The sequence below is a fragment of the Ranitomeya variabilis genome, chromosome 2 (genome assembly GCF_051348905.1).
Source record: "Ranitomeya variabilis isolate aRanVar5 chromosome 2, aRanVar5.hap1, whole genome shotgun sequence".
Classification (NCBI taxonomy): domain Eukaryota; kingdom Metazoa; phylum Chordata; class Amphibia; order Anura; family Dendrobatidae; genus Ranitomeya; species Ranitomeya variabilis.
Genome location: NC_135233.1, coordinates 329,165,430 through 329,309,608, shown reverse-complemented (window position 1 = coordinate 329,309,608; position 144,179 = coordinate 329,165,430). Strand labels below are relative to the sequence as shown.

General features: G+C 43.6%; 1 protein-coding gene across 1 annotated transcript; it reads left to right on the top strand.

Annotated features, from left to right (window-relative positions):
* The first annotated feature begins 60,109 nt into the window (after positions 1–60,109).
* Positions 60,110–103,390, top strand: LOC143805714 (pinopsin-like). Its single transcript, XM_077285282.1, has 4 exons — positions 60,110–60,470; positions 88,378–88,706; positions 99,182–99,415; positions 101,819–103,390. Exons 1-4 carry the CDS (start codon positions 60,137–60,139, stop codon positions 102,032–102,034), a joined length of 1,113 nt encoding a protein of 370 aa, XP_077141397.1. The 5' UTR covers positions 60,110–60,136; the 3' UTR covers positions 102,035–103,390.
* The last annotated feature ends 40,789 nt before the right edge of the window (positions 103,391–144,179 follow it).

Here is a 144,179-nt window from a genome sequence, read left to right as displayed (position 1 = left end):
AAGCTCTGGGAGGTGGTAGCTTTACTGACTGCAGTTCCTAATCCTAACACCAACACTAGAAATAGCCGTGGGACGTTCCTGTCACTCCCTAGACGCCTCGTCACAGCCTAAGAACTAGCTACCCCTAAAGATGGAAACAGAAAACTATCTCGCCTCAGAGAAATTCCCAAAAGGAAAGATAGCCCCCCACAAATATTAACCGTGAGTAGAGAGGAAATGACATACACAGAAATGAAATCAGATTTTAGCAAAGGAGGCCAATTCTAATCTAGATAGACAGAAAATAGAAAAGGATACTGTGCGGTCAGTATTAAAAACTAAAAATCCACGCAGAGTTTACAAAAATGATCTCCACACCGACTCACGGTGTGGAGGGGCAAATCTGCTTCCCCAGAGCTTCCAGCTAGCCTGAATATTTCATAATGACAAGCTGGACAAAAGAAACATAACTTAACTGAGCAGTAAGGTCCAAAGCAAATGGACAACCAAAGAACTAGCAAGAACTTATCTTATGCTGAAATGGACAGGCCATCAGAGAAATCCAAGTAGAGATCTGAATCCAACCCAGAGAACATTGACAGCTGTCATGGACTACAGACCAGAGCCAAGTTAAATAGCAAGGCCAGTGGAGCCGATTAGTGAAAGCAGCTGCTGCAGAACCTCAAGGAGCAGCAGTTCCACTTGAAACCACCAGAGGGAGCCCAAGGGCAGAACTCACAAAAGTACCATTCATAACCACAGGAGGGAGCCCAAGAACGGAATTCACAACAGGCGCCTATGAATGACGTGTGCGCCTCAGTGACGTCAATGCGACGTCCCTGGATGCACTTCGTCATGGCGGGCGTCTGACGCGATGCAGTTCCCTGCGTGGTCATCGGCGTACATACGCTGCAACCTGTGTCTCATTTACGGTAATCAGAGATCCCATAAAATCTCCCCCTGCACACACCACAGTACCGCCCCCTGATGAAGCCAACGCGAAACGCGCGTTTGGGCTGTACTGTGTGACCAGCCTATCTCTGCAACATGGGTAAGGGTTGTTTTGCCTGGGACATGCCATCTTTATAAGAGTTAATGTACTGGTGATACGCTTTTGAATTATAGGCATGTGATAGGATATACCTATTAATACCAGATCCCAGGGAGTTCTGATTCCCATGATATTTTTAACAGAGGCACTGAGCACTTTTCTATATAAATATATTGCAGTATATGGTCGGTCACACAGGTCTGGTACCAATTGTGTCCCTTGCTGAGCATATGTACATTTGAAATTTAGTAATTATTTGTTGTTATGAATTGATATAGGATATAAATAAAATCTAATGTTATTTTTATACGATCTTGGACTTGAACTCCCTTTTTTCATGGATAATATGCATTAACATTGGAGTGTCCGTATTGGCATTATAATTCCTACAATAATGGTTCCTCCACATGGAGATGACCCCATGTAGGATGACAAGTGTGTTTCATGATGGGATGGTGTTGTTTTAATGCACAGAGCAAACAGCAGACATGAGGCACACAGCATGGAGCTGGTAGCAGAGAGAAGTCACAACAAGGCCCAGAGAAGTAAGTGAGTTTGAGTGTAATGCAGGTGGGGGATGGGAGGCCATGCAGCGATGCCAGCAGGGTTGTTACACTAGATAAGTTCCTTGGGGGGGTCTATTTTCCAAAATGGGGTCACTTGTGGGGGGTTTCTATTGTTTAGGCACATCAAAGGAACGTGACGCCCGCAGACCATTCCATCAAAGTCTGCATTTCAAAACATCACTACTTCCCTTCCGAGCCCCGATGTGTGCCCAAATAGTGGTTTAACCCCAGATATGGGGTACCAGCATACTCAGGGCAAACTGGACAATAACTTTTGGGGTTCAATTTCTCCTGTTACCGTGATAATAAACAATTGCGGACTAAAAAAATAAATTTTGAGGAAAAGAAAAAGATTTTTTATTTTCACGGCTCTGCGTTATAAACTTCTGTGAAGCACTTGGGGGTAAAAAGTGCTCACTACACATCTAGATAAGTTCCTTGGGGGGTCTAGTTTCCAAAATGTGGTCACGTGTGGGTGGTTTCTACTGTTTAGGCACATCAGGGGCTCTGCAAACGTAACATGACAACCGCAGACCTTTCCATCAAAGTCTGCATTCCAAAACGTCACTACTTCCCTTCCGAGCCCTGACGTGTGCCCAAACAGTGGTTTACCCCACATATGGGGTATCAGCATACTCAGGACAAACTGGACAACAACTTTTGGGGTCCAATTTTTCCTGTTACCCTTGTGAAAATAAAAAATTGCTTGCTAAAAATAATTTTTGATTAAAGAAAAATGATTTTTTTATTTTCACAGCTCTGCGTTATAAACGTCTGTGAAGTACTTGGGGGTTCAAAGTGCTCACCACACATCTAGATAAGTTCCTTAGGGGGTCTAGTTTCCGAAATGGGGTCAATTAGTGGGGGTTTCTACTGTTTAAGCACATCAGGGCCTCTCCAAACGCGACATGGTGTCCACTAACGATTGGAGCTAATTTTTCATTCAAAAAGTCAAATGGCACTCCTTCCGTTCTGAGCCCTGCTGTGCACCCAAACAGTGGTTTACTCCCACATATGAGGTATCAGTATACTCAGGAGAAATTGCCCAATACATTTTAGGATCCATTTTATCCTGTTGCCCATATGGAAATGAACAAATTGAGGCTAAAAGAATTTTTTTGTGAAAAAAAAGTACTTTTTAATTTTTACGGATCAATTTGTGAAGCACCTGGGGGCTCAAAGTGCTCACTATGCATCTAGATAAGTTCCTTGGGGGTCTAGTTTCCAAAATGGGGTCACTTGTGGAGGAGCTCCAATGTTTAGGCACACAGGGGCTCTCCAAACGAGACATGGTGTCCGCTACGATCGGAGCTAATTTTTTATTCAAAAGTCAAATGGCGCTCCTTCCCTTCCGAGCCTTGCCGTGTGCACAAACAGTGGTTTACCCCCATATGTGAGGTATCAGTGTACTCAGGAGGAATTGGCCAACACATTTTAGGATCCATGTTATCCTGTTGTCCATGATAGAATGAAAAAATTGAGGCTAAAAGAAATTTTCTGTGAAAAAAAAGTACTTTTTCATTTTTACGGATCAATTTGTGAAGCATTTGTGGGTTCAAAGTGCTCACTATGCATCTAGATAGGCTCCTTGGGTGGTCTAGTTTCCAAAATAGGGTCACTTGTGGGGGAACTCCAATCTTTAGGTACACAGGGGCTCTCCAAACGCGACATGGTGTCCGCTAAAGATTGGAGCCAATTTTTCATTGAAAAAGTCAAATGGCGCTCCTTCCCTTCCGAACCCTGTCGTGCGCCCAAACAGTGGTTCCCCCCACATATGGGGTACCGGCGTACTCAGGACAAATTGTACAATAACTTTTGGGGTTCAGTTTCTCCTTTTACTCTTGTGTTGTGAACTGTATTTCTTGGCTCCCTCTTGTGATCACTAGCGGTATGACACTTGGATTGTCTTTCTCCAGGTTGGTACCCACCTGGTTCGTTAGGCCTTGGGTGTTCCTATTTAGACTTCCTGGAAACTCAGTCTAGTGCCTGGAATCGATGTAGTCAGTCTATGTCTGTTTGCTCCTGACTCCTGGTCTCCTGCTTTTTGCAAGATAAGCTAAGTCCTGCTTTCTTATTTTTGTTTATTCGCATTGCTGCTATTTTGTTCCAGCCTGTTACAATGTGATTCCTGATTTTTGCTGGAAGCTCTAGGGGGCTGATATTCTCCCCCCACACCGTTAGTCGGTGCGGAGGTTCTTGGATATTCAGCGTGGATATTTTTGTAGGGTTTTTGCTGACCGCATAAGTTCTCTTCCTATTTTCTGCTATTAATTAGTGGGCCTCTCTTTGCTAAATCTAGTTCATACTTACGTTTGTCTTTTCTTCTTACCTCACCGTTATTATTTGTGGGGGGCTTGTATCATAACTTTGGGGTTCTTTCTCTTGAGGCAAGCGAGGTCTTATTTTCTCTGAAAGGGTTAGTTAGTTCTCCGGCTGGTGCGAGACATCTAGAATTAACGTAGGTATGTTCCCTGGCTACTTCTAGTTGTTGCGCTAGGATCAGATATACGGTCAGCCAAGTTACCACCTCCCTATGAGCTGGTTTTTGTGTTTGCGGACTTAGCTGGAACTTCTGAGATCCTCTACCACTAGGATCATAACACTCTTGGGAAAATAAAAAAATTGTTGCTAAAAGATCATTTTTGTGCCTAAAAAGTTAAATGTTAATTTTTTCCTTCAATGTTGCTTCTGCTGCCGTGAAGCACCTGAAGGGTTAATAAACTTCTTGAATGTGGTTTGGAGCACTTTGAGGGGTACAGTTTATAGAATGGTGTCACTTTTGGGTATTTTCAGTCATATAGACCCCTCAAACTGAGTTCAAATGTGAGGTGGTCCTTAAAACAAATGGTTTTGTAAATTTTGTTGTAAAAATGAGAAATCGCTGGTCAAATTTTAACCCTTATAACTTCCTAGCAAAGAAAATGTTGTTTCCAAAATTGTGCTGATGTAAAGTAGACATGTGGGAAATGTTATTTATTAACTATTTTGTGTCACATAACTCACTCGTTTAACAGAATACAAATTCAAAATTAGAAAATTGCGAAATTTTCAAAATTTTAGCCAATTTTCCATTTTTTTCACAAATAAATTTAAAAATTATTGACCTAAATTTACTACTAACATGATGCCCAATATGTCACGAAAAAACAATCTCAGAACTGATAGGATCCGTTGAAGGGTTCCTGAGTTATTACCTCATAAATGGACACTGGTCAGAATTGCAAAAAATGGCCAGGTCATTAAGGTCAAAATAGGCTGGGTCATGAAGGGGTTAAGGATGTTTTATGGATCTGATATTTGATCTTCATCTGATGAATTATAAAAATCTACCAGATTAAATTAAGCTTTTCAAAGTTATCATCCATGACGTCTCCATAACTCAGAATCCTAACAAAGCAAGAAATGCTCTAGACCTAAATGTTGCCGCATCAGGGTTTCTACAGGAATATCATTAAATACTGCAATATTCTTGTGCTACTGTATCTTAGAAATTGATGGTCATTCTTCGCTTTCCATACCAGATGTTCAGTATATCTGAGGTATAAAATTATTTGACAACTTCAGAAGTCAATCCATTGTAGTGTGGTGGCCTATAATAAAGAAATAAAATAAAAGTATAAATATGTCAGCATAGTCTATGGTATCTACAAAGTCAATATACTGTATATACTGTAAAATAACCTTTCCTCCTTGTCATAGGCACATGGCGTAATAACAATATTTAATTCATCGTCTGATTCTTGGAAACGTTGACAAGACATGATTTGATTAGATTATCAAAGTGGTCTCAGCTTCTGATGTGTCTAAATGAACCATTAGAAAGATTACATATAATTTCTTACTTGATGCATAGACTTAAAAGGGCACAAAATAGTACTTAGATTTAGATGAGAGTTAAAAGGGGCCTCACATAGATGAGATACACGGAGGAAAGGTAATCTATAAAAAAAAAAAGGTGGTATGATATAGGTTCTTTCATCTTTTTAGAATTTTAGAATAGGTAACATTACAGGTTTGCAAACCTTACTAACCCCTTCACCCCTGTTTTCACCTAAGTGACAGGCCCAATTTTTACAATTCTGACCACTGTCACTTTATGAGGTCATAACTCTGAAGCGCTTCAACGGATCCTGGTGATTCTGACATTGTTTTCTCGTGACATATTGTACTTCATGATAGTGGTAAAACTTCTTCGATATGACTTGCATTTATTTGTGAAAAAAACAAAAATTTGTCGAAAATTATGAAAATTTAGCAATTTTCAAACTTTTAGTTTTTATGCCCTTAAATTAGAGAGTTATATCACATAATATAGTTAATAAACAACATTTCCCACATGTCTGCTTTACATCAGCACAATGTTGGAAACATATTTTTTTTTTTTGTTAGGGAGTTATAAGGGTTAAAAGTTGACCAGCAATTTCTCATTTTTGCAACAAATTTGCAAAACCATTTATTTTACGGACCACCTCACACTTGAAGTGACTTTGAGGGGTCTATATGACAGAAAATGCTCAAAAGTGACACCATTCTAAAAACTGCACCCCTCAAGGTACTCAAAACCACATTCAAAAAGTTTATTAACCCTTCAGGTGCTTCACAGGAATTTTTGGAATGTTTAAAAAAAATTGAACATTTATCTTTTTTTTCCGCAAAATTTTTACTTCAGATCCAATTTGTTTTATTTTACCAAGGGTAACAGGAGAAATTAGACCACAAAAGTCGTTGTACTATTTGTCCTGAGTACGCCGATACATGTTGGGGTAAACCATTGATTGGGCACATGGCAGAGCTCGGAAGGGAAGGAGCGCCATTTGACTTTTCAATGCAAGATTTGCTGGAATTGAGATCGGAACCCATGTCGCGATTGGAGAGCCCCTGACGTGCCTAAACTGTGGAAACTCCCACAAGTGACAACATTTTGGAAAGTAGACCCTCTAAGGAACTAATCTAGATGTGTGGTGAGCACTTTGAACCTCCAAGTGCATCACAGAAGTTTATAATGTAGGGCCGTAAAAAAAAAATTCATATTAATTTTCACAAAAAATGATCTTTTTGCCCCAAATTTTTTATTTTCCCAAGGGTAACAGGGTAAGTTGGACCCCAAAAGTTGTTGTGCAATTTGTCCTGAGTACGCTGATACTTCATATATGGGGATAAACCACTGTTTGAGCGCATGGCAGAGCTCGGAAGGGAAGGAGGGCCGTTTGACTTTTCAATGCAAAATTGGCTGGAATTGAGATCGGAACCCATGTCGTGTTTGGAGAGCCCCTGACGTGCCTAAACAGTGAAAACCCCCCACAAGTGACCCCATTTTGGAAAGAAGACCCCCTAAGGAACTTATCTAGATGTGTGGTGAGCACTTTTAACCCCCAATTGTTTCACTAAAGTTTAGAATGTAGCGCTGTGAAAATTAAAAAATCTTTTTTTCTTTCCACAAAATGATGTTTTAGCCCGCAATTTTTTTCCCCAAGGGTAACAGGAGAAATTGGACCACAAAAGTTGTTGTCCAATTTGTCCTGAGTACGCTGATACCCCATATATGGGGGGAACCACTATTTGGGTGCACGGCAGAGCTCGGAAGGGAAGGAGTGCCGTTTGAAATGCAGACTTAGATGGATTGGTCTGCAGGCGTCATGTTGCATTTGCAGAGCCCCTGATGTACCTAAACAGTAGAAACCCCCCACAAGTGACCCCATATTGGAAACTAGACCCCCCAAGGAACTTATCTAGATGTGTTGTGAGAACTTTGAACCAACAAGTGTTTCACTACAGTTTATAACGCAGAGCCGTGAAAATAAAAAAAATTTTTTTTCCATGAAAATGATATTTTAGCCCCCACGTTTTTATTTTCCCAAGGGTAACAGGACAAATTGGACCCCAAAATTTGTTGTCCAACTTGTCCTGAGAACGCTGATACCCCATATATTGGGGGGAACCACTGTTTGGGCGCACAGGAGAACTCGGAAGGGAAGGAGCACTGTTTTAGTTTTTCAGAAGCAGAATTGGCTGGAATTGAGATCGGATGCCATGTCGCGTTTGGAGAGCCCCTGATGTGCCTAAACAGTGGAAACCCCCAATTCTAACTGAAACCCTAACCCCAACCCTAACCCCAGCCCTAACCCTAGCCCTAACCCCAACCCTAACCCTAACCCTAGCCCTAACCCTAGTCCTAATCCTAGCCCTAACCCTAACCCTAATGGGAAAATGGAAATAAATACATTTTTTAAAATGTTATTATTTTTCCCTAACTAAGGGGGTGATGAAGGGTGTTTGATTTACTTTTATAGCATTTTTTTGGCAGATTTTTATGGCTGGCAGCCATCACACACTAAAAGACGCTTTTTATTGTAAAAAATAGTTTTTGCATCACCACATTTTGAGAGCTATAATTTATCCATATTTTGGCCCACAGAGTCATGTGAGATCTTGTTTTTTGCAGGACGAGTTGACGTTTTTATTGGTACCATTTTCGGGCACATGACATTTTTTGATCGCTTTTTATTCCGATTTTTGGGAGGCGGAATGAACAAAAACCAGCAATTCCTGAAATTCTTTTAGGGGGGCGTTTATACCATTCCATGTGTGGTAAAATTGATAAAGCAGCTTTATTCTTCAGGTCAGTATGATTACAACGATACCTCATTTATGTAATTTTTTTATGTTTTGGCGCTTTTACACAATAAAAACTATTTTATATAAAAAAATAATTGTTTTTGCATCACTTTATTCTGAGAGCTATAACTTTTTTATTTTTCTGCTGATGATGCTGTATGGTGGCTTTTTTTTGCGGGACAAGATGATGTTTTCAGCGGTACCATGGTTATTTATATCCGTCTTTTTGATCGCGTGTTATTCCACTTTTTGTTCGCCTGCATGATAATAAAGCGTTGTTTTTTGCCTTGTTTTTTTTTTTTTTTTTGCGGTGTTCACTGAAGGGGTTAACTAGTGGGATAGTTTTATAGAGCGGGTCGTTACGGACGCGGTGATACCAAATATGTGTACTTTTATTGTTTTTTTAATTTACATAAATAAATGGATTTACTGGGAAATGTTTTTTTTTCTTTATTTGGGGATTTTTTTTATTTTTTTTTACTTTCTACCATTGTCCCAGGGTGGGACATCACTGTATTAGATCAGATCGTTGATCTGACAGTGTGCATAGCACTCTGTCAGATCAGCGATCTGACAGGCAAGTTCAGGAGGATTTCTGGCACCTGCTCTCAGCAACTCTCAGCAGGCGCTGGCTAGCCAGGTCATTTCATGACCCGGAAGGAGTCCCGCGGCCATCTTGGATCCGGGGACTCCTTCTTCTCATCGCGTTGCTCCGGTGGGAGAGCGCAGGGAGCCCCCGTCCCTGCGCGATCCCCCTCTATGCCGCTGTCACTACTGACAGCGGCATCAGAGGGGTTAAATGCCCGCGATCGGCGCTAGCGCCGATCGTGGGTATTGCTGCGGGGTGTCAGCTGTCATATACAGCTGACACCCGCACCCGATCACCGCGGCGCTCAGCGCGAGATCGCGGTGATCGGTGCGCCGTACTAGTACTGCGGCTGGCACAAATGCAGTGTCGGCAGCGCAGTACTAGTACGGCGCATGTCACGAAGGGGTTAAGAATATATCTTTATCCCATGCACAACTGTATTTATCGATCCTTGGTGTACAGATTTGTAATATGGCGCCTACAGAATATTAAGTGCACATACAGCTGCTTCTCACAAAATTAGAATATCATCAAAAAGTTAGTTTATTTCAATTCTTCAATACAAAAGGTGAATATACTCGTATATTCTATAATGCTGTAGATAAGCTCCTGGTCCAACCTGAAAGATAAGAAAAATAAGTTTTATTATAATCACCCGGGGGGCGGTCCGGTCCGATGGGTGTCGCAGGTCCAGGCTCGACGCCTCCCATCTTCTTGCGATGCCGCCCTCCTGTTGCTTCATTGCTTCCCGGCATCGCGCTCCTGCACATGTGTACTTATCTGCCCTGTTGAGGCCCTGGGAAAGGTCAGAGAGGCCAAGCGCCTGCGCACTGTAGTACTTTAGTCTGCCCTCAACAGGACAGATAAGTACACCTGCACAGGAGCCCGATGCCGGGGAGCGATGAAGCAACAGGAGGGCAACGGCGCAAGAAGATGGGAGAACTCGGACCTGCGACACCCATCGTACCGGACGCCCCCCCTTATTTCTCCTATCTTTCAGGTCAGACCGGGGCTTATCTACAGCATTATAGAATGCTGTAGATAAGCCCTGAGATGCAGTGGCCGCATCTTATATCAGCCAAAACAGCTGACAGGTTCGCTTTAAAACAATGGTTACTCTTTATCCCCGGTCTCTTCAAATATTGCACTGTTGTTTAATGAAAACACTTGCATAAAAAAAAATAAAATAAAAACATCCAGATAGAACCGTTCCCTGAACCGAGTGTTACATCACTCCCCTGGACTCTGGATCCTTTTGTATAGAACAGACCCTCTATAACATATTACAATATATATGCGATACCAGCAACATGATCCTCTGGTTTGGATGTTATGTTCTGAAAGAATCTGGCCCGTGGAACCTTAAAAATATTCACATTACATTAAGGCCGGCCTCACACTTGGCGTAAGACAATACGCCACGTATTATACGTCCGTACTACGGCCGTAATACGGAGAAATGTTCCCAAAATATTGATCCGTAGTCAGGGTGTGTCAGCGTATTTTGCGCATGGCATCCTCCGTATGTAATCCGTATGGCATCCGTACTGCGAGATTTTCGAGCAGGCTTGCAAAACCGACATCTAATGGATTTATGTGCTCAAATGTTCAGGAAAACATATATACAGTATATATATATATATATATATATATATGTCATTGAGACACATATATATATATTCTGTATTTAGATTTCATTCAGCGCGATATCTGTGAACAGCCGGTAATTCAATTGCCGGCTTTTCATTTCTCCTGCACAAACCTGACAGGATATGAGACATGATTACATACAGTAAACCATCTCATATCCCCTTTTTTTTTGCATATTCCACACTACTAATGTTAGTAGTGTGTATGTGCAAAATTTCAGCGCTGTAGCTGCTAAAATAAAGGGTTAAATGGCGGAAAAAATTGGCGTGGGCTCCCGCACAATTTTCTCCGCCAGAGCGGTAAAGCCAGTGACTGACGGCAGATATTAATAGCCAGGAGAGGGTCCATGGTTATTGGCCCCCCCGTGGCTACAAACATCTGCCCCCAGCCACCCCAGAAAAGGCACATCTGGAAGATGCGCCTATTCTGGCACTTGGCCACTCTCTTCCCACTCCCTGTAGCGGTGGGATATGGGGTAATGAAGGGTTAATGCCACCTTGCTATTGGAAGGTGACATTAAGCCAGATTAATAATGGAGAGGCGTCAATTTTGACACCTATCCATTATTAATCCAATTGTTGGAAAGGGTTAAAAAACACACACACACATGATTTAAAAGTAGTTTAATGAAATAAACACAGCGGTTGTTGTAATAATTTATTGTTCTCTCAATCCATCAGGAACACCCTCGCTTGGAAAAATAATAAACGCACAAGATACATACCTTCTGGTGAACCGTCTCGTCCCACGAAGTAATCCATCTGAAGGGGTTAACTAATATTACAGGCAGGAGCCCTGCAAATGCAGCTGTGCTCCGTGCCTGTAATCCCCGGCGAATGAATGAAATGTAGGTCATTGACCTACATTTCCTTCAGTCGCGGTGATGCGCCCCCTGGTGGATGTCCTCATATGACCTGGAGCGTGGGAAAAAGTTCTCAGGCTGCAGTTCATGAGAACATCCACCAGAGGGCGCCTCACCGCGACTCAATGTAAGTACAGATCCTGCTTTCCTTTCAGCACCCGGGGATTACAGGCACGGAGCACAGCTGCATTTGCAGGGCTCCTGCCTGTAATATTAGTTAACCCCTTCAGATGGATTACTTCGTGGGACGAGACGGTTCACCAGAAGGTATGTATCTTGTGTGTTTATTATTTTTCCAAGCGAGGGTGTTCCTGATGGATTGAGAGAACAATAAATTATTACAACAACCGCTGTGTTTATTTCATTAAACTACTTTTAAATCATGTGTGTGTGTGTTTTTTAACCCTTTCCAACAATTGGATTAATAATGGATAGGTGTCATAATTGACATCTCTCCATTATTAATCTGGCTTAATGTCACCTTCCAATAGCAAGGTGGCATTAACCCTTCATTACCCCATATCCCACCGCTACAGGGAGTGGGAAGAGAGTGGCCAAGTGCCAGAATAGGTGCATCTTCCAGATGTGCCTTTTCTGGGGTGGCTGGGGGCAGATGTTTGTAGCCACGGGGGGGCCAATAACCATGGACCCTCTCCTGGCTATTAATATCTGCCCTCAGTCACTGGCTTTACCATTCTGGCGGAGAAAATTGCGCGGGAGCCCACGCCAATTTTTTCCGCAATTTAACCCTTTATTTCAGCAGCTACAGCGCTGAAATTTTGCACATACACACTACTAACATTAGTAGTGTGGAATATGCAAAAAAAAAGGGGATATGAGATGGTTTACTCTATGTAAACCATGTCTCATATCATGTCGGGTTTGTGCAGGAGAAATTAAAAGCCGGCAATTGAATTACCGACTTTTCACTAACACCGCTGCGTATTTCTCGCAAGTCACACTGCAGGTCCGTGTGGAATCCGTATTTTTCTCGCCCCCATAGACTTTCATTAGCGATTTTTTTGCGCAATACGCTGACAAACGCAGCATGCTGCGATTTTGTACGGCCGTAGAAAGCCGTATAATACTGAACCGTAATATACGGCTAATAGGAGCAGCCCCATTGAGAATAATTGTGCCGTTTATTTTGCGAGTTTTACGGACGTAATTTCTGCGCTCTTACGTCTGTAAAACTCGCTAGTGTGACGCCGGCCTAACTCTATTAAGTAAGATTTGTTTTTTTTTGGAGGTGGAATACCTCAGTTTCATTTACTCAATGTTATTCTTTTACTTGAGTGAGTGTCTTTTCTTGTAACTCTATCTCTAAATTCTTAAAAAAAAGAAATGCATCCTAAAGTGAGAAGATATAACACATATGAACATACAGCTGTACAAGAAAGTGCAAACTTTATTTTAGGGTCACTTGACAGTCTAAAATATTCAGGATAAGGTAGAGTTCACATATTGTGGAATTGGTTCAAATATTTGATTCACTGAATTTCAGTAAATTCTTTAATCGGGATCCAAGAAGTATTGTTTCTCCTTGTGGAGAGTGACATGTTAAGCATGTTGAGGAGACTTAAAGCCACAATGCTTCTCTGGGAAATATGCAAATTCTCTCTTCAGAGAGGAAGAGGACTAGAACTCTAGTGCCACCTACTGGAAGTAGCAATCCTAACAGTCAATGTCGACCCTTTAACGAGCCTTGTCACATGACTTAGGCTAAAAGCCAAACCAGAATCTCAATTTGCAGACACTGTGTTTCGGGGTACTGCCCCTCGTCAGTGCAAAGTGGAGATCTGGTTTGGCTGAGTGAGAGGCGTCTGACCGGGATCCAAGAAGTATTGTTTCTCCTTGCGGAGAGTGACATGTTAAGCATGCAGAGATGAGGAGACTTAAAGCCGGAATGCTCCTCTGGGAAATATGCAAATTGTCTCTTCAGTGAGGAAGAGGACTAGTAAATTCTTTAAAAATGTTAAAACCGTATTCACATCTTGCAAAAAAGTAGCAAAAAGATTTCTGATGTAAGGTGTAATTTTGTCACAGCCCATGAACATACTGTATTTATAGTTCTTGGTAAGATTTTAAAGTTTAGTTGAAGGTTCTGTTGATTATTCTTCTTGGAGAATTTTGACTTCGCAAACACACAAATCAAAACGAACAGTGATTTCTTTTTGTGGTCTGTTCCAAGAACTAGTATGTACACACAGTAACTAAAGAAAAATGTTCTATGTCTTCTGGCAACTTTCTTTCTGTGAAGTATAGTGAATAGTTGCTTTGGGCAAGGTCACTGGTGTACGTTTTCTAATATCTCACTATGTAGTGTGTTATTAGGAAAGACATGATTCACTTTAGATGTCTGAATATCTGCCATAGTGAGGGAAACATAAAATTGTCATTTGTTTATTACTTTTTTCTTGTTTGTAAATTGAAAAATCATAAGCCTCCTCCCTAAAATATAACTATGGAAAGATTATTTAAAAAAAATGTAAAAAAGACGACCCCAAACCAGTGTGTGATACTTTAAGTAACCTCAGGAGTCAACTTTGAACTTCCTTTTACGTTGCTCACGTCATGACCATCACATTTTCTCATAAAACCTGAAGGCAGTCTCAAAATCCAAGATTTACAGTAGCTAGAAATTGTAAGATATCGCAGCTTTGACTAAAAATGTTTTAGACCGCTTATAGAATTGTCCATTGCTGGTGTCACACATACCTAGTATCTCCATTCCAAAAGGAGTGAGAAGATCTTATCACTCCTCTGCACCTAATTAGGGAGTCAATGACTCAACATCCCTGAGGCGCCATAATCAATGCTAAATTTGGGATCTAAGTGATTTTTTACAGTGGGAAGGAACTCCCTGTGTAAGACCATGTGTAAGACCATTAACGCCCCCGTGATGCGATCTCAAGCTCCTGATAGGATGTCAATTAGGTCGCCATATTTTTTGTCCGAAAAATACCAATTAAGTTTACATTATTAAAAATTGTGTTCTTTTGGGGTGTGACTTTACATGGAGTGTGAATTGCGATTCAGATGTGTGGCAATTTTAGCTCAAAGCAGTTGAAAACAAGTGAGTGGACCGTTCTTTAGATGTTTTCCGCTCTGAAGATGCTCCATACTTTATAATAGAAGTCAATGAGAAGACAAAAAAAACATCCTGTGTCTATTTGAGTGTTTGCCAGCGTTTTTGTCTCAAAAACCGCTAGCGATTTCTTTATTGTTGAATGAAGTTAAGAAAATGACCGGAAATGGGAGTAAAAAAAGACTAAACAAAAATGGTGAAAAAATGCAAAAAGGAAATGATGACTGTAAAAAAAGTGTTGAAAAGCGTTTAGGAAATAACCCAAAAAATGCTTTAGAAAAAAAAAACAGTGTTTAGTGTAGCAGCTTTCTCTTGAAAAACTTGTCAGATTCACAGCACAAAAAAGATGTTGTGTGCAAGTAATGCCGACTGACACCCTGGCCATGGGTCGCTTCTGTTCCCTGGACAGTATAGAAAAAGAGGTCTCTTAGCTGGGTGTATGTGCGAGTACCTTTAAGATACGCCACTGAAGATCGCATGCTGATGATTGACATGACAGGCCAGGACCCCACAAATTAGAAATGACAAAATAGTATGAGAGCCACAGTGTATGAGGTAGGTCGCTATGACCCGTCTCAGCTATTCTCAACTTCCTAAACTTATGGTCCACACGCCCCTTGGTGCAACTTTGTACCTGTTCACACTTGTTGCAATTCCTCTTAGGAGATCTTGTATCGCCTGGACAGTCTTCTCTTTGACCCTCAGGTCTGGCTATACCTTACCTCATTATCTAGTATAGATAACGCTTGCTGTTGGCCCCCAATTGCCTGAGATTAAAGATCCTGCCACTTGATACTAATCATTTTCAAACTTGCAAGTTTGGTCTTCTCTCTTTACTTCACAGAGAACACCTTTTATCTATGCAGGTACGTGGACCTTAAGGGTATGTGCACACATTGCGAATTTCTTGCAGAAATTTCCTGAAGAAAACCGGAAATTTTCTGCAAGAAATCCGCATTTTTTTTTTTGCGGTTTTTTTCCGTTTTTTTCGCGTTTTTTTAGCATTCTGCAAGCGTAATTAGCTTGCAGAATGCTAAAGTTTTCCAAGCGATCTGTAGCATCGCTTGGAAAACTGACTGACAGGTTGGTCACACTTGTCAAACATAGTGTTTGACAAGTGTGACCAACTTTTTACTATAGATTTATACATATTAGTCCATATAGATTCAAAAAAGAAAAGAACACATCCAGAAATTCAATATATCCAAAAGACCCCCCAAGATATTATATAGGCCACAGGATGTTTAGTTCAAAAAATACAAGCTTTATTTTTCATCAATAAAATTATTACATCTCTTTAATATCCATTTTATAAAGTGCAAGATTACCTCCAATCCAAAAAACTGGTCACATGTGCTTGAAATTGATACTTAAAACAATCTGACCACCTGTTACATATATTACATAAATTTCTTTTCTGACATTTTTTGACAGATTGATGTTTTTACTATATCTCCAGGTAAAAATACTTCAATTCCAAAATGTATCCTTATGCATAAGTAAATAGCAATGCCCAAAAGGTTATAATAGCCTAGTTAGAATGGTGCCTTAATTAGCATCCATATGTAGAGAGATAAATAAGGTCGGGCTATATGCCAATTGGCGTTTTTCTCCACAAAGGTGATGCAGCCTGTGCAGCATCTATAGTAAAAGATAGAATGTTTAAAAATAATAAAAAAAATAAAAAAATGCTTATACTCACCCAGACATCTCCTCAGCGGCGTCCGTTCCTCTTTCTATAGCTGGTCTGTGCACACAGGACCTTCCGTGACGTCACGGTCACGTGAGCGGTCACATGACCACTCACGACCAATCACAGGACAGTGACGTCATCGGCAAGGTCCTTCACCGCACACCAGCTACAGGAACCGAAGCGACAGCGTGCAGTGGAGGCGGGAAGACATCGAGGGTGAGTATAGGACTATTTTTTATTTTAATTCTTATTTTTTTACCAATTATATGGTGCCCAGTGCGTGGAGGAGAGTCTCCTCTCCTCCACCCTGGGTACCAACCGCACATAATCTGCTTACTTCCCGCATCGTGGGCACAGCCCCGTGCGGGAAGTAAGCAGATCAATGGACCCCTAGGTGTGTGGAATCCCCTGCAATTCCGCATTTTAATGAACATGTTGCTTTTTTTTCCGCGATGCGATTTTTTCGCGGAAAAAAAGGCTACATTTGCACAAAAAATGCGGAATACACTTAAAATAATAGGAGGCATATGTTAGCGTTTTTTTCGCGTTTTTATCACGTTTTTATAGCGAAAAAACGCGAAAAAACCGCGAAAAATACTTAACGTGTGCACATGGCCTCAATCCTTTTAGTTTCTGCACTCTCCACTAACTGCCTGACAAATGGGAACTGAGTTCCTTTAGGCCAGGTGTCTCCTCCCACCATAGGCTGGCCCCAATAGTTAACCCAGTTTACTGGCTAACTAAGTGTTGCAGGCCACAAAATAGATAAAGCTATCATATAAATCATGAGAGTGCATTATATCACAGTATGTAGCGTAACTGAGACCCAGGAGGTATTGTATTTTTGTAAAATATAATTCTTATAAAACTAGTAATTTAATATGATGGGGACATGCGATGAGGCACAAGCAATGAATAATAAGTTACTATTTCCACATGCACAAGGATCCTTTTACTCATAGACCTGAGACAGGGACAAGGGGGCATCCTCTACGTCTGGTGGAAAGAAGGTTTAAGCATAATAACAGACGCGGATTCTTTACTGTAAGAGCAGTGAGACTATGGAACTCTCTGCCGTATGATGTTGTAATGAGTAATTCGTTACTTAAATTTAAGAGGGGACTGGATGCCTTTCTTGAAAAGTATAATGTTACAGGGTATATACACTAGATTCCTTGATAGGGCGTTGATCCAGGGAACTAGTCTGATTGCCGTATGTGGAGTTGGGAAGGAATTATTTTCCCCAATGTGGAGCTTACTATTTGCCACATGGGTTTTTTTTGCCTTCCTCTGGATCAACATGTTAGGGCATGTTAGGTTAGGCTATGGGTTGAACTAGATGGACTTAAAGTCTTCCTTCAACCTTAATAACTATGTTACTATGTTACTATGTTACTATGTATTATATTATTAAAAGATCTTCAGGAGGGGTGTCGACAGCTTATCCCCTCCTTTACATGCACGTACCCTTAAGCCCCCGTCACACTAAGCGAGGTCGCTAGCGAGATCGCTGCTGGGTCACAAGTTTTGTGATGCAACAGCGACCTCAGTAGCGATCTCGCTATGTTTGACACGTAGCAGCGATCAGGCCCCTGCTGTGAGATCGCTGGTCGTGTCGGAATGGCCTGGACCTTTTTTGATCGTTGAGGTCCCGCTGACATCGCTGAATCAGTGTGTGTGACACGGATTCAGCGATGTCTTCACTGGTAACCAGGGTAAACATCGGGTTACCCTGGTTACCATCGTAAATGTAAAAAAAACCAAACACTACATACTCACATTCCGGTGTCCGTCAGGTCCCTTGCCGTCTGCTTCCCGCACTGACTGATTGCCGGCCGTAAAGTGAAAGCACAGCACAGCGGTGACGTCACCGCTCTGCTGTTAGGGCCGGCGCTCAGTCAGTGCAGGAAGCGGAAGCCGGGGGACGCGAAGGTGAGTATGTAGTGTTTGTTTTTTTACATTTTACACTGGTAACAAGGGTAAACTGTCATGATTCTCAATGGCGAGAGAACATAGCCCAGCATATATGAGAACTAGCTCTTGGAAGATGGAAACTATACTGACCATGAACTAAACCTGCCGCACAACTAGAAGTAGCCGGGTAGCATGCCTACGTTTTTTAACCCTAGATGCCCAGCGCCAGCCGGAGAACTACCTAATCCTAGCAGAGGAAAAGACTGGCTCACCTCTAGAGAAATTTTCCCAAAAGGCAGACAGAGGCCCCCACATATATTGGCGGTGATTATAGATGAAATGACAAACGTAGTATGAAAATAGGTTTAGCAAAATCGAGGTCCGCTTTCTAGATAGCAGGAAGACAGAAAGGACACTTTCATGGTCAGCAGAAAACCCTATCAAAACACCATCCAGAAATTCCTTTAAGACTCTAGCATTAACTCATAACACCAGAGTGGCAATTTCCGATCACTAGAGCTTTCCAGACACAGTAACGAAACAGCAGCTGTGAACAGGAACAAAATGCAAAAACACACAAGGACAAAAGTCCAACTTAGCTGGGAGTTGTCTAGTAGCAGGAACAAGCACAGAAGGCTTCTGATTACATTGTTGACCGGCAAGAAACTGACAGAGGAGCAAGGTTATATAGCGACTCCCACATCCTGATAGGAGCAGGTGAACAGAGGGGATGATGCACACAAGTTCAATTCCACAAGTGGCCACCGGGGGAGCCCAGAATCCAATTTCACAACAGTACCCCCCCCTCAAGGAGGGCGCACCGAACCCTCACCAGAACCACCAGGGCGATCAGGATGAGCCCTATGAAAGGCACGGACAAGATCGGAGGCATGAACATCAGAGGCAGTGACCCAAGAATTATCCTCCTGACCATATCCCTTCCATTTGACCAGATACTGGAGTCTCCGTCTGGAAACACGAGAGTCTAAGATCTTTTCCACAACGTACTCCAACTCACCCTCAACCAACACCGGAGCAGGAGGCTCAACGGAAGGCACAACCGGTACCTCATACCTGCGCAACAATGACCGATGAAAAACATTATGAATCGAAAAGGATGCAGGGAGGTCCAAACGGAAGGACACAGGGTTAAGAATCTCCAATATCTTGTACGGGCCGATGAACCGAGGCTTAAACTTAGGAGAAGAAACCCTCATAGGGACAAAACGAGAAGACAACCACACCAAGTCCCCAACACAAAGCCGAGGACCAACACGACGACGGCGGTTGGCAAAAAGCTGAGTCTTCTCCTGGGACAACTTCAAATTGTCCACCACCTGCCCCCAAATCTGATGCAACCTCTCCACCACAGCATCCACTCCAGGACAATCCGAAGATTCCACTTGACCGGAGGAAAATCGAGGATGAAACCCCAAATTACAGAAAAACGGGGACACCAAGGTGGCAGAGCTGGCCCGATTATTGAGGGCGAACTCCGCCAAAGGCAAAAAAGCAACCCAATCATCCTGATCCGCAGACACAAAACACCTCAAATATGTCTCCAAGGTCTGATTAGTCCGCTCGGTCTGGCCATTAGTCTGAGGATGGAAAGCAGACGAAAAAGACAAATCTATGCCCATCCTAGCACAGAATGCCCGCCAAAATCTAGACACGAATTGGGTCCCTCTGTCAGAAACGATATTCTCAGGAATACCATGCAAACGAACAACATTTTGAAAAAACAGAGGAACCAACTCGGAAGAAGAAGGCAACTTAGGCAAGGGAACCAGATGGACCATCTTAGAGAAACGGTCACACACCACCCAGATGACAGACATCTTCTGAGAAACAGGCAGATCCGAAATAAAATCCATCGAGATGTGCGTCCAAGGCCTCTTCGGGATAGGCAAGGGCAACAACAATCCACTAGCCCGAGAACAACAAGGCTTGGCCCGAGCACAAACGTCACAAGACTGCACAAAGCCTCGCACATCTCGTGACAGGGAAGGCCACCAGAAGGACCTTGCCACCAAATCCCTGGTACCAAAGATTCCAGGATGACCTGCCAACGCAGAAGAATGAACCTCAGAGATGACTCTACTGGTCCAATCATCAGGAACAAACAGTCTACCAGGTGGGCAACGATCAGGTCTATCCGCCTGAAACTCCTGCAAGGCCCGCCGCAGGTCTGGAGAAACGGCAGACAATATCACTCCATCTTTAAGGATACCTGTGGGCTCAGAATTACCAGGGGAGTCAGGCTCAAAACTCCTAGAAAGGGCATCCGCCTTAACATTCTTAGAACCCGGTAGGTACGACACCACAAAATTAAACCGAGAGAAAAACAACGACCAGCGCGCCTGTCTAGGATTCAGGCGCCTGGCAGACTCAAGGTAAATTAAATTTTTGTGGTCAGTCAATACCACCACCTGATGTCTGGCCCCCTCAAGCCAGTGACGCCACTCCTCAAAAGCCCACTTCATGGCCAAAAGCTCCCGATTCCCAATATCATAATTCCGCTCGGCAGGCGAAAATTTACGGGAAAAAAAAGCACAAGGTCTCATCACGGAGCAGTCGGAACTTCTCTGCGACAACACCGCCCCAGCTCCGATTTCAGAAGCGTCGACCTCAACCTGAAAAGGAAGAGCAACATCAGGCTGACGCAACACTGGGGCGGAAGAAAAGCGGCGCTTGAGCTCCCGAAAGGCCTCCACAGCATCAGGGGACCAATCAGCAACATCAGCACCCTTCTTAGTCAAATCAGTCAATGGTTTTACAACATCAGAAAAACCAGCAATAAATCGACGATAAAAGTTAGCAAAGCCCAAAAATTTCTGAAGACTCTTAAGAGAAGAGGGTTGCATCCAATCACCAATAGCCTGAACCTTGACAGGATCCATCTCGATGGAAGAGGGGGAAAAAATGTATCCCAAGAAAGAAATCTTTTGAACCCCAAAAACACACTTAGAACCCTTCACACACAAGGAATTAGACCGCAAAACCTGAAAAACCCTCCTGACCTGCTGGACATGAGAGTCCCAGTCATCCGAAAAAATCAGAATATCATCCAGATACACAATCATAAATTTATCCAAATAATCGCGGAAAATGTCATGCATAAAGGACTGGAAGACTGAAGGGGCATTTGAAAGACCAAAAGGCATCACCAAATACTCAAAATGGCCCTCGGGCGTATTAAATGCGGTTTTCCACTCATCCCCCTGCTTGATTCGCACCAAATTATACGCCCCACGGAGATCAATCTTAGAGAACCACTTGGCCCCCTTTATACGAGCAAACAAATCAGTAAGCAGTGGTAACGGATATTGATATTTAACCGTGATTTTATTCAAAAGTCGATAATCAATACACGGCCTCAAAGAGCCGTCTTTCTTAGACACAAAGAAAAAACCGGCTCCTAAGGGAGATGACGAAGGACGAATATGTCCCTTTTCCAAGGACTCCTTTATATATTCTCGCATAGCAGCGTGTTCAGGCACAGACAGATTAAATAAACGACCCTTAGGGTATTTACTACCCGGAATCAAGTCTATGGCACAATCGCACTCCCGGTGCGGAGGTAGTGAACCAACCTTGGGTTCTTCAAAAACGTCACGAAAGTCAGACAAGAATTCAGGAATCTCAGAGGGAATAGATGATGAAATGGAAACCAAAGGTACGTCCCCATGAGTTCCTTTACATCCCCAGCTTAACACAGACATAGCTCTCCAGTCGAGGACTGGGTTATGAGATTGCAGCCATGGCAATCCCAGCACCAAAACATCATGTAGATTATACAGCACCAGAAAGCGAATAACCTCCTGGTGATCCGGATTAACACGCATAGTCACTTGTGTCCAGTATTGTGGTTTATTACTAGCCAATGGGGTGGAGTCAATCCCTTTCAGAGGTATCGGAGCCTCCAGTGGCTCCAAATCATACCCACAGCGTTTGGCAAAGGACCAATCCATAAGACTCAAAGCAGCGCCAGAGTCGACATAGGCGTCCGCGGTAATAGATGACAAAGAACAAATCAGGGTCACAGATAGAATAAACTTAGACTGTAAAGTGCTAATTGAAACAGACTTGTCAGGCTTCTTAGTACGCTTAAAGCATGCTGATATAACATGAGTTGAATCACCACAATAGAAGCACAACCCATTTTTTCGTCTAAAATTCTGCCGCTCGCTTCTGGACAGAATTCTATCACATTGCATATTTTCTGGCGTTTTCTCAGTAGACACCGCCAAATGGTGCACAGGTTTGCGCTCCCGCAGACGCCTATCGATCTGAATAGCCATCGTCATGGACTCATTCAGACTCGCAGGCACAGGGAACCCCAAGGCCAGAAAAAACGCATCCACATTGAGCAATGCAGGATCCCCTGGTGCCAATGCAAAAGCCCAGTCTTGAGGGTCGCCCCGGAGCAAGGAAATTACAATCCTGACCTGCTGTGCAGGGTCTCCGGCAGAGCGAGACTTCAGGGACAAAAACAATTTGCAATTATTTTTAAAATTTTGAAAGTGAGATCTATTCCCCGAGAAGAATTCAGGCAAAGGAATTCTAGGCTCAGACACAGGTGCATGAACAACAAAATCTTGCAAATTTTGTACCTTTGTGGCGAGATTATTCAAACCTGTAGCTACACTCTGAAGATCCATTTGAAACAGGTGAACACAGAGCCATTCAAGGATTAGAAGGAGAGAAAGAGAGGAAGGCTGCAGTATAGGCAGACTAGCAAGTGATTCAATTAAGAGCACACTCAGAACTAGAGGGAAAAAAAAAAAAAAAAAATTGTAGCAGACTTCTTTTTTCTCTCCTTTCTCAGCCAGTAATTTAACCCTTTTTTGGGCCGGTCAAACTGTCATGATTCTCAATGGCGAGAGAACATAGCCCAGCATATATGAGAACTAGCTCTTGGAAGATGGAAACTATACTGACCATGAACTAAACCTGCCGCACAACTAGAAGTAGCCGGGTAGCATGCCTACGTTTTTTAACCCTAGATGCCCAGCGCCAGCCGGAGAACTACCTAATCCTAGCAGAGGAAAAGACAGTCCTGGCTCACCTCTAGAGAAATTTTCCCAAAAGGCAGACAGAGGCCCCCACATATATTGGCGGTGATTATAGATGAAATGACAAACGTAGTATGAAAATAGGTTTAGCAAAATCGAGGTCCGCTTTCTAGATAGCAGGAAGACAGAAAGGACACTTTCATGGTCAGCAGAAAACCCTATCAAAACACCATCCAGAAATTCCTTTAAGACTCTAGCATTAACTCATAACACCAGAGTGGCAATTTCCGATCACTAGAGCTTTCCAGACACAGTAACGAAACAGCAGCTGTGAACAGGAACAAAATGCAAAAACACACAAGGACAAAAGTCCAACTTAGCTGGGAGTTGTCTAGTAGCAGGAACAAGCACAGAAGGCTTCTGATTACATTGTTGACCGGCAAGAAACTGACAGAGGAGCAAGGTTATATAGCGACTCCCACATCCTGATAGGAGCAGGTGAACAGAGGGGATGATGCACACAAGTTCAATTCCACAAGTGGCCACCGGGGGAGCCCAGAATCCAATTTCACAACAGTAAACATCGGGTTACTAAGTGTGGCCCTGCGCTTAGCAACCCGATGTTTACCCTGGTTACCCGGGGACCTCGGCATCGTTGGTCGCTGGAGAGCTGTCTGTGTGACAGCTCCCCAGCGACCACACAGCGACTAAACAGCGACGCTGCAGCGATCGGCATCGTTGTCTGTATCGCTGCAGCATCGCTAAGTGTGACGGGGCCTTTAGGCTACAGCACAGTAGGGAGAGTGCAGTCATGCTGAAGGTGCCTCAACAAATGACTCACTGTTTTCTCCTGCTGACTTCTCACCTTGGAAAGCAGCAGTCAGTGTTTGTTGGCAGCATAGCTCAAGTGAATAGGGGCGCATTGCAACCTGCAAGGTACTGTGACAATCAACTCAAAAATCTGAATTATTCCACATTTTGGAGACTTGCTTGTCGTGGTCACGGTATCTTGTGGCTCGAAATGCAACCCCATTCTCTTCCACTATGCTGTGATGTAGCAGCGGCATACATTGATATTTGGCAGCGCCGCCTGTGTTGTGGCCAAAGTCACTGCATAGCCCCATCTTTAATCAACACAAGCAGTAGGAGAGTATTCCAAGAGAAAAATCTGGTAACTCAATAAGATTATAAGATTAGTTGCTTTATTTGAATTCCATAAAAAAATGCAAAGCAGTGTGAAATGTTGAAGTTCGAACCAGCGGCGACATCTGTGCCATCTTTCAGTCAAGTTATACTGGAAATTCCCCTTCAATGTTTTTTCTTTCTGCAGAGCCATCTTATCATGTGTGAAACCGCCTGTAAAGCTAAAAACTAATGTTTCATATTTATTTGGAATTACACTAATGAGACATTGGGGCCATAGTTTAGTATAAGTTACTCTGCAGAGACAATTTGCATATTTCCCAGAGGAGCATTGTGGCTTTACGTCTCCTCATCTCTACAAGCTTATCATGTCACTCTCCGCAAGGAGAAACGATACTTCTTGGATCCCGGCCAGACGCCTCTCACTCAGCCAAACCAGATCTCCACTTTGCACTGACGAGGGGCAGTACCCCAAAATATAGTGTCCGCAAATTCAGATTCTGGTTTGGCTTTTATCCTAAGTCATGTGACAAGGCTCGTTAAAGGGTCGACATTGACTGTTAGGATTGCTACTTCCAATAGGTGGCACTAGAGTTCTAGTCCTCTTCCTCTCTGAAGAGACAATTTGCACATTTTCTTTTATTTTATGTTATTTTTATATATTATTTAACCCCATTCTGACCTTTCGTACGTCCGAGGTCAGAACCCCCCGGCGGTGAGCCTGCATCAAAGCCGGGACATGTCAGCTGTTTTTGAAATCGCGATTCACCCGCTTTTAACTAGTTAAATGCCGCTGTCAAACGCTGACAGCGACATTTAACTGGCGCTTCCGGCCATACGGCCGGAAATGAGTGCATCATTGACCCCCGTCACATGATCGGGGGTCAGCGATGCTTCTGCATTGTAGCCATAGAGGTCCTTCAGACCTCTATGGTTACTTATCCCCGCTAGCTGTGAGTGCCACCCTGTGGTCGGCGCTCATAGCACACCTGCAATTCAGCTACATAGCAGCGATCTGATGATCGCTGCTATGTAGCAGAGCCGATCGAGTTGTGCCAGCTTCTAGCCTCCCATGGAGGCTATTGAAGCATGGCAAAAGTAAAAAAAAAAAAAGTTAAAAAAAATGTGAAAAAAATAAAAAAAATATAAAAGTTTAAATCACCCCCCTTTCGCCCCATTCAAAATAAATCAATAAAAAAAAAAAATCAAACCTACACATATTTGGTATCGCCGCTTTCAGAATCACCCAATCTATCAATAAAAAAAAGGATTGACCTGATCACTAAACAGCGTAGCGAGAAAAAAATTCGAAACGCCAGAATTATGTTTTTTTGGTCACTGTGACATTGCATTAAAATGCAATAACGGGTGATCTACACACTTAGGTAGGAGAAAAAAGGATCATCCCCGCGCTGCCGCAAGAAGAATTCCAAAAATTGTAGAGGTTTCAACGTGGTTTATTCTACGCGTTTCAGGGTTCAGGTGACCCCTTCATCAGGACATACCACAAATATTGTACAAGAGTCATAGGTATACAGGGTTTAAGTACACGTCAGCATTTAGAAGCGACGCCCATTGGCACAACAGGCATTTCTGTAAAAGATATAGTAGAAGCCCAATTAAAGTTACAGGATGATAGGATGTATCACAGTGATCAAAATGAATGAACGAATCTGCCGGCCGGCAGATTCGGCGGGCGGACTGCGCATGCGCCCGCCATTTTGCAAGATGGCGGCGCCCATCCTGGAAGCCGGACGGACACCAGGAGGGACCCCAAGACTCGGTAAGTATGGGGGGTGGGATCGGACAACCGGGGGGGGGGGGGGGGGGGGGCGCCGGACAGGATGGGGGGGCGGAGGGGAGAGAAGGGCAGCAGGGACAGAATGGAGGGGTAGGAAAGGCTGTCAGTGTGTGGGCGGGGCAGATCGGGGTCTCCAGCCATGGCCGATGCTATTGCAACATCGGCCATGGCTGGATTGTAATATTTCATCATTTTTCATTGCTGAAATATTACAATTGCTCTGATTGGCTGTTTCGCTTAGAAATTGAAGTTAACCCTTTCACCCAGCCTGCAGGAACGCGATCATTCTGTGACACAGCATATGCATCACAGGTCGGATTGGCACCGACTTTCATGACGCATACGCTGTGTCACAGGTCGGGAAGGGGTTAAAGGGGTCCTCAGTTTTTAAGAGGATCCTAAGTTTGCACACGTTATCTTAATTAAAGACGCTGGAGTCATGGACAGTGAATGGCTCACAAACTTTCCACTGTAAATAGTTTGCACCTTCTTAAAGGTGCTTCCTACTGGTTTTACAAAGAAGCTTTTAAAGAGACTGCTTCTAAGTAAACTGCTTCTAATGTTGCTTGAAAGTGTTTTGTTTTCCAGAGACCTGAAGAAAAACCTGTCTGGCGCGGCAGGATTCCGGGTCTGGATACACGCCTTGTAGCCCGCCCAAGCCAACGTTGAGGGTTAATGACGGGTCCCTCATATCGTAGCTGCTGTTCTAAAAGTATTGATTGACTTGAATATTAATGTGATTGATACATTAGCACTACCTCATTAAAAGGACTTGAATATTGTTTGAACCCCTTAAAGGGAATGTTTGCTAGTTGCACTATGATAGATAGACTTGTATGTTGCAAGATAGGTTAATATACTAAAGAATTAATATAGTTAATAGTGATGAAAGCTGAGATTTCACTTGAGATAGAGTCGTGTTTTATGTAGCTGGTATCCTGATGCACTTTTGATAAAAAGGGGTTGGACGAAAACTTTGCACTTGAATAAAGATAGAATGTTTGCCTTAGCACTTAAGAGATAGTATACCCCTAAGGGTCGTGGCACTCAATAGTTAGTTAATAATTATATTGTTTTATTAAGGTTTCCTATCCGTGAAAGTATGCATACATGTAAATAGTTAATGCAACGTTCGAGTGTCCTCACCTCCCATAAAGGGAAGCTTTAGTATAGTATTAAGTTGTTTTATAAGTTTATTGCATTTTAACAATTTGTATGTCTTTTGCTGACATGTATTGTTGTTATTCTTTTCCCAGTCCGGGAGTAACTGGATTTAACGGGGGGGAGTGCGGCCCCATGGCCCTTGGGGGGTGATCCATATATATATACAGGACAGGAGGAGTGGTACTGTGCAGTGTATATATACAGGACAGGAGGAGTGGTACTGTGCAGTGTATATATACAGGACAGGGGGAGTGGTACTGTGCAGTGTATATATACAGGACAGGGGGAGTGGTACTGTGCAGTGTATATATACAGGACAGGGGGAGTGGTACTGTGCAGTGTATATATACAGGACAGGAAAAGTGGTACTGTGCAGTGTATATATACAGGACAGGAGCAGTGGTACTGTGCAGTGTATATATACCGGACGGGGGAGTGGTACTGTGCAGTGTATATATACAGGACACGAGGAGTGGTACTGTGCAGTGTACATATACAGGACAGGAGGAGTGGTACTGTGCAGTGTATATATACAGGACAGGAGAAGTGGTACTGTGCAGCGTATATATACAGGACAAGAGAATTGGTACTGTGCAGTGTATATATACAGAAGGAGTGGTACTGTGCAGTGTATATATACAGGACAGGAGAAGTAGTACTGTGCAGTGTATGCATACAGGACAGGAGGAGCGGTACTGTGCACTGTATATATACAGGACAGGAGAAGTGGTACTATGCAGTGTATATATACAGGACAGGAGGAGTGGTACTGTGCGGTGTATATATACAGGACACGAGGAGTGGTACTGTGCAGTGTACATATACAGGACAGGAGGAGTGGTACTGTGCAGTGTATATATACAGGACAGGAGAAGTGGTACTGTGCAGCGTATATATACAGGACGGGGAGTGGTACTGTGCAGTGTAAATATACAGGAGGAGTGGTACTGTGCAGTGTATATATACAGGACACGAGGAGTGGTACTGTGCAGTGTATATATACAGGACACGAGGAGTGGTACTGTGCAGTGTATATATACAGGACAGGAGAAGTGGTACTGTGCAGTGTATATATACAGGACAGGGGGAGTGGTACTGTGCAGTGTATATATACAGGACAGGGGGAGTGGTACTGTGCAGTGTATATATACAGGACAGGAGAAGTGATACTGTGCAGTGTATATATACAGGACAGGAGGAGTGGTACTGTGCAGTGTATATATACAGGACAGGAGGAGTGATACTGTGCAGTGTATATATACAGGACAGGGGGAGTGGTATTGTGCAGTGTATATATACAGGACAGGGGGAGTGGTACTGTGCAGTGTATATATACAGGACAGGAGGAGTGGTACTGTGCAGTGTATATATACAGGACAGGAGAAGTGATACTGTGCAGTGTATATATACAGGACAGGTGGAGTGGTGCTGTGCAGTGTATATATACAGGACAGGAGGAGTGGTACTGTGCAGTGTATATATACAGGACAGGAGAAGTGGTACTGTTCAGAGTATATATACAGAACAGGAGAAGTGGTATTGTGCAGTGGATATATATAGGACAGGAGGAGTGGTACTGTGCAGTCTATATGTACACAGCGTGTGCACACAGGGCCTCTAGTAAGATGTTTTAAAGGGCCGTCGGCCCACTTTGTAGTACAGAGCCGCCAGCCCACCGGGCATCTGCCCGACCTCACAGATTAGCAGTCCGGGCCTGCTAACTGCTTTGCATATACAGTATTTTGTAGTGATCCTAAAGTTACAGGATGGATTATAGCCCAAATTCTACATCCATAGACAGTGTGAACACTCACAAATAGAGATAACCAGATCAATTCAAATTTGCCTGTCTGCCCAATTTTTCATAGGAAATTTGGTGCACGGAAAAGTTATTCTCTATGAATTTAATGTCCCTTATAACGCTCTTGGATTTCTCCAGACCACATAAACATAATCTGGAAATCCTTATACTCACCGCTCACCTCTCCGGCCCCTTTGCTCCTCACCATCACCCATTTGGTCCTCGCCGCATTTTCAAATTGTCGCTGCTCACTCTGATTTCCCCAGGCTTTCACATTAGCTTTGATGGGGTTCCGGAGGGTTCCACACATATGTGCGCAAGGTCGCGGCACACAACATGATGTCATGATGCCTTGCACAGAAAGCTCCCTGGCCTAGTATGAAAGGTCCAAGGATTTAAGGGTGAGCGGAGACGATCTGAACATGTGAACATGAACATGTGGTGATGACTGGATGGGTGACGTGAAGGGGCTACAAAGATTAGTATAAGGATTTTCTTTTTTTATGTTTTGACTGTTTTTATGATTCAGAAAAATGCCATCATTTTTGTGAGTCCACGTAGAAGTGAATTACAAAACAATTTTACAAATGCAGATTTTTGTAAAATTTGAGTAGTATTTGGTTCCACTTGAGTTTATTCGCTCCTTTCAACTCTCAGGGTCAGGAAAATGCTGGGATTTACTGGATGTAGATGCATTCCTTTGGGAAAAGGGTCCTCCGACAGGGGTGAGTATGTCTCTATAAATTGAAGTAATTTTTAGCATAGTTTGATACTTCATCCCTGCTTATACGCTAAGTAAGGACCTACTGCATGGTGTCAGAAACTTTAACCTTAATTTAAATTGAGAGGATTTTCTCTGCTTAAAAATCTCTATAGTATTCTTCTTTACATGCATAATGTCCTCATATTTATAGATATGTCTCTGAAAGCCAGTATATTATTAGTAAAAAAAATAACAAGCTGAAAAGTAAAAGTCATTTTTTTCAGTAAAGTTTTCTGTCCCCATTGGGGCTCATAAACTAAATTTCGTATTAGTTTATCTTTGCAGTGTAGGAGGAAAACCAACGCAAACACGAGGAGAACATGCAAACTCCTTTCAGATGTCGTCCTTGATGGGAATTTTCTCAAATTTCCCACATTTAAAAGATTAAATTGCGAATTTTGCAACAAATAGTATGTTCACAGGTTTTGTTGTTTTTTTTTTTGGGGGGGGACATTCTTTATTAGAAATTGTGAGAAAAGATATTTATTTTAACAAAAAACACTTAGATAAACACACCAGTACACAAGTACAGGTTGAAAAAAAATAAAGTACAAAAAGGTCACTGGTGCTATTACTGGTGTATGGAGAACAGAGGGGATTAACAAAATTGAAACAGGGGGGCTCAATGTGACTTTATCACCCAAGGACCCATTTAAACTGGGAGCTGGCCCTGCCCTGTCGACATAACATTACTGCTCATTGTTTAGTACAATATGACACTTTCCAGAATTCAAGTCAGCAAGCGAGCTCATGGCGGTAAGGAATGTACAGAGAGTTCAACTCTGAAGTCCTCAGATATGTGAAGGCGGCTCTGGACCATAATACAAGCTGCAACTTGGGATTACCGTAATACCAGATGCAATATATTTACAAAATTATTCAACACAGTATATAGATTATGTATAAACTGTAAGTGGGGTGGCGCTCAAATTTGACCATACCAATGCATGCACACGTCTAATTTTTTATTTCTCTTTGGAAAAACAATTAGTTTATTTTAAATATATATTGAATACCCGTAGCACTTCCAATGGTCTTGTCATTGTTTGTTTTAAGGCAACCTCATATCATAAACTCTAAGGCTACATTAACATGGATTAAAATTGTTTCAGAAAATTGATGTAAAAAAAATCTAAGGGTGTCACTTCAACTTGTGCTGCTGATTTGCAATTTGGCACATTGCAGATCCATACAGGGCCATGTGGATATTCTGCAGGGGTATTGGGTAAATAAGAGGCGTCACATATTTTTTTTTTGCAATGCAAATTTGCTGTATGAAAGAAAAGAGTCACTGAACCACCCTGCCTCTCTCTCTTACCTCCTGGGTTTGACCTCACCGATTGTCCTAGTTTTTTTTATTCTGATCCTACTTGCTCCAATTGGGAAACCATTTTGCAGCAATTTGGTAGACACAATGGATAGGCACCTGCAGCAAAAGCCATATTTCTGCATAGGAGTGACAGGATGATCACCAAGTAGCCTTTGGGACCTGCTAAGTGGAGTGGCTTGCTTTAAGTATGCCTTTGGATTCCCGTTTGAGGTGATGAATTTCCTTAAATGAACCTGTCACCCCCAAAATCAAAGATGAGCTAAGCCCACCAGCATCAGGGGATTATCTACAGCATTCTGGAATGCTGTAGATAAGCCCCTGATGTATCCTGAAAGATGAGAAAAAGAGGTTAGATTATACTCACCTGGGTGGGCAGTCCGATCCGATGGACGTCGCGGTCCAGTCCAGGGCCTCCCATCTTCATAGGATGACGTCCTCTTCTTGTCTTCACGCTGCGACTCCAGCGCAGGCGTACTTTGTCTGCCCTGTTGAGGGCAGAACAAAGTACTGCAGTGCGCAGGCGCTGGGCCTCTCTGACCTTTCCTGGCGCCTGCGCACTGCAGTAATTTGCTCTGCCCTCAACAGGGCAGACAAAGTACGCCTGCGCTGGAGCAGCAGCATGAATACAAGAAGAGGATGTCATCGTAAGAAGATGGGAGGCCCCGGACCGGACCTTTCAGGATACATCGAGGGCTTATCTACAGCATTACAGAATGCTGTAGATAAGCCCCTGATGTTGGTGGGCTTAGCTCATCTTCGATTTTGAGCGTGACAGGTTTCCTTTAAAATACCACTGATGCATCAGCTACATAGACTACGTCTCTTAGCACATGCGACTATAGGGACACACACTGTAAACACATGTTGACTTCCATTGTCTGTTAGCTCACTATCAGCTCCTGTTTTTCCAGTGGCTGAGGTGTGCAGAAACAAAGACAGATATGTTGTATTTTCCCTACTTTTAATTAATGATTTGGGAAGTTGGCAGATCCCCAACAACAAGACCACATATCAAAATTCATAGTCTAAATTGGGATTACCCAAACGACACATCTGTAAATTTACTTCATTTTGAGTGTACTTAAATTGCATATTACAATGATTCTAAAAAACTGAAGATTTATTTAATTTGACTACTAATAATAAACACTACTAAGCATTAAAATATTGGATCAAAGAACCTAAAATATCTTTGAAGACTTTTGGCCCGATTCATCAAAACTTTTACAACAGTATTCTGATGTAGAAAGCTTTGAAAAGTCACTTAATTTTGGCACAACTCTTGGTGTGGCGCTGGGGTATCCTGCTTCCTGGAAGTGTGTCACTTCCAGGAAGCAGGATACCCCAGCGCCACACCAAGAGGAGCCCCTTTTGGGACCTAATTTCAAATTTTCAAACAGCATCAGCTACTCAGTTTGAGAAAGACCCGGAACTGGGTCAAAACGTCACTTTTTTTTCTTATCCTGCTGTATGTGTACATATACAGTGGGGCAAAAAAGTATTTAGTCAGTCAGCAATAGTGCAAGTTCCACCACTTAAAAAGATGAGAGGCGTCTGTAATTTACATCATAGGTAGACCTCAACTATGGGAGACAAACTGAGAAAAAAAAATCCAGAAAATCACATTGTCTGTTTTTTTATCATTTTATTTGCATATTATGGTGGAAAATAAGTATTTGGTCAGAAACAAACAATCAAGATTTCTGGCTCTCACAGACCTGTAACTTCTTCTTTAAGAGTTTCCTCTTTCCTCCACTCATTACCTGTAGTAATGGCACCTGTTTAAACTTGTTATCAGTATAAAAAGACACCCGTGCACACCCTCAAACAGTCTGACTCCAAACTCCACTATGGTGAAGACCAAAGAGCTGTCAAAGGACACCAGAAACAAAATTGTAGCCCTGCACCAGGCTGGGAAGACTGAATCTGCAATAGCCAACCAGCTTGGAGTGAAGAAATCAACAGTGGGAGCAATAATTAGAAAATGGAAGACATTCAAGACCACTGATAATCTCCCTCGATCTGGGGCTCCACACAAAATCCCACCCCGTGGGGTCAGAATGATCACAAGAACGGTGAGCAAAAATCCCAGAACCACGCGGGGGGACCTAGTGAATGAACTGCAGAGAGCTGGGACCAATGTAACAAGGCCTACCATAAGTAACACACTACGCCACCATGGACTCAGATCCTGCAGTGCCAGACGTGTCCCACTGCTTAAGCCAGTACATGTCCGGGCCGTCTGAAGTTTGCTAGAGAGCATTTGGATGATCCAGAGGAGTTTTGGGAGAATGTCCTATGGTCTGATGAAACCAAACTGGAACTGTTTGGTAGAAACACAACTTGTCGTGTTTGGAGGAAAAAGAATACTGAGTTGCATCCATCAAACACCATACCTACTGTAAAGCATGGTGGTGGAAACATCATGCTTTGGGGCTGTTTCTCTGCAAAGGGGCCAGGACGACTGATCCGGGTACATGAAAGAATGAATGGGGCCATGTATCGTGAGATTTTGAGTGCAAACCTCCTTCCATCAGCAAGGGCATTGAAGATGAAACGTGGCTGGGTCTTTCAACATGACAATGATCCAAAGCACACCGCCAGGGCAACGAAGGAGTGGCTTCGTAAGAAGCATTTCAAGGTCCTGGAGTGGCCTAGCCAGTCTCCAGATCTCAACCCTATAGAAAACCTTTGGAGGGAGTTGAAAGTCCGTGTTGCCAAGCGAAAAGCCAAAAACATCAATGCTCTAGAGGAGATCTGCATGGAGGAATGGGCCAACATACCAACAACAGTGTGTGGCAACCTTGTGAAGACTTACAGAAAACGTTTGACCTCTGTCATTGCCAACAAAGGATATATTACAAAGTATTGAGATGAAATTTTGTTTCTGACCAAATACTTATTTTCCACCATAATATGCAAATAAAATGATAAAAAAACAGACAATGTGATTTTCTGGATTTTTTTTTCTCAGTTTGTCTCCCATAGTTGAGGTCTACATATGATGTAAATTACAGACGCCTCTCATCTTTTTAAGTGGTGGAACTTGCACTATTGCTGACTGACTAAATACTTTTTTGCCCCACTGTATTTGAATGTCAAACACATGTGAATAAATACACCACTTTGCAAGCTATAACCCGAGAGAGTGCGGCTGTTTTCTCGCTTATTTGACTGGTATTGGATTCTTCCCAAGTACAGCCTGCACCACCTGATTTGCTGAGTGTGCTCCATTCCCTTGAATTCTCATCTGTGCTCTCACATGACGCAAGGAAAAGCAGCTTTGCCTCTGCAGAATTGGAGGAGCTTCCTTTGATCTTGATTTTTAAGAATATGGAAATTACAAAGTTCTTTGATTTTTCAAGCACTTTGCAATTTTACCTATTTAAAAATTTGAGACAATCCTTTTAAGAACTAAAAGGAAGTAAAAGTAATCTGCTTCTAGATAAACCATTTCTTCTATTCTAGTCTAATCAGGCCACTGTATAAAAGCAATGGCGGCAAGGAAACACTAACAATAAGCACGTTCAGCACATATGAAAAAAGTACACCCAGCTGCACGTGTGAGCAGTGTAATAAACTTTTAAAGTGATTTCCCGTGAGGGCAGATACACACGTGGTCAAAATTGTTGGTACCCCTCGTTTAATAACAGAAAAACCCACAATGGTTACAGAAATAACTTGAATCTGACAAAAGAGATAATAAATAAAAGATCAATGAAAATGTACAAATGAAAGTCAGACATTGCTTTTTAACCATGCTTCCACAGAATAAAAAATAAATAAATAAAACTCATGAAATAGGCCTGGACAGAAATGATGGTACCCTGAAAAATAATGTGGCAAAAAGGACACGTTAAATCAAGGTGTGTCCACTAATTAGCATCACAGGTGTTTACAATCTTGGAATCAGTGAGTGGGCATGTATATAGGGCTACAGCTACTCACTGTGTTGTTTGGTGACATGGTGGGTATCACACTCAACATGGACCAGAGGAAGCGAAGGAAAGCGTTGTCTCAGGAGATTAGAAAGATTATAGACAAACATGTTAAAGGTAAAAGTTATAAGACTATCCCCCAGCAGCTTGATGTTCCTGTGACTACAGTTGCACATATTATTCAGACATTTAAGATCCATGGGACTGTAGCCAACCTCCCTGGACGTGGACGCAGGAGGAAAATTGATGACAAATCAAAGAGACGGACAATACTAATGGTAACAAAAGAGCCCAGAAAAACTTCTAAAGAGATTAAAGGTGAACTTCAAGCTAAAGGAACATCAGTGTCAGATCGCACCATCTGTCGTTTAATGAGCCAACGTGGAATTCATGGGAGACAACCAAGGAGGACACCATTGTTGAACAAAAAGTCATAAAAAAGCCAGACTGGAATTTGCCAAACTACATGTTGACAAGCCACAAAGCTTCTGGGAGAATGTCCTTTGGACAGATGAGACAAAAATTGAACTTTTTGGCAAGGCACATCAGCTCTATGTTCACAGACGGAAAAATGAAGCATATCAAGAAAAGAACACTGTCCCTACTGTGAAACATGGAGGAGGCAATGTTATGTTCTGGGGCTGATTTTCTGCATCTGGCACAGGGTGTCTAGAATCTGTACAGGGTACAATAAAATCTCAAGACTATCAAGGGATTTTAGAGAGAAATGTGCTTCCCAGTGTCAGAAAGCTTGGTCTCAGTTGCAGGTTATGGGTCTTGCAACAGGATAATGACCCAAAACACACAGCTAAAAACACCCAAGAATGGCTAAGAGGAAAACATTGGACTAAGTGGCCTTCCATGAGCCCTGACCAAATCCTATCGATTAAAGGGGATGTGTCACAGCAGCAGTGACTCAGTCTGTGGCCCTGGGCATCCAATAAAAGAGTCAATGAATTGAAAGGGGAAATAATGTTTATAAGGGAAATTGGGGAATTGTTTGTGACGACACCTGTGGTACTCGGCAGTAAAGGTGTTAGCCGACGCTGCTTCAGAGTCCGCTGGGGCTGTTGGTGATGTAGCAGAGTTGGTACAGCTCTCCACAGGTAGAGCTAGACCCCAGGGCAAAGTTCTCCAGTCCACACACGTCAGCATGATGCTGTGTTCTTCAGGTTAGTGGTCCCGCAAACTCCCAGGCAAATTGGGATGCACCTTTCCAGGACTCCTTTCATATGCCTTTCTCTGGCCGTCTCACTACACTGGCCTTCCTCTTCTCCTGCCCTGCCCAGCGCCTTACCCACAGTGTCCCAAGCCAGCAGCCACGAACCTGGTCAGGCACCATCCTCTGAGTCCCCTGGATTCTATACAACTGCCTTTTTGGCAAAGTATGGGTGGATGCGGCTGTGCTTCTTGCAGAAGCCACCGCCTCCGTTTTTTTAGCTGAACTTGAAGTATTCCACTAAGTTGGGGCCGGTCCCCTGTCTGCGACCTGGTTCCTCCACATCTGTATGTAGGCCCCACGGGTGGCTTCTGCACTACCCATGCCCCTAGGACCCCTTCTGTCCTGATGGGAGCTTCCTTCTGTCTCTCCCTCTCATTTTTCTCTTCCGCTTGTCAGGAGCTGCAGATCCGCACATCTGCTCAGCTCCACTCCTCTTACAATCTGCCTGACTCTAGCTTGCTAAGCTCCTCCCCTACTCTACCTACCCCACCCACTCCCCAACACCCATTCCTATCCAGCCTGGGTTGAAGCCTTCCTCCCTAAGGGTACGCCCAGGTGCCCCGGCTGAACTGTGTGTTGGATGTGAGTGTTAGAGTCCTGGGTAGTGCTCCCTCCTTACCTGAGAGTGGAATACCACACCTCTCGGTGAGGTGCAGTATCTCTGTGGTGACTGGACCCCAGGAGTGCCACACATACAACGGGACTTTATGGAACTATAGATTTTGCCATAATTTTATCCCATTCTAATAATTGAATTGCAGTCCTTTATGCATGAAGTAAACATCGTTTTTCTCACTTATAAATTGTATGGGTTTGTTTTATTACATGGATGACAGATTTCTTTTAAACACAAATAAATCAATTTTGCCAACAATAAATATTAACAAAATATCTAAAACAGAGAGAAATAATTTTCTTTTTTATATTGGTTTGTAGATCTTTGACTTTTTTTTGTTGGTAACTATCACTAGTTGTTTTTCTATTACTGGATACCTTTCTGGAAAAGTATAATGTTACAGGGTATATACACTAGATTCCTTGATAAGGCGTTGATCCAGGGAACTAGTCTGATTGCCGTATGTGGAGTCGGGAAGGAATTTTTTTCCCCCTGGTGGAGTTACTCTTTGCCACATGGTTTTTTTTTGCCTTCCTCTGGATCAACATGTTAGGGCATGTTAGGTAAGACTATGGGTTGAACTAGATGGACTTACAGTCTTCCTTCAACCTTAATAACTATGTAACTATGTAACTATTAAAGAAGAAACTTTAACCCCTTAAAGACATGCGCCATACTAGTACGGCGCATGTCATGCCGCTCCCTTTGATGTGGGCTCTGGCGCTGAGCGCACATCTTTCCTGGCATGTCAGCTGTTTTGAACAGCTGGCATGTGCCCCAAACAGCCTGTTAACCCGTTAAGTGCTGCTGTTAATTGCTGATTTACTTGATCGCACCGGAAGCGTGTCACTAATCCCACCCATCGGCGCCTGTGTCACATGATCGTGGGTCATCGATGGGTCGGCATGACAACCAGAAGCCTCCAGCAGACCTCTATGCTTGGAATTGCCAGATTGCTATCAGCACTCATAGCAAGTGAGCATTTCTGCGACACACAGGCAATCTAATCATCGCCAGTATGTAGCAGAGGCGATCAGATTATCACAGCTTCTACTCTCTTACTCTCTCATGGAAACTATTGAAGCATGCAGAAAGTAAAAAAAAGTTAAAAAAAATATAAAAAATAAATAAAAGTTCAAATCATCCCCCATTCAAAATAAAACAATTACAAAAAAACAATATATACAGTACAGACCAAAAGTTTGGACACACCTTCTCATTTAAAGATTTTTCTGTATTTTCATGGCTATGAAAATTGTACATTCACACTGAAGGCATCAAAACTATGAATTAACACATGTGGAATTATATACTTAACAAAAAAGTGTGAAAAAACTGAAATTATGTCTTATATTCTAGGTTCTTCAAAGTAGCCACCTTTTGCTTTGATGACTGCTTTGCACACTCTTGGCATTCTCTTGATGAGCTTCAAGAGGTAGTCACCGGGAATGGTTTTCACTTCACATGTGTGCCCTGTCAGGTTTAATAAGTGGGATTTCTTGCCTTATAAAATGGGGTTGGGACGACCATCAGTTGTGTTGTGCAGAAATCTGGTGGATACACAGCTGATAGTCCTACTGAATAGACTGTTAGAATTTGTATTATGTCAAGAAAAAAGCAGCTAAGTAAAGAAAAACGAGTGTCCATCATTACTTTAAGAAATGAAGGTCAGTCAGTCTGAAAAATTGGGAAAAATTTGAAAGTGTCCCCAAGTACAGTGGCAAAAACCATCAAGCGCTACAAGGAAATTGGCTCACATGAGGACCGCCTCAGGAAAGGAAGACCAAGAGTCACCTCTGCTTCTGAGGATAAGTTTATCCGAGTCACCAGCCTCAGAAATCGCAGGTTAACAGCAGCTCAGATTAGAGACCAGGTCAATGCCACACAGAGTTCTAGCAGCAGACACATCTCTACAACAACTGTCAAGAGGAGACTTTGTGCAGCAGGCCTTCATGGTAAAATAGCTGCTAGGAAACCACTGCTAAGGACAGGCAACAAGCAGAAGAGACTAGTTTGGGCTGAAGAACACAAGGAATGGACATTAGACCAGTGGAAATCTGTGCTTTGGTCTGACGAGTCCAAATTTGAGATCTTTGGTTCCAACAACCGTGTCTTTGTGTGACGCAGAAAAGGTGAACGGATGGACTCTACATGCCTGGTTCCCACCGTGAAGCATGGAGGAGGAGGTGTGATGACATTGGGGTGCTTTGCTGGTGACACTGTTGGGGATTTATTCAAAATTGAAGGCATACTGAACCAGCATGGCTACCACAGCAACTTGCAGCGGCATGCTATTCCATCTGGTTTGCGTTTAGTTGGACCATCATTTATTTTTCAACAGGACAATGACCCCAAACACACCTCCAGGCTGTGTAAGGGCTATTTGACCAAGAAGAAGAGTGATGGGGTGCTACGCCAGATGACCTGGCCTCCACAGTCACCAGACCTGAACCCAATCGAGATGGTTTGGGGCGAGCTGGACCGCAGAGTGAAGGCAAAAGAGCCAACAAGTGCTATGAATCTGTGGGAACTCCTTCAAGATTGTTGGAAGACCATTCCGGGTGACTACCTCTTGAAGCTCATCAAGAGAATGCCAAGAGTGTGCAAAGCAGTCATCAAAGCAAAAGGTGGCTACTTTGAAGAACCTAGAATATAAGACATAATTTCAGTTGTTTCACACGTTTTTGTTAAGTATATAATTCCACATGTGTTAATTCATAGTTTTGATGCCTTCACTGTGAATGTACAATCTTCTTAGTCATGAAAATACAGAAAGCTCTTTAAATGAGAAGGTGTGTCCAAACTTTTGGTCTGTTCTGTACATATATTTGGTATCGCCGAGATCAGAATCGCCTAATCTATCAAGTTATAAAAATAATTAATCTGACCGGAAAATGATGTAGCGAAGAAAGTAAAAATGTCAGAATTACGTTTTTTGACGATGTGTGTTAGTCTCTCCATGCATGTGTTGTCACTGTCACACAGCCACGACACATGCAGCTTCGGCGCCAAGCAGCTGATTATCAGGAGCGCTCCAGGTATCTGGGTTATCGATGCAGCTTCTTTGGTTAGCGCTATAGGTTGCCGAATAAGGAGGGAGCCGACAATGTTCGCTCATCTCTACTAGTGACTAGAATTTTGGCGTGGGATTTGCCTGAATTTCCTGAGACTATTTTCCATACTTTGAGACAGTGCTGATAAATTTGAGACTTTTGGAATCTATGAAGAAAGCAGAGAAGGGGCAGTGGGATCTTAAAGAAATGATTTTTGCTCATTATCAGCCATATTTAATTTCCTCAATTTAAAGTGAATCTGTCAGAAGGTTTTTGCTATGTAATCTGAAGACAGCAGTAGATAGAGGCTGAAACACAGAATTGAGGGATGTGTCACTTGTCAAAGTGTGTGCTGCTGTTTAATAACTGTGAAGGATTTGTTACTAAGAGATTAACATTGCCGAACTAGTCCAGCAACTAAACACCTCACTGTCTGTGGACTTTGTACAGAGAGAGCCTGGTGTGGGCGGGGTTAGCTGTGGTGTGGGGCGGGGTTAGCTTTCTCAGCTCTGCTTCATTCTAAATCTAAAAGCTCTGTCAGTACGGCTGCATCCAGTAATCTAAGTGATACATCGTTGGATTCAGAATCTTTTTGCCTACATCAGGCTGCTCTCAGATGAGGTAGCAGAAACCTGCTGACAGATTCCTTTTAAATGTAATTTGCATCATACTTTCTGAACACCCATAATTATTTAGAATGCAATCTCCAGAACTAGACAAGATGTGCAGAAAATATATTTTTTAACCCCTTTCTGCCAGCTGACGGAATAGTACATCAGCTGGCAGAACCCCCGCTTTGAGGTGGGCTCCGGCGGTGAGCCCACCTCAAAGCCGCGACATGTCAGCTGTTTTGTACAGCTGACATGTGCGCGCAATGAGCCCGAGCAGAATCACGATCTGCCCGCACCCATTAACTAGTTAAATACCGCTGTCAAGCGCTGACAGCTGCATTTAACTAGCGCTCCTGGCCACACGGCCGGAGGTGCTCGCACCGCTGACCCCGTCACATGATCGGGGGTCATCGGTGCATTGCCATAACAACCAGAGGTCTCCTTGAGACCTCTATGGTTGTTGATGGCCAATTGCTTTGAGCGCCACCCTGTGGTCGGCGCTCAAAGTACACCTGCATTTCTCCTACATAGAGGTGATCTGTGCTTCACCTCTATGTAGCAAAGGCGATCAAGTTGTGCATGCTTCTAGCCTCCTATGGAGGCTATTGAAGCATGCCAAAATAAAAAAAAGTGTTTAAAAATATAAAAAAACTAAAAAATATATAAAAGTTCAAATCACCCCCCTTTCGCCCCAATCAAAAAAAAAACCAGTAAGAAAAAAACAAACCTACACATATTTGGTATTGCCGCTTTCAGAATCGCCCGATCTATCAATAAAAACAAAGGATTAACCTGATTGCTAAATGGCGTAGCGAGAAAAAAAATCAAAACCCCAAAATTACCTTTTTTTGGTCGCTGCAACATTGCATTAAAATGCAATAACGGGCGATCAATAGAACGTATTTGCACCAAAATGGTATCATTAAAAATGCCAGCTCGGCACACAAAAAATAAGCCCTCACCTGACCCCAGATCACGAAAATTGGAGACGCTACGGGTATCGGAAAATGGCGCAATTTTTTTTTTTTTTAGCAAACTTTGGAATTTTTTTTACCACGTAGAGAAAAGAGAACCTAGACATGTTTGGTGTCTATGAACTCGTAATGACCTGGAGAATCATAATTGCTGGTTAGTTTTAGCATTTGGTGAACCTAGCAAAAAAGCCAAACAAAAAACACTTTTTTTGCTATTTCATCACACTTGGAGTTTTCTGTTACACGGCAAGGTAAAACCAATGGTATTGTTCAAAAGTACATCTCGTCCCGCAAAAAATAAGCCCTCACATGGCCATATTGACGGAAAAATAAAAAAGTTATGGCTCTGGGAAGGAGGGGAGCGAAAAAACGAAAACGAAAAAATGTAAAAAGCTCCGGGGGGTGAAGGGGTTAAAGAACTTGAATGTTTAGATTTGCATTAATAGAATCCTTTCAGGGAAGCTATTAGCAACTACCGGTAGTACAACCTGCTGACACACAAATAGCCTCAGTGTAAAGATGTCCATAGTGGCTCTATTTTTCAATATCAGAACATTTTTGAAGCAAATATTTTTTTGCTGATGCATTTGCTGTTTGTCTCTTATCTAACAAACTTTCAACTGAAAAAATTATTTTTTCAAATTAAGGGGAAGAAGCAGAAATAAAAAGAACAGATGCCGAAGGAGCAGATAAAAGCAGAGTTTGGTTTCTAAGATGAAAAGAAATGAGCTCATAACAGATCACAGTTGCATTCATGGACTTATCAGGAAGCCATAGGGCTCCAGGTAACAAATTGACAATATCAGTAATGTACATAAAAATTGAATAAAAAAAAAAAGATCTACGTAGTAATAAAACCTTGAAAAGTTTATTAAAGTATTACATTAAAAAAAGTGAATAAATAATGTCTTAAAACAGGGAGTATCACTAAGAACAAAAAACATACATAATAATAATCATAAAAACATACTGTATGAAAAAAGGAACCAAAACGCTTCTAGATTCATACTTTCAGCAGTGCAGCCTTATTCTTTGATATTGTGGCAAAATCACAGCATAGAGTGACATTTTGAAAAAAAGAACAAGCAGCGCTTTCTAAAATATATTCTGATTTGGTCTCATTCATAGAATTCCTGTGGAAAATAATGTGAATCTTGGGGAGCATGGACAGTAGGCAATGCTAACTAGGTCATGGTTTACGTTTTGCAGTATCAATTTTAATTTTTCCCTTAGAGACTATAAGTTTATGACTTCAAAAAATAAAATTTGACATACTAATAAAGAGAAATAGCTTTTTAAAATATAGAATGTAATAGAAAAAAGAAAATGTCAAAGCTTTAAAATGAATTGATATGGATGGGTAGACACTAATGCAAATGGTGTAAATCAGTCTTCATTTGGTGGACAGCTTTATGGGAGTCTGGTTAAGATTTCCAATTATTGTCTTGTATACGTTAGTATAGCGGTTAGAATTCAAAGGTGACTGGACATTTAATTACCCATTATGGTCTGAATCTCTCCTGTGATCGATAAGCTCCATCCTCTTATCTAATTTTAGAGTGGTTAAAAAACTCATTAACTCCTGATTCAGGCAAGGTTAAGAAGTTCTAGCCTGGTGGAATCCATTTTATGGATGGTTAAATCTGTTCAAGTGCCAAATTGGCAAAAAATTCTGCATGATTTTCAAGTAGTCACACCTTTACTGGATCTAGTCAGCATGAGATTACACACAGATGTAGTAGTGCATTCAAGCTGTCATACCCAAAATGGAGACAGTCAGCATGGCCTTACATATGGATATACTGTAGTGCTATCAAGATGTTATACCTAACATGGGGCCAGTCAGCATGGGATTACATATGGAAGTGGTGCTATGGCTGAAGAGGTGCTTGTTCTCTTATAAAAATCACACCTTGGTTGTAGAGATCGGATGTGCCAGTCATGAGAAATCAAGTGTAGAATCAATATGCAAATTAGGAAGGAATGGCACAGGGGGCGTGTCCGTGCACATTGAAGGCGATATATGCACACTGACACACACCCAATGCACATTCATCCTGATTAGCATATGGTTTCTACACTAGATTTCTCATGACTGGCACAAAAGTATCATTTTTATAGAGGGGCAAGCACCTCAACCGGCTAATTTAGGTTTTTCTTTTTCAGCAGTGCAGCTGTGGAAAAAATGTGGGTAGGTAAAGGGTTCAGCGGTAACTACCAGGAATAAGTATGGCACAGCCGAAAATAGTAGGCAGCACAGGATGGCAACTGGAAAACTGAACTTTTACTTTCACTTCAGGCACATACAAGTAAATAGTATTCACATACAGTCCACAATGGATGGGGCACAAGTCTTGGTGGTTTCCACCTAGTGTGAGGCACACAAGTTCTCACAGAGAGGCACAAAACTGGAACAGTCTTTAGTTGAAACAGTTTGTAATAAGGTATCTTCCCCTTAAAGAGGATATCCCATGCACCATTCTTCCTCGGCACAGAGTTTCACCTACCGCTCCTGCCGGGGATTCAGCTGCCTGTGCTGACCTTTACAGAACAGCGGCTTCTTTTCCGCTCCTCCCTGTCAATGGGGCGGGACTTCAGATCTCATTTTGATTGACTGCCAGATCCCCGCTGCCTCTCTCGATCCAACCTGCTTGATGCAGGGGAGGTGTACGCCATGCGGGGGCATATTGGAGGCAAACGACACTCAGCCTGTTGTATTTAGCAGTCCCACCGACTCACAACCAGTAGTGCCAGCGGTTCTCCGTCTCATGTCACATGACTTGGGAATCATACTTGTATTGTCATTGTATTGTTGCTGTTACACTGCTGTACAAACAGGTTTCCTTTTTAGAAGTTTGACCTCCCTCCCTCCCTGTAGCCCAGCCCAGATGTCAGTAACTCCTCCCTTCTTCCCCACTTAGTGTATGTCAGCCATGTTTTGGGGTTGATCTATCTGCACATCTCTGGTTCAGAATCGTCTTTTTACCTTCTGCAATTGCATAATACAAGAGTTCAGCTGCACGATACCCTTCTGGCCTCTTCATACATGGTGCCTCTGCAGTCGAGTTGAAGCTATCTGATGAGTTTTTTTTTCGTGTGAGAACTGGTTCAATCCAGGCATTCATAGAGACGCTGCCTCAAGAGCCCCACACTCGCAGCCTAGTCATGGAGTCAGAATACTCTTCCTTGCTCAACCAGTTTATAGATTCAACCCCACTACTAGTCCTCCTCAACAAATCCAAGTTTCACGTAGGGTGATCTTGATCAATGGCCAGTGTAAATTCTCCTTTACTGTGCATCCATCATCTGTCCCAGGCAGAAAACCAGCAAATTGTAGATCATGTGATACACATCAGATAAGCACCAACGCTTATGTTTGCAAATGGTTGTCCACTTTAGAGGACATTTTTTTTCTTTATCTAAAAGGATGTATTTTGGATTAAACATCATTTTTGTAGTTGGGTTTCATTAAAAATGTTTGCATTGTTCGTTTTCTCCAGGCTCTTTGCTTCCCTGTACATTTAACTTTGATGTGGTCTCTGGTCATAAATCAGCTGCGATTATCTCGGGAGAAGACAGATAAAAAAAGTTGCAAATGCTCCTGTCACAGCTCACTGATAGATTCTCAGTTAACTCATTCTGCAGCCTGTAATAGACCATATATCACACAGACTATAGAAGGCAAAAAGTGCAAAAAAAATTGATGAAATTAAATTACAAAAATTACTTTTGGACCTGTAATAAAGTAACAAAAGAAAATTGTCCCTAATGATAAACAATAGAATGAAGGCTATCAAGTCTTCTATTAAGGCTCTAGAAATGGGCAAACTCTCTACAGGTAATGAACTTTATTATGTAGCATATATTAACTAATGGATTGCACACCGAGTAATTATATCATAGAATGGAAGAGTTGGAAGGGACCTCCTGGGTCATCTAGTCCAAACCCCTGCTCAAAGCAGGATTCACTAAACCATCTCAGACAGATGTCTGTCCAGCCTCTGTTTGAAGACTTCCATTGAAGGAGAACTCACCACCTCTCGTGGCAGCCTGTTCCACTCATTGATCACCCTAACTGTCAAAAAGCTTTTTCTAATATCTAATCTGTGTCTCCTCCCATTCAGTTTTATCCCATTGCTTCTAGTCTTTCCTTGTGAAAATGAGAATAAAGATGATCCTTCTACAATGTGACAGCTATTGACATATTTGTAGACAGCTATTAAGTCTCCTCTCAGTCTTCTTTTTTGCAAGCTAAACATTCCCAAATCCTGTAACCGCTCCTCATAGGACATGGTTTTCAGACCGGTCACCATTCTGGTCGCTCTTCTCTGAACTTGCTCCAATTTGTTGATGTCTTTTTTAAAATGTGGTGCCCAAAACTGGACACAGTATTCCAGATGAGGTCTGACCAAAGAGGAGTCGAGGGCAATAATGACTTCACGTGACCTAGACTACTGTTCACTCATGTTCAGTTTATGATCTATTAGTATACCCAAGTCTTTTTCACATGTGCTCTTGCTTAGCCCTATTCCCATTCTGTATATGCTATTTTCATTTTTATTATGAAACCAAAAGAGGACTATGAAGGTACAGTATGTAAAAGTGTGAAAATTTATTGAATTACCAAACATGTAACATATACAAAAAATATCAATATATCAGTTTATAAAAAAGTGCATATACTACTGTGCCACCTAAAAAAAGGGGGGGGGGACTGGCTGTAAGTCTGGAAAAACCTCAATAGGACCACCTATACAGCAGTGTCTATTATTCCTGTTAGAATACCACAAGAACAGCTACTAGGGGAACAATTACATAATATAACAATTTAAAAACCCCTAGATATAATAATGGCTATTCTGACACTGTACTTGTAACAATACCGCCAATGTTACTGGTATACATAACTCCATATATCGAAAGCTGCTTGCATATATACCAATATAGCTTGACCTAAGGCTTGAAACAGGTATACTCTCTGCCAAACAATATTACAGCAGTTTAAAAAGCCTTGTAGATAAATATTTAAACATACCAGCAGTGAATAGTGGTCCTTTGGCGCACCTCGACGTGCAATTCACCGCCTCTGCAGTTTTTTGTATATGTTACATGTTTGGTAATTCAATAAATTTTCACACTTTTACATACTGTACCTTCATAGTTCTCTTTTGGTTTCATGCTTTAGTGAAGGGATCACTATGTGATCGTATGTGAGGCACTATATCTTTAGGTGTTATTTTCATTTTTATTGCCCAGATGTAGCACTTTGCATTTTTCCCTGTTAAAAACCATTCTGTTAGTTGCTGCCCACTGCTCCAGTTTATTTATATCTTTTTGAATCCTCTCTCTCTTCTCTAGTATTAGCTATACCTCCTAGCTTTGTGTCATCAGTAAATTTAAATAATGTACCCTCAATTCCTTCATATAAATAATTGAAAAAGATGTATAACAATACAGGGCCCAGGACAGAACCCTGTGGTACCCCACTTAAGACATTCTTCCAACTGGATGTGTAGCCATTTCCGACCATTCTTTGGGTCCGATCACTAAGCCAGTTATGAATCCACCTAACAGTTGCCTTGTCCATTCCATACATAGTAATTTTTTCAATAAGGATGGTGTGAGATACTTTGTCAAATGCTTTGCGGAAGTCAAGATATACTATATCTACAGCATTTCCCTGATCCACGCAGTCAGTGATTCTGTCATTGAAGGAAATTAAGTTAGTCTGACATGACTTATTATTTACAAACCCATACTGACTCTGGTTAATCACTTCATTCTCATCCAGGGACATGCATACATGTTGCTATGTTGCTTAATAATTTGTTCAAAGATCTTTCCTGGTATGGAAGTCAGACTCACCAGCCTATAGTTCCCTGGGCCCACCTTCTTCCCCTTTTTGAAGATAGGAACAACATTCGCTCTTCTCCAGTCTTCTGGGACTTCTCCTGTTCTCCAAGAATTTTCAAAGATTACGAAGAGTGGTTCAAAAATTTCTTCTGCTATCTCCTTCAGTACTCTGGGGTATAATTCATCTGGACCTGGAGACTTGAATTAATTTATGTTAGCTAAGTGTTTCCTCACTATTTGTCTGTTTATAGATATCCTGGATTCTTCTATTCCTTTAATAGGACAGTGAAGATCAGTTAATGTTACATTTCCTTTCTGAGAGAAAACAGATGCAAAATAGGGATTTAAAAGTTTGGCCTTTTCAACATCCTTTCTTACCATTTCATCATTTTCAACCTGTAAAAATCCTATAGCATCTTTCACTTTTCTTTTACTTTTGACATATCCCCAAAATCCTTTTTATTGCTTTTGATGTCTCTTGCAAGCCTTAATTCATTATCAGCTTTAGTTAATCTGATTCGTGCCCTGCAGGTTTTGCAGACAGCATTATATTCTTCTTTAGATATGCCTCCCTCTTTCAATTTGATAAACAGTTCTTTCTTCCTTTTTAGCATGTGTTTAAGTTCTGTGTTCATCCATCCTGGTTTCCTTAAATGCTTCCTATTCTTCCCTCTTTTTGGAATTGTCAATGATTACGCTTTGAGAATCTCATTTTTCAAGATTTCCCATCCTTCCTGTACATTTTTGTCCTTAAGGATATCCAGCCATTGGATCCCTCCTATTCTCTTTCTGAGTCCCTTAAAATCTGCCTTTCTGAAATCTAACTTTGAAATCTGAGTCTTCACAGGTCTTCCTCCTCTAGTTATCCAAAATTCGAAAATAGCATGGTCGCTACCTCCTAGGGTCCCAGCCACTCTTACCTCCTCAACCATTTCCTCCCTGTTTATAAGGATTAGATCCAAGGTAGCAGATCCCCTTGCTTTCTCCCCTACCTTTTGGAAGATAAAGTTGTAAGCAAGAGAGGATAAGAATTTGCTTGACCTTTTTGCCTGAGAGAGATTCCCAACAAATGTCTGGATAGTTAAAATCTCCCATGAAAACTATGACATATTTTTTTTGAGAACTTGGCCATTTGATGCATAAAGAGTTCATCCATATCTTCAGCTTGCACAGGCGGTCTGAAGTAAATGCCTACAATGGTGTCCTTTCCGTTGTTCCCTCCTTGTATTCTTACCCAAACAGTTTCCACAGAACTCCCGGTCTCTGAAGTTTCAATCTCTGTGCAGATATATATATGTGTATTTGCGCTGAAGGTCATGCAAGCCGATCACGTGAGGTATCACGTGTTTGTGACGTCACGCGAGGTCCTGCAGCTTCACTGCACCTCGCCGGCAAGTGTATGTGGAAGCGTGTGCTACTAGTAAGGCGCCGGGAATTATTCATAGGACAAAGGGGTGCCTGTCACTGGCCGGGACAGGCTAACACCCCTTCTCCGCAGCTTTAGAATCATCGTGGACATAAAACTATTTCTCACGGGTATATTTATATATATACATTTTTTGGACATCTGGATTCAGCTATTTGCAAGGACCTGTGGATGGATTGCAGCATTTTATGAGGACTACAGGACTTATTTTTAGGAAGGTAATGATATGCATTTTATCTTTGTGGTAATTTCTGAGTCAATTTTTTGTATGTTTGGAGTCATATAAACCTTCAGCGCAAATACACATATATATTGCTGATTGAAGCCCTCCTTTGGGCTTATTATTGGACAATTTGTGGTAGTTGTGTCCAGGATTTGCTGCAGTAGGTTTATTGGGGAGTTTTTTATGCAGCGCCCTTAATTACTGTTTTAATTCTGTGCAGATATAGTCTGTTTCTTGCAATTAAGTTGTATCCTTCTAGCCTTGCATTCCAATCATGTGTATTGTCCCACCAAGTTTCAGTGATTCCAATGACATCATATTTCTTCTTCTGTGTTAAGGCCCCGTCACACATAGCGAGATCGCTAGCGAGATCGCTGCTGAGTCACAAGTTTTGTGACGCAACAGCGACCTCAGTAGCGATCTCGCTATGTGTGACACGTACCAGCGATCAGGCCCCTGCTGCGAGATCGCTGGTCGTGTCGGAATGGCCTGGACCTTTTTTGGTCGTTGAGGTCCCGCTGACATCGCTGAATCGGTGTGTGTGACACCGATCCAGCGATGTCTTCACTGGTAACCAGGGTAAACATCGGGTTACTAAGCGCAGGGCCGCGCTTAGTAACCCGATGTTTACCCTGGTTACCAGCGTAAATGTAAAAACAAACAGTACATACTCACCATCTGATGTCCGTCAGGTCCCTTGCCGTCCGCTTCCTGCTCTGACTGAGTGCCGCCGTACGGTGAGAGCACAGCACAGCAGTGACGTCACCGCTGCGCTCTGCTCTCACTGTACGGCGGCACTCAGTCAGAGCAGGAAGCAGACGGCAAGGGACCTGACGGACATCAGATGGTGAGTATGTACTGTTTGTTTTTTTTGGTAACCAGGGTAAACATCGGGTTACTAAGCGCGGCCCTGCACTTAGTAACCCGATGTTTACCCTGGTTACCCGGGTGCTGCAGGGGGACTTCGGCATCGTTGAAGACAGTTTCAACGATGCTGAAGTCGTTCCCCTGATCGTTGGTCGCTGGAGAGCGGTCTGTGTGACAGCTCCCCAGCGACCACACAACGACTTACCAACGATCACGGCCAGGTCGTATCGCTGGTCGTGATCGTTGGTAAATCACTATGTGTGACGGGGCCTTTAGTAGTTCCAATTCTCCTTGTTTGTTGCCCATGCTTTGTTCATTTGTATAGAAACATTTTAGCTTGTGTAGTGGGTAGATAAGGATGGAATACATTTTCTATCGGTCTGCCCAGGCAGGAACATGTCCTCCAGCTGTTTTGATAAGCTTCATTAATTGAAATGGTTTTCAGAGCTGCACACATGCAATTCCTTGTCTCATATATTCTCATTAAATGACACCAGTGGGTACACCTAATCCTGATCGCACCGCCATGCACCTGTAGTGCCTTATATATATACAGCTGAGCCCATCTCCCAACACACATAATCAAGGCAGGTTACTGTTTCAAGTCCTAAAAAAGGTTTTTCTGGTATGGTTTTATTCAGTTTTTCTTTGTCAAAATCCACTTAAAAATCAAGTTTTTATGTCCTTCATCAGTTTCTAATCAGATTACCTACAATTTCACTTATTAAAGGGAATCTATTAGTGATGAGTGAATATACTCGTTGCTCAGGCTTTCCCGAGCACGCTTGGGTGATCTCCGAGAATTTATGACTGCTCGGAGATTTAGTTTTCCTTGCCTCAGCTGGATGATTTATGGCTGTTAGCCAGCCTGAGTACATGTGGGGGTTGCCTGGTTGCTAGGGAATCCCCACATGTAATCAAGCTGTCTAGTAGCTGCAAAGCATCTAGTCGGGTGCTGTCAGGAGGGGATGTCACCGTATACCTCTCCAGCACAGCCTCATACATTTCTCATTCCTGCAGACCCTGCTCAAGATGGCCATGCTTCCTCTTCCTGTCTTTCACTTTTTATAAAACCCTCCTCTCACATCTTACCGGCATATCACAGTCTCTTAACCATGTTCAAACAACAGTGACATCTTGCGGCCAGTTAACAACATTAACTATAAAGAAACAAATCTATTTAGAACAAGTACAGAGACTATTGAGGTGTGAGCACAAATATCTTCAATTATACCACCCTGGTGAGCCAACATACATGTCACACACTCACAGAATGGAGAAGATGGAACATTTTTTCACCATCTCCTCCTCATCCAACAGAATCGGATCACCCTCGGAGTGTCATTTGCATAATTGATTTTTTCGGATAACAAAAAATACGCTCATCTGCACCTTCCCTATCACAACTGCTGTACGGAGTAAACTAAGTGATACATCGCTGGAGTCAGGGTCTCTGTCCCTACTTCATACTGCCATCAAATTGCATAACAAAAACCTGCTGACAGATTTCCTTTTATTTCCAGTTGCTTATATCGTGCCAACATCCCACTTCCAGTTTTGTGAGTCTAACGTTTCCATTCTTTCCTATTGCATATACTTTAGTATTAGGATTGCTGGAATCTGGGCTCATGTGCTGCAGGTCAGAGGGGACCATGTGACAGATCAGGCTAGTGCCTGAACATGGCAGGTGGCCCCTGCACTCCTCCCACATTTGGACGGGCACACGGAGTTGCACTTGGCGCCAGTCACGTCCGCAATTTGCATACATGACTTTCTTTATATTTTTGCACAGTTGTATGAAACTTGCCTTAACTTGGGCCAAATTTATCCAAGTTTCTGTGGATATTTGATAATTGTAGCCCCCCTATAAATATAACACTACTGTCCAGAGCTGTTTCTTCAGTTAACGCCCCGCTTTATTATTGGAGTAAGAATTGTGGTTAATTGGGGGGGGGGGGGGATTTTTAAAGAAGTTGCAATATAAAAATCTTGCTTAGTCCTATCTGCATAGTCGACCATGTCTATTTTTCACCCACGTTTCCAAATTGGTGAAATTAATGTAAAATCCATTTTTTGTACAGAGATGCTGTGCAACCAAATTTTAGATTTTTGGATGTAAATAAAAAGACACTAAAGTCTTGATAGTTTCCTCTCAAAGTGCGTTCCCACCGCGCAGTACTCTGCTGTCCACTAAGGCTACGTTCACACCGTGAGTTTTTGGTGCGCTTCTGATGTTGCCGACGTCTGCACCAATTGCTAAATTATTTTACCTATTGAGTTTTTTCATTCCATTTTTTAGTGCGTTTTTAGACATGCATTATTATTACTGCAGTTTCTTTTTTTTGTTCTGTGTCATCTTTTAAATAAAGCTATTCCATAGTATTTGACTTTGACAAAACTTTATTGATACAGTCATGTGCAGATTACAATTGGTAGGAGGATAAGAGTAGTAGTCAGCGCTGCTGTGCTAGATTCAAGAAATCCGGAAGACGGATTTATGTGCAGATTACATGCATGTTTTATGTGTTTTTATTACATTGATGGATTTCAAACACGCACCGCGGGTCAGTTCACGATGCAGAAAAAGAAGCCTGGCGGCAGGAGATTTCTATACATCCCATCCTATCTGCTGGAACTGTAAGATGAGTGGGGTTTATTTTTAAGCTGCATTTACGACACACTTGTGATAGAAAATCCAAACTTGTCTGTATTATGTCATTATTATAAAACCCAAATCTGTCGGCTCAGGCTTTTGGGGGATACTCTGTGTAAAAAGAAACAATGATTAATGGATTAAATAAAGTGTAAATGATAAGAACTGTATATATTATACTAGATGGTGGCCCGATTCTAACGTATCAGGTATACTAGAATATGCATGTCCACGTAGTATATTGCACAGCCCACGTAGTATATTGCACAGCCCATGTAGTATACAGCACAGAGCCACGAAGTATATTGCCCAGCCACGTAGTACATTGCCCAGCCACGTAGTATATTGCTCAGCCACGTAGTATATTGCCCAGCCACGTAGTATATTGCTCAGCCACGTAGTATATTGCCCAGCCACGTAGTATATTGCTCAGCCACGTAGTATATTGCCCAGCCACGTAGTATATTGCCCAGCCACGTAGTATATTGCCCAGCCACGTAGTATATTGCCCAGCCACGTAGTATATTGCCCAGTTATATTGTATATTGCCCAGTGACGTAGTATACAGCACAGAGCCACATAGTATATTGCCAAGTTACGTAGTATATTGCCAAGTGACGTAGTATATTGCCCAGTGACGTAGTATACAGCACAGAGCCACGTAGTATATTGCACAGCCACGTAGTATATTGCCCAGTGACGTAGTATACAGCACAGAGCCACATAGTATATTGCCCAGTGACGTAGTATATTGCCCAGCGTAGTATATTGTTGTAGCTCTGTCGCCTGTATGGGGTGCAGGCGGCAGCTTCCAGTCCCAGGGTGTGATGACGTCGCAGTCACATGACCGTGTCGCAGTCACATGACCGTGTCGCGGTCACATGACCGTGTCGCGGTCACATGACCGTGTCGTCACGGCAGGTCCTTGTCGCGCAGGACCTGTGATGACGTCGCGGTCACATGACCGTGACGTCATGGCAGGTCCTTTGTCATGGATCCCAATGGCTGGGGATCGCACTGGACAAGCAAAATAACATAAATAACGGACGAGCTCTAGGGTGATGGAACCTGGGCTGACCGCTGCCCTACTCCTGACAAACACAACTAGAAATAGCCAGGGAGCGTGCCTACGTTGATTCTAGACGCCACGCCCCAGCCTAAGAGCTAACTAGCACTGCAGAGGAAATAAAGACCTAGCTTGCCTCCAGAGGAATGAACCCCAAAAGGTATAGTTGCCCCCCACATGTATTGACGGTGAAATGAGAGGAAGGCACGCACATAGAGATGAAAATAGATTTAGCAAAATGAGGCCCGCTATAACTAGAAAGCAGAATGATACAAAAGGGGTCTGAGCGGTCAGCAAAAAACCCTAATCAAAAACCATCCTGAGATTACAAGAACCCATGTGCCAACTCATGGCACATGGGGAGAACCTCAGCCCACTAGAGCTACCAGCTAGCATAGAGTCATAATTAGCAAGCTGGACAAAAAACCAAACAACTAAAAAACAGAACTTAGCTTATCCTGAGAGATCTGGGAGCAGGTAGTCAGGAACCTAACTGAGCACATCTGAGTACATTGATAGCCGGCAAGGGAATGACAGAAAAGCCAGGTTAAATAGGAAACACCCAGCCTCTGATGGACAGGTGGAAAGCAGAGACCGCAACCCACCAAAGTCACCCAGTACCAGCCGTAACCACCAGAGGGAGCCCAAAAACAGAATCCACAACAGTACCCCCCCCTTGAGGAGGGGTCGCCGAACCCTCACGAGAACCCCCAGGGCGATCAGGATGAGCTCTATGGAAGGCGCGGACCAAATCAGTCGCATGAACATCAGAGGCGACCACCCAGGAATTATCCTCCTGACCATAACCCTTCCACTTAACCAAATACTGGAGTTTACGTCTGGAAACACAAGAATCCAAGATCTTCTCAACAACATACTCCAATTCTCCCTCCACCAGCACCGGAGCAGGAGGCTCAACCGAAGGAACAACGGGCACCTCATACCTCCGCAATAACGACCGATGGAACACATTATGAATAGCAAACGATGCTGGGAGATCCAAACGAAAAGATACAGGGTTAAGAATCTCCAAGATCTTATAAGGACCGATGAACCGAGGCTTGAACTTAGGAGAAGAGACCTTCATAGGGACAAAACGAGAAGACAACCACACCAAGTCCCCAACAAGAAGTCGGGGACCCACGCGGCGACGGCGATTAGCAAACTGCTGAGTCTTCTCCTGAGACAACTTCAAATTGTCCACCACCTGATTCCAAATCTGATGTAGCCTGTCCACCACCACGTCCACTCCAGGACAATCCGAAGGCTCCACCTGACCAGAGGAAAAACGAGGATGAAACCCCGAATTACAAAAGAAAGGAGAGACCAAAGTAGCAGAACTAGCCCGATTATTAAGGGCAAATTCGGCCAGTGGCAAAAAGGCAACCCAGTCATCTTGATCAGCAGAAACAAAACACCTTAAATAAGTTTCCAAGGTCTGATTAGTTCGCTCCGTCTGGCCATTCGTCTGAGGATGGAATGCAGACGAGAAAGACAAATCAATGCCCATCTTAGCACAAAACGTCCGCCAAAATCTAGACACAAACTGGGATCCCCTGTCAGAAACGATATTCTCCGGAATCCCATGCAAACGAACCACGTTCTGAAAAAATAAAGGGACCAACTCAGAAGAGGAAAGCAACTTAGGCAAGGGTACCAAATGAACCATCTTAGAAAAGCGGTCACACACAACCCAGATAACGGACATTTTCTGTGAGACAGGGAGATCTGAAATAAAATCCATGGAAATGTGCGTCCAAGGCCTCTTCGGGATAGGCAAGGATAACAACAACCCACTGGCCCGAGAACAGCAAGGCTTAGCCCGAGCACACACTTCACAAGACTGCACAAAGGTGCGCACATCCCTTGACAAGGAAGGCCACCAAAAAGACCTGGCCACCAAGTCTCTAGTACCAAATATTTCAGGATGACCAGCCAACACAGAAGAATGGACCTCGGAGATGACTCTACTGGTCCAATCATCCGGAACAAACAGTCTTTCTGGTGGACAACGATCAGGTTTATCCGCCTGAAACTCCTGCAATGCACGTCGCAAGTCTGGGGAGACGGCGGACAATATTACCCCATCCCTAAGGATACCAGTAGGCCCAGAGTCTCCAGGAGAGTCAGGCACAAAACTCCTGGAAAGAGCATCTGCCTTCACATTCTTTGAACCTGGCAGGTATGAAACCACAAAATTGAAACGAGAAAAAAACAACGACCAACGAGCCTGTCTAGGATTCAGACGCCTGGCAGACTCAAGGTAAATCAGATTTTTGTGATCAGTCAAGACCACCACACGATGTCTAGCACCCTCAAGCCAATGACGCCACTCCTCAAATGCCCACTTCATGGCCAAAAGCTCCCGATTACCCACATCATAATTGCGCTCGGCGGGCGAGAATTTTCTAGAAAAGAACGCACATGGCTTCATCACCGAGCCATTGGAACTTCTCTGTGACAAAACCGCCCCCGCTCCAATCTCGGAAGCATCAACCTCAACCTGAAAAGGAAGTGAAACATCTGGTTGACATAACACAGGAGCAGAAGAAAACCGGCGCTTAAGTTCCTGAAAGGCCTCCACAGCCGTAGGAGACCAATTAGCAACATCAGCACCCTTTTTAGTCAAATCAGTCAAAGGTTTAACAACACTGGAAAAATTAGTAATGAACCGACGATAAAAATTAGCAAAACCCAAGAACTTCTGAAGACTCTTAACAGATGTAGGTTGTGTCCAGTCACAAATCGCCTGAACCTTGACGGGATCCATCTCAATAGTAGAAGGAGAAAAAATGTACCCCAAAAAAGAAATTTTCTGGACTCCGAAGAGACATTTTGAGCCCTTCACAAACAGAGAATTGGCCCGCAGGACTTGAAACACCTTCCTGACCTGTAGAACATGAGACTCCCAGTCATCAGAAAACACCAAAATATCATCCAAATACACAATCATAAACTTATCCAGATATTCACGGAAAATATTGTGCATAAAGGACTGAAAGACTGAAGGAGCATTAGAAAGTCCAAAAGGCATTACCAAATACTCAAAATGGCCCTCAGGCGTATTAAATGCGGTTTTCCACTCATCACCCTGTTTTATCCGCACAAGATTATACGCACCGCGAAGATCTATCTTAGTGAACCACCTAGCCCCCTTAATGCGAGCAAACAAATCAGTCAATAATGGCAATGGATACTGATATTTGACTGTAATCTTATTCAGAAGGCGATAATCTATACAAGGCCTCAGGGAACCATCTTTTTTTGCCACGAAAAAAAAACCTGCTCCCAGAGGGGACGAAGATGGACGAATATGTCCCTTTTCCAAGGACTCCTTAATATAATTCCGCATAGCAGTATGCTCTGGCACTGACAGATTAAATAAACGACCCTTAGGGAACTTACTGCCAGGAATTAATTCTATAGCACAGTCACAATCCCTATGAGGAGGGAGCGAATTGAGCTTAGGCTCCTCAAAAACATCCCGATAGTCAGACAAAAACGCAGGGACCTCAGAAGGAGTAGATGAAGCGATTGAAATCAGAGGTGCATCATCATGAACCCCCTGACATCCCCAGCTTAACACAGACATTGTTTTCCAATCCAGGACAGGATTATGAGTTTGTAACCATGGCAGACCAAGCACTAGTACATCATGTAAATTATACAGTACAAGGAAGCGAATCACCTCCTGATGAACGGGAGTCATGCGCATGGTCACTTGTGTCCAGTACTGCGGTTTATTCATAGCCAATGGTGTAGAGTCAATTCCCTTCAAAGGAATAGGAACTTCCAGAGGCTCCAGACTAAAACCACAGCGTTTGGCAAATGACCAATCCATAAGACTCAGGGCAGCGCCCGAATCCACATAGGCATCGACGGAAATGGATGACAGTGAACAAATCAGAGTTACAGACAAAATGAACTTAGACTGCAGAGTACTAATGGCAAAAGATTTATCAACCTTTTTTGTGCGTTTAGAGCATGCTGATATAACATGAGCTGAATCACCACAATAAAAACACAATCCATTTTTCCGCCTATAATTTTGCCGTTCACTTCTGGACTGAATTCTATCACATTGCATAGTCTCAGGTGCCTGTTCAGAAGACACCGCCAACTGGTGCACAGGTTTGCGCTCCCGTAAACGCCGATCAATCTGAATGGCCATAGTCATAGACTCATTCAGACCTGTAGGCGCAGGGAACCCCACCATAATATCCTTAATGGCCTCAGAAAGACCATCTCTGAAGTTTGCAGCCAGGGCGCACTCATTCCACTGAGTAAGCACCGACCATTTCCGAAATTTTTGACAATATACTTCCGCTTCATCATGCCCCTGAGAGAGGGCTAATAAAGCCTTTTCAGCCTGAATCTCCAGGTTAGGTTCCTCATAGAGCAATCCCAGTGCCAGAAAAAACGCATCCACACTGAGCAATGCAGGATCCCCTGGTGCCAATGCAAATGCCCAATTCTGAGGGTCGCTCCGCAGGAAAGATATTACAATCTTAACCTGCTGAGCAGGGTCTCCAGAGGAGCGAGATTTCAAAGAAAGAAACAATTTGCAATTGTTCCTGAAATTCAGGAAGGTAGATCTATCTCCAGAGAAAAACTCTGGAATAGGAATTCTAGGTTCAGACATGGGAGTGTGAACAACAAAATCCTGTATGTTTTGAACTTTTGCAGCAAGATTACTCAGGCTGGAAGCCAAACTCTGGACATCCATGTTAAACAGCTAAGGTCAGAGCCATTCAAGGGTTAAGAGGAGGTAAGAAGCAGCTAGACAGCAATTAAGGGCTAGGCAGCAAAACTCTGAGGGGAAATAAAAAAAAAAAATTTTCCCTTAAACACTTCTTTTTCTCCTGCTTCAGCCCAAACAATTAACACTTTGTGGGCCGGCTATACTGTCATGGATCCCAATGGCTGGGGATCGCACTGGACAAGCAAAATAACATAAATAACGGACGAGCTCTAGGGTGATGGAACCTGGGCTGACCGCTGCCCTACTCCTGACAAACACAACTAGAAATAGCCAGGGAGCGTGCCTACGTTGATTCTAGACGCCACGCGCCAGCCTAAGAGCTAACTAGCACTGCAGAGGAAATAAAGACCTAGCTTGCCTCCAGAGGAATGAACCCCAAAAGGTATAGTTGCCCCCCACATGTATTGACGGTGAAATGAGAGGAAGGCACGCACATAGAGATGAAAATAGATTTAGCAAAATGAGGCCCGCTATAACTAGAAAGCAGAATGATACAAAAGGGGTCTGAGCGGTCAGCAAAAAACCCTAATCAAAAACCATCCTGAGATTACAAGAACCCATGTGCCAACTCATGGCACATGGGGAGAACCTCAGCCCACTAGAGCTACCAGCTAGCATAGAGTCATAATTAGCAAGCTGGACAAAAAACCAAACAACTAAAAAACAGAACTTAGCTTATCCTGAGAGATCTGGGAGCAGGTAGTCAGGAACCTAACTGAGCACATCTGAGTACATTGATAGCCGGCAAGGGAATGACAGAAAAGCCAGGTTAAATAGGAAACACCCAGCCTCTGATGGACAGGTGGAAAGCAGAGACCGCAACCCACCAAAGTCACCCAGTACCAGCCGTAACCACCAGAGGGAGCCCAAAAACAGAATCCACAACAGTCCTTCTGCCAGACAATCCTTGCCACCGGAACGTGCCGCTTGCATCGCGAGGAGCGGGAAAGGCGGCGCAGGTGAGTATATAATAATTTTTTATTTTTTTAATTATTTTTAACAGTAGATGTTTTTACTATTGAAGCTGCATAGGCTGCGTCAATAGTAAAAAACTTGGTCACACAGGGTTAATAGCAGCGGTAACGGAGTGCGTTACCCGCGGCATAACGCGGTCCGTTACCGCCGGCATTAACCCTGTGTGAGCGGTGACTGGAGGGGTGTATGCGGGCGCCGGGCAGTGAGGGGGGGGAGTAAGGAGCGGCCATTTTCTTCCGGACTGTGCGCATCGCTGATTGGTCGTGGCAATGGTCGTGGGCGTTTTGCCACGACCAATCAGCAACTTGGATTCCATGACAGACAGAGGCCGCGACCAATGAATATCCGTGACAGACAGACAGAAGGACAGACAGAAAGACGGAAGTGACCCTTATAGTAGATATATAATAGCTTTAAAATAGTTTAGTATTTGCAGCTAAGCAAACCATCAGGGTACGTATCTTCTGCTGACCATTATTACTCCAAAAACTAGATATGTATATATATATATATATATATATATATATATATATATATATATATATATATACACACACACAATTATAATCAGATTTTAACATTGTTTATTGTCATCACTCAACATATTGTTTTCTAGCATACTCAAAATAAAACAAGTCACAAATTACATATAGTATATCTACTTATATGCTGGCCAAAACTGCCAGTCAGTCAGGGGTTAACTGCAGATCCAAGGCCAGTGAGCTGCTTCCCTGCTTGCTGCCAATCCAATCTGACTATGCAGCGCCGCCAGCTGCCAGCAGGGGGAGCTCGTGCACCCCTGGATGCTCCTGCAGCTGCATTACTCCTGGTCGCCTAATGATCAGCTGCAGCAGAGGGTGCTGACCAGGAGAGATGCTGCATGCCCCAGGCTTGCTCAATGTCAGCCTTGGGGACAGCAGGGACCCCTCAGCAGCTGGCCTCAGCAGGACAGCTCACAATGTGGTGGCTGTGTGCCTGGGCTGCATCCTGGTGCTGGGATCTCTCTACAACTTTCTGGTGCTGCTGATCTTTGTGAAGTTTGAAGCTGTGAGGACCCCCATTAATATGATCCTGCTGAACATCAGTGTCAGCGACCTGCTGGTCTGTGTCTTTGGGACCCCATTCAGCTTTGCAGCCAGTGTATCTGGTGGGTGGCTCATAGGACAGCAGGGATGTAAGTGGTATGGCTTCTGCAACTCCTTGTTTGGTGAGTAACCGGGGATTTTATTTACAGATGGAGCAGAGCTGAGTTTGCTCATTTTTGCCAGGTCGTGGCTGTGCTTTTACATAGGACTGCAATAAACCTGGCTCATTATGTTATTTATCCAAAATAAATAGTTTAATGATAAATGAATCTCTGCTACTTCTGCATATTATTCTGATGCTGGTTTTATGAGTAACCTGGGACTTCATGCACAGCAGCATCCTTACCTGTTCTCCCAGGATGTCCCAGGTGCCTCTAGTACAGCTGGGAGTCAGTGGCTTCCACTAGTGATCACTGTGGACTTCCCGCTGTGATTGTGGGAGTACTGGCTCTTTCAGGTGGGTGCTATGGAGATTTTATGGGTGCACTGTGCCTGCTATTATTATGGCGGCATTTTGTCTTGCACGGTTTGGTGATCCTCTCTTATACAAGGAACTGTGACAACTATCAGAGATCTAGCCTGTTTTCTTTTTTGGAGTGAGGATGTCACAAATTTGTGCAATTTTCTCCAAAATCAGGTGTACCCTAAAAAGTGCCATAAATCTGTCTTTTGAGTCGTTCTGTTATGGTGTACTCTGGCTTATCTTAAGGGGCAATGGTAAAGGGTCTTTGTCACCCCCCCCCCCTGAAAAAAAAAAAGTTATACCCTATGCAGTGTAAAGGGGATAACTTGCAGATTGCTTGGGATCTAAAGGCCAGTGGCCCCTAAATCAGGGTTCTTGAATCCTGAAAACAGGAGCTGATGGCATCAGAGGAGAACATGTGCAGCCTCCATTCATTGTCTATGGAACTGCCGAGTACAGCGCTCGGCTTTCTCCAACAGTCCCATAGGTGATGAAATCAATGGCTTTCGTGCATGTGCATCTCCGCTCCATTCAGGACAGGGTTTTATAGAGTCCTGATATCAACATCACTGGAGGTCCCAGCAATCAGACCGCCAGCGATCAGCAAGTTATCCCCTATCCAAGCACTTCAGCTGTAATTGCAGTGCTGGTCTATGAGGGATGATGATCATGATAATGACGACGACTGTGATGCTGCTGCTCTATAGGAAATTGTGTCTCTGACTGTTTTGCGCCCTGTGGCTGTGATTAAAAGGGAAGAACTCAGGAGTAATGGGGCTGTGAGCATGATCTAGGTTTGGGTTTATGTCTGAAAACTTTGCCATAAGTGCAGATAAACATTCCGGTGATGTCAAAGGAGAGAAGGATCGGGCGGTTGAAATATAAACTGTTGATCCTTTTGTTTTCATCGGAGGTGAGCCGCTGCCAGATGAGTCTGACCTTCTCCTCTGTACTCATGTGTATGGGGAGTCATGAGATGTCTGCGCAGCACAGGCAGGCGATGGCTCTCAGATGATGGATTGCCCATTTAGGCACCGATATGCTAATATATCAGAAAATATGATCATTGGGAACTCAACCTACCCCATCTGAACTCAACCTACCCCATTATGGGGCATGTGTGTGTAGCCCTCCACATCAAATATGGGACTAGCCTTCCATTGAATGTTGAAAGTTTGTCAGAGGCGGTAGTCACTATTTTACATTCAAGTGAGCGTTCTCCATAGTTTCTGTATCTCTCTCCACTACTATGGAAGATCAGCATCCATATTTCAGCTCTAATTTGGGGACAATGGATGGAACTTCTTGGTAAAATTATCAATTGGATTTTGACTTTTTGTACTCTCACCAGTGGTAGATAAAATGAGACCCTGGGTGAGATTAAAGGGATTCTGTCAGCACAGAATGACTGTTCAAACCAAGAACAGGCGCTCCGGGCCAGTCAATTATATACACCTTTCCATCTATCTCTGCCCTTCTCAGTCTCTATGAAGCCAGAGCTGTCAATCAAAGAAGAGTAGGGAGGAGATAGCAGGAGCACAAGCAGGTGGGATGGTGTATGTAAATGATTGGCCCCGCCATGTTAGTTTGAACAGTCATACTGCACTGACAGAGTCCCAGATATTGACGTATTGCTACTTCACACACAAACATTTAGGGTGCAGTTACACAGGCTGTTACACCATGATGTCAGCTACTACCCTTTAACTTAAGAAACTGCACTGATAATGCACAATTGGCTTCATGACTGCAGTTTCTAGTTTGAAAAGTGAGATGACCACAGAGTCACTAGTCCACCGAGCCAACAGATGTGTAGAGTCTTACTGGGGGCATTTGTGCATGGGGGCTCCTGGGCAATTTCCAATTGCACTCCTACCTGCTAACTCTGGGCCAACCTATCACATTGCTATAAATGTGCACAGTAATGTAAAGTAGTGTTGAGAAATGGCTGAATCAATGGTTCCATGACAAAATCGATGAGCTGTTAGTGTACCTGAAATGAAAACTAGAGGGGGTTGGCTACAATGCATTATGCAACTCCACACAATAATCTCATGAGTAGTACTGGTAGGAGAAGTACTGGTAAGAGCAGTCCTGGTAGGAGCCGTCCTGGTAGGAGCCCGTCCTGGTAGGAGCCCGTCCTGGTAGGAGCCCGTCCTGGTAGGAGCCCGTCCTGGTAGGAGCCGTCCTGGTAGGAGTCCGTCCTGGTAGGAGCCATCCTGGTAGGAGCCCGTCCTGGTAGGAGCCGTCCTGGTAGGAGCCGTCCTGGTAGGAGCCCGTCCTGGTAGGAGCCGTCCTGGTGTGCCGTTCCCTCTTTGATCTCTTCACAGTGTTACCAACGTGGTCTCATCAGATTCACAGAATGGTGAGTATTGATGAATTCTGTACTCTAAGTGAAATTGGAGGCTAAGGTGTCAAACGCTCTACACAAACCATCAGTAAGTGTTTGCACGACTTTGGGCTGCAAGCCAAACGTCCAGATACAGGTGTTCCGTTAACCTCATGCCATTGCTCTCAAAAGCTATGGTGGTGCAGAGCAAGACTGCAATGGAGGTCTTTTCTCTTCAGCGATGAGTCCAGATTTTGTCTTGGATACAATGATAGGCGGAGATAGAATGAAGAGGCCTTCATAAGGGAATGTGAAAGTGTCCCAGGAGCCGTTTCTCAATATGACAACACCAGGCCGCATGTTGCTCGTATGACTGTGAGCAGCCTTTGCTTTTCTATGATGTTTCCTGCTCAAGATTGAAATTGCAACAACAAGAAGTGTGTTGGGAACAAATGCTTTAAAGGGTTGATGGACAACCCCCTTCTTAATCCGATTCCCCTTTGTAAAGTAATAACACTTCTGCTTACTGGTGCCGGCCGCCACCATTCCAGCAGTGTCGGCACTGTCTCGGGGATCCGCTGCTGAGCTGCAGGGATCGCGTGACATAACAATCAGCTCTGGTTCACTCTCTCCATCTTTGTATGCATCACGTACAGTGCAGACCAAAAGTTTGGACACACCTTCTCATTTAAAGATTTTTCTGTATTTTCATGACTATGAAAATTGTACATTCACACTGAAAGCATCAAAACTATGAATTAACACGTGGAATTATATACGTAGCAAAAAAGTGTGAAACAACTGAAAATATGTCTTATATTCTAGGTTCTTCAAATTAGCCACCTTTTGCTTTGATGACTGCTTTGCACACTCTTGGCACACTTTTTTGTTAAGTATATAATTCCACATGTGTTAATTCATAGTTTTGATGCCTTCAGTGTGAATGTACAATTTTCATAGTCATGAAAATACAGAAAAATCTTTAAATGAGTTGTGTCCAAACTTTTGGTCTGTACTGTACATCTGAGGACGTGAGAGCCACTGTTGCCATCTCACTTCCTGCTGATGAATGTGATGCATCTGAACGCTGGGAGAGAGAAGCCAGCGCTACTTGTTACATCATGCGATCCCTGCGGCTCAGCAGCTCTGGCTTCACTCTCCCAGCCTTCAGATGCATCACGTTCATCAGGAGGAAGTGAGAGGGCAACAGCGGCTCTCACTTCCTCAGATGTATGTGGTACGTCCAAAGGTGGGGAGAGTGAAGCCAGGGCTGATTGGCTGCAGTGATTGCGTGACATAATAATGTCATGGAATCTCCGGGAGAGCCAGTGCTGGAACGGCACCAGAGGCGAATATAGGTATTACTATTTTACAAAGCTGAAATATAGGGATTCAGAAGGGATTGTCCAAGTAGTAGACAAGCCCTTTAATGTATCTCCATTTTCAAAATTTCTGCTTTATGTATCTGAATTATTTAAAGCCACAGGTGGCAAACTTGCCCTAAGTGATTCTGCTTCCGGGTGCATATTAGAGTTGAGTTCAGATTTGCTAAACTGCACTTGTATGATCAGGAGTGGAGGACATGTTTCCATTCATTGACATCAAGCTGAAATCTTGCAAATTTTATAAACAAGGGGAAGTATTTAAAAAAAAAAAAGAAAAAGCTTTGATTTATACAGTATATCCTATCTTTTAGATAAAACTGAAAAACCATTTTAGTTTTATTATATTGGCAGCAGTCACTTGTATGGACCTGTATCCCCCAATGCAATGATAGATCTCTGTATAATGTGAGAGCCGATGACGCAGGACATTTTCTATATATCCGATGTGGAAATAAAGGAAAAACAAACAGTTTCTAGTGTGGACTGGGATCTCTGACTGCTGTAGTGCATTTTCTATGAGATTTACTTTTGGTATAAGCCGATTTTCTTTATGAAGTAGAACTAGACACAAATCCGCCACCTACTGGTTAACAAAAGAAAACTGAAAATATATCTGAGCATGAAATCAGATCCTCACATACAGTTCTTGGATCGACATCCTAATTTAGATCAGATTGTATGGAGGGACAACTACACGCAGCACGACATCCTGGTCAGCCAGCATTCCTTCCACATATCCCTCTTTACGAAGGACAATCCCTACTTTTTTTCTAAATCCTTACCATATCTACGGTAATTATCCTTATCCAGAATCATTTATAATAATACTCCAGAACTTGTTCTTGTGGACATGTCACCACCTAGTAATAATTGGGATGAGACCACATCTGACCAGGACCCCTCTATCCTAGGGTCCCATTCATCCCATTGTTTACCTCTCGGGTTCCTAGACTATAAATGAATTCTCTGATCTTGACCCCAGCTTCTGTCTGTGATCACTGATGGTTGGTATATAATAAAGATTTTTGTCTTTTTTTAAGAAATTGTGTAAAAAAATGTAAGTGCGTGTTCACATCACATTCTGTGCAATAGTATCTGATATGGGTGATGGATGATGCCGTATCGTATGGCATCAGTCACAGGCATTTGTTAATTTATTTGGAAGGCTCTTGTGAAGTCACCGTATAGGAATGGGGAGTCAACCAAAGGCAGGCCCGATGACCAGGTAAGACTATGTTCACATAGCATTTTACCCTTAGTTCAGTGGCTCCATTGGGGCTTACGTCTGAAGCCCTGGAAAATAGGTGTTACTGTGTACTCTGTTGGTCGTAATCTTCAGCAGTATCCACCTATTTGCGGCGATCTCCCAAATACAGTTGACCACATCTTGGAGCTTGACTAAATTAGGCGGATATGGCCAAAAATTATATCCAACAGCGCACACAGTGACTCCTTCTGCATCATTACAGTAATGGCCCCATCTGTGCAAACGCCTGAATCCCATTTTCCAGGGATTTAGAAATAAGAACAAATGGTAAAACGCAATGAGAACCTAGTCTAAAGCCAGTGTTGCCAGCCAAAAAAAAACAGAAGAAAGGGCACCTTTGTCATAGGATCATGCATATGCTTTTGCAGGGTATAAGGATATGTAGAAACTTCTTCCCCCGAAAGTCTCTTGGCTGGTGGTGGGATCTGCTGGCAGGACAAGCTATGACTTCTACTGAGCTTGTTGCTGATGGAGTGGAGAAAATCTTGAAGATTTCACAGGAGTGTCCCAGCCTCTCATAAGGGTCTATTGTTGCTAAACACATAGTCCACTGCCACCAACCTCAACAGCTGGCAGCAGCGACTCCCGCTACTGTCCCATATGTCTGCTGATCTTGCAGGAGGTGAATGGCTCCTGCCCTTAAACAATGTGCTTCCCTGCTACAGGGTAGCCCCAAATGTAGGGTATGATGGGGCTCTCTCCTGGTGTTTTATGCCCCTTGTGGCTGCACATAGCGGACTCCCTGCTTCTGGAGATGGCTTATGCATGCACCTTATCCAACTGTATACCTCTGATGGAGGGCTCCAAACATGATATGAGCAGAGCCTAAGGAAGGGGTATGGTCCACACTTACTGTAGGGAGCTGACTAAGGCTGACTTGTCCCATTGAGCAATGAGGGTATGGATCTGTGCAGACCTCCTCTTTTCCTGCAAATGTTTGCTGTAAAGGAAGTGACTTGAAGGACACAAAACATAGACTCTACCTGTCCCAGAATGATGGGCAGTGTTGGTGTGAACAAGAACCAATTGTGACTAGTGATGTACGAGTATACTCATCGTTTGGGTTTTCCCGAGCACGCTCTGGTGATCTCCGAGTATTTGTAACTGCTTGGAGATTTAGTTTTTGTCGGCGCAGCTGCATGATTTACGGCTGCTAGCCAGCCTGAGTACATGTGGGGGTTGCCTGGTTGCTAGGGAATCCCCACATGTATTCAAGCTGTCTATCAGCTGTAAATCACACAGCTGAGGCAACGAAAACTAAATATCCGACCACTTACAAATACTCGGAGACCATCTGAGCGTGCTCGGGAAAACCCGAGCAATGAGTATACTCAATCATCACTAATTGTGTCCTTTGTCTAAAGGGACTCTTACCTTTTTTTTCTGCCCATGATAGAAAAACAAACCATATTGCAGATGGGCAGCATCTTCAGAAGATGCAAAATTAGATTTCTTTTTTTTTTTCTTCATCTAAGATGTATTATTGTTGTTTTCATTCATAAACAAATTCTATTTGGATCTGTGAACAATAGATTGCATATGGCCATTACTTGGATGACTACACTAACGGAGCAGTGAGAAGACCACCTATGCTATTTGCGATGGCTTATAAGAATCCCTGGAATAAGCTACAGATCATGTATTGTTGGCGTTTGTCTACTCTTACTATAGCATTGCTTTACTTTGTGTTGTGTGATGGGTCGCTTTTGTACTCTGGATGTGTTGCTGACCCTATGGAGCGGTCACAGTTCTATGTGTGGGAATCGTTATTGATTTTGTAGTTTTGCCACATTACATACATTATACAACAAATATCACAAATATCACACTTTTGCTGTAAGTAAAGGTCATAATGGTAACTGCACATTCGTGAGTGGAAATTTAACCTCTTCTCTTACTGAATTCTAGAGTTCTGCATTGACAGTCCAGGCATACTTTCTCTGCACATTAGTACCCAACTTTCTTGTTTTTATTCTATAGTCCATTGTGATAATTCAGCGTTTGTGTGTAAATAAATTCAGTTTTTTGTTTTGATTATTAACTGTAGCAGTTTAGGAGATGTTACTTGAAGCATTTATAAAAACCTTAATCACTCATTGTATGTAGAAATTGTGTTTTCTGTAATGCATAACTTTCCGTGCATATTTTCCCAATTAAAGCAGATCTGTGACCAATTTTTGAGTTGTAATTAGGAAAATCTACAGTATATCGCCTTGTGGAGATTTTTTCCTTTTTTTTTTGAGTATCGGTAACTATTTTTTGTAACTTTTAGTTTGAAGTGAGTATGGGTATAAAGGCAAGGCTGGAGCTACAGGAATAACGGAAGGTTGGGTCCCTGAGGAGAACATATAAATGATATATAACTATTTATTTTCTTCCAAAATCTACATAGTGTTTTTTTTTTTTAAAGTACTATATATTGAATAGAGGAAGTGGCAATGCCTCTGCCACTGCCAAAAATAAAGTGTGATTTAGAAAAGCACCATCAAATCCATTATCAAATGGAAAGAACATGGTACCACAACAAATCTGCCAAGAGTGGGCCACCCACCAAAACTCTCAGCCCAGGCGAGGAGGGCATTAATCAGAGAGGCAGTAGAGACCAAATGTAACCCTGAGGAAGATGCAGAGACTGGAGTATCTGTCTATACGACCACAATAAGCCGTACACTCCATAGAAGGTGGCCTTTATGGAATAGTAGACAGAAAAAAACCTTTACTTACACACACAAATTGTAAGGCTCATCACCCCAAGAACACCATCCCCACAGTGAAACATGGTGGAGACAACATTATGTTGTGGGGATGTTTTTTGACAGGGACAGGGAAAGTGGTCCAAGTCGAAGGGAAAATGAATTGAGAATATACACTCACCGGCCACTTTATTAGGTACACCATGCTAGTAACGGGTTGGACCCCCTTTTGCCTTCAGAACTGCCTCAATTCTTCGTGGCATAGATTCAACAAGGTGCTGGAAGCATTCCTCAGAGATTTTGGTCCATATTGACATGATGGCATCACACAGTTGCCGCAGATTTGTCGGCTGCACATCCCAAAGATGCTCCATACAAGGCAGGATGGATCCATGCTTTCATGTTGTTTACGCCAAATTCTGACCCTACCATCCGAATGTCGCAGCAGAAATCGAGACTCATCAGACCAAGCAACGTTTTTCCAATCTTCTACTGTCCAATTTCGATGAGCTTGTACAAATTGTAGCCTCAGTTTCCTGTTCTTAGCTGAAAGGAGTGGTACCCGGTGTGGTCTTCTGCTGCTGTAGCCCATCTGCCTCAAAGTTTGACGCACTGTGCGTTCAGAGATGCTCTTAGGCCTACCTTGGTTGTAACGGGTGGCGATTTGAGTCACTGTTGCCTTTCTATCAGCTCGAACCAGTCTGCCCATTCTCCTCTGACCTCTGGCATCAACAAGGCATTTCTGCCCACAGAACTGCCGCTCACTGGATTTTTTTTCTTTTTCGGACCATTCTCTGTAAACCCTAGAGATGGTTGTGCGTGAAAATCCCAGTAGATCAGCAGTTTCTGAAATACTCAGACCAGCCCTTCTGGCACCAACAAAAATGCCACGTTCAAAGGCACTCAAATCACCTTTCTTCCCCATACTGATGCTCGGTTTGAACTGCAGGAGATTGTCTTGACCATGTCTACATGCCTAAATGCACTGAGTTGCCGCCATGTGATTGGCTGATTAGAAATTAAGTGTTAACAAGAAGTTGGACAGGTGTACCTAATAAAGTGGCCGGTGAGTGTATAGTTAGACTTGAAGATTGTTTTTCACCAGAGGAAACCATCTATCTTGAAGGAGCTGGATCAGTTTTGCCTTGAGGAATGGTCTCATTCCCAGTGGCAAGATGTGGAAAGCTCATAGAGACTTATCTAAAGTGACTTGCAGCTGTAATTGCCCCATAAGAAGGCTCTACAAAGTACTGACTTTATGGGGGGAATAGTTATGCATGCTAAAGTTTTCACTTATTTTATCCTATTTGTTGTTTACTTCACAATATTAAGAAAACCAAATGTTCACAGTTTTAGGCATGTTCTTTACATGAACTGACACAAACCCTAAAAAAACCTGTGAAATTCAAGGTTGCCAGGTATCAAAACACAAAAATTGCCAAAGGGAGAGGGGTGAATACTTTCTCAAGCCACTGCATATGTAATGAGAAATTTCTGCTAAAAATACCATGAATAAACACACTTTGTCAAAAAGGAAGATACAAAGACCTCCAAAATAACAGCTAAAAACGTTACTCAAGATACTAAATCTCTGGGTATTACCACATCAAACCTGTTATAAGCACACGGTTTTCGAAGGAAGTTAAACAGGTGGTTATTTTAACCCTTAATGACCAGAGGTATTTTTTGTTTTCATTTTCATTTTTTGGTCCTCTTCTTCTCAGAACCATAACTTTTTTTGGTCAATATGGCCATGTGAGGGCTTGTTTTTTGCGGAACAAGTTGTACGTTTGAACAACACCATTGGAGTTACCATGTCGTGTACTCAAAAATAGGAAAAAAAATTCCAAGTGCAGTGACATTGCAAAAAAAGTGCAGTCCCACACTTGTTTTTTGTTTAGCTTTTTTGCTAGGTTCACTAAATGCTGAAACTGACCTGCCATTAGGATTCTCCAGGTCATTACGAGTTCATAGACACCAAGAGTTCATAGACACCAGCTTATTTTTTTATCAAAGTGGTGAAAAAAATCCAAACTTTGTTAAAAAAAAAAAGAAAAAAAAATTGTGCCATATTCAGATACCCATAGTGTCTCCATTTTTAGTGATCTTGAGTTGGGTGAGGGCTTACTTTTTGCACGACGAGCTGTAGTTTTTGATTATACCATTTTAGTGTAGATATGATCTTTTGAACTGCCGTTAATGCATTTTACATACAATGTTGCGGTGACCAAAAAACATAATTCAGGCATTTTCTTTTTTTCTCGGTATGCCGTTTAGCGATCAGGTTAATCCTTTTTTTAATGATAGATCTGAGGGATTCTGAACGCAGCAATACCAATTATGTGTATGTTTGATTTTTTTTACTGTTTTATGTTGAATGGGGCAAAAGGGAGGTGACTTGAACTTTTATATATATTTTTTATATTTTTAAAAACATGTTTTTTCCACTTTTAATTTGCTTCAATAGTCTCCATGGGAGACTAGAAGCTGCAATAACCCGATTGGCTCTGCTATGTACAGGCGATAATCAGATCACCTGTATGTAGCAGAATACCTCACTTGCTTTGAGCGCCGACCACCGGGCGGTGCTCATAGCAATCCGGCAGTGACAACCATAGAGGACTCCAGGAGACCTCTGGTTGTCATTCTAACCCATCAGTGACCCGCCATCATGTAAAGGGGGTCACGATGGGCGGATTTCCGGCACAATTGTGTTTTGACAGCGGCATTTAATGGCCTAATAGCTGAGGGTGGATCGCGATTCTACCCGCAGCTGTTCCACGCACATGTCAGCTGTTCAAAGCATCGGTTGCCATTTTACTGCACCCCATTTCCTATGTTTTATTGCATATTTAAATCCCTTGGTCTTTGTTTCTATATTGAAGGTTTGGACTTTTGGCTGCAATTTTTTTTCATGAAGACTACTTTTGGACAGACTTCTCTGGACCGTAAATTAATGTTACTGGGTCCCACTAGTTGCTGCCAGTTCTGAACTGGAGGCACTGCTGGACATATTTCAATTTTGAAGGGATGTAAGCATTCGGGCACATGCTCTACCATCATGCAGTGCCATCAAGGTGGCGTCTGACTCCAAATTTATTCTGCAACAGGACAATGACCCCAAACATAGTCAATGTCATTAAGAACTATCTTCAGCGTAAAGAAGAACAAAGAGTCCTGGAAGTGATGGTTCAGCCACACAGAGCCCGGATTTCAACATCATCGACTAATAACATTTCTGTTTTTGAAAGCGTTGTTACTTTTCAGCATTTTTTTCACACTTGCCTAAAACTTTTGCACAGTTCAGTGTTTTTTTTCTAAATTTCCAGGAATTGTATTCTCCAAGAAGACTAATTTAGGATTAGCTGTAATTATCTGGCTTTATTCACTAGTGTTGTGTTCAGAAACCTCTGCATTAGGAGAGTAATAATATTCATCTAATGCCAACCTTATGTGATTGAGGGAAGGTAGGCTTCTTTTTTCAGCATACAAATATTGATAACCTGTTTGCAGGAGCTGTGGAAGTTTTTTGAATTATTGGAATACCCATGAATCAAGTGAATGTACAGTTTACATAAACTTTTCAAATCGCTCACATGGTCTTGGTGGGAAGTGGCAAGTCTACAGTAAATTCAATGTTGGTCTACGGAGGACAGATAATGCATTTCTTTTTATTTATTTTACTTATTTATTATATCATTAATTTCACAGCACTTTACAGACATTATCGGCACTGTCCACATTGGGGCTCACAATCTAAATTCCCTATCAGGATGATGTTGAATTTGAAGGGCTGGCTAAGTCTTCTAACACAAAATTCAGTGCATATGATTAAATATTTACTAGATTACGAAAAGCTTTTTTTCTTATTAAAAAAATCAATCGCACTTTTGAAAAAGATATAGATGAAATAAATTTCTTTTTAAGTCACTCCTAGTTTGTTGAAATAGAGATTAAACTGCAGAAAAATCCTGAAACCTTTAAAATGCTAGTTACATTATATAATTATTGAAAACAGAGATTTTCATCAAGTTACAACATTCCACAAATTGTATGTTAAATCAGGTCACAGAAGTCGAGCTGTGAGAACAGCACCCAGTGTAAGCTCTGAAAGGGATCATTCAGAATCCGAGAGCTCTTGGACCCCTGATAGTGATTTGCTGACCTTCTATAACAAGAGATCAGCATCAAATACTAAACGTAACTGACACCCTCCATTCAGATGCGCACAATCAAGTAAATACGATCAACTTTCATCTATTATATAACCCACCCAATCATTTATAGGAACTCAAGAAATACCCAGAACTATCCAGTAACGGTCTAAATTTTGCCTCCTAATCTGGTTAATGGTTACCCTTGAATTCATTACCAATACTGAGTGATGGTATTAATCCAAGATATGTAACCAATACTTTCATTATGCCTGAAATAGATTTTGACATTATCACACTAAATTTCACACTTCCATTTTTTTTTTTTTAGTCATATAAAATATCCAATTACGGGAACACGACAAATGTGGCCATCAAGCTCAAACACTAAGAACGGATAATGTGCATTGTGTAAACTTTCTTTTGTTACTTTTACTGACAAATTGTAATTTAGAAAAATAAAGCTTGCCCCTTACGCCAAGAACAAACATGGACTTATTGAACCGAATGACGGATTTGTTTATTTGCACAAAACTTGACCTGAATAAATCACATAAATACAAAGGTCAGGAACTTTACTACGTATTAAAAAAAGAACAGGAAGAAACTGGAGGTCTTGATGAGCTACTATTAGAAAATGAAAAAAGGATACACAGTTAAAACCAAAATCTAAAGGTCTCCATACACAGACTAAAGTCAGCCAATTCTACCAATATACTCTCAACTCCCCCTACAGATGTCCGGGAACAGAAGGATCTGTCATGTATGATTTTGAATACTCCCTTCTTGTTTCCCCCCCTCAGAGAATGTAGAAACAATCAACTGAGCTGAACAGTCACATGTAGCCAAGTTGGTAGAAATAGCTGGCAAATGATCGTTTGACTATCTGATGTGTATGAGAGCCCTAAAGGGGTTGTCTACTTTCATCAAACGTTTAGTTACTTGTAAAATAAACTTTGACTTGCATATCCTCCCTAGATTCAGTGCCATGTCTCTGCTTCTGTCTCCATCTTTTTTTGTAGTGGTGACATCATGGTAACAGAGCTGCCATCAATCACTAAGCTCAGCGTCTTGTGCCATCTATGTTAGTGGAGCCGCTGAGGTCAATGATTGTCTACAGCAATGTTCATGTGATGTCACCACTGCAGTCAAGCAACAGAGACAACAGCAACAGCAGAGAGCAGTGCAGGACCTGGGCAGGGTAAGTAAATCTGTTGATCTATAGAGTATTACATACTTTGTGTTATATTACAGTGGTATATAACACTCCAAACAAAGTTCAAAAATTTTTCTGGATTGAAGTTGTTATCCATAGAATATTATGTGCTTTGCGTTACATTATGGTAGTATTAAACTAAAAAAAAACACTTTGCCTGCAGCAGGTGACCAATTATTATTATTTTTTTAAATAAAAATAAACTTGATTTCTGGAGACCTAGCAATTAGAAAATGCGCAAGACGTGTGGTAAGGGATGGGAAAGTGCTGGTGATGGTGCATTCAGACCCTGAGGACATGGGGCAGGTGTGACTACACCTGTTGCTGAAGTACAAGAAACACGCCCATCCACCACACATAGCTTCATGTCCCACTTTGCAGGGAGGCATGATAACTTCTTCTGAAGCCATACCAGTGTGAACAGACGGTCGATTGATAAGCAGATAATGCTTCCAGCGTAATTGCCAGCACCACCTAGTCTTCCACACGGTCCAGTCTCATCAGCCAACAGTCTGGATCACTTAAACCTCATGCTGATCCCCCTTCATTCCACCTTGTTGAGTCCCAGGAGACCATCCCAAAGTAGGGCACTGAGGAGCTTTTACAACATCATTTCGTGATTGTGGCCTCTTGCCCTGCATGTACCTAGAGGAACAGGAGGAGATGCTGTTTAGTGATGCTCAAAACTTAGAACAACCATGACCACAAGAAGATGATTGTGGGGAACGGCAAATTTTGTCTAAGGAGGTAAACGATGATGAGACACAGTTGCCAATAAGTCAGGTTGTTAAGTCACCAACTCAGGAGAACCAAGGTGCGGCAGTGGAAGACGAGGTGGTGGATGATGAAACAAAGTCAGTGACCCAACCTGGGAAGCTGTCATGCAGAGCGAGGCCAGCATCACTGAGGGGGAGGGATCGACAGCACTGAAACAGGCAGGAAGAGGCAGTGGAGTGACCAGGGGGAGAAGGAAAGCAACTGTTCCACAAAGTACCAACACTCATGAATTTCTCTGTAAAAGAGTTAGGAATTCCCCATCTGGCACTTTTTTAAAGGGAACCTGTCAGCAGGATTGTGCACAGTAACCTACACACCCTGTCAGGTTGGCGCCGTTATACTGATTAAAATTATACCATGGGTGATGAAATCCGTCTTCTGGTTGTTCTTTAATCTTTATTTTCAGTTTTGAGTTAATGATATGTTCCTGCTCTGGGGTGGCCTGTGGGGGGGCGGTCTTCATGTGGTACTCTGAGTAGGTATTCATAATGCAGACTGCTGACAGGTCACTGATCTTCGGCGATCTCCGAGAGCTGCTACTGCACAGGTGCGAGTGGCGTCATCTTGGCGGAGGATTTTTTTTTCTTCTCCAACAAGATGGTGCCGCCTGTGCAATAGTAACTATCGGATCTCTATACACACAGATCGCTGCTACTGCGTGGGTGCGATTTTCAAACGGATAATTTTTGTGTACTCGCGCAATTACATCAGAAATGGGTATTACGTGGACACTAACCATGTGATTATGCTGCAGCGCAGGTGCCACGGCATTTTTTTTTCTTCAGTATGTGCTGGTATTCATTATGCAAACTAGAAGACAGGTCACCGAGGGAGCAGTGACCTGTCAGCAGTCTGCATTGTGAATACCTTATCAGAGCACCACATGCAGACCCCCCTCCAGGCTCGCCCGAGGGCACAAGCTGCCGCCTCACCCCCACCAGAGCTGCCGCCTCACCACCACCAGAGCTGCCGCACCCCCAGACCTTCTGTCTCTTCCCCATTATCCCGTAGAATGTAAGTCCGCAAGGACAGGGTCCTCTCCCCTCTGTACCAGTTTGTCATTGTAAATTTGTTTACTGTAAACGATATATATAGCTCTGTATGTAACCCCTTTCTCATGTAGGGCATCATGGAATTAATGGTGCTATATAAATAAATAATAATAATAAATAAAGATTAAAGAACAACCAGAAGACGGATTTCATCGACCAAGGTATCGTTTTAATCAATATAATGGTGCCAACCTGACAGTGTGTAGGTTAGTGTGCACAATCCTTCTGACAGATTCCCTTTAAAGAGAGTTGTGAGACCAACAAATTGGTCATTTACAACCTGTGCCATGCCAAGATCAGCAGGGGCTTGGCCACTAAGAGCCTAACCACCAGCATGATTAGGCAGATTTCATCTAAGCATCGGACTCGGTGGGCTGAACGTCTGGGTCTACAATAGGTGCCAGCGGGTGACAACACTGCCTCATCCCCTGTTCTAGCTGCTTCCCAATGCCCTGTCCAAAACACTGGCGCAGATGCTTCCCACCCTGCACCTGTCCTTGCACATTCTGGGGCACCATCATCAGGCACTGACAAAAACTTGTCCCAGCACAGCTTTCAGCTTTCCCTACCCCAGGCCTTGGAATGAAAAACAAAGTTTTCAGCCACCCATCCACAGGCCCAAATGCTATTCGGGCACATTTCCTAGCTTCTTGCCCTGGGTATGTTGCCATTTAGGCTTGTAGACCAGGAGGGTTTCCGATGACTCATGATGGAAGCCGTCCTTTGGTACTCAGTCCCCAGCTGCCATTTTTTTCTCCCACTGTGGTGTCACCTCCTTGTACCAGCATGTGTCCAGGAACATCACCCGTGCCCTTACCTACACAGTTACTAGGATTGTACACTTAACCACTGACAACAGCAAACTGGGTGAACATTGTGGCCCTACTTCGATCAGGGTTTCCCCCACCTCCTACAGAAGTTCCAGCACCCTCTCCTGATCCTCCTCATCCTCCATCTCAAATTTATCAGAGCTTGCTGTCCACATCAGCTGGAAGCTCTGCAGCACTACCTCAGCAAAGTGGTAACCTGCTCTGCAGAAGCTAAATTGTCTAGGAGACAAACCACACACTGTGGCAGAGTTATGGAAAGGAATAGCGGACCAGACAGATCTGTGGCTCTCGCTATTGAACCTACAACCAAGCATGGTCGTGTGATAATGGCCGTAACCTAGTGTTGGCTGTGAAGCTTGGCAAGCTCACATCCGTACCATGCTTGGTCCACTACTCAATTTGGTGGTTCATTGGTTTCTGAAAACCTATCCAGATTTACCAGAGACTCAGGTCAAGATGCATCGCAGCAGCGCACATTTCCGCTAGTCTGTTACAGCTGCCGCTGCTCTGGCAGTGCTACAGCAGTGCATGCAAGTGCCAGCTCACCGTCTGGTATGCGACTTCCACACTGCACATGCTAGCAAGGCGTTTTGAGCAGCAGAGGCCAGTTGTTAAATACCAGCTCCAACACGCTCGTCGGTATGCTGGGCACATAACAATTGAAGAGTTGGCATGGATGTCTGACATTTGTGTGGTTCTCAAACACTTTGAGAACTCCAAAAAGATGGTGAGTGGTGATGCCACCATAATCAGCACTTTGATCCTGCTTCTGAGCCTACTTAAACAGTCGCTGCTGACAATTAAAGCTGAAGCTTTGCATGCATACCAGGTTGAGATGAAGACCTGAGATGGTTAGATACTGCTCAACCCAGCCTCATCTGATCTGCTCATGGCAGATTGGTTAACAATGAGGATGTGGAAGCTGAAGAGGAAAAAGAGCTGGTTGCTAGTGCAACAGAGGCAACTACAAACACAAGCTTTGTCCCATCTCTCGTAGATGGACTGAGGAGGAGGAGATGGATTAGGAGGAGATGGAGGGTAGTCATCATGGTGGAGACAGGGTCGTGATGGCTGTAGGGTGCTTGGCACATATGGCCTATTTTATATACCGCTGCCTTTCTTGTGACCCTCGTGTTAAATTCATCTTGGCCAAAAAAGAGCACTGGTTGTTCATCCTGCTAGATCCATGCTACAAGGAGAACCTTGCATCTCAATTCCTGAGGCAGAGGGGTCTACTAAAATGGTGCTATACCAGAAGACCATTGTGGAAAATATGTTGAAAAAATTCCCATCAGACAATGCAAGCGGCAGGGGGCAGGCTTCCTTGCCTAGCCAAGGAGGAGAGGCGAGTGAGAGACACACCACATACAGCAGAGGCAGGGGTACACTGTCAAAGGCTTCGAGCAATTTCATGACACCCTTCCAACGTCTAGGCCATGATGATCGGATATTTTTGATAAGGAGGGAAAGGTTTTTAAAGATAATAAAGTAATACCTTTCCAATAAAGCCAGCGTACTCCCTTATTCCTCTGGGACCTTCAACTGTTGGGTCTCAAAGCTGGACACCTGGCTTGAGCTCTCCCTCTATGGCTTGGAGGTGTTGTGCTGCCCTGCCGCTAGCGCCAGTAAGGGGGATCATAACAGACAGGTGTTTTGGGCTGTCAACAGAAAATGCTAACAGACTCACTCTGATAAAAATGAGCAAAGCCTGGATTAGCCCAGACTATTCCACACCACCAGAAGATAGCAACAAATATAGTGTTTTTAAACATCACTATTTGAGGTCTGCCAGTTGTTGCCTTCAAGGATCCATGGAAGACTGAATGACCCTCTTTATATTTTTTTCCTGGCTTTGCACTTTGTGCAAAGCCTTTGAATGTAGGAGTACATCAACTACACTTTGTGCCTTGTATGGATGATGCTTCTTGTAGTTTTTGGCAGGCTTTTCACTGTGTACAGAGCTTTTGTGTGGGAGAACTGGAGCGCCCCCACACCGCCGCAGGGCCGAGGGGTACCCGGAGCCGGGCCTCTGAGTCTCAGTTCTGGGGTTGTCACGGTGGCTAGACCCGGTCCGTGGCCCTGTCTGTCAGTGGAGGACGTCCGGCTCAATAAGTGGTGTTGTAACGGTGCAGTTGTGGGGTGCAGGTCGCGGTAAATAACGAGGACACCAGGTTGCAGTCTCTTTACCTCTTTACTGGAGATCTCTGGGTCCTCAGTCCAGAATACGGTTCACCAGGCTGCACAAGTCCGGCCGGTCCAATGACACCTCCAGAGTTCACTTCACAGGTGGAAATCGGTGCCTTCCTTCTTAGCGCTATGTGTTGTAGTCCTCCCCTGCTGTGCTTACGGAAAGTACTCCACAACTGTTGTGTCTGTTTCTTAAGTTCCCTCACAACTCGATTAAATGATGTTCTTCTAATCGTCCGTCCCTCCCTGATGTTACGGTTAGAACGGCACCCGTTTGTCGGGTAGGCCTGGAGTTCTTCCGGGACCCTAGAGACGCCCCTCTCCCGCAATTGCCTCCCAAGACTTCATAGGTGATATGTGTTAGACAGCCCGCCTTAAACTGACTGTCCTGCCGCTGTTTAGAGTATTGCTTGAAGCTGAATGTTATAATACTCCCTCGGCGTTCCGGCCACCGGTAGTGCGCCTCAGTAGGGTGTTGCTTCGGTCTTACAGCACGACCCCTACTGGAATTCTCCTATTGCTTGATCTCGTTTCTCACTCAGCACAATCTATCTCGCTTCTAGTCCTTTCTTGGATCCCGCCGCTTCCCGGAGCTGGCGCGGACCCGTTACGTTCTTTCCAATGCCAAGCCTCTGCCAGGATCCCACCCCTGGCAGAGACCCTACTGTCTCTTCCTCCACAACACCCTCTGCCACAAGGTGTTGCTTCGTTCAATCCAGTCAGCTTTCTCATCTAACTTCCTGCCTGACCCTCAGTTTACCCACTATGGTGGGGAGTGGCCTAATGAATAGAACCCTTAGCTCCCCCCGGAGGCCCGGCTGTGAAATGTATTGGTGTCTGTGATACCTGATCAGATGAACTCCTTCAGTGCCATCGGACGCACCATGGCTCCCCATAGTGGCGGAGCCACAGTACTGCAACGACCAGGACTCTGGGGCGCTGCACTCCCCCCTGGTTAAACACAGTACTCCGGGACTGGGAAGAAAACAACAATACAAGTTAGCAAAAAGACATACAATTTTGTTGAGTGCAAAACAATAAGTATACTTGAACAGGCTTCCCTTTATGGGAGGTGAGGACACTTTAACGTTACAAACATAATTAAATATCATAGCAACAGGCTACAATTAACTCTCATTACCCAACCGGGTATTCTACTAAGTGCAATTTAATGAACAATAATTTAACATTGCCTTCAAGGAACATACACTCCTAGTTCGCTAAAGGCCTTCCCATAATCACATTACAGGGCAAGTTAACTTTTCATTCTCCTACTTCGAACCTGCAGGACCGCCTGTCCCTATGGCACCAGACCTACTGCCTCTCCTTTCTTTTACAGGACCGCCCCGTTCAGCCAGGGCCTACTGCCTTTCTCTACTATACATGGTATAGACATAACATTCCTTTCAATTAGAGAACATGGAGCCGGCTCTACTTGGCTCCTATTAGGACTCACTCACTAACCCCTACGGGTTCACTTTCTGTCCTTAGTAACACATTATTAACTTTCTATGGGGACTCAGGGTTTACCTTCTATCCTCACCTTCATTATTACTTTCTTACTTTCACTTAAGCAGAACTCTAAATCTACCCCTACGGGCTTTCTGCATCTTTCCTTTTAAAGAACATTATCTAGGTTTCACATTTTAAACAAGTTGAACACACTTAACTTTTCTCATTCCAACATTACCATGGCATTACTGTTCTTAAAACAGTATCTCTCGTAAGTACGCTGTTGAACATCCCCTTTAAAAGAGGATCAAGTCTTTCTGAGGTAGCTCGTCTTCTCAGCCTACCAGTCTTTGTTCAGCAAAGGTTCCAGAACGGTATCTTCGCAAAGAGTCTTTAAATAAAACCAGTAGGAAGCGCCTTTAATAAGGTGCAAACTATTTACAAGAAAGTTTGGATCATGCACTGTTCATGATTTCTCAGTTTGTAAAACTTGTGCAAACTTGTAGAAAAACAAACAATAAGGATCCCGGGTCAACTAAGGGATCCATAAAGAGTTAACCCTGGACGGGTTTAGCAACAAACAATCAGGAACAGTAACTATTTACATTTTCATTTTTCCGAGGTTTATTCTTATTCAGGTGGCCTTGGCTCCTGGGCCCCGTCCACAGTGGCACGGATTCCAGCGGCAAACCCCGCAGGGGCCACCAGGTCACTCGGTGTCTGGATTTGAAGATTAACCCGGCGGGCAAGCTCGGGAGCTACTACAAAGCGCACAGTGGAGACAGTAACAAGATCCAGCAACTCTGGACCAACCGTAGTTGGGGCCACAGGTGAGACTCTCTCAGACTCACATCGCTGTACCTTCCGGGCACGCCATCCTTGCGCATTCTGGTGACGGGTGTACGTCACCTGATCTCCCTCCCGTAGTGGCTCGCCTTCCCGATCACAGCAGGGAGTTTCCACGTCGTAGCCAGCAACGAAGATGCCAGTAGGTAGACCCGACTCCCAAATGGAGCCCCATCCTTTCTTGGGGTGGAAGGCCGACACAATTCCTCGTCTTACCACATCCATTCCACCATATATCAACTTCTTGCTTTGCAGTTCCCGTTTTTCAACTTCGTTGCGCTGCCCCCAGTGCTGGAGCACGCATTGTTTGTACTGGTCCCAGGTAAGTATCGCAATAGTGAGACCATCCACTGGAACCCCATCCTGCTCGACCCAGGGGGTATCCCACCGAAACATCACTCCACCAGGGTCCATTTCTATGGGCTCTCCCCACTTAGTTGGTAATGGCGGTAACAACTTTCCGATCGCACTGGGGCCGAGGACCACCCGCTCAATAGTGAACGAATGATTACTGCTGCGGGGAAGATCGGTCGCGGGAGCGGGACCGAGCATGGGGGCAGGGATACCTGTCGTACCTGGGCCTGATGTGGTTCCACTGGTGTCGAATCGGTCCGCTGACAAGAACGCTGGAGTCGGCTGCTGCTCGGTCCGCGGCTCTTCCAATGCGGACCCCGAACGCTGCTCCACTCGCTGTGGTTCCTCCTCCGCTGACTCCGAGGTCGGGACTGGTGGACTCAGTTCCGCTATCTGTTCCAGGGGCTTCGGATCCTCCGGCTGCAGGGGACACGGGTCTGCCCCCGATAAACGAGGGCAAACCGGGACTGTTCCTTCCCCGTTCCGGCACTCGCTGTTCTTCATCATGATCTGTTGATCGGTGGCAATGCATGCATCTGACTCTGCCATTTCTCCGAGGTCGGGCTTCTCCATCACCCGCTTCCCGCCGTTGCAAATCAGGGGGTTGTCCTCTGCTTTGGGGCAGGTCATCTCCTTGCAGCCAGAAGCGCAGGGGGCGGTATCCATTTCTCGCGCCATTCTGGTAGTCTCCTCCCATAGCACGCCCTCCTTCTTCTCCGAAGTAGCAATGGCGGCGGCTTTTGGCGGGAACTTCTCTTGGTCAATGGCAGCACACAGTCTTTGCAATAAAGTACAGTTCAAGCACAACAAATCACAGTCTCTAGGCACACATGACCTGATTCTTCAGGCTTAAGTAGATCCTGTTCGTGACGCCAAGATTTGGAGCGCCCCCACACCGCCGCAGGGCCGAGGGGTACCCGGAGCCGGGCCTCTGAGTCTCAGTTCTGGGGTTGTCACGGTGGCTAGACCCGGTCCGTGGCCCTGTCTGTCAGTGGAGGACGTCCGGCTCAATAAGTGGTGTTGTAACGGTGCAGTTGTGGGGTGCAGGTCGCGGTAAATAACGAGGACACCAGGTTGCAGTCTCTTTACCTCGTTACTGGAGATCTCTGGGTCCTCAGTCCAGAATACGGTTCACCAGGCTGCGCAAGTCCGGCCGGTCCAATGACACCTCCAGAGTTCACTTCACAGGTGGAAATCGGTGCCTTCCTTCTTAGCGCTATGTGTTGTAGTCCTCCCCTGCTGTGCTTACGGAAAGTACCCCACAACTGTTGTGTCTGTTTCTTAAGTTCCCTCACAACTCGATTAAATGATGTTCTTCTAATCGTCCGTCCCTCCCTGATGTTACGGTTAGAACGGCACCCGTTTGTCGGGTAGGCCTGGAGTTCTTCCGGGACCCTAGAGACGCCCCTCTCCCGCAATTGCCTCCCAAGACTTCATAGGTGATATGTGTTAGACAGCCCGCCTTAAACTGACTGTCCTGCCGCTGTTTAGAGTATTGCTTGAAGCTGAATGTTACAATACTCCCTCGGCGTAGTAGGGTGTTGCTTCGGTCTTACAGCACGACCCCTACTGGAATTCTCCTATTGCTTGATCTCGTTTCTCACTCAGCACAATCTATCTCGCTTCTAGTCCTTTCTTGGATCCCGCCGCTTCCCGGAGCTGGCGCGGACCCGTTACGTTCTTTCCAATGCCAAGCCTCTGCCAGGATCCCACCCCTGGCAGAGACCCTACTGTCTCTTCCTCCACAACACCCTCTGCCACAAGGTGTTGCTTCGTTCAATCCAGTCAGCTTTCTCATCTAACTTCCTGCCTGACCCTCAGTTTACCCACTATGGTGGGGAGTGGCCTAATGAATAGAACCCTTAGCTCCCCCCGGAGGCCCGGCTGTGAAATGTATTGGTGTCTGTGATACCTGATCAGATGAACTCCTTCAGTGCCATCGGACGCACCATGGCTCCCCATAGTGGCGGAGCCACAGTACTGCAACGACCAGGACTCTGGGGCGCTGCAGAACCACAACTACACTTTGTTCACAATATTTGAATGAGACACTACAGTTGGTGCCTTTAGAGGTGTATGCATGACCCTGCTTGTCATTTTTGGCAGGCTTTGTACTTAGTGTAGAGCCTTTATGAGTCTAGGAGTACCACTACATGACAATTTGAACAGAATGTGTATGAGGGCCTTTGTCTAATACAGGGCGTATCTTCCTTCATAAATTACTTTTCATAAATTACTTTCCAATGTTTCATTAAAAAATAATTTTAACAAATTTTGCTTTACTTTTATATCCGTTTTAAATTTTGCAATATATACAAGTCATTATACAGGAAAGAATGTTTCTTAACATTTTTTTCCTGTAAACTCCAGTTTCTCGTTGATTGTGAATGTTTTCTTGACTGTCCTTAAAGAGGTATTCCCATCTCCAAGATCCTATCCCATTATCTAGTAGGTGTAATAATGTTAGCAAATACCTCCAATTAGAAATGTAGTATGTTTTTTTTTTTAATTTGCTATGTCTCTTTCTTCATGTGCAGGCATTGTAAGACCTTAGGTATCCATGGTTACGGCCACTGATAGTGACAGCTAGTTGGTCGTATCCATAGATACCTAAGGTCCTGCAATGCCTGCTTATGAGGAACAAAACAGCAAATCGGAAAAACTATGCTACATTTCAAATGGGAGGTATCTGCTATTATTATTATTATACCAACTACATATTGGGATAGGGTCTTTGTACATGGGAACACCCCTTTAAAGTGGAGTAAAAGTGTGAGACTATTCTCAGCAGCGATCTGTGAGTCAGAGATACTTCTAGGAGCCTTCCCCATGCTGTTCTTCTTCCATTCAGGACTTTTTCCATTTACTTGAAACAAGCATGCGAGCATTAGGAATCGAACAGTTCAAGCAACAAGCATCCAAGCATTTTAGTGCTCTCTCATCCCTAAAGACAAACCTTTTGGCATGTATGTGTAGTCCTAATGCTGGAGCTAGCTAACTAACATATCACTAATTCTTATCTGCTGACATTGCTCACTATGCAACTACACCAAGCGATGTCAGACGAATCAGAAATGCATCAATTGGCTAAGATACCACTAAGTACCGTATATACTCGAGTATAAGCCGAGATTTTCAGCCCAAATTTTTGGGCTGAAAGTGCCCCTCTCGGCTTATACTCGAGTCATGTTCGGCGGTGGGGTTGGCGGGTGAGGGGGAGAGAGGACTGTCGCATACTCACCTGCTCCTGGCGCTTCTAACACTGTCCCAGCCTGTCCCATGGTCTCCCGCGGCTGCAGCTCTTCCTCTATTCAGCGGTCATGTGGTACCACTCATTAAAGTAATGAATATGGACTCCACTCCCATAGGGGCGGAGCCGCATATTCATTACTGTAATGAGCGGTAACGGTGACCACTCATTACAGGAAGAAGCTGCGGTACCATGGGACAGGCAGGGACCGCGTCAGGAGCGCCGGGACCAGGTGAGTATTTCATATTCACCTGTCCGCATTCCATTCGCCGGGCGCCGCTCCATCTTCCCGTCCTCTGTAGTGACTGTGCAGGTCAGAGGGCGCGATGACGTATGAGTGTGTGCGCTGCCCTCTGCCTGAACAGTCAGTGCGGAGAGACGGGACGCTGAGGAGCAGCGGGCAGCGACGAGAGGTGAGTATGTGATTTTTTTTTTTTTATTGCAGCAGCAGCAGCATTACATGTAGCACAATGCTGTATGGAGCATCTATGGGGCCATAAAGAACTGCATGGAGCATTATATGGGGCCATAACTGCATGGAGCATTATATGGGGCATTATATGGAGCATCTATGGAGCCATAACTGTATGGAGCATTATATGGGGCCATAACTACATGGAGCATTATATGGGGCATTATATGGGGCCATAACTGCATGGAGCATTATATGGGGCATCTATGGGGCCATAACTGTATGGAGCATTATATGGGGCCATAACTACATGGAGCATTATATGGGGCATTATATGGGGCCATAACTGCATGGAGCATTATATGGGGCCATAACTACATGGAGCATTATATGGGGCATTATATGGGGCCATAACTACATGGAGCATTATATGGGGCATCTATGGGGCCATAACTGCATGGAGCATTATATGGGGCATCTATGGGGCCATAACTGTATGGAGCATTATATGGGGCCATAACTACATGGAGCATTATATGGGGCATTATATGGGGCCATAACTGTATGGAGCATTATATGGGGCATCTATGGGGCCATAACTGTATGGAGCATTATATGGAGCATTATATGGGGCCATAACTGCATGGAGCATTATATGGAGTATCTATGGGGCCATAACTGCATGGAGCATTATATGGAGCATCTATGGGGCCATAACTGCATGGAGCATTATATGGGGCCATAACTACATGGAGCATTATATGGGGCATCTATGGGGCCATAACTGCATGGAGCATTATATGGGGCCATAACTACATGGAGCATTATATGGGGCCATAACTGTATGGAGCATTATATGGGGCATCTATGGGGCCATAACTGCATGGAGCATTATATGGGGCATCTATGGGGCCATAACTGCATGGAGCATTATATGGAGCATCTATGGGGCCATAACTGCATGGAGCATTATATGGAGCATCTATGGGGCCATAACTGTATGGAGCATTATATGGAGCATTATATGGGGCCATAACTGCATGGAGCATTATATGGAGCATCTATGGGGCCATAACTGCATGGAGCATTATATGGAGCATATATGGGGCCATAACTGCATGGAGCATTATATGGGGCATCTATGGGGCCTTAACTGCATGGAGCATTATATGGAGCATCTATGGGGCCATAACTGCATGGAGCATTATATGGAGCATCTATGGGGCCATAACTGCATGGAGCATTATATGGAGCATCTATGGGGCCATAACTGCATGGAGCATTATATGGGGCGTCTATGGGGCCATAAAGAACTGCATGGAGCATTATATGGGGCTCCTGATTCAATATGGATATTCAAAAACACTTAACTTAATGTCTCAATTAATTTTACTTTTATTGGTATCTATTTTTATTTTTGACATATACCGGTAGCTGCTGCATTTTCCACCCTAGGCTTATGCTCGAGTCAATAATTTTTCCCAGTTTTTTGTTGCAAAATTAAGGGGGTCGGCTTATACTCGAGTCGGCTTATACTCGAGTATATAAGGTAAGTCTAAACTAAATATAAATATCTTACTTGCATTTATGGATAGTACAAAAGAACAGATGTTCAGTGTATGCCGAAACATGAGATCATATACAATGCACACAAAGAACTATATTAAAAGTCACATTTATTAAATGCTAAGAACAATATAAAAGAATTGCAATGGTGGGCGGGTGATATGTAGCAATAAGCCAAAAGGTGGCACCAAAGCTCAACCAGGTCTACAAAAGTTATATACAGCATGCATAATATTAGAAAATGAGTAAGTCTAATGGCATTACATAATAAGTCACTAGGACTGATAGATAAATATGAAAAAATATCTACATGCTACACGAAATAAAGTGATATAGTGCAATGACAAAGCAGATGAAAATAGTACAAGAAGACATGAAGCATAGCACCAGAAGACCAAGTAATAAGTTAATGTATGCGTGGACAAATGTAAACAGTTATTTAGCTAGGTTGAATGAGGGTTCCACTGTCCCAATGGTCGTTTCGGCTGGTGTGCCTTCTTCTGTGGGAGAAGAGGTCTAAAAAGCAATTCACCACCTTCAGTTAATCACCGCTAGTTTGCCTGGTGCCATTCTCCACTTTCACAGAGTGGTCGTGGAACGCTCCGGCTGGCGATTCAGCGCCTTTCGCTGACATCACATCAGTAGAGCAGTGACATCTCTTCTGCTCTGCTTTGTTGATGGGGCGTGAATTCCAGCGTCATGCTAATTAACAGCCGGCTCATGCACATTAGATTAAATTTGGTTGAACTCATTGATATCAGCAGTATTGGACAGCCATCTATCAAGTGATGTTGGGCAGAGCGAAAAATTGGACATTTTTCATTTATATCCAAGATCTATTAGTTTCTGGCAGCGGCTTTCTTCCCTTTCTAAATTGGAAAAGCAGGAACCCTTGGCCATCCTTCGTGTGTTTGGGGAAGTTGAAAGAGTGCTATCGGCTGAAGTTTGAGGTATATGGAAAACTTTACCCAAGGATTGTTTGATTTCATTGTTTTGTTTCCTCCTAAATGGGTTGTCCACTACTCAGACAACCATGTGTCAATCAGCATGTAAAATGTCAACACTTATACTTTATACTCACCTCACCTCCAGTGCCAATGCTGTTCCAGCTGTGTCGGCACTAGCTGTCCTGGGCATCACGTGTAGCAAGCCATAGCTCTGACTTCATCTGAATGACTGATTCGTCAGAAAGTGTGGAGAGTGACATAATAATGTGACGTAATCCCCAGGAGAGCCAGTTCCGACACCGCTGGAATAGCGCCGTCACCGGTGGTGAGTATGTGTTGTTATTTTACTGGAGGTAAAGATGCTGATTGAGACAAGGTTGTCCGAGTAGTGGACAAATTCAAATTGGATTCTTACAACCATTTTCATATTGTAGCGTGGCTGGAAAACAATAAAGTACATTAAATGAAATCTTTCAAGTGAAATTTTCATTTCACTTTCAGGAAGAGAGCTTTATCAGTGGTTAGATAAAGTGTAAAATTGTTTAGCAGATATATTGCTTTTCAGAGGATTTATCCTGTTATGGGTTAGCACTTACTCTGCTTTCAAATGAAGACTCTGGGGTCTTCACAATGAGTTCTGAGTTGTGTTCCTTGTCAGAAGTATAAACCAAATGTATCAGACAAAGCAGTATCCTGGCAACTGCAACCTATAATTGACAGTAGATGTTACTGTGCATGCCTTATAACTGCAGAATACATTAATGATTTATTTATTTCCATATTATTCGTCCTTTTAGAATTGTGTATTTTTAAGTTAGTAACCTAACTTGTATTATGCTTACATTCCAGGAATCGTCTCTCTGGTCTCTCTCTCCATGTTATCTTATGAACGTTACCTTACAGTACTGAAGTGTACAAAAGTTGATGCCTCCAACTACAAAAATGCCTGGATTTGTATTGCGGGGTCTTGGATCTATTCTCTCTTTTGGACAATACCTCCCCTTTTTGGATGGAGCAGTTATGGGCTTGAGAGCTCGGGGACCACCTGTTCAGTAGTCTGGCACTCCAGATCATATAACAATGTATCCTACATTGTGTGCCTCTTTCTGTTCTGCCTGATCCTACCTTTACTCATCATGATATTTAGCTACGGCCATATTATCCGAGTCATCCGAGGGGTAAGTTTACAGTAAACTGATTATTTACATTCCCAAATTCTTTCTTATTGTATATACTAGTCCAAGATGTACATGAACTGTCACGGTTCTCCTATTCTGTTACTTGACACTTTTGAGTGCTTTTTCTACCTCTGAATTCTTTCAGCATTATTGATACTGGAACTTGCTTTCCCTCACTTCCCAGCAAATATTCCACCTGACTTTGTCCAGTTGGCTCCAAACTCATTTTTTTTTGTCTGTTTTGCATTTTTGACAGATAGGAGAGCAGGAGCAGAGACACAGCTCCGCCCCCACTTCCTGTAATCATCACAGGCTCTCTGCTGCCAGAGATGGATTACATTTGTCAAGAGACAGTGGATGGTAAGGTAGATAGTGATGGAAGACACAAAGTGGCCAACACTTTGGAGTGATCTGTCAAATGAGATAAAGTGCAGTGACCAATTAGAGAGTTTTATTTCATGAAGAATATCCTTAAACATCTAGACTGTTAGAGTATCTGGATGTTATGAAGGGGCTCTTCCATTTACCAGACGTATGCCGTCCATCACATGAATAGCTATACAGCGAAGTAGCTACCATACACTGTACTGCTACAGAAAATTTTTGCTGTGCCATAGTTTTCCATGGCAAAATCGTGGGATTGTGTTGAAAGTTGCACAACAATCAGCTGGTGTTCTTAGAGTCGGACCAGTGTCAAATAGCTGATGGCTATGGTTGTCCTTGTCAGGAAGTGGTTGTTTCTAAAAGGGCAAAAGCCTCCAATTTACATTTTATTTATATAGTGACATTAATTTTTCCACCACTATACAGACATCCCCATTTGAGGCTTACAATCTAATTAACTCTCAAAATGTCCTTTGAATGAGGGACGAAACCGGAGTACCCCTCTTGAAACCCAAACCGATGCATGGAGTGCATACAAACTTCTTGCAGATGTTGACCTTGGTGGGATTTGAACTCAGGATCCCAGCATTAGACTTAAGGCCCCGTCTCACATAGCGATTTACCAACGATCACGACCAGCGATACGACCTGGCCGTGATTGTTGGTAAGTCGCTGTGTGGTCGCTGGGGAGCTGTCACAGACAGCTCTCTCCAGCGACCAACGATCAGGGGAACGACTTCGGCATCGTTGAAACTGTCTTCAACGATGCCGAAGTCCCCCTGCAGCACCCGGGTAACCAGGGTAAACATCGGGTTACTAAGCGCAGGGCCGCGCTTAGTAACCCGATGTTTACCCTGGTTACCAGCGTAAATGTAAAAAATAACAAACAGTACATACTCGCCTTCTGATGTCCGTCAGGTCCCTTGCCGTCTGCTTCCTGCTCTGAGTGCCGTACAGTGAGAGCAGAGCGCAGCGGTGACGTCACTGCTGTGCTGTGCTCTCACTGTACGGCACTCAGAGCAGGAAGCAGACGGCAAGGGACCTGACGGACATCAGATGGTGAGTATGTACTGTTTGTTATTTTTTACATTTACGCTGGTAACCAGGGTAAACATCGGGTTACTAAGCGCGGCCCTGCGCTTAGTAACCCGATGTTTACCCTGGTTACCAGTGAAGACATCGCTGGATCGGTGTCACACACACCGATTCAGCGATGTCAGCGGGACCTCAACGACCAAAAAAAGGTCCAGGCCATTCCGACACGACCAGCGATCTCACAGCAGGGGCCTGATCGCTGGTACGTGTCACACATAGCGAGATCGCGACTGAGGTCGCTGTTGCGTCACAAAACTTGTGACTCAGCAGTGATCTCGCTAGCGATCTCGCTATGTGAGACGGGGCCTTTAGGTTGTCAGCACACAATGAACTAGACGGTTCGGCTAACAGTCTAATGTGTATGGGAGCGCTGGACAACCGATGGAAAAATATTGATTTGGCATGTCTGACTTCGAAATTCTTGGCAACAACTCTCTAATAGAGAACACAGGAATGCTCAACTGATAAAGCGCTTCTGTGTATGGGAGCCGGCCGAGATGCCATCTGATGTGTACGGCTACCTTAACCCTTTAAAAAAAATTGGCATTGACTTCCAGATTGCGAAATCCAGAGTAGGTATAGTATATCTACACCATGTTCCAAATTATTATGCAAATGACATTTTTCTCGGATTTTCCTAAATGGTTGGTGCAAATGACAGTCAGTCTAATAAAAGTCATCACCCGTTAGAGAATACATCGAATTTTATTGAAGAAACCTCCCAATGATAACAGTATAATCTCCAAAATGAATAAAAATTCAAAATGCACTGTTCCAAATTATTAGGCACAGTAGAATTTCTAAACATTTGATATGTCTTAAAGAACTGAAAATGCTCATTTGTGGAATTTGAAGCATTAGGAGGTCACATTCACTGAACAAAAAAGCTATTTAACTCCAAAACATCTTAACAGGCCAAGTTACATGTTAACATAGGACCCCTTCTTTGATATCACCTTCACAATTCTTGCTTCCATTGAACTTGTGAGTTTTTGGAGAGTTTCTGCTTGTATTTCTTTGCATGAAGTCAGAATAGCCTCCCAGAGCTGCTGTTTTGATGTGAACTGCCTCCCACCCTCATAGATCTTTTGCTTGATGATACTCCAAAGGTTCTCTATAGGGTTGAGGTCAGGGGAAGATGGTGGCCACACCATGAGATTATATCCTTTTATGTCCATGGCAGCCAATGACTCAGAGGTATGCTTTGCAGCATGAGATGGTGCATTGTCATGCATGAAGATGATTTTGCTCCTGGAGGCACGTTTCTGCTTTTTATACCATGGAAGAAAGTTCTCAGTCAGAAACTCTATATACTTTGCAGGTCATTTTCACACCTTAAGGAACCTTAAAGGGCCCTACCAGCTGTTTCCCCATGATTCTGGCACAAAACATGACTCCTCCACCTCCTTGCTGACGTTGCAGCCTTGTTGGGACATGGTGGCCATCCACCAACCACTAATTCATCCATCTGGACCATCCAGGGTTGCTTGACACTCATCAGTAAACAAGACTGTTTGAAAATTAGTCTTCATGTATGTCTGGGCCCACTGCAACCGTTTCTGCTTGTGAACACTGTTTAGGTGTGGCCGAATAGTAGGTTTATGCACTACAGCAAGCCTTTAAAGGATCCTACACCTTGAGGTTTGAGGGACTCCAGCGACACCAGCAGCTTCAAATAACTGTTTGCTGCTTTGTAATGGTATTTTGGTAGCTGCTCTCTTAATCCAATGAATTTGTCTGGCAGAAAACTTCCTCATTATGCCTTTATCTGCATGAACTCTGTCTGTGCTCAGATTCAGACACAAATCTCTTCACCGTATGATGATCACTCTTAAGTTTTCGTGAAATATCTAATGTTTTCATACCTTGTCCATGGCATTGCACTATGTAATGCTTTTTAGCAGCAGAGAGATCCTTTTTATTTCCCATATTGCTTGAAACCTGTGGCCTGCTTAATAATGTGGAACATAATTTTTAAGTAGTTTTCCTTTAATTAGAATCACCTGGAAAACTAATTATCACATGTGTTTAAGATTGATTTCAGTGAACCATTGAGCCCTGAGACACAATACCATCCACGAGTTTATTTGAAAAACAAAACAAATAAATCTTTGACACTTAAATCCAATTTGCATAATAATTTGGAACATAGTGTAGCTGACTCGATGACATTGTTCAAGGTCTAGAAGTGAAAAGGTACTATTGTTTGAAGAGTTTACAAACCACTGAAGCAAGAAGTAATGAAGTTGTCATGTTCTTAGAAGTATTTTATGCTGACAATCTTTTGAGATGTGTTGAGTTATTCTCATCCAGAGCCATGGTAAAAAGCTCTAAAAGGATATTACTGCTTTTATATAACCTGTGCTGTTCAGAGGTGTCACAGTTGGTATCTGCAGACCTTTTGTGTGACAGGAGGACTGGCAAACACAGAATCTATCAATGTGTTCAAGCCAAATTCTAACCTATCAACATGATACATGATAATATAGGGGTCGACAAAATAGCCAACCCTTCTTAGAAGTTAATTTCTGGTGCTGATATCCCTTTCTAAGAGTAACCTGTCTTATGTCAGCCAGACAAAATAAAAAGGGCTTGGGGTTATTTGCTGCTCCTTGCGCCAGATTCAGTGTAACTTAGGTCAGTTCTCTTAAATTGTAAGTGACTTGAGTGAATTGTGAGGGCCTCTTATTGTTACGGGGAGACTAGGTGAGCGAGAGCTAATAACCCGGGCCCCTGCAATTTCTTTCAGACTAGGGAAATCCTGACTGACCCTCTACTTGGAGTTTACACTGATGGTGTGAATGTCCAGGCCTCGAACCTCACCCTGTCTCCTGTTTCAACCCTAGGCTGAAACCTCCGCCCACCACCCAGTGAAGAGGTAATACACCAATACCCACAGTTAGCACAGACAAGGATAAAGGAAAATATACACCACGCCGCAGTCACTCAGGAATACACTATAAATGTGCAGGGCAAAATAAATACAAATATAGGAAGGAGTAAATAAGACAAAGGAAAATACACCACCAGCAACGAATCTCCAACAACCAGCTCTCCACTCCAGACCGAGATAACAACGCACAAGACAGAAGCTATAATCGGCGACGCCCAATGATCAGGAGAACTATTTAAAGGCTATGGGCATGGCCCAGCTTCCAATCCGAGGATCAGGTAAATTAACCCCGGAACAGCTAGATAAAATCTTGCCGACGCCAATGAGCACATAGTGGTTAAAAGCGGAATTACCGCTGTCTGTCAAACGACCTGGTCTGAACAGCATCCGACATGACAGTACCCCGCCTTCTACGAGGGACCCCAGGGCCCTCACGGCTTATAGGACCCGGCTTGTCTGGATGGCGACGATGAAAAAACCTGACCAGCCGATCTGCATGAATGTCCGAGGCTGGTACCCAGGACCTCTCCTCAGGCCCATAACCACGCCAGTGAACCAAGTACTGTAAAGTGCGGCACCCTACACGAGAGTCAAGCACCTTGGAGACTTCAAATTCCAAATTACCATCCACCAAGACTGGAGGTGGCATAGGCGCTGCGTCCACAGAACCCACCACCTTCTTTAGAAGAGACCTGTGGAACACGTTGTGTATCTTATACACCGTAGGGAGCTCCAATCGGTACGCTACTGGGTTAATGACGGCGGTGACCTTAAATGGGCCAATAAACCGTGGACCCAATTTAAGGGACGGTATTTTGAGTCTTATGTTTTTTGTGGATAACCACACCCAGTCATCCACACTCAGGTCCGGACCTGGCACACGCCTACTGTCAGCCACACGTTTGTACCTAGCACCCACACTCAACAGGCGCTGTTTAACTCTCCTCCAGACTGACGACAATTGTGCTCCTAACTGGTCCTCCTCCGGAACGCCGGAAGAGCCCCTCTGACTCAAAGTACAAAATTGAGGATGTAGCCCGTAAATACAAAAAAACGGAGACTCCCAGACGACTCCTGGCGGTGATTATTGATGGCAAACTCAGCCAAAGGAAGGAACGTAGACCACTCCTCCTGGTTATCAGAGACAAAGCAGCGTAAGTACTGTTCCAAATTTTGGTTCATACGCTCAGTCTGACCATTTGACTGAGGATGAAACGCCGAAGAATGAGACAACTTGATCCCCAGCCGTGAGCACCTCCTGCACAAATACCTGAGCCAGAGTCTTAGCTTTAGGCAATGAAGGCAAAGACACAAAGTGCGACATTTTTGAAAACCGATCAACTATCACCAAGATGACCGTGTTCCCAGCTGATGAGGACAAATCAGTGATGAAATCCATGGAGATTTCCGTCCATGGCTTACTAGGTACCTCAAGAGGAAGTAGTGTGCCAACAGGACGGGAGCGGGGCGTCTTAGCCCTAGCGCACGTGGTTCAAGCTGACACGTATGAGACCATGTCCTGTCGGATCTTGGGCCACCAAAACCGACTTGACACCAACTCCAAGGTACCTCTAACCCCTGGGTGGCCAGCCAGGACAGCATCATGATGCTCCGCCAAAACCTTTAAGCGGAGATGAAGCGGTACAAAAGATTTGTTGATGGGAAGCTCAGATGGTACCTCCTCCTGAGCCTCGGCAATCTCAGCCTCATTATTATTATTATTATTATTATTATTATTAACCTCGGTAGTGAGAGCCGAAACCACAACACCCTTTTGAAGGATGGGTACTGGATCCTCCTGAGGTTCTCCCCCCCAGAAAACACCTGGACAGAGCATCCGCCTTAGTGTTTTTAGACCCCAGTCTGTAAGTGACAACAAAATTGAACCGCGTGAAAAACAATGCCCAGCGAGTCTGCCTGGGGGACAGACGCTTGGCTGACTCCAAATACAGCAGATTCTTATGATCGGTAATAACAGTAACCTGATGTGCTGACCCCTCCAAGAAGTGTCGCCATTCCTCAAAGGCCAACTTAATAGCCAACAACTCACTGTTGCCGATATCGTAGTTACGTTCGGCGGACGACAGTTTCTTGGAGAAATAGGCGCACGGACGCAAACCACTCAAAGATGAGCCTTGAGATAGTACCACCCCCACACCAACCTCAGACGCATCGACTTCCACAACAAAGGGTTTTGATATGTCTGGCTGCACAAGAATGGGGGCTGAAACAAAACTGTTCTTAAGAAATTCAAATGCGCACACAGCAGCCTCAGGCCAAACGGAGAAATTGGTACCCTTTTTAGTCATGTCAGTTAGCGGTTTAGCAATGATGGAAAAATCCTTGATAAATTTCCTATAGTAGTTAGAAAACCCAAGGAACCGCTGAAGTGCTTTCAGGTTATCGGGACGTTCCCAATGCAGCACCGCTTGCACCTTAGCGGCGTCCATTTTAAAACCAGAAGCAGACACAATATAACCCAAGAAAGGCAACTCCTGAACAAAAAATACACATTTCTCAAGTTTAGCATACAGCTTATTCTCTCTGAGAAGCTGTAACACCTGCCTGACATGTTCTAAATGAGCATCACGGTCGCAAGAATATATGAGAATGTCATCTAGGTAAACGATAACGAATTTCCCAAAAAATGCGAGAACACATCATTGATGAAATGTTGGAACACTGCAGGGTGCGTTAGTCAACCCAAAGGGCATCACCAAATTTTCAAAATGACCCTCAGGGGTATTAAAAGCCGTCTTCCACTAATCACCTTGACGGACTCTTATGAGGTTGTACGCCCCCCTGAGGTCAAGCTTGGTAAACCACTTAGCACCCGCCACCTGGTTGAACAAATCTGGTATCCGTGGCATAGGGTATGGATCACGAACCGTAATCTGGTTCAACTCCCTGAAATCCAAACACGGGCGTAATCCGCCATCTTTCTTCTTCACGAAGAAGAACCCTGCTGCCACCGGCGAGGATGACGGCCTGATGTGCCCTTTGCTCAAGCTTTCAGCAATATAATCTTTTAACGCTTGTCTCTCCGGACCGGAGATGTTAAACATCCTTGCTTTAGGCAACTTGGCCCCTGGTTTAAACCTGATAGAACAGTCATAGGGACGATGTGGCGGCAACTCTGAACAACCCTTCTCAGTGAACACATCCACAAAATCCAGAAGTGACTCCGGAACGCTTGAAGTCACTGCAGCCACACATGTGGCCAGGCAATTCTCCTGGCTGAACTTGCTCCACTGAATTATGTCCTGAGTTTTCCAGTCAATTACCGGGTTGTGCATAGACAACCAAGGAAAACCCAAAACCACCTGAGCAGGAAGATTCCTGAGCACCTTACATGTAACCCGCTCGGAATGTAGAACCCCAATGTGGAGTTTCACCTCAGCCACAAATTCAGTAATCTCCCCCTGAGAGAGAGGAGCAGCATTGATGGTGACCACGCGGATAGGATGAGACAGTTTTTCAATCCTAAAACTTGCTGTGCGCGCAAACTCCTCATCAATGAGATTTGTGGCTGAACCTTAGCAGGGAGCATGCATTGAGAAACCACCATGGAGGATATACATAAGCTCAGATTGGTATCCTCCACACCCTCTGAGCTTAGAAGTTTTCCGCCGTTGCGTTTTTTCTTAGACAGCAGAGGACAGATGTTAATAAGATGACCAGTTTTACCACAGTAAAAACAGGCTCCCTGCTTCCTGAGCTCAGGGGCTCGACGCTTCACATGTGACACCCCTGCGATTTGCATAGGATCCGTGGGCTCACCTGCAGCAACCTCACGTGAACCTAAACCCTCTCCCATAGGCGGTGTCTCATGCTTCCCCTGACGCAAACGGCGATCAATGCGGACAACCAGACTCATAGTGGAATCTAGCGAAGCAGGAGTCTCGTACATCAGAAGTGCTTTTTTAACCCTTCCAGAAACCCCATGAATAAACTGACTCCGCAATGCTGGATCATTCCATTGTGTATCGATCACCCAGCGACGAAATTCAGAACAGTAATCCTCTGCAACTCGCTCCCCCGGCGAATAGTGCGTATCTTAGATTCTGCTAGAGGCATTCTGTCAGGTTCATCGTAGATTTTTCCAAAGAGGAAAAAAAACTCTCCACAGAGTCAAATGCAGCAGAATCAGATGGCAAAGAAAACGCCCATGCTTGGGGATCCCCGCTTAACAATGACAACACCAGGCCCACACGCTGAGCCTCATTACCTGAGGAGATCGGGCGCATACGGAAATATAGTTTGCAAGCTTCACGAAAAGAAACAAATTTACTGCGTTCCCCAGCAAATTTTTCAGGCAAAGGGAATTTAGGCTCAGCAACTCATCCTGTTGCTCCAGCTTGCACATTAGATACTGCTAGTACCTGTTGCTGTACTGCCCCCCTCAACTCAGTGACCTGTAGGGACAGCGCCTCCAACTGGTGGGTTATGGAAATCATGGGATCCATGACAAAACACAAAAAAAAGAAACCTTTTTTTTTTTTTTTGTTGGGCCGATTATAATGTCACGGGGAGACTAGGTGAGCGAGAGCTAATAACCCGGGCCCCTGCAATTTCCCTCAGACTAAGGAAATCCTGACTGACCCTCTACCTGGAGTTTACACTGATGGTGTGCATGTCCAGGCCTCGAACCTCACCCTGTCTCCTGTTTCAACCCTAGGCTGAAACCTCTGCCCACCACCCAGTGAAGAGGTAATACACCAATACCCACAGTTAGCACAGACAAGGATAAAGGAAAATATACACCACGCCGCAGTCACTCAGGAATACACTATAAATGTGCAGGGCAAAATAAATACAAATATAGGAAGGAGTAAATAAGACAAAGGAAAATACACCACCAGCAACAAATCTCCAACAACCAGCTCTCCACTCCAGACCGAGATAACAACGCACAAGACAGAAGCTATAATCGGCGACGCCCAATGAGCCGGAGAACTATTTAAAGGCAATGGGCATGGCCCAGCTTCCAATCCGAGGATCAGGTAAATTAACCCCGGAACAGCTAGATAAAATCTAGCCGACGCCAATGAGCACATAGTGGTTAAAAGCGGAATTACTGCTGTCTGTCGAACGACCTGGTCTGAACAGCGTTCGACATGACACTTATATTGACAGCTAAAGGTGTATGTAAATGAATAACTTATTTAGTGTCTCTATTCATGCAAGAACAAAAATGCTCCAAGAAGCATTTTTTATTTTTCAATGTATGGATGGTCTTTTATGGTTTAACAAAATAGTGCCCAGCCTGCCACCATTTTGTTGAATCAACACAGAAGCAAATTACTAAAAGTCCGCATTTTAACTAATGCAGATTTTTGTAACGTCCAAATAGAATTTAATTCCACTCTAATATTCGCTCATCTCTAGCTGGAATGACAGTATGATTATCATTTCCTCTATAGTTTCCTAAATAAGCTAGTACATTGTAAGCATACAGTCAGGAGGATGAACTATGATCGCCTAAATTATAACTGTGTGACAGGAACTGTGCAGTCATCATCATGCTCTCTGATTATAAGCTTATACCCCCACTGCCTCTATGGACAACTTCAGTGGTACAGTTCATTCAGTTGCATCACGCATGAAATTATATTGTCTGAGATGGATTGTCTGAGATGATCAAATAATCTAACTGAAGGGAAGTCCATATAAATTAACAGAAAAAAGGAACAACTAAATAAGGTAATTCTATCCAAATTATAAAAAGTGGGGGAATAATGAAAGGAAGAATTAAAAAAAAAAACCTTTAGCTCTACCTTAAATAATACAAATGTGGCTACTTCCAGAAGCCACCAGTGGAAGCCTACTAAAATTATTTTTTTTATGTAATGAGCATTGTAATGTCATCTTTATTATAGAGTTAAAAATTTGGACTTTCCTTGTCTCTGGTGATCTCTAGTCAGCATAGTCAGCAAGTAATTTCAATGAAGCTGCTGGTTAGTCAGCCTTCTTTTAGAATGATACCATCACATTTTTCAAGAGTAAATTGATCAGGATCCATCCAGAGCAAAATGTTTCACAAAAATATTTATGCAAGGCCTCTGTCATTTGCTTTCAATATTTTAATATTTTTTTTTCACAGATGTGCAGGATTAACCTGACAACAGCTCAGAAGAGGGAACACCATTTATTATTTATGATCGTGTGCATGGTCACTTGTTATTTGTTGTGCTGGTTACCATATGGATTAGTGTCATTGATCACAACATTTGGAGAGCCCGGAGCTGTCTCGCCCACAATTAGTATCATACCGTCCATTCTCGCCAAGAGCAGCACTTTTATTAATCCTTTAATTTATATTTTTATGAATAAACAGGTAAGATTTCACAGGGTCATTATAGATTTTTATGTATATTATTTAGATTTTTATGATATTTCTGACTTTGTTTTACAATATATACATATTTAAAATGTTTATATCTTTTGGAATTCAAATCCTTTGTAAGAAAATGTATTGTGGTTTCTAAAGGAGCTGACCACCAGATCAAGCATGTATTTATTATGCTGATTGCCAGTCAGTTATCGTACGAGCTTCTGAAAACCCACTGTAATAAATGCTAATTACTCAAGAAAGGAGAAAATGAAGAACAATATAGTTCTTCCTGCATAAGATAAAATATTTATGGATGAAGATGGACAGGAGCGAGGTTTGGGTTCACAGGCTTAGGGTAATTTCTAGCTAATTGTTACTTATAGACTCTTGAGGACTGTTCTTAAGTCCTTTTTATGACATTTTAATTACAACTTTCAAGGTAATTCAGTGCCAAGCCTATTGCATCTCTGCTGCTACATTAGTAAGTAATCCACTTGGGAGACATTACAAATATACTCGTTTAGAGAGTTGGCACTTAAGGGATATAGTTAGCTACAGTGAAATTATGTTCACTGAAACAGTAACTGTTATTTCATTTTTCATTTCACAAATCAATAGTGCTTACTATTAACGGCCTTCAGCCAGATCTCGAGACGTGGCGACTTGATGGATGAACGCTCTGTAGGAAGATCGATCTTGTGCAAGCCTAGATAGGTCCACCAGGGTCTTCTCCACCATTATCTTTATTGCATCAAACCATAGAGTTGCTGATCTTCCTCTTTGCCTTGTTCCTTCTTTTCTTCCAACCATGATGTCCTTCTCCAGTGATTGCTCTTTTCATATGTTGTGGTTTTGGTGATCCTTGCCTCGAGTGACATGTCTGGCTTGATTTGTTCCAAAATTGATTTGTTTGATCTTCTTGCCATCCATGTTATTGATAACATCCTTCTCCAGCATCACATTTCGAGGGCGTTGATTCTTCTTCTGTCTTGTTTCTTTGTCGTCCAGGTTTCACATCCATATATTCTGCATCAATAGTACACATAAAAATAAGTAACATTGTCATATATCTTATCAGAGAATTTTTTTTTTGCCTTGATTGATTTTTAGTTCTCAATTCATGGGTAAATTTTGCAAAATCTGAATTCAGTGAAGACAGATATTCACATTACTAAGATAGGAGATGACAGTTGGTGCTTTTAAAATTCTATGAAACAGGAGTGGAAGGAGGAGTGGGGATCTAGAGGAAGACACAGACATTCTGCTGAAATGATAGATCCATAGAATTTTATGAGCACCAGCTATCATCTCCTGTCTCAGTAATGGGAAAAATCTATATTTATTGAAGACAGATTTTACCTATGGATTGAGAATTTTGAAAATGAAAGATCATTCCACGAGGAGAAAGGGAGAAAGAAACAGTTTTGTCTGATAAGATAAATTAAAAAGTTTCTTATTTTCACAAGAACTATTAATTTATGGAAAAAATAAACGGTTACTGTTTAAATGCACATTTTTGGGGATACAAATTATTTTTGCAATTGATTTTCATTGAACAAAGTGCTGCACTGATTAACTGCAGAATGAGTTACCTGAGAATCCATCAGCGGGCTGGTTCTAATAGAGAGTTTGTAACTCCTTTATCTTTTTCTGAACTCCCCTCAGCTGATTTATGACCACACCAAAGATCAGCTCAACCTTGGTGTGATCTGTGGTCACAAATCAGCACGAAAGAGTTTTTTTTTTAAAGATACAGATAAAAGAGATACAAACTCCCAGTCAGAGCAAGCTCACTGATGGATTCTCAGTTAATATATTCTATACCAAGCAATGTGCCTGGAAATGAAGCATGTACAATCCAAAGATGCAACATTGTTAATTAAACAAACTTGCAAAAATTATTTTTAGCCCAAAATACACATAGTTAAGGTTTTTAAGAAATATAGTCCCAGAGGTGTTTATTAGTGTATCCCACTTTATCACTCACTTTTAGGGGTCTTAAGTGTAAGTTCATGAATATGTGCTTGTTACTAGAGATGGGCACATAGGATTGTGGGTCTTCAGACCATCGGCCGGGTCTGTCGTCTCTGGCCACCGGATGGGAGGCTCATAAATCCCATACCTTTCCGGATCCTCTGCACTGCTTTTGATTAGTTGGACTGGCACAACGTCATGATTACAGAGTAATGCATAGATGGCTTTGCGCCAGCCCCTCTAATCAGAAGCCGCTCCCGAGATCCTGGAAGGTAAGAGATTCATGAGCCTCCTGTCCAGCGGCCACAGACTACTCACTTGGCAATGGACCGGAGTCCCATGAATTGATCCTCCCAACTCTACTCATTACCTTCTGTTGTATGAATCGTGTACAATGTATATATTTTTGATTTTCTGTTCATTCTTCTTCAGTTTCGCAGGTGTCTTTTAGCTCTTTTGAAATGTGAATCAGAACAACATGATAGTGACTTGACTTTAAATTCAAGACACTCGAAAGACCTACAAATTAAAGAAAATGGCAGAATCCAACAATGCTTTAACCAGCCATTTCCAAGAAAGGACACAATGGTTTCTACTGGAAAACAGCAAAAAATGACCCTGGTAGTTCATTACATAGATTATAGATGAGCTGTAATGTCAAACCACCTGCTGCTTAATCACTTAAGTGATTTGTAACAAGCGAAGATAAAAAGGGCCAAAAACTGAATTTGGTGAAGAACTGTGTGAATAGAGTGGGCAAGTAAGTGGCCATCATTTGTGACCATCATCATTACAGAGAGTGACAGGAGTTTACATTTATTATCATGGTCCTGTAATTGTCCATATACTATATACAAAGTGTTTCCTTTGTACATAGAGACATTGATGTCATGAATTCTTTGGCTTGGTATGACCAAAAATATCAGCTTAGTAGACTTTCATCAGTAAAACAGCTATAAGCTTCTCCTATATTTGAATCGGGGGAAATAGTCAAAATATGGCTGTGATTTAGTGGAAGAACTTAAGTACCTTATAATTTAGATAAACAAACGTTCAAGTCTTACCTCTGAAGAACTCTCATGACGATATTTGAGAACTGAAGACTATTGAAAAAGGGTCATCTTCATCTAGAGATAGCAGCGTTAGCTACGGAGTCAAAGACGAAAGGAGGCAACTGAAGCCGTTTTCAGGAAGACCTACTTAGATTATTCCATAAAGATCTGTTCACTGCCCATACACGATGTGTGCCACCCACCCCGTGTCCTAGGAATGGACGAAAAAGTCATATTTCTGACTAAAGAGATTGCTATGAAATATAATATCTTTATGTCTTGGTTTATTTCTTTTGGATCATCAAGGATTATTGTGTTCGTGGTTTGCTCTCATGGATGATGCTTGTTTAGCCATCTATGACTTTTTAGAGTTCTAGTAGGGGTGATACTACTCGTCAAAAGTAGTATCCGTGACTACGCTAAGAAATATTGTAGAGATGAGTCATATATATTTAGACTGTACCTTGTGTGACTTAGGCATTGTACACAGTCATCAACAAGCTGTCTATAAAAGTACCAACTCCTGGCTGGCCTCCATTACGAAATAAATCTGTACAGAACCTACCATTTGCCAGTTATAATACCGGTGTCTCCCTATGCAGTGGGGTGAATTTTTAAAAATTCTTTTTACCCCTCCAGCACCAGTGTAACAGAGACTTCTGTACTCCCATATAGCAATGCCCCTACAATTACTATTTTGTGTACCGGTAGTAGAAAAATTCACATCTACGGCACTTTAGAAACACAGGTAAATGCGCACTTGTTTGGATGTATTCTCATCCAATGGTTTCAATCCAATACTCAGCACTAGGACCGATATTCTAGGACCACAGACAACAGTAGAATGAGTATTATGGAAATCAGTTGTTAAGATGAGTTTTTTCACATGCAGCATTCACTAGTCTCATCTGTTTTTTGGATGAGATCCACCCATTCAATTCTATTGGTGGACAAAAAGAAAAAAAAAGAAGGATCTCGTACAAGTCATCTCTATAATACTGCAATTATTGACATATAACATTGCACTTGGGTTTGTAATTTTTGTTAACTGTTGATGTATAAAAATGAATGCCATATGGATGTCATACAGATGTAAAGAAAGACATATAGATAACACGTGGATGGAATATGGATAAGACTAAAATAGTCCTTTTTTGAGAGTGAGGAATAGACCATTTTCTTTCATACTTTCATCTGAACCGAGCCTTAGGCCTCCTTCACATGTCCCTATAAAACCGGTACCAGAAAAAAACAGTATCAGTGTGCCATCAGAGTTATTCCAATTTGGCAAAAGAAAGAGAAGTTACAAAGCTTCTCCTATAGTTTGCAATGTTAAATACGTACAGCACACGGATGGCACATGGACTGTGCACTGATGGCATCCATGTGCTGTATGTGTTTTACATGGACCCACAGACTTGTATTGGCCCTTGTCATCAATGCTGCTGGTTAAAAAAAACAACCGGACATGTCTCTGTGTAGTTTACATGGACACACGGTCCGTAAAAAAACAAGAATATGTGCTCAGCAGTAGGGCTGAGCAAATAGCTTTGGATAATTCCTTATCCAAATAGTTATAGCACTTACCGAATAGCTGCACCGGGAACCCAGATACCTGGAGCGCTTCCGATAATCAGCTGTTCGGCGCCACAGCTGCATGTGTCGCGCCAAAAATGTTTGGGGCCCCTCCTTTTATGACAACCAAGCAATAAATACATAGTTTCTCCTCATTATGTGTATTACCGCCCCTTATTGCACATTGCCCTCTCTTGTTATGTATAGCACTGTCCCTTAAATATTGGATTCTCTTGTTGATTTTATTTGGCTCCCTGTTCTTTATTACATACCGTCCTGTCTTGTTACATGTAAACTGAAATGACTGCTGATGGAGCATGGGAAAGCTTCTTTTCTGATGGAGGAGTGATGGACTGGTCTGGTCAGATGCTGCCCCATCAGCAGTCATTTAATATCTCAGAAGAGAGGAACATGTAATAAAGAGAGGGCGCTGTGATCAACAAAAATAAGCATATGCTATGTAAGGGACGGTGCTATATATAACAAGACATAGTATGTAATAATGGGAAAGCACTGTACATAATGGCAGAGGAAGCTAGATAATAAGGGACCACCCCATACATAATTAGGATGGGAAGTAATAAGGGAGGTCATTTCCAGTAATAATGTCCCCCACATTGGGCCCCCTTCTGGGATAATGTCTCCTAACCTGGCCTAATTCTTAGAATAATGTCCCCCATAATGGTCCTGATAATGTTCCCTACCCAAGGACCCTTCCTCAGATAATGTGCCACTTTCTGGTATATATGCCCCCATTCTGATATAATGTGCCCCATCCTGGTCCTCTTCTTGGTACAATGTGCCCTATCTTTGATCCCTTCCTGGGATAATTTTCCCCATCCTGCTCCCCTTCCAGGTATAATTTTCCCCATCCTGGTGTATATGCCCCCATCCTGCTACACTGTGCCCCCTGAAGAAGCGACATACGCTTAATGTACGTTGGGGAACGGGACCAATGCAAAGGCAGGATGCGCAACATGGGTAAATACTGCTTTTTATGCTTATTATCTACGCTTAATCTCTGAGCAATATGCCCTAATAGGAACTGTGCCCAGTTCATTTTATGCACTTGCACCTTATTTGATTGTTTGCACAATACATTAGTATCCCTAAGGGACTATATAGCGCCACAAGACAACCAATGGCTATTTCATCATGTTAATGTACATTTAGGTCACAACTCCTCTTACACTGTAGTTGGACATATAACATTTTGTCCTGCTCTGCCTTTTGCCCCCCTTGTTTGAAACATTGGGTCATCACTATTGAGACCTATATGTATCCATTGTATTCTTCCATATATTTCTCTTTATATTGTAAAAACTGATGTTAATAAAATTTATTTTTATTTTTATTGACAAATGGACTGTGTTTCTCTGTGTTCAACTGTGCCTTATCCTAGTATAATGAGCCCTGTTTTGTAATATATTAAAAACAAACTTTCCTACACGCCTACCTCCACACTCCCATGCCGGGCTGGGTCCTCTTCCACAGACAGCACAGGAGCCGGCAGCTGACTTCAGCATCCCTGCCATGACACATGATGTCACTGCCATGTGCCCCAGGCACAACACGTCAACGTCCGCTGCCGGCCTCTGACTAGCCGGCGGCATGTATTGCAATACAGGGAACTGGAAGGTTCCCTGCGGTGCAATACATTTCAGTTGAATATGCATCCTTGGACATGCATGCAGCTGGAATAGTCACTGGCAAAGGCTGGCCCCCCTCCACCATCGGGCCTCGGTGCTGCTGCAACGGTAATATGTCAGCCCCTGCAATGGAGAACATTTTTAGAATGTACCGCATTTTTCGGACTATAAGACACACCAGACCAAAAGACGCACCAAGGTTTTACAGGAGGGAAGTAGAAAAAAAATTGAAGCAAAAAAATGTGGACAATTCTGTACTAATATCCCTGATCCTGGTGTATATATATCTCCCCAATCCAGGTATACATGGTCCCCTCACCCTTTACTGGTATGCATGGCTCTCTCATCCATATCCTGATATGTATGGCCCTCTCATCCCTATCCTGGTATGCATGGCCCCCTCATCCATATCCTGGTATGCATGGTCCCCCTCATCCATATCCTGCTATGCATGGCTTCCTCAGTCCCATCCTGGTATGCGTGGTCCCCCTCATCCCTATCCTGGTATCCATGGCCCCCTCAGCCCCATCCTGGTATGCATGGCCCCCTCATCCATATCCTGGTATGCATGGTCTCCTCATCCCCATCCTGGTATGCATGGTCCCCCTCATCCATATCCTGGTATGCTGGGCCCCCATCTCCATCCTGGTATGCATCTAATCAGAAAAGCATTAAAAAATATATATATATACAGTATTTACCCTCCTGTGCTCCCTCGCAGCTTCCTGTTCCGATTCCAGCAACTGATTAATGCTTGTAAGCAGTGCATGGCAGTGATGTCATGTGCTGCCTACAAGCAGAGGAGAGCTGCTGGAATACTCACTGTTCCCCACAACGCTCCCTCACCTCCCCATCCACAGCCAGAGCAGGTACATCTGGACTATAAGATGCACCACCCATTTTCCTCCACATTTTTAGAGGGAGAAATTGTATCTTATAGTCCAAAAAATACGGTATCTATTGCCTACACACAGCATGAATTCATGCACTTCCACTACTCCTATAGGCTGGAGTAACATTGACACTCAACCTGTTCTGTCACAAAGGATTAGGGACATTACGAGGGTATAAGAAATTAAAGATAGCAATTACTTTTCAGAATATTGATATTGTACCTCATGGTGTTTTCCTTCCACACACACTGCAGCTCAGATCCCATCCTTTTCAATGGAAACTAAGCTGTAGTACCCAAAATCCCCTTCTACACAGAGTTAAAAGCTATGATATCCAAGCTCTGAACACTGTGCACTTACATAGGGACCTGATAACAGCTAATCCGGTAGAGGTGTCAGGTGCAAAGACACCAACAATCTGATATTGATGACCTATCATAAGGATGGCTCTTCAATATGTTAGTACTGGACTAAACGTTTATGGTTGACAAGAATTTCACCACTACATCGCAGAACTCACCTGACCCCTACAATAGGAGAAGTGGTCAGCCATTACTCTCTCCACTGAAATTTATGAGAATTATAGAGATCGTCAAGTCAGCGACTCCCTTAAGTTTGAAAACAAAATCTCACACATCCAGCCATTTATTATGCTTTGCTTATATATCGCGATCATATTCTGCAGCGCATTACAGACATTATCTTGCTGTCCCCAACAGGGCTCACAATCTAAATTCCCTATCAGTATGGCTTTGGAATGTGGGCGGAAACCGGAGAACCCAGAGAAAAACCACGCAACAAACTCCTTGCAGATGTTGTCCTTGGTGAAATTTAAACCCAGGACATTTCTCCACTTCTCCATGGCTGGAAAAGATCAGTCACCATTTGTCAAGGAGGATCAGTGTTGTCAGCCCCTTAAATCACAAGACTGGTGAAGGCACTTGACATGTGACAGTTTACAGGACTTTATAGTCACCATTGTTGTCTAAGGCCGGGTTCTCATTAGTGTGTGGGTCCGCAGTGTGGTGCTGCGGACTTCTTTCCGTAAGCTCCGCCTACTTCCGCATGCATCCTGCGTACCTATCTTTAACATTGGGTACGCAGGGACATGCGCTGTATGCGGATGCGTCCTTGAACGTCATTTTTACGTGCCCGCCGAATGCAACATGTATTTTCTTGCGTTTGGTGGGCACGTCAAAACAATGCACGCAGACGCATCCGCATACAACGCATGTCCCTGTGTACCCAATGTCAAAGATAGGTACGCAGGACGTAGGCAGAGCTTAAGGAAAGAAGTCCGCAGCACCACGCTGTGGACTCAAACGCTAATGTGAACTTAGCCGAAGAAATGTGAACAGAGTAGGTGAGCGAATCCGTTTGCAGGACCCAGCTCCAGTGGCAATGCCAAGATTCCATGGTTGCCAAATTCCAGCCCTGCAGGCCTCCTCCCTGACAGTTTCAACAGCATCAAGAGTGCATCATCCTAAAACAATTACGTTGAACCAGCTAGTCACATGAAGTACCGGGAATGAGGGCAGATGGGCTTTGATGGACAACCACATCCTATGTCCGTTAAAGCCCTCTGCTGCTTTCCTGCTTTCTTATTTGATATGGTCAATGTTGCATGGAGCTCACTGAGTAAAAGTTACTCTTTGAATACAGTATTGCACCTTGTTTGCCTAAACACAGCTACATAGGGTACCTCTTAGGCTAAGTTCACATTAGCGTTCGGGGGCTTTGCGGAGGGCTGCAATCTTCCTCCGTTAAGCTCCGCCTTCTTCCGCATGCGTCCTGCGTACCTATCTTTAACATTGGGTACGCAGGACATGCGGATGTATGTGGATGCATTGTTTTGATGCGTCCGCCGACCGCACGGGAATGCAACAAGTTGCGTTTTGTGCGGACGGCGGGCGCGTCAAAATGACGCATCTGCCTACATCCGCATGTCCTGTGTATCCAATGTTAAAGATAGATACGCAGGACGCATGCAGAAGTATGCGGAGCTTAATGGAGGAAGTATGCATCCCTCCGCAAAGCCCCCGAGCACTAATGTGAACTTACCCTCAGTCACTACAGTACTGCACACATTCCAACAGCAGCCAATATTGTCAGGTATTTCTGTGGCATCTCAAGTAGCAATTTAGACTGATTAATTCCACTTCACAACATGCTTTACTTCTGTTAGAAAGCTTTAGCCCATTTGGTGGTCGCGTCAATGCAAAAGTAGAAAAGAACGCTATTCAGTCACTTGTGATTGTTTCTAATACTAGAAGAGAAAGGGCAGTTTCCCAACACCAAGTGACTGTTTTTTTGTTAAAAAAGAAAATCTAATCTTTTGTATGCATCTCACGTCAAGTTTCAGAAAAGAAATGTGGCATTGTTACGTGCCTGCAGAATAGCTAAAAATAACAACATGACCTGCAAAGAAATAGCAACACCAATGTGTTCTCCAAGATGAAAGCGAAGGGTGAAGCGAATGCTCAGTAGAATTGCTTATTGTAGATGGGCTGACTTTTTCATTGTCATCTGTTTTCATCATATATAGAAGGAGATTTGTATTGTTCTTGTATGTGTATGCAGGGCCATATTTAGAGTTTCTGCTGCCCTAGGCACTTTTAGTGCTGCCTCCCCCATTGTTGAGTATGACACTATCGGCAGTGACTTTGGCAAAAATCGCTGATGTGAAAGTCGCCTTCTGCAGCAGATCGGGCAGTTTTCCGCATATGCCGCATAACGGATCACTTACAGCAACTACATTCGGCCTCATTCATTCCCTATAGGACTTACGGACATGTGCGGCACTTGCGGTTTTGCAGCGATTCGGCAAATGCGGTACTTGCAGCAATAGAAAAAAACGTTGCTAGCAGTGTTTTTTTGTCTCACCGCAAAAGCAAAACCGCAAGTGACGCACATGTCCACAAGTAGCCATCACTACCTGTCCCTGCACCTTACTAGCTCATCCCAACCATCCCTCTGACCTAAAACTACACTATAAAGCTTTAGAAAAACAATTTATTAACTGACATATTCCTATGATGATGAGGGCTCCAGGCTACGGCGTAGACTGGGACAGGCAGTCTCCGGGTCGCCATTCTCTCTGTGCACACCCTCAGTCCCATCCTGTGCTCAGACCTCCCTCCACCGGACCCGGTAATCACCGCTGACAGTAGCGTACCGGCAGAGGTATATCTAGGGTTTCTGGCACCAGGGGCAAGAATTCATTTTGGTGCCTCCCCGCCAAGGACATATGCGATTTGCACAATTAGTCATGTACCCACGAGCCGCTCTCCCTAATGCTCTCAATGTTCAGTGAAAAACAGAGAAGCAGAAGAGAAGCTCGTTGTCACAGGACCACAAGTATGAAAACCACATATGAGCGAAATGTCCATGTGATGACTGCTTGAACCTGCAGAGCTGAATCCTGACATCGCAGGCTTCTGAATTCTCACAACGCATGCACTGCACACTTTTAGGATTCTCCCTTGCCGGTGGACAGTCATGTCAGTATAAGCATGCGATTTGTATACTTTTGACCACATTCTGACTAGAGGTGCCCGGCCTCGCTCAGTTGATTTTCATTGAGTGAGGCCACACATGTCTAGTCGGCACGTGACTGTGGATCGCCCCTACGTTAAGGGCAATGGGGTACTCGGTACCGGGTCCTTCGGTTCGGGGGATGTCACGGTGGCCTGACCCGGTCCGTGGCCCTTTGAGGGGCGCCCAATGAAAGGTGTAGTTTGTATAATGTTCGTGACGCCATCTGTGGTATTCGGTCAGGGTGACCGACGCTGCTTAGGGGTCCGCTGGGGTGATGTTATGGCAGCTAGATGGTATACCTTCCCACAGGTGACGTGTATCCCCAGGGCTTCCCAAAGTGTAGATGGTGGAGAGGCGCAGTAAAGAATGAGGACACAAGGTTGCAGTCTCTTTACCTTTACTGAAGGCTTCAGTGTCCACAGTCCAGGGCACCGGATCACAGGGTAGGCAGAGTCCGGCCGGTCTGAAGGCAAATCCAGAGTCTCCTTATTCAGGTGGAATGCGATAGCCTTCCTATGGGCACAGTAACTCAGTAGGTCCTCACTTGCTTTAAGCTCTAATGAAGTCCTCACTGCTGTTACTCTTCTCTCTGTTCCCTGTGGTCGGATAGAACAAAACCCGTATGACTGGGTTGGCCTGAGGCTTGTTTATAGGGACCCTAGAGACACCCCGACACCCACAAGTTGCCACCGTGTCTTCTTAGGTATTTTAGGTCGGGCAGCCAACTTGGAATTGACTGTCCTGCCAGTCTCTGAAGCAATGGCGTAGAGCACTTTACTTCCTCGGTATTCTGGCTACCGGAACGCGCACCAGATGGATGCAGCTCCTCACGTCTACTATCCCCTCTGGTATCCACTTGTTGCTATGCCTTCGTTTCTCACTCACTAAAACATGCTTCCTTTCAATGTCTCTTTCCTAGGATGCTGCCGCATGGGGTGCAGGCGCAGCTCCGTGTACCCTCGTCCTCCTCAGACCGAAGTCTGGATCTGCTGGAGATCAGTCCAGACAGCTCGGCCTGGAGACCTTTCTCTCTCGGCCTCCAGCCAGGAACTCCCTAACTTTCTAACCAACCCACCGGTTTAACCTAACTGTGAGGAGTGGCCTAGTAGATAGAACCTTTGCTCCCCCTGGTGGAGTGGAGTGTGAAGTGTGTGGTGTGTTGTGATACCTGAACAGGAGATCTCCTTTATTGCCTCCAGACGTAATATAACTCCCCCTGGTGGAGGAATAATATTACTGCAGCAACCAGGACTCTGAGAATCCTGACAGCGTGCAGTGCTCACTGTGAGAATTCAGAAGTCAATTAAGTGTAAGCCTCCATTTCCAAGGATAATTATCCTCTCCTCTGTGCACATTGAAGCGATTGTATGATTAAGGCTCTGGTAGGGCCGAAACATCATAATAATTACCTCTGGTCGCTTTTCATGTCACATAGTCAATTTGGTAATAAATTCTTCACCATTTGCAATATACATACAGAGTGTGCGGTGTACTATATTCTCTAGAATTCAGAAGTCTGCAGTCACAAAAAATGACTGCAGACTCATTACAAACCTGGACATCCCCTTTAATGCTCCTAACATAAATAAAAACATGAGAGTTAGTTAGCATCACAAATAACATTTACATCCAGGCATCGTATAGATGATGTTGTCTCTGGAGTCATTCTTCTTTTCTTCATCTTGTCCAGACCCCATGATGAGTTTTCTCATCCACAACCGTCTCTGCAAACTTCCATCTTCTCCGCTGTTTTGCAGAAAATCTACACATGATTCCCTTAAAGATATGTGTCATTATAATGCTCCTAAATAAAAAATTGCCCCTCACTATATTGTCTGCACAAAATATGACCCCCACATTGTCCCTCTTATGGTACATGCTCTTCACACTGACCCCTCCTTTGCATACCGGCCCCCTCTTCACACATTCCTCTCATACTGTGTCCCCCCCATAGGGCCCAGTATTTACTGTATACTGTACTCTCTCATCACACTCTCCCTCCTTGGTATACTGTCCCTTCCTGGCTGTGCCCTTACACTGTCCCTCCATGCTACGCCCCCACTACTCAGTTTCTATTTTGTGCCCACTCACTTTTCTGCCCCCACTCACATTTCTGACCCATACTGTCTCCTCACACTATTCCCCTCCCTCCTCATACTGTCTCCTCTCACATTCCCCTATTCACCATACTGACTCCTCATATATTTCCCCCCTCACTTTCTATACTGCCTGCTCACCTGACTCCCCATACTGTGTCTGCACACATCCCATCACCCTCACTCCCTGTACTCTGTCCACATCCATTTCTCACATTGCTACTCATACTGTGTCCGCATACATTCCCCCGTTCACTCCCCATTCCCCCATACTGGTTCCTCATATATGCCCCCATTCCTCCATACTGGTTCCTCATACATGTTGAATCACAGAAACATATAATAAGGTGCCAGAAAAATACAAAAATTCACAGCAAAAAGAACACCATATACAAATAGAACAATAAAATACTCAGTAAAACTTAACATTTAATAATCCTCTATAATAAAAACACACACCTCATACAACCTTAAACTGGTACCAGTTGTTTGACACACAATGAAAACAAAAGATACAGGGTGCACTCAATCCCTAGGTTCCAGACTATCTGTCCCCTACCTTGCTGCGGAGGTTGGCACCCTATGTATCCTGCGCAATGGCGCCCCCGCTCAACGTAGGCTACCCCTAATCGCCCTATTGGGCCCTCACGTGCAAGAAAATGAAAAAGGTTCAAACAACAGAGCTTTCACTCATTAACAACAGTAGCTGATATTAAACAACTTATTGCACATGCCCAGATACACTAGTGCGTATGATAATTATATTTGGCATACTTTAATGTTGCACTGTAATGAAAAGCAACAAACTAGGGTCACCTATACAACCACCCTAGATAACTCTGCCTACCAGTGGGGGTTGGCACCCTAATAGTCCTGCGCAGAATGGCGCCCCCACTCCTCGTAGTCTCACCCTGATAACACCCTGTATACTACTTGCAAGGGGATATTATATACTTATGGGGAGACAAAGAAAACTTATATCATGAAAAAATGCACGGCAGGCTCTACCAGATTATGCCAACAGGCACTAAGCAGTGTTAATAAATAGTTTAAACATAGTATACTCAAATAACCAATACTACAATACTCATGATCATTAGAGTATGTAATTTTCAAAGTATGTAATTCTCTCAAAGTATGTAATTCTCGACGCGTTTCCCTGTAGTCAGTTCATCAGGAGACATACTTATGCACTATTCAGAAAAAAACTTATCTGAGTGACGGTTCAGGAGGATACAGGTCATTAAATCATGTGCGGTGGGGAACAATGTCCATCCAGTACCACAGGTCTCTATCAGCCCTATGTTATAAGGATTATGACCGATTTATATAGACACTACCTTCTTGCAGATTCCCCCGCTAATTCCGGCGTCCGCCGGTGACAATACTTCCGGGGTAACAGGTAAGCGGCTAAACATGTCATGTGACCACTGATCCAGATGTTCAAACACACCTATGAAAATATTAAGGCGATTTAGGCACCTAATGTATGCCATGCGCTATTAATGCGAACATATATAATTAATTATGCATAAATCTAAGAACACCAAAATTTCGCCGCTCCTAACACTTCCGGGGTTATGAACTCTGAGATCCAATATACAGGGAATGATACTTTCAGTATACAATTCACTGTTGCGGTTCACTGTTACGTTCCACAGTGCGCAGACGCAGTGCCAAATTCTACTAATGTGAGACGTACAGCAGTGCAGTAAAGAATATACGTTGAAATCCCTTCATTTTCTGAATATACATAGTAAGAGTTCATTTAACAAAAAAAAAATAAAAAATAAATAAATAAATAAATAAACAATTCAAAACAAATCAAAACAAAAAAGTAGAGTCCTCCTGACCTTACCACTAAGGTCATACCACCAAAATGTACATAGATATGATATATATATAATAATAGCGATCAAAACCCCATTAGGGGCAATGGATCAGGGAAATTAAATCCAACCAGGATTTTCATAGGGACCAGGGTCCCGACACCTTTTATATAAAACATCCAAATTGCAGTTGGTCATTCAGACCTAATGGTTTAATACTCTTCATACGATAAATCCATTTAGCCTCTTTTTGGAGGATTAGGCGATCCCAGTCTCCCCCTCGCTCTGACGGTTTAATCACTTCCATCACAGAAAAACCAAAACAATTAAGGTCACCTCCATGTATTTCCCTCACATGGTTAGAAATCGGAGTATCACGCTTATTTAATATGTCTCCCACATGCTCTCCCACCCTTCTGCGTAGCTCCCTCCTTGTTTTGCCCACATAGTCTTTGGGGCAACTACACTGAAAAAGGTAGACAACCCCCTCGGTTTTGCAATTGGCAAAATGCCTAATATCATACCTCATACCTGTATGGGAGCTAGCAAAAGAGTCGGTTTTGGAGACATATTTACAAAACTTACACCTTCCACATTTGAAAGTGCCAGTTTGCCTATTCTCCAACCAAGTGGGAGTTTTCTTTAGGGGATAAAAAGCACTATGGACTAATTGATCACGAATCGACCTCCCCCTCCTATATGAGATCAATGGGGTGTCCGGGATAATATCACACATATCAGGGTCCATCTTGAGGATTCCCCAATGCTTTAGAATGGCCTTTCTCACTTCACCAGATTTATCATCAAAAGTACCTATGATCCTTAGATCATTACCATCATCCTCTTTCCTTTTATTTACTAATAGTGTATCTCTTACTTTCTCATTAGAGGATTTAAAGGCCTCATTGAGAACCCCAACAGGGTATCCTCTATCCTTAAATTTATCCCTAAGATCCCTGGCCTGGCGGTGAAAACCGGAGTCTGTAGAACAGTTTCTCCTCACCCGTAGGTATTGTCCCCTCGGTATCCCCCTCCTCATGCTGAGAGGATGATGACTCTCCCAACGCAATAAGTTGTTTGTAGCGGTAGGCTTATAGAATGTCTCAGTAACAACCTGTCCACTCTCACCTCTAGAGATTTTAAGATCCAAAAAATTGATGGACTCCCACTGGAATTCGTAAGTTAACCTCAGGCCAATCTCATTACTGTTGAGCTCATCAACAAACTTAGAGAAGGAGACATTATCACCGGACCAGAAGATCAGCACATCATCAATATATCTACCCCAAAATAAAATATGGGGTTTCCACCAAAATGTCTCCTCCTCTCCAAACACTGATTGGTCCTCCCACCAGCCCAGGAAAAGGTTTGCGTACGTGGGGGCACAAGGGCTCCCCATCGCAGTACCCCTGAGCTGGTGGAAGAACCTACCATAGAAGGTAAAAAAATTGTGCTTGAGAACAAATTCAAGTAGCTCAACAATAAATTGATTATGTCGGGACAATTGTGTACCCCTTGACCTGAGGAAAAAACTTACTGCCTGTATTCCTTTCTCATGTGGTATGTTACTATATAACGATTCCACGTCAATGGAAGCCAAATATACATCATCACTAAGAGTGACACCCTCCAGCCTGAGGAGGAGGTCCGAGGTATCTTTAATGTATGAGGGTAATGAGGTTACAAATGGACGCAACACTCTATCTAAATATACACTTGAATTCTGTGTGATAGAATTGATCCCTGCCACTATTGGGCGACCTTTTAACGGGCTAAGGCCCTTATGCACCTTAGGCAATGAGTAAAATACTGCCAGCATTGGAAATCTAGGGTACATAAAATCAAACTCACTCTTTGATATTAAACCTATAGTATTAGCCTCAGACAGCAGCAACTTAAGTAGATTCAGAAATTCTTCTGTAGGGTCCCCCTTGAGAAGTTTATAAGTCGTTACGTCATCAAGGATACTCTCACACATAGATTGATATTGACTCCTGTCCAACACCACCAGGTTACCCCCTTTATCGGAAGGTTTGAATACACAGTCCTTTTTATTGGCCAATCCATCTAGTGCTTCCCTTTCACCTCTTGTGAGGTTAGAATAATATCTACCTCCCATAGTGCCTATCCTCTCCAATTCTTCAACCACCAAACGTAAAAATATCTCAATACTGTCATGTCCTTCCAGAGGGGGCATACGTCTACTCTTAGGTTTTAAATCTGTGAATGGGCCCAAATCAATTTGTCTTTCACTGTCCCTTAACAGGTCAGTAAGGATCCTGACACTCGGTAAGTCCTCCTCAGTCACTCCCAGTGATTCACAGTCTGCCCTGTCATGACTTCTAAAGAACTTCCTCCACCTCATTTTTCTAGCAAAGAGGTTAATATCCTTTACCCAGCCAAATTCATCAAACCGGTTTGTAGGAACAAATGAGAGACCCCTAGACAAAACCGATCTTTCTACTGTTGTTAATGAATAAGAGGAGAGGTTAATAATTCTGTTACCCTCAATTACTTCTTGGTTTTGATGACCTCTTTCTCTTTTGGGGGGTCTGTACCCACTATCCTTTTCTCTAAAAAAGATAAGGAGGAGGATGATGAAGAGGGTCCTGAGGGGAACGTTTCTGGGGACTGCTTTTTGTAGCTGTTCTTTGTCATCATATATCCCCTGCGCTCCTGTCTTTCCCATTTCTGTCTGTTATTCCTTCTCCGCGCCCCTCCAAAAAACCCTCTTCCTTCAAAAAAACCTCCCGCCCCCCTGTCCGTGTCTGATGAATCAACATCTGAAGATGATATGTCAGTAGTGGCCTGAACTCTCCTGTCTTCCTGCAAAAAAGTATACACTCTTTTCTCTTTAAAATCGTGTAAATCCCGAGTGAACTGTTTATGCTTCCTCGATTTGATCTCACTTTGAAACTGCTCCACAGTTGTTTGGAGAGAAGCCTCCCTCCTAGAAAAATCAGTATGGCTCTTAAATTTAAGTACCTCCTCTACCAAATCCGTTAATCTTTTGGAGGTGCTCTCTAACGATTTCTTTTCTTCCTCCAGAAGTATAGTCATAAATCTAAGAGAACTTTCTGTTAATTCTGTTTCCCACTTTTTTAAAAGCTCTGCAGACCTAGCTCTACGTGCTGGTGTAATGGAGATTCTCAGGCCTTTGGGCACTATCTTATTTTTTATATAATATTCCAATGATTGTGTTTCCCACCAAGAGCGAATGTTATCCTTATAACATATAGTCAAGTTATTAAAGAGACTCCTCAAATCAGTATTTTTTGCACCACCCTCATCTTCCAATTCAGAGAAGGCGTCCAAGGCGTCAGCGACCCATTGGTCCCTATTAATAGTCCCAGATAGAAAACCCGCCATACAGTAAACGTATTGAATCACAGAAACATATAATAAGGTGCCAGAAAAATACAAAAATTCACAGCAAAAAGAACACCATATACAAATAGAACAATAAAATACTCAGTAAAACTTAACATTTAATAATCCTCTATAATAAAAACACACATCTCATACAACCTTAAACTGGTACCAGTTGTTTGACACACAATGAAAACAAAAGATACAGGGTGCACTCAATCCCTAGGTTCCAGACTATCTGTCCCCTACCTTGCTGCGGAGGTTGGCACCCTATGTATCCTGCGCAATGGCGCCCCCGCTCAACGTAGGCTACCCCTAATCGCCCTATTGGGCCCTCACGTGCAAGAAAATGAAAAAGGTTCAAACAACAGAGCTTTCACTCATTAACAACAGTAGCTGATATTAAACAACTTATTGCACATGCCCAGATACACTAGTGCGTATGATAATTATATTTGGCATACTTTAATGTTGCACTGTAATGAAAAGCAACAAACTAGGGTCACCTATACAACCACCCTAGATAACTCTGCCTACCAGTGGGGGTTGGCACCCTAATAGTCCTGCGCAGAATGGCGCCCCCACTCCTCGTAGTCTCACCCTGATAACACCCTGTATACTACTTGCAAGGGGATATTATATACTTATGGGGAGACAAAGAAAACTTATATCATAAAAAAATGCACGGCAGGCTCTACCAGATTATGCCAACAGGCACTAAGCAGTGTTAATAAATAGTTTAAACATAGTATACTCAAATAACCAATACTACAATACTCATGATCATTAGAGTATGTAATTTTCAAAGTATGTAATTCTCTCAAAGTATGTAATTCTCGACGCGTTTCCCTGTAGTCAGTTCATCAGGAGACATACTTATGCACTATTCAGAAAAAAACTTATCTGAGTGACGGTTCAGGAGGATACAGGTCATTAAATCATGTGCGGTGGGGAACAATGTCCATCCAGTACCACAGGTCTCTATCAGCCCTATGTTATAAGGATTATGACCGATTTATATAGACACTACCTTCTTGCAGATTCCCCCGCTAATTCCGGCGTCCGCCGGTGACAATACTTCCGGGGTAACAGGTAAGCGGCTAAACATGTCATGTGACCACTGATCCAGATGTTCAAACACACCTATGAAAATATTAAGGCGATTTAGGCACCTAATGTATGCCATGCGCTATTAATGCGAACATATATAATTAATTATGCATAAATCTAAGAACACCAAAATTTCGCCGCTCCTAACACTTCCGGGGTTATGAACTCTGAGATCCAATATACAGGGAATGATACTTTCAGTATACAATTCACTGTTGCGGTTCACTGTTACGTTCCACAGTGCGCAGACGCAGTGCCAAATTCTACTAATGTGAGACGTACAGCAGTGCAGTAAAGAATATACGTTGAAATCCCTTCATTTTCTGAATATACATAGTAAGAGTTCATTTAACAAAAAAAAAATAAATAAATAAATAAATAAATAAATAAACAATTCAAAACAAATCAAAACAAAAAAGTAGAGTCCTCCTGACCTTACCACTAAGGTCATACCACCAAAATGTACATAGATATGATATATATATAATAATAGCGATCAAAACCCCATTAGGGGCAATGGATCAGGGAAATTAAATCCAACCAGGATTTTCATAGGGACCAGGGTCCCGACACCTTTTATATAAAACATCCAAATTGCAGTTGGTCATTCAGACCTAATGGTTTAATACTCTTCATACGATAAATCCATTTAGCCTCTTTTTGGAGGATTAGGCGATCCCAGTCTCCCCCTCGCTCTGACGGTTTAATCACTTCCATCACAGAAAAACCAAAACAATTAAGGTCACCTCCATGTATTTCCCTCACATGGTTAGAAATCGGAGTATCACGCTTATTTAATATGTCTCCCACATGCTCTCCCACCCTTCTGCGTAGCTCCCTCCTTGTTTTGCCCACATAGTCTTTGGGGCAACTACACTGAAAAAGGTAGACAACCCCCTCGGTTTTGCAATTGGCAAAATGCCTAATGTAGGGGTAGCCTACGTTGAGCGGGGGCGCCATTGCGCAGGATACATAGGGTGCCAACCTCCGCAGCAAGGTAGGGGACAGATAGTCTGGAACCTAGGGATTGAGTGCACCCTGTATCTTTTGTTTTCATTGTGTGTCAAACAACTGGTACCAGTTTAAGGTTGTATGAGGTGTGTGTTTTTATTATAGAGGATTATTAAATGTTAAGTTTTACTGAGTATTTTATTGTTCTATTTGTATATGGTGTTCTTTTTGCTGTGAATTTTTGTATTTTTCTGGCACCTTATTATATGTTTCTGTGATTCAATACGTTTACTGTATGGCGGGTTTTCTATCTGGGACTATTAATAGGGACCAATGGGTCGCTGACGCCTTGGACGCCTTCTCTGAATTGGAAGATGAGGGTGGTGCAAAAAATACTGATTTGAGGAGTCTCTTTAATAACTTGACTATATGTTATAAGGATAACATTCGCTCTTGGTGGGAAACACAATCATTGGAATATTATATAAAAAATAAGATAGTGCCCAAAGGCCTGAGAATCTCCATTACACCAGCACGTAGAGCTAGGTCTGCAGAGCTTTTAAAAAAGTGGGAAACAGAATTAACAGAAAGTTCTCTTAGATTTATGACTATACTTCTGGAGGAAGAAAAGAAATCGTTAGAGAGCACCTCCAAAAGATTAACGGATTTGGTAGAGGAGGTACTTAAATTTAAGAGCCATACTGATTTTTCTAGGAGGGAGGCTTCTCTCCAAACAACTGTGGAGCAGTTTCAAAGTGAGATCAAATCGAGGAAGCATAAACAGTTCACTCGGGATTTACACGATTTTAAAGAGAAAAGAGTGTATACTTTTTTGCAGGAAGACAGGAGAGTTCAGGCCACTACTGACATATCATCTTCAGATGTTGATTCATCAGACACGGACAGGGGGGCGGGAGGTTTTTTTGAAGGAAGAGGGTTTTTTGGAGGGGCGCGGAGAAGGAATAACAGACAGAAATGGGAAAGACAGGAGCGCAGGGGATATATGATGACAAGGAACAGCTACAAAAAGCAGTCCCCAGAAACGTTCCCCTCAGGACCCTCTTCATCATCCTCCTCCTTATCTTTTTTAGAGAAAAGGATAGTGGGTACAGACCCCCCAAAAGAGAAAGAGGTCATCAAAACCAAGAAGTAATTGAGGGTAACAGAATTATTAACCTCTCCTCTTATTCATTAACAACAGTAGAAAGATCGGTTTTGTCTAGGGGTCTCTCATTTGTTCCTACAAACCGGTTTGATGAATTTGGCTGGGTAAAGGATATTAACCTCTTTGCTAGAAAAATGAGGTGGAGGAAGTTCTTTAGAAGTCATGACAGGGCAGACTGTGAATCACTGGGAGTGACTGAGGAGGACTTACCGAGTGTCAGGATCCTTACTGACCTGTTAAGGGACAGTGAAAGACAAATTGATTTGGGCCCATTCACAGATTTAAAACCTAAGAGTAGACGTATGCCCCCTCTGGAAGGACATGACAGTATTGAGATATTTTTACGTTTGGTGGTTGAAGAATTGGAGAGGATAGGCACTATGGGAGGTAGATATTATTCTAACCTCACAAGAGGTGAAAGGGAAGCACTAGATGGATTGGCCAATAAAAAGGACTGTGTATTCAAACCTTCCGATAAAGGGGGTAACCTGGTGGTGTTGGACAGGAGTCAATATCAATCTATGTGTGAGAGTATCCTTGATGACGTAACGACTTATAAACTTCTCAAGGGGGACCCTACAGAAGAATTTCTGAATCTACTTAAGTTGCTGCTGTCTGAGGCTAATACTATAGGTTTAATATCAAAGAGTGAGTTTGATTTTATGTACCCTAGATTTCCAATGCTGGCAGTATTTTACTCATTGCCTAAGGTGCATAAGGGCCTTAGCCCGTTAAAAGGTCGCCCAATAGTGGCAGGGATCAATTCTATCACACAGAATTCAAGTGTATATTTAGATAGAGTGTTGCGTCCATTTGTAACCTCATTACCCTCATACATTAAAGATACCTCGGACCTCCTCCTCAGGCTGGAGGGTGTCACTCTTAGTGATGATGTATATTTGGCTTCCATTGACGTGGAATCGTTATATAGTAACATACCACATGAGAAAGGAATACAGGCAGTAAGTTTTTTCCTCAGGTCAAGGGGTACACAATTGTCCCGACATAATCAATTTATTGTTGAGCTACTTGAATTTGTTCTCAAGCACAATTTTTTTACCTTCTATGGTAGGTTCTTCCACCAGCTCAGGGGTACTGCGATGGGGAGCCCTTGTGCCCCCACGTATGCAAACCTTTTCCTGGGCTGGTGGGAGGACCAATCAGTGTTTGGAGAGGAGGAGACATTTTGGTGGAAACCCCATATTTTATTTTGGGGTAGATATATTGATGATGTGCTGATCTTCTGGTCCGGTGATAATGTCTCCTTCTCTAAGTTTGTTGATGAGCTCAACAGTAATGAGATTGGCCTGAGGTTAACTTACGAATTCCAGTGGGAGTCCATCAATTTTTTGGATCTTAAAATCTCTAGAGGTGAGAGTGGACAGGTTGTTACTGAGACATTCTATAAGCCTACCGCTACAAACAACTTATTGCGTTGGGAGAGTCATCATCCTCTCAGCATGAGGAGGGGGATACCGAGGGGACAATACCTACGGGTGAGGAGAAACTGTTCTACAGACTCCGGTTTTCACCGCCAGGCCAGGGATCTTAGGGATAAATTTAAGGATAGAGGATACCCTGTTGGGGTTCTCAATGAGGCCTTTAAATCCTCTAATGAGAAAGTAAGAGATACACTATTAGTAAATAAAAGGAAAGAGGATGATGGTAATGATCTAAGGATCATAGGTACTTTTGATGATAAATCTGGTGAAGTGAGAAAGGCCATTCTAAAGCATTGGGGAATCCTCAAGATGGACCCTGATATGTGTGATATTATCCCGGACACCCCATTGATCTCATATAGGAGGGGGAGGTCGATTCGTGATCAATTAGTCCATAGTGCTTTTTATCCCCTAAAGAAAACTCCCACTTGGTTGGAGAATAGGCAAACTGGCACTTTCAAATGTGGAAGGTGTAAGTTTTGTAAATATGTCTCCAAAACCGACTCTTTTGCTAGCTCCCATACAGGTATGAGGTATGATATTAGGCATTTTGCCAATTGCAAAACCGAGGGGGTTGTCTACCTTTTTCAGTGTAGTTGCCCCAAAGACTATGTGGGCAAAACAAGGAGGGAGCTACGCAGAAGGGTGGGAGAGCATGTGGGAGACATATTAAATAAGCGTGATACTCCGATTTCTAACCATGTGAGAGAAATACATGGAGGTGACCTTAATTGTTTTGGTTTTTCTGTGATGGAAGTGATTAAACCGTCAGAGCGAGGGGGAGACTGGGATCGCCTAATCCTCCAAAAAGAGGCTAAATGGATTTATCGTATGAAGAGTATTAAACCATTAGGTCTGAATGACCAACTGCAATTTGGATGTTTTATATAAAAGGTGTCGGGACCCTGGTCCCTATGAAAATCCTGGTTGGATTTAATTTCCCTGATCCATTGCCCCTAATGGGGTTTTGATCGCTATTATTATATATATATATCATATCTATGTACATTTTGGTGGTATGACCTTAGTGGTAAGGTCAGGAGGACTCTACTTTTTTGTTTTGATTTGTTTTGAATTGTTTATTTATTTATTTATTTATTTATTTATTTATTTATTTTTTTTTGTTAAATGAACTCTTACTATGTATATTCAGAAAATGAAGGGATTTCAACGTATATTCTTTACTGCACTGCTGTACGTCTCACATTAGTAGAATTTGGCACTGCGTCTGCGCACTGTGGAACGTAACAGTGAACCGCAACAGTGAATTGTATACTGAAAGTATCATTCCCTGTATATTGGATCTCAGAGTTCATAACCCCGGAAGTGTTAGGAGCGGCGAAATTTTGGTGTTCTTAGATTTATGCATAATTAATTATATATGTTCGCATTAATAGCGCATGGCATACATTAGGTGCCTAAATCGCCTTAATATTTTCATAGGTGTGTTTGAACATCTGGATCAGTGGTCACATGACATGTTTAGCCGCTTACCTGTTACCCCGGAAGTATTGTCACCGGCGGACGCCGGAATTAGCGGGGGAATCTGCAAGAAGGTAGTGTCTATATAAATCGGTCATAATCCTTATAACATAGGGCTGATAGAGACCTGTGGTACTGGATGGACATTGTTCCCCACCGCACATGATTTAATGACCTGTATCCTCCTGAACCGTCACTCAGATAAGTTTTTTTCTGAATAGTGCATAAGTATGTCTCCTGATGAACTGACTACAGGGAAACGCGTCGAGAATTACATACTTTGAGAGAATTACATACTTTGAAAATTACATACTCTAATGATCATGAGTATTGTAGTATTGGTTATTTGAGTATACTATGTTTAAACTATTTATTAACACTGCTTAGTGCCTGTTGGCATAATCTGGTAGAGCCTGCCGTGCATTTTTTCATGATATAAGTTTTCTTTGTCTCCCCATAAGTATATAATATCCCCTTGCAAGTAGTATACAGGGTGTTATCAGGGTGAGACTACGAGGAGTGGGGGCGCCATTCTGCGCAGGACTATTAGGGTGCCAACCCCCACTGGTAGGCAGAGTTATCTAGGGTGGTTGTATAGGTGACCCTAGTTTGTTGCTTTTCATTACAGTGCAACATTAAAGTATGCCAAATATAATTATCATACGCACTAGTGTATCTGGGCATGTGCAATAAGTTGTTTAATATCAGCTACTGTTGTTAATGAGTGAAAGCTCTGTTGTTTGAACCTTTTTCATTTTCTTGCACGTGAGGGCCCAATAGGGCGATTAGGGGTAGCCTACGTTGAGCGGGGGCGCCATTGCGCAGGATACATAGGGTGCCAACCTCCGCAGCAAGGTAGGGGACAGATAGTCTGGAACCTAGGGATTGAGTGCACCCTGTATCTTTTGTTTTCATTGTGTGTCAAACAACTGGTACCAGTTTAAGGTTGTATGAGGTGTGTGTTTTTATTATAGAGGATTATTAAATGTTAAGTTTTACTGAGTATTTTATTGTTCTATTTGTATATGGTGTTCTTTTTGCTGTGAATTTTTCCTCATACATGCCCCCCATTCCCCCGTACTGTTTCCTCATACATGCCCCCCATTCCCCATACTGTTTCCTCATACATGCCCCCCATTCCCCTGTACTGTTTCCTCATACATGCCCCCCATTCCCCTGTACTGTTTCCTCATACATGCCCCCCATTCCCCTGTACTGTTTCTCCATACATGCCCCCCATTCCCCTGTACTGTTTCCTCGTACATAATAATAATAATAATAATAATAATCTTTATTTATATAGCGCCAACATATTCCGCAGCGCTTTACAGTTTAACAGTTTCAAACACAACAGTCATAGGTAACAATGTTAACAATACAGTAATAAAGCAGAATAAAACAAAATACGACGACCCTGCTCGTGAGAGCTTACAATCTACAGTAAAGGTGGGGAGATACAAAGTACAGGTGTGTATTTACAATGATGTATTTACAATGATGGTCCAGCCATCTTCAGGGGGTGGGGGATAAATGGAGATAGCAAATGGGCTACACACACACAAACATAAAATGAGTTTGATTAGGGAACGTGATAGGCCGCTCTGAACAAATGTGTTTTGAGGGAGCGCCTAAAACTATGCAAATTGTGGATGGTTCTAATATCTTGGGGTAGAGCATTCCAGAGGATTGGTGCAGCATGGGAGAAGTCTTGTAGTCGGGAGTGGGAGGTGCGGATTAGTGCAGAGGTTAGTCGAAAGTCGTTTGCAGAGCGCAGCGGTCGGCTAGGCCGATAGAGAGAAATGAGGGAGGAGATGTAAGGCGGTGCCGCACTGTGGAGAGCTTTGTGGGTGAGAATAAGTACTTTGAATTGTATCCTGTAATGAATGGGCAGTCAGTGTAATGACTGGCGAAGAGCTGACACGTCCGAGTAACGATTAGCCAGATGGACGACCCTGGCTGCTGCATTAAGGATAGACTGGAGAGGGGAAAGTCGCGTGAGGGGGAGGCCAATTAATAGGGAGTTGCAGTAGTCCAGACGGGAGTGGATTAGGGCGACAGTGAGAGTTTTTGTTGTCTCCATGGTGACAAAAGGGCAGATTCTAGAGATGTTCTTTAGGTGTAAGCGGCACGAGCGGGCAAGAGATTGTATGTGGGAGGTGAAGGAAAGATCGGAGTCAAACATAACACCCAGACAGCGTGCCTGCTGCTGGGGTGTTATTATGGTGCCACCCACGGAGAGGGAAATGCCAGATTTAGGGAGGTTAGTAGAAGGCGGAAGCAGAAGAAGTTCAGTTTTGGAGAGGTTGAGTTTCAGGTAGAGAGCGGACATTATGTCAGAGACTGCGGACAGACAGTCAGTGGCGTTCTGTAGTACAGCGGGGGTAAGGTCAGGGGATGATGTGTATAGTTGTGTGTCATCAGCATAAAGATGGTACTGAAAGCCAAATCTGCTGATGGTCTGTCCAATTGGGGCCGTGTAGAGGGAGAAGAGAAGGGGGCCAAGGACTGAGCCCTGAGGTACCCCGACAGTGAGAGGAAGAGGAGATGAAGTGGAGCCGGAGAACAGAACACTGAAGGAGCGTTCAGAAAGATAGGAAGAGAACCAGGAGAGAGCAGTGTCCTTGATGCCTAGTGACTGGAGCCTAGAGAGTAGGAGAGGGTGGTCAACAGTGTCGAAAGCTGCAGAAAGATCGAGGAGAATAAGCAGAGAGTGGTCACCGTTACGTTTTGCTGTCAGAAGGTCATTGGTCACCTTGATGAGTGCAGTTTCTGTCGAATGTAGGGGGCGGAACCCGGACTGTGAAGGGTCTAGGAGGGAATTAGTGGAGAGGTAACGGGTAAGACGGGAGTAGACTAGGCGCTCCAGGAGTTTTGAGATGAAGGGGAGATTGGAGACCGGTCTGTAGTTGTTTGTGCATGATGGGTCAAGGGTTTGTTTTTTTAGTAATGGAGTAATGATAGAGTGGAGGAGGGAAAAATGCCAGAGGAAAGGGAGAGATTAAAAATTGTAGTTAGGTGAGTTGTGACGACTGGAGAGAGAGACTGGAGGAGGTGTGAGGGAATGGGGTCGGTGGTGCATGTAGTCGGACGAGAAGAGGAGAGGAGCTTGGAGACTTCTTCTTCTGTGATGGGATCGAAAGTGGAGAGTGAGCCAGGGGAGATGCAGGGAGGAATGGGAGTCATTGCACTTGGTGTCTGGGAGCAGATTTCCTGACGGATAATGTCTATTTTCTCTATAAAGTGGGAGGCCAGGTCATCAGCACAAATGTCTGTGATAGGGTCTTGTGCTTTTGGCCTGAGGAGGGAGTGGAAGGTGTTAAAAAGTTTCTTGGGGTTGTTGGATAGTGAGGAGATCAGAGTGGTGAAGTAGGTCTGTTTGGTGAGGTGAAGGGCAGAGTTATAGGTCCTTAATATAAATTTGAAGTGGATGAAGTCTTCTGGTGTGCGTGTTTTCCTCCATAAGCGTTCAGCACACCTAGAGCATCGCTGGAGAAATCGGGTTTGCGATGTGAGCCAGGGCTGTTTCACTCTGTGTTTGGAGGTTCTGAGGGTGAGGGGAGCTACTTGGTTAAGGGTGCTTCTAAGAGTGTCATTGTAGTGAAGTACAGCCAGATCAGGACAGGAAATAGAAGAGAATGGGGACAATGATGAGTGTAAGGAGTCTGAAAGTGTATGAGGGTTAATGGCATGTAGATTTCTGAATGTGTGGTAGGTAGGAGGGTGCTGGGGTGGGCGAGGAGTTGTGAGTGTGAAGGAGAGAATGTTGTGGTCAGAGAGGGGAAGTGGTGAGTTATCTAGGTAAGAGATTGAACAGAGCCGGGCAAAGACCAGGTCCAGGGTGTTACCGTCTTTGTGTGTTTCAGAGGTTGAGAGCTGTGAGAGGCCTAGGGAAGTGGTTAGTGATAGAAGCTGGGATGCAGATGTGGAAGTGGGGCTGTTAATGGGAATGTTGAAGTCTCCCAGGATAAGGGTTGGTAGTTCTGAGGACATGAAGTGCGGCAGCCAGGCTGCCATACATGCCCTCATTCCCCCGTACTGTTTCCTCATACATGCCCCCCATTCCCCTGTACTGTTTCCTCATACATGCCCCCATTCCCCTGTACTGTTTCCCCATCTCCCCCTTTGCTCTTCATTTTGTGTCCTCAAATCTCCCCCTCACATTAATTCCCTCCATCCCCACTCCAATTGTCCCCACACATAATAAATCCCCCATCTCCACTCCAATTCTCCCCGCACATAATAAATAACCCCATTTCCACTCAAATTGTCCCCCCCCCGTGCACTTAATCTTCAGTGTCTTCTGCTCCACTGGAGCACTTACCACCAGTGTTCGCCTCTGCAGCGCGAGTGAACGACGTCAGCAGCGTGATCACATGATCTGATCACGCTGCTCACGTCGCTCTGATCCAGCAGTCAGAGCTTCAATTGTACTCACTTCTGTAAGATGCAAGTACAATTGATCCCTGGGCAGGGGCGGACACTGACAGCTGTGCAAGAAATGTGTCTGGGCCCCCCTCCTTTTGTGGCAACAAAGCTATATATATATATATATATATATATATATATATATATATATATCTGCACACATATACATGTGTATATATTACATACCGTATATACTCAAGTATAAGCCAAGGCACATAATTTTGCCAAAAAAAACTGGGTAAGCTTTTCTACTCGAGTATAAGCCGGGTATGTATTGTCCCCTCATCCCTATCCTGGTATGTGTGGTTCCCCCCATCCTGTCCTGCTCTGTGTGGTGCCCTAGGCATGTGCCCTCAAGTGCCTTGGATATAATTCCACACCAAACATAAAAAAGGGGGTGGACAAAAGTATTGGCACTGTTCGAAAAATCGTGATGCATCTCTAATTTGTGTAATTAACAGCACCTGTAACTTACCTGTGGCACCTAACAGGTGTTGACAATAACTAAATCACACTTGCAGCCAGTTGACATGTCCTGTGTCCTTATGTGTACCACATTGAGCATGGAGAAAATAAAGAAGACCAAAGAACTGTCTGAGTACTTTGGAAACCAAATTGTGAGGAAGCATGAGCAATCTCAAAGCTACAAGTCCATCTCCAAAGACCTGAATGTTCCTGTGTCTACCGTGCGCAGTGTCATCAAGAAGTTTAAAGCCCATGGCACTGTGGCTAACCTCCCTAGATGTGGACGGAAAAGAAAAATTGACAAGAGATTTCTACGCAAGATTGTGCGGATGTTGGATAAAGAATCTCGACTAACATCCAAACAAGTTCAAGCTGCCCTGCAGTCCAAGGGTACAACAGTGTCAACCCGTACTATCCGTCGGCGTCTGAATGAAAAGGGACTGTATGGTAGGAGACCCAGGAAGACCTCACTTCTTACCCCGAGACAGGCACACCTGTAAAGTGAAAACCATTCCCGTTGACTACCTCTTGAAGCTCATCAAGAGAATGCCAAGAATGTGCAAAGAAGTCATCAAAACAAAAGGTGGCTACTTTGAAGAACCTAGAATATAAGACATAATTTCAGTTGTTTCACACTTTTTTGTTAAGTATATAATTCCACATGTGTTAATTCATAGTTTTGATGCCTTCAGTGTGAATGTACAATTTTCATAGTCCTGAAAATACAGAAAAATCTTTAAATGAGGTGTGTCCAAACTTTTGGTCTGTACTGTATGTATATATATATATATATATATATATATATATATATATATATATATATATATATATATACATTATGTATGTATAATATATGCACACACCCCAGGTCAAAATTACTGTTATTGTGAACAGTTAAGCAACTTGAAAATTAAATATATATATCTTAATTATTTTCATTTTTTTTTACATTTTAAAAAATTACAAAAAAGAAAATGGGCTGATGCAAAAGTTTGGGCTTCCTGGGAGATTTGTGTGCTCAAATAACGTTGAGCAAGGTTTCAGACCTTAATTAGCCTGTTAGGGTGTCACGGGTTTGCTGCAACAAAGAGGAGCCAGAAGACCGCAGCGTCTGAGTTCTCCAACTCCTGTGCTGAATAGAAGCACTTCACCACCTTATTAAACAGAGTAAATTTATTTCGGCAGTGCAGGGGTTCATCTGCTCTGTTGAGAGCTCCTGGAGCTAAGGCTCTCAGCAGTGCACTGTTTGCCACTCCCATCCCCTACATAATCTGGGTACTGACTAGTGTTGAGCGATACCGTCCGATACTTGAAAGTATCGGTATCGGAAAGTATCGGCCGATACTGGCAAAGTATCGGATCTAATCCGATACCGATACCCGATACCAATACAAGTCAATGGGACTCAAGTATCGGACGGTATCCCTGATGGTCCCAGGGTCTGAAGGAGAGGAAACTCTCCTTCAGGCCCTGGGATCCATATCAATGTGTAAAAGAAAGAATTAAAATAAAAAATAGGGATATACTCACCCTCCGACGCAGCCTGGACTTTACCGCCGTAGCCTGGACTTTACCGCCGTAACCGGGAGCCGCTGTACCTAAGAATGCGCGCTTGAAGGGCCTTAGATGAGGTCACTGCGCTCTGATTGGTCCGTAGCGGTCGCGTGACCGCTACGCGACCAATCACAAAGCAGTGACGTCACCTAAGGTCTTTCAAGCGCTTGAAATACCTTAGAAGACGTCCGCAGCTTCTGATTGGTCACGTAGCGGTCGCGTGACCGCTACGCGACCAATCACAAAGCAGTGACCTCATCTAAGGCCCTGCAAGCGCGCATTCTTAGGTACAATGGCTCCCGGTTACGGCGGTGAAGTCCAGGCTGCGTCGGAGAGGTGAGTATATCCCTATTTTTTATTTTAATTCTTTATTTTACACATTGATATTAATCCCGAGACCGATTCCCGATACCACAAAAGTATCGGATCTCGGTATCGGAATTCCGATACCCGCAAGTATCGGCCGATACCCGATACTTGCGGTATCGGAATGCTCAACACTAGTACTGACTAACACACAGTCAGAGCTAGCTTATATTGCATGGCTAGGAAGATCGGTGTTGGTAGTTATTTGAGTAGTCGGGTGGTGGATTTATCTCTGACAGTTGATTGGTTTGTGAGTGTAATAATTCCCTTTCTTCTATTTTGGTTTAACCCTGCTGTGGAACCATAAAAAAAATCACTGCTTTAGTACCATGGGGTCTATATGACCCCAAGCTCAAAATCGTCATATTTAATTAAAATGAACATGCTGGCTGTTCAGAATAATCAAGTTTTATTCTGTCATCATTTCAGAACACAGTTATGAAATCAAACGTAACTTTGAAGTGATTTGTCATCATCAAACACAATCTGAAATTTATACCAAAATGCTTTACTAATAACTAAAATTATTGAAATTCAATTAAAAAAAATGCACAATAACTGCAACTGTGTGGATTTTAGTAAAAACTTAATGACAACGAATGATCTGGCAATAAATTTAGCTCTTGCATTAACTGCATGTCATAGTGCCATGTTCTTTACAAATGAACTTCTTGCAGTCATTGCAAACAAATCTTGTCTTTTTGTCCTTCGATCGAGGACAAACATAGCACCGTTTGCGCTGTCCTGTAACACTGCTGGTGTCACTTGGAAGTGACTAGCCATGGTTTATTTACAATTATATTACAAAACCTGTGAATAAACAGAAAATATATAAAAAAAAAAAAAGAAAGTCAGACAATAAAGGTACTATGGGGTCAGGAGAGTCCCAAACACAGAAAATTTAATATAACTTTAAAACAAAATTGAAAAACAAATTGAAAATATCAACATAAGCAGAAATATGTTACTTGAAAATACATAGAACGTCAATGTCTGAGATTGACCAGTTTTAGAAATATTTCAATTTATTCAGTGCTGGGGTCTATATGACCCCATGGTTCCACAGCAGGGTTAACCCCATCCTTCAATCCCCGGTGCAGACCTCTGTTATATGTGAGTGTATATTTGTATGTTTTGTATTTTCTGTTACCTCTGTTCATATTACCTTGTTAGTCTGGTTGGTGTACTGCTATGCATTACTACTTCCCTCTCCCCTGGGTGGGGTAAGGATATAGACTGAGGGTGGATTCAGGTGCTAAGGCAAGTTACGTGGCCCTGGCATCTTAACCTTCAGAAGTAACCAGGGGAACAGGGTGAGATAGAGCGCCCCTAGTATTAGGGACAGGGAAAGCACCCTTGGTCCTGGGACACCTAATAACAGAGTCGTGATAGCGTTATGGTTTGGTTCATTATTATCACTATTATTGATAGGAAAGGCCAGGCGATGTAAATTTCCCAGCTTTATAAAAACCCAGCCTCCTCTAACCTTGAGCCAAAAACAGCAGTCGTTGGTCCTTCTAAGCAGCTGTCTAGCACTCTAAAAATGAAAATGGTGGAGGCCCACAAAGCAGGAGGAGGCTATAAGAAGATAGCAAAGCTTTTTCAAGTTGCCCTTTCCTCAGTTCAAAATGTAATTAAGAAATGGCAGTTAATATGAATAGTGGAGGTCAAGATAAGGTCTGGAATACCAAGCTAAATTTCAGTGAGAGCTGCTTGTAGGATTGCTTGAGAGGCACATCAGAACTCCCTGCTTGACTGCAAAAGACCGGGAAAAAGACTTAACACTCTGGATTTATGGTACATTGTTCTATTGTTCATAGACACCTGCACAAATATGGCTTCATGGAAGAATCATCAGAAGAAAACCTCTCCTCCGTCCTTGCCACAAAATTCAGATTCAGAAGTATGCAAAAGAACATCTAAACAAACCTGATGCATTTTGGAAAGAAGTCCTGTGGACCAATAATGTTGAAATAGAACTCTTTGGCCACAATAATCAAAGGTATGTGTTGAGAAAAAAGGGCACAGAATTTCAGGAAAAGACCATCTCGTCAACCATTAAGCATGGTGGTGGATCAGTCATGCTTTGGGGTTGTGTTGCAATCAATGGCACAGAGAACATTTCACGGATAGAGGGAGGAATGGATTCAATGAAATTTCAACAAATTCTCGATGCAAACATAATACAATCTGTAGAAAAGCTGGGGTTGAGAAGAGGATGGCTTCTGCAAATGGATACTGATCCTAAATCCACAATTGACTACCTCAAAGGGTGCAAGCTGAAGGTTTTCCAATGGCCCTCAGTCTCCTGATCTGAGCATCAATAAAAATCTGTGGCTAGACCTCAAAATAGCAGTTCATGCAAGACGACCCAGGAACCTCACAGAACTGGAAACATTTTCCAGCAAAAAATGGATGAAAATCCCTCAAACGAGAATTGAAAGACTTTTTTGTCTGGCTACAAAAAGAGTTTACAAGTAGGGATGGGCGAACCTGATCTGTAAAGTTCGGGACCGTACCGAAGGGACTTGTGTTACAGTTCGGGTTCAGTTCGAGCTGTAAAAAAAAAAGCAGAAAAATTAATAATAAACATTATAATTATACTTACCTGTCCAGCGATGCATCCTCCCATCCCTCTGTCTCCCGGTCGCATCTGCTTCCAGGGCAGCTCATTACCTTCTGCCGGCATTCACTGCACTCGGCAGTCTTCGGCTTTTTCCGGCAGAGCTTGTACGGTGACATCACTGCACGAACACTGCTGGAAAAAGCGGAAGACTGCCAAGTGCAGTGAATACTGCCGGTAGTTAATGAGCAGCCCCGGAAGCAGATGCGGCCGGGAGACAGCGGGATGGGAGGATGCGTCGCTGGACAGCTAAGTATAATTATAATGTTTATTATTAATTTTCTGCTTTTATTTTTTCAGCTCCCTCGGCGCCATCCCGCATATGTAAAGTTCGAGTTTGGGGTTCGGACGCAAGTTCGTGTCATCTCTGGCCCTGAACTCAAACTTTGCAAAAAAACTTGGGCGAACCCGCTGATCCTGAACATCGGGGTGTTCGTCCATCACTCTTTACAAGCTGTGATACTTTCAAAAGGGGGTGCTACTAGGTACTAACCGTGCAGGGTACCCAAACTTTGCATTTTTATTTTTGTAATTTTAAAAATGTAAAAGATGAAAATATACTTTTGTTGCCTAAAACACAAATGAAATGTGTCATCTTTAACTTTAGCCCTTTTAGAGATCATTTCACCCTTAACTGTTCACAATAACAGAAATTTTGACCAGGGGTGGCCAAATCTTTACATGTCACTGTACCCTGTTAAATGCCACTATATGCCATCCATCAGAACCATCAGTTCAAAAAACATTGCATAAATGTATCAGCCATTTCTTCTCCCCCTCTCCAACAATAAGTAAAGGAACATCTTTAATCTGTCTTGGTCTAGACAAGATGTGTTGCCAACTCACTGAAGAATCAGATTTTAGCTGCTTATTAACCTTTATAAAGAGGGTAGAGGAATGAGGAGGAAGGAGTAGAGTAATAGAGGCAGAGAGGCAGACCTGTGCTGTTGCTGCTGCGTTCTAGTAAATGTTTTATTTCACTGTTCTCCTGTACACTGCAGAACACTGCTGTGTTGTCCATACTGCTGCTGATTGTGAAAATGAGCTACACAAAGCTACGAAATATAAATCTCTGTGTGTGCTGTGTATAGAAGACTTATTAGCAGCTTGTCTTTACACACTAGCTCAGAGACGAATAGAAATTAGAGACTATATGGATAAAGGAAAGCTGGTGAAAAATGCAAGGAATAAGTCATATAATGGCCAGAAAAAGTGTTATTCCTCATATACGCACCTACACTCACCGGCCACTTTATTAGGTACACCATGCTAGTAACGGGTTGGACCCCCTTTTGCCTTCTGAACTGCCTCAATTCTTCGTGGCATAGATTCAACAAGGTGCTGGAAGCATTCCTCAGAGATTTTGGTCCATATTGACATGATGGCATCACACAGTTGCCGCAGATTTGTCGGCTGCACATCCCAAAGATGCTCCATACAAGGCAGGATGGATCCATGCTTTCATGTTGTTTACGCCAAATTCTGACCCTACCATCCGAATGTCGCAGCAGAAATCGAGACTCATCAGACCAAGCAACGTTTTTCCAATCTTCTACTGTCCAATTTCGATGAGCTTGTACAAATTGTAGCCTCAGTTTCCTGTTCTTAGCTGAAAGGAGTGGTACCCGGTGTGGTCTTCTGCTGCTGTAGCCCATCTGCCTCAAAGTTCGACGCACTGTGCGTTCAGAGATGCTCTTAGGCCTACCTTGGTTGTAACGGGTGGCGATTTGAGTCACTGTTGCCTTTCTATCAGCTCGAACCAGTCTGCCCATTCTCCTCTGACCTCTGGCATCAACAAGGCATTTCCGCCCACAGAACTGCCGCTCACTGAATTTTTTTTCTTTTTCGGACCATTCTCTGTAAACCCTAGAGATGGTTGTGCGTGAAAATCCCAGTAGATCAGCAGTTTCTGAAATACTCAGACCAGCCCTTCTGGCACCAACAACCATGCCACGTTCAAAGGCACTCAAATCACCTTTCTTCCCCATACTGATGCTCGGTTTGAACTGCAGGAGATTGTCTTGACCATGTCTACATGCCTAAATGCACTGAGTTGCCGCCATGTGATTGGCTGATTAGAAATTAAGTGTTAACAAGAAGTTGGACAGGTGTACCTAATAAAGTGGCCAGTGAGTGTATACTTAACTTGTAAATGGAGGAGGAAGAAGCAAAGTAAAATAGGCAGAGAGACAGACTGTGCTGCTGCTTTCTAGTAAGTGTTTTATTTCACGCTTCATCTATACACTGCACAATACTGCTGTGTCCTCTATAATGATGCTTATTGTGAAAATGAGCAACATAGAGACGGAAAAGGAGGAAACACATACTTCTTGTTTGTGTTCTGTGTATAGAAGACTTCATAGCAGTTAGTTTTCATCCACTAGCCCAGAGGCAAATGAAAATTAGAGATAAAATATGCAGGAGGGAAACCTGGGGAAAAATGCAGAATATAAGTCCTAAAATGGCCAGAAAAAGTGTTATTCCTCATGTATGCAAATATGTTACAAAATATGTTTATTTTGTAAAGTCATCTGAATCAACTAATACACTTTAATCATGGAAAAGATAAAACTGCTACTGAGGTACAGATATGATGGGTTATGAAATTTACCCCAGTGGCAAGTCTGGAAAGCCCTCTCCTGATGCTGGAGCTAAACCCTATTGAGATCTCATTATTGGATCATTTGTTACTTTAATTTGTCTGAACCTGACTTCAGCACAATTTCAGATTCTTATCTGCGTGTGACAATGTTCATCCTGCCTTCCTGATTCTTCAATAAAGTGTTAAAACTGTAATGAAACCTGATACTGAGCCGCTCTCATTTTCCCCATAGTAATATACTTTCGTAAGAGCCTTGGGGTAGCCTCATAACTGAGGTGTATTTGGACTGGTACAATGGAAACTGACCCTTTTTATTTACATACGTGTGTTAGCAATTTTGGAAAAAATGCCCCAGAGGGGCTAAGAGCTAATATTTAACTCTGTGTAACCCACATTCAGTTTCAGGACCTAAATATAACAATACAACTTGTACAACCCTAAAGCGATTGCAAACAGGAAACGCCAGACTTGTTGGTTGCTGATGATGAACTTTTGTTATATAGGTTACAATGTTAGGCATTCTAAGAATATCAATTTTATTTTTCCACTATAGACATTAGTGGCATATTGAGTCTACAATTGTTTAAATTAGTTCTGTAAAACCTATATTTTTCAACACATCTAAGCATTTCCTAAGTAAAGGGAACCTGTCACCAGATAAAATGCTATTAATCTGCAGATGTGGGTTAATCTGTAGGTTAATAGCGTTATTATGCTGCCCGGCGCCTACACATACCCTAATGCTGCGTGGAGAATATTAATTTTATTCTTCCCCGCTACGTTCCCGTTTAAGTCACGAGGCGGCACCAGCGCGGATTCAGACACTTCTCTGAGAATATAGAGCAGTGGGCTGTCAGTCAGGGCCGGGGGCGCAGTTTGTCACCAGGGCGGCACTGATACTGGCTCAGTCATGGCTCTGAGAATATAGAGCTGCGGCAGTAAGCGCGTGACTGAAACGGAAACACTGGTGAGGAGAATAAAATTAATTGTCTCCCCACAGCGTTCGGGTACGTTCAGGCACTGGCCAGCATAATAGCACTATTAATTTGCAGATTAACCCCATATCTGCAGGTTAATAGCTTTTTCTTGGTGACAAGTTCCCTTTAAGATATATACTTTTTGAAACTTTGAAATTGTTGAAAACATCCAAAAGTAACTAAACTTTATATACTACAAGTTCTGTATGTTGATCTTTTGATGCCTGACCTTGGACCTCATTCTGACCATCTGTCTGTTTAACCTCTTCTCCTCTAATCCGCTATCCTCCTGGTATTCTGACCTCAGAATGTTACCCGACTACACTTTTAGCTCTTCTTTCTGTTTATGACGTACCCTCTTGGCTTCTGACCTTGGACTCCTTGATTATCCTGACTCACGGCTTGGCCGTGAGAAGTGACTAGCATCACACAATTAGGTCACCTGGCCACATACCTCACTGTGCTCAGTGAGCCTCCTAAGTTTGTCTCTAACTCCTCTCTGTGGATGTCCACCAACATCGCGGTGCTATTGGTTAGGGTAGTTGTCCCTGGATGCTCTGGTGAGCCAGCGGAGACTCTGTCATTTGCACTATCTTGTGTACTTACTAGGACTGTACTATTTGTTGCTGCTGGCTGGAGCTGGATGCACACACTAGTATCGTGGTATGCATCATCTGGAGGAGAATGGACTGTGACTACAGACTATACCGGTGGAAGAAACAAAACCTGGGGGATAACCAACAGTTGTGAGACAGTGGGTATCGCCTGGTACGGGGGCCGTGAAGCTACCCACCCCGAGTTGGGATCTTGTGGACTGGGCCAATTGCATTGTGGTCATCTATGCGGAGTGGCTGATAGACCATGGATGAAAGTAATAAAGAAAAATAGTTGCATCATTAACCTTCCTAGATGATTATTATAAACCACAACCTCAGATCTTCACACAGATTGAACATGCGTAGTACACACATGCACTCAAGCACAGATTAGCTAAGTTTAAACATACATAATACATCTATATAGAGTGACACTTTGCAACCAACTGTCTGCACATTTAAACTTTTTCACAGCAAGCTAGCTGGAAGATGAGCTGGACTTGCAAACCATATCTGGGGAAAGAATGTTTCCAAGACAGCGTCCTCTCCTAGCGATGCACCTACATCCCCTATCACTACAGACCAAAAGGTGTGGAAAAAGTGATTGGGGAAATTGAGTTAGATTGTTTGTTGAGCAATATTCACATGGTCATATAACATGGTATTTCTAAATTTAGATTTAATATTATTGAATGGTTTTTATTGTGACCCAATGGAGTCTGTTACTGATGACTGCGCCCTTCTGTAGGAAAGTTTGGTTCTGATTCTGCCAATCCTAAGGAAGCCACACAACTCACCTCCGAAGTGTGACATTACCAATGTGTGGGGCACAAAGGGGATGTTACTACTGTATGAGGGTGACAAAGAGATATTACTAGTATTTGGGGGCATTAGGGGAAATATTTCTCTTGTGGTTATTGTGTGTGGCTCAATAGAGGCTGACTGACTGTCACGGTTCACGGGGAGGATATCTTCATCTTCCCCACCGCTCACACTAATTTGTCATGAACCTGGATTGTTTGGTTTGCCCCTGGTTCCTTTCTGAAGGGGATTTATCTATATCCACTTCCCAGTTCCGGTTTGGAACTTGCAGCTCTCTGGCGCCCCCCTTACCCTCAGGTCAGACAGGGTACTGCACCTAGGATAATTAACTGCCAGAAAGGCTGCCTTACTTTGTACTTGCTATTGGGCACACTGCAGCGAGGGTGATATAACTACTCCCACTCATATGGAACAATAATGATCAACTCTGTCCATCGGTACAAAGCCTCCCAAACGCACAGGACACATTTGCTGCCATCAGCTCTGATTTCTTAATTAATCACAGGGCCAGAGCCAACCCAAATTAGTAGCATAATTCACTTCAGAGGACTTGACTGTTCGTTATAGAGCAAGGAGAAACAAAACTAGTAATTTTATATATTTTACTAGAAAAAGGCAGGCAGTGTTTACAGAAGTATAAAAAGGTATTATAAAAGTAGACAAGTATCATATGTACTGTACAATTACAAATAAAATGGGATTAAAGTTGAAAAAACACTTACAGTTCGTTCATATAATTTCATCTCATGACTGACCATGTGCTGCGGGGATGGGTGAACATATATCCAGATGCATTACAGACCTGTCTCGCAGCTAGACTCAGGATAAAAGACTCGTGAAGACCGAGGTCTCACTCAGTTATCTCCGTGCCCAAAACCAAAGCACTCCCCCTGTGGTGACCTCACTCAGAGGCTGAATTCTCGACTTTCTTAGAGTTATGACAAGCCATTTCTATACATAACTCGCTGTATGAACCTCGTAGAAGAACGACACAAGGATCATGAGGCTCACCACGTCAGGGGTGTTCGCTAAAGTATAAACACGGAGTAGGTATATGACCCGCTTACAGAGATAAGAACTACAGGTGAGGCCCATGCGCTCTTTGACCGTTGAATCACCCCCAGCTGTAACATCTCATCAATCTCCTGGCGCATAACCTGCTGCACCTCATCGGAGATCAGATAGGGTGTTCGCCGTAGTGGGGTATGATTCCCGGTGTCCACCTCGTGGACCACTAACACAATCCTTCCAGGTCGGTTGGAGAACACGGCCCAGAAGGGTTCCAGCATGGTCCGCAACTGCGACCGCTGGTGTTCGGTTAATAAATCGCTTACCTCCATGTCCTCGATGGACTCACCGGTCTTGGTTTGGGCCAGCATGTCCAGGAGGGGGTCTTCCTCCCCATCTTCGGGCAGGCTGCAGACCGGTAGGACATAGGCTTCACGTTCATGATGAGCCTTCATCATATTGATGTGAAAGGCCTTTCGCCTACCCTGAGCGTGGTCAAGTGTGACCACGTAGGTGACTGGGTTGAGCTGTTGGTGGACGACGTACGGGCCTTCCCAGGCTGCCTGAAGCTTATCCTTTGGTACGGGAAACAGCACCCACACCTTTTGACCCACCTGGTAGGTCCACTCCCGGGCATTCAGGTCATACCAGTGCTTCTGATCAGCCTGAGCCTGCCTCATGTTGTCATGCACCTACTACGTCAAGGTCTGCATTTTGTCACGGAAGCGCACAACATGCTCCACTATGGACACTTCAGAAGGGTTCGGCTCCTCCTCCCAGGATTCCCTTATCAACCCAAGGGGTCCCTGGACTCATCTGCCGTACAGGCGCCCGAAGGGTGAGAACCCCGTTGAGGCCTGCGGAACCTCTCGGTAAGCGAATAGCAGGTGTGGGAGTTACCGCTCCCAGTCACATCCTTGGGTCTCAGCCAGCATGCGCAGCATCTGTTTGAGGGTACCACTGAAGCACTCACACAAGCCATTGGTCTGTGGGTGATACGCACTCGATACCAGACTCTTCACCTGCATTCCTTCCTTCCTTCACCTTACAGAGAGCCTCCATTAGTGGAGACATGACTTGGGTCCCTTGATCGGTAAGCATTTCACCAGTGAAAAGATGGCAAACAGTGCATCAGCCACCTTATCCACCCTAGTTGAGGACAGAGCCACTGCCTCTAGGTACAGGGTAGCGTAGTCTACCACAGTGAGGACGTATTGCTTTCCAGAGCTGCTGGGGATGGCCAGCGGGCCCACAATGTCCACCATGATCCTCTGGAAAGCCTCCTCTATCACTGGCAAAGGGATCAGGGGAGCCTTAAGAGCAGGCCCTGCCTTCCCCACTCTTTGGCAGGTGATACAAGAGCTGCAGTGGTTTGTCACATCTGTCCCCATCTTGGGCCAATAGAAGTGTTGAGACAGCCGGGCCTTAGTTTTGCTGATCCCCAAGTGTCCAGCAAGTGGGATCTCATGGGCAATACGCAACAACTCATCCCTGAATTGGTACGGGACGACCAGCTGTCTTTCCCTCAACCACTCCTTTTGGGTTTTTCCGGGTACTGTCTCCAGGTACAACCACCCTAGTTGCCATAACACCCTCTCCTTATCTGTCACAGAGGTGGGCATCTCGGCAAGGTGTCTCAAATTCTCCAGGCTCACATCTGAGTGCAGAGCAGCCTGGAACTCCTGCCTAGGGGCAGTCAAAAGTGATGTCAGGGTCCCTTCCCCACGGGAACCCTCTGGGACCTGCTCTGGGTCCATTTCCCGTTCAGTCATGCCTGTGACTGAGGAGGGTCCAGAAGGCAGAAAGTTATCTGCGTTCCAGGCACTCTGACTGCGGGTGACAGCAGTTACGTAGGCTGTCTCCCCAGGGTCTTACACAGACCCATCAGCTAACTCTCCATCCACCCCCAAAATCTCAGGACCAGTGCTACTTATGGGGCAGTTACCTTCCTCTGTGGCACTGGTCAGTTGCACGGCATCACCTTCCTCACGGTTCCCATGCATCTCCCCATCTCCCTGAGCACCATCGCTTGTTCCTGTTAGGAGTTCCTCAGCCATTCCTGTTGTGAATTCCATTCTCCTCCTGTGGTCATGAGTGGTACTGTGTGAGTTTGTTCTTGGGCTCCCTCTGGTGGCCTTTAGCGATATGGCTGGGTTCAGCTGTTACATTTCCTGCTTTGCGGGTCCTATTTAATTCAGATGGACCTTCACTTGTTGCCTGCTGTCGGTGTATTCAGTCCTGATTCTGGGCCTCCTGAATATTCCTTGTGACCAGTCTCCTGCTAGGAGAAGCTAAGTTTGCTTGTTCATTTTGCTCTTTATTTCCTTGAAAACGTTTCTCAGTATATGATGAGTTCAGTCCAGTTTGCTTTTATGTGATTTTTCGCTTGCTGTTTAGTTCTGGGGTGCAGAGTGCGCCCCTCACATCGTGAGTCGGTGTGGGGGTTCTTGTATTCTCTGCGTGGTTTATTTTTGACAGTTTTTGTACTGACCGCACAGACACCTATCTATTTTCTGCCTATCTAGTGTTAGCGGGCCTCATTTTGCTAAACCTGTTTCATCTCTACGTTTGTGTTTTCACCTTAACTCACCGTTATTATTTGTGGGGGGCTATCTAAAACTTTGGGGATATTTCTCTGAGGCAAGTGAGGTCTTTGCTTTCTCTCTAGGGGTAGTCAGTTTCTCAGGCTGTGACGAGGCGTCTAGGTTTTCAGGTAATGCTCCACAGCTGCCTTTAGTGTGTTTGGATAGGATCAGGATTGCGGTTAGTATAGCTTCCACATCCCCAGAACTTGTCCTTATATTCAGGTTATATGTGTCAGGTCAGTTTGAGATCCTACCACCGGATCATAACACATTCCACCCCGCAGAGTGACGTAGCTGAGCACTGCTGCACCTGTGAACACATCATTCTTAGTAAATAAATGGTTAACAGGTAACACATGCATATTTTCATCATCAGCATAAACAGTATTACCCTTGGCATTTTCAGAAAAATTATTATCAGGTACATCATTAATTGGTAAAGCATTGTCAGGTAACAAATGCAATTTCCCATTGCTATCATCAGCATTCAATCAGCGAGGGGAGTCAGGGACATAATATGCAACCATCCGCCCCAAATCAGTCCCCAATGAAACATCAGTGGGCAAGTTATCCGAAAGCCCCACTTCCTTCACCCCAATCTATATACACCCGGGCCACTGGCAGGGGACAGCGGATGCCCCCAATCCCAGTGACAGTCAGGGTTTTCCCCAGAATAATCTCTTCAGGGGCCACCAGTTCGGGTCAGATGAGGGTTTGTTCAGCCCCAGTGTCCTTGAGCGACATGCCCCCCACGGTGGCATGCTGCACGTTGTCATACACCCTCCCAACTGCCTCACCCACCAAAAGAACTGCTGCATTAGGCCCTGGAGCCTTGGCTGGGGGGTTCCTCTGCTTCTCCAGACAGTTGGCGCTGATATGACCAGTCCGTTTGCAGGAAAAACACTGGCGAAGGTCAGTGGTAGGTCTGATGCTGTTGGCAACGGGGACAGGGCCTCTGGTGAGTTGGCTGGCAGGGGTACTGGCGTTTGTTGCAGGCTTACCCCCTCTCCAGCTGGCGGTGACTGGCTACAGCACTTCCAATTTATGGTTGGCCTAATAGGCATCGGCAATCTGCCCTGCTTTATCTGCTTTTTTGGGCCCTTGGTCCATCACGAACTGTCGCACCTCAGCTGGGCACAGATGTAGAAATTTGTCTTTGATCATCAGGTCTCCCTGCTGCTCAAAGGTGGTCACTGACAGTCCTTGGATCCCCTGGATAAAGTGGGTCCTGAGTCCATGTACCACATCGCTATGACTGTCGTGTGGGCCATGTTGGAGGTTCCGGAACTTTTTTCGGTAAACCTCAGGAGTTAGCTGGTACTACTTTATCAGGGCCTGCTTGATGGCCTCATAGTCTTCATCTTGGTCTGGCGGGAGAGAAGCAAATGCCTCCAGAGCTTTGCCTTTTAGCCCTGGGGTCAGGTATCGGGCCCATTCGTCATCCGGCAGCCAATACTGTCTGCAGGCCTTCTCAAAGGCCCTCAAAAAAGTGTCCAAGTCCCTGTCCTTTTCCATCACAGGAAAGTGCTCTGGCTGAGGTTTTCGGAACTGAGCATTGCTGGACTCACTGCTCTGCGTGGTAGATGGCACGGCTCTGAGTTGGGCCATCTACAGTTCTTGGTCCCTCTGAGCTTGGGCCTCCCACTTGGCCCGCTTTTCCGCTTTCTCGTGGTATTGCTGGATCAGCTGTAGACGTCCATCATGGTCGTCGGCGGGGAGATGATCCAAGGCCGCCTGCAGGTGGGGGTCCAATCCACCCCGGTTGAAAGTAGGGCCAGCATTCAGTGGTTGGACTTCTGCTGCAGCACCATTTTCGCTTGTGCTGGCTTCCGCGTCCACTGGGCTCTGAGAGCGGTGTTGAGTGGCTTCCCATTGCACCAGATCTGCGAGCAGTTGGCTTTTGTTTTTCCCTGCAGAGTCAATCTGCTTCGACATGCACAAGACAGTAAGAGCATCCTTGGAATGCTTCTTATAAAAGGTTTCTCCCAGCATAGCCATGGTTGCTAAATAAAAGATAGGACAGAAAAACGAAGAGAAGGGAGGGGATAATTGCTATATACACAATTGTCTCACGACTAGTAAACACTGAGTTTGTTCTCCAAAACTTTTTTGCGCAAAGTCCTCGCAAGAACTGTGCAAGTTTTTAGTGAGTGGAATGATTGCTCAAACCCGATCACTAATGCTCTATTATCCCACCGCGCTGCCACCAATATGTCACGGTTCACCGGGAGGATATCTTTATCTTCCCCACCGCTCACACCAATTTGTCATGAACCGGGGCTGTTTGGTTGCCCCTGGCTCCTTTCTGAAGGGGATTTTTCTATATCCCACTTCCCAGTTCTGGTTTGGTCTCTGGTGCCCCCTTACCCTCAGGTCAGACAGGGTACAGCACCTAGGATAATTAGCTGCCAGAAAAGCTGCCTTACTTTGTAATGGCTAATGGGCACACTGCAGCGAGGGCGATATAACTACTCCCACTCAGGCGGGAACAATAATTATCAACACCATCCATCACTACAAAGCCTCCCAAACACACAGGACAAATCCGATGCCACCAGCTCCAATTTCTTATTAATCACGTGTCTGGAGCCAACCCAAATTAGTAGTTTAATTCACTTCA

Excerpts from the sequence above, each read along its gene's own strand:
- LOC143805714 (XM_077285282.1), top strand. The coding sequence starts at position 60,137 with ATGCTGCATGCCCCAGGCTTGCTCAATGTCAGCCTTGGGGACAGCAGG. Across the intron at positions 88,707-99,181 it reads TTATCCGAGTCATCCGAGGG|ATGTGCAGGATTAACCTGAC; the intron begins GTAAGTTTACAG and ends TTTTTTTCACAG. Across the intron at positions 99,416-101,818 it reads ATATTTTTATGAATAAACAG|TTTCGCAGGTGTCTTTTAGC; the intron begins GTAAGATTTCAC and ends ATTCTTCTTCAG.